Here is a 135,803-nt window from a genome sequence, read left to right on the forward strand (position 1 = left end):
GGCAGGAAAACAAAATCAACATGTTTTCTATGAAGACAGCTTACCAAGTAGCCCTGCGTCTGAATCAGCAACCAAGCAGTGAAAACTTAGAGCATAATTGGATAAACAGACATGGAAAAAGATGTGGTTGCTAAATATACCACCTAAAGTTTGAAACTTTGTGTGGAGAGCTTGCTCAAACATCTTGCCTACAAGAGGTAACTTATAGTGTAGGAGAGTGTAGATTGACCAGAGGAGTGGATTTTGTGGCCACCTACAGGAAACTACAAGCCATGTACTATGGGAATGCCCTTTTGCACGTAATGTCTGGGCTTTGGTTTGAGGAAGAATTCAGAAATGCTCAAATGCTCCACAATAATTGTTCCTGCTATTTCGTCACCTAATGAATAAGCTAGACATCCAGGAGCTTGAAATGTGGGCTATCATTGCTTGTGCAATTTGAAATGCACGAAATAAATTCTACTTCAACAAGGTCCAACTTCACCAAAGACAATACTAGATGGAGCTACGAGCATTCTCTCAAAATACCAGTGCCTAATTGCAGCACAGAGGCAACCTTAGCTTTGTAGTTTTTTTTTTTTTTTTTTTTTTTTTTTTTTTTTTTTTTTTTTACCTTTTGGTTTTCTTGTTGCGGATAGCCTTGTCACTACTGCTATGGCTGTTTTATTTTTGCCTGTTTCTTTAGGCCTTAGGGCTTTGTTTGGGAGGAGGGAATGGGACGAAATGAAAAGGAATGAAAAGAATCATTTTAGAATATTATTCCCTTCCCTTGTTTGGGAGTTTTAATGGAGGGAATGGAAAACCCATTCCCTTGTTTGGGAGTTTAAGTAAGAGGGAATGGAATGCGTAGGAGGGAACACTCATTCCTCTCTATTCCCTTAAAACCTCAAATTTTCAGTCCCCCCGAAATTGGAAGGAATGGGAGGGAATGGAATTATATTTAATGATTTTTTTACTAAAACTCCCAAAATACCCCTGTATATTCAACTCTTTATTTTACAATAGGGGTCTAATAGTAATATTGTCATAAAATAATTTCATTCCATTCCCTCCATGTTGCTCCCAAACAAGATTACTTACATTCCATTCATTTTCATTCCTTCCCATTCCTTTATTTTAAAACATCCAATCAAGGTTACTTAATTCCATTCCATTCCATTCTTTTTCATTCATTTCCTTTACTTAAATACATTCCATTCCATTCCATTCCCTTATTATTATTTCATTCCATTCTATTCCCTTCCCTTCCCTTATGAACTCCCAAAATGGAGCCTAAGTGTATACTTACTCTCATATTCTTTAATACAATTATATCTCTTTTCTCAACCAAAAAAAAAAAAAAACTCTGGATATCTTCGTTGAAAATTTTAGAAGGTGTCACTTGAGTTTCTTAAAATATGACTTTAAATGTCCATTATTTTTACTAATTAGATTACTCTACACAATTGATATTGCTTTCCTAATTTTAAAAATAAATAAATAAATACACCACATTTAAGATAATGACCTAGAAAAATTATATATATATATATATATATATATAAACGAATAATTAGATATTTATTATGGGGGAAGGGGCAAAATTTGAACCATGGATGTTTTAGAAACACCAGGAGGTATCAACTAGTTGATCTACAAGACTTTTAGTTTGATACAATATTTAATTATAGAAAATTGGTGAATCTAATTTTTATAAGTACTTAAAAGAAAATAATTCTATGTAGTCAACTCAAGTAATATAAAATTTTGAAATAAAACAAAAACGTGAGTGGATAGAGAAGCAACATATGTGTGTGTGTGTGTGTGTGTGTTTGTGTATTAATAATTAGATATTTATTATGGGAGAGGGGGAAAAATTTGAACTGTGGATGTTTTAAAACACCAAGAAGTGTCAACTAGTTGATCTACAAGACTTTTTGTCTGATACAATATTTAATTATACAAAATTGGTGAATCTAATTTTTATAAGTTCTTAAAAGAAAATAATTCTATGTAATCAACAAAAGTAATATAAAATTTTGAAATAAAACAAAAACATGATTGGATAGAGAAGGAACATATATAATGTCATTAAAAATGGTAATAGAGTATATAATATTCCACATAGCATCACTTCTATTTGTTGTTTTCATGTATGAATTTGAGTAGTATGAAAGTCATTAGGTTAAGGCACAAAAAAAAAAAAAACATAATTGAAGCTCTACTTGGATAACCAAGAATAGATAGGAATGCAAAATTAGACGGGGTTTTTTTTTTTTTTTTTTGGAAAGAAAATTAATTTTGGTATCCAAAATTAGCTACCATAGTTCATGATGTTTTCAGAATTCCTATTTCTATCATTGTTTTAGCATCCACCTTTCATGTTGGGGGATGAGCTATTGCTCAATTTAGAAGTGTAGGTAAAATGGTATTATTGAGGCACTTGTTTTTAGTTGAGATTGGTTGTAAGGTGATAAAGGTAACATTATTTGTTATTTTCATATTAGTTTCTTTTTTTTCTTTTTCTTTTTTTTTTTTGATACAAGATAGAATTTCTATTCTAGCATAATTTAAGTGTATATGTGTGAAAGCTCCCTCCCAAAGACTTAAAACCCGGCCCTTGCCCCTTACATCCCACAAGCACTTATACTTATGGAGTAACCAACGCACCAAGGGTGTGTGGTGGTCATATTAGTTTCAATATTTAGTATTTATAATATTTTTTCTATGTTTTAATAGTTGAATTTATATTTTGATGTAGAACTTGCATAATTGCAATTGGATGAACTAATTGAAGATAACATTAATATGGATATCAACATAGAGTGTAAGGATCAATGTTATTAGACCGGCCCGACCCGACCGGTCGGACCAATAACTCGGTGACTCGACATATGGATCAGTTCGAATCATCAATTGGATCGATGTGCACAAGACCCGGTCAAAACTTGTAAAACTCAGAGGTTCTAAGCAAACCATGAAGTTTTAATAACCCAGATGAGTTTGTGAATTGTGTAAAATTACATTATTAGGTCCATCTCATAGACTTCTTTACTATTTAATATATGATAATGTGGTAATTTAAATAAGAGAAAATCTAAATAAATAATGCACTTTTTAGTTCACGTAACCAATTAATACGTAAGCATAAGTATATCAGTATATGTTATATAATTTATAAAAGGTTATTAAACCTTGGATTTTCATAAAAGATGACAAAAATGGTTTTTTTTTTTTTTTTTTAAGAAAACAAAGTTTAAGTTTGGAAATCTTTTGTAAAGAGGAATGTATTTTGAAAAATGTTTTTTGAAAGATGAGAAAAGGATTAATTTAAAGAGAATGGTTTCATGGATTTTCTTTTGAAACAAAAGCTTTATATCCAAAAAAATCCATGGTTTTTGTTTATTCTTGAGAAACATAGTGTAGAAAAGCTATTCTTAATCAAAACCAATTTCTATATTGAGGAATCTCTCTTCATTAGATTTCAAAACTCATCACATCCAAGCTCATGAGTTCTTTTCCATTGGAGGAATGGGAGTCTTTGAGGACTTCTACCATTCTCTAAAAAACGTACCCATATTGCTTAGGAACAAAGTTCAAAAATCTAATTAAGAGAAATTCAAAAAGGGTTTTCAAGGGTTTCATTTTATAAAAAGATGCCAAAACTTTTTATGTTGTAAAAATCATTTCTTGAAAGAAAGGAAAAGAAAGAAAAGGGGTTTTGGAAAAAAGATTGGAAAAGTGCCCCTTTGGAAGGCTTTTTAGGGTTTTTAGAGAGAAACTCTTTTGAAAACATTTTTCTTTGAAAAAGGGATGGCCATTGGAACCATTTTTATTTCTTTAGAAAAGAAATTTTTTAGATATTCGTTTATTCAAGCTTTTTACTTTATGGCAATCTAGATTACTCATGAGAAAGGAAAGTGGAAAATAAGAGTGCATAAATAAAGGGCATGGAATTAAAAGATTAGAATGTAAAGTAATTTAAAGACAAGAAAATAAAGTGCTTGAAATTTAAAGACAAGACAAGGAATGTAAAGGAATTTAAATACAAGACAATAATGTAAAGTGCTTGGAATGTAAAGGAATTTAAATACAAGACAATAATATAAAGTGCTTGGAATTTAAAGGAATTTAAAGACAAGGCAAGAAATGAAAAATTTATGGGAAATTCATTTTTTAAGAAATTTCTCCTAAATAAGTTCTAATCTTGTCACATCCAAGCCTTATAGGTTCTTTTCCATATTGAGAAATGGGAGTCTTAAAGACTTCTACCATTTTCTAGGAGACATACCCATATTGTGCTTAGGAACAAGATTTAGAACACATTTAGGAAAAACCCATCTATGATAAGGTTTTATTTTCCTACTAAGGTTGGTTGTGAACACAGACAAAGCCATCACATACCATCTAGTTAGGAATGTAAAGATTTATCATAGATGTTGAGGTTGCTTTCTCAGGTGAGAAGGCAACCAAAAAGAAAATGGTAGAAAACATTTTTTTAGGTGTAGAGAGAGAGAGAGAGAGAGAAGAGCATAACAAATAAATAGAGCAATATGTAAAGAACAAGTAAATAGACAAGTAAAAATAAAGCGTTTTATATATGAGATGTAATGTTTACAAGGAAAGAAGAAAAGAAGTTGGTATAGCTATAGGAGAGCTAACCCATTTCATTACAAGCTTACCCACTTACCTAAAGCTCTTAGAGGTGAGAAATGGAAGAGGGAAAGGCTGAAATTTAAGAGAGGCTTCCTAATAGAAGTAAAAAAAATAAGGCTATAGAGAGAAAAGCTAAAAGAAAAGAGAGAGATTTTCCTAGTCTAGAGAATTGTTTTTGGTATTTGTAGTTGTTTTTCCAAGAGGAGGGGGGGGGGTATTTATAGGATTTAGTATACCAAAATGGGGTGTTGCAGCACACCTAGCCGCATGGCACCATGTCCCAACTTGCTCCCCAAGTTTTCTTATTTCGTCTTTTTCTTAATTTTGGTTTGATCTTCGTGCTGCTGTTTGGAGGCCCTTTTGAGCTCAGATTTTTTCAAATTTTGTTAGGACATATGTGTTTCACATGTTAAGAACATATGTCATGATTTTATATAATTGGCTCATCCTTAGACAAAACGCACTTTACTTGTATTTGGGTAGATTTAGGATGTGTTTAAATACTTCAAGAAACCATGTTTCAAGATCAAGTGTTGAAACCTTCAAGTCTGTCCAAGAAAACAAGTTGATAATGCAAATTCATTAAAACTCGACAGCTGGCTCGAAAGCTGCATCTATCGAGCTTAAGAAAGCTATTCAAAGTTTGGTGTGCTCGACACATTCTATCTGTCGAGGTTTGAGATTTTCAGAATTCAAATCTGATTTTTTTGGGATCCGTGAATGTGTCTTTGGGCTTTCTTTTCTCCTAACCCTAGACATATAAAAGGATTGTTTTAAGGGCTGTCAAACAGTTCACAAGTTGCACAAGCATTAAGCAAACTTTGTTCAAACAAATTGTGACCTGAGACGAAGTTCTTACCCTAGTTCATCTCTTTCTCTTAAAGAAGTTGTTGTGTATGTGCATCGTAGGGTTTTGTGACCAAGCATCTTCTTGAATTTTATCGTGTGGATGAACTGAAGAACTTTGCAATCAACAACCTTCATAGTTGGTGATTGAAGTCGCGTATTGGGATCTGTGCAATTGGTTAGTCACGTACTTGGGAGTTGTGCATCAGAAAGGGTAACTGTCACTACAGAACAAGTCTAATTGGGTATTGGGGTAAGGGTTCAACTGTAGGTTGGTAAGGTACTTAGGATTCCTTTACTTGTAACCGCTTGTTGTGATAATAGTGGAGTTTCAGGAGTGGTGACCTAAAAATCACCAGATGGGGTTTTTGCCGTTAGGTTTTCCCCATTCGTAAACAAATCACCGTGTTATTTATTTTTCGCTGCATAATTAGTTTATTGGTGATTTGTTTGTACTACCACGCGTTTGCATGACAAATTGATTAATTAATAACTTGGCTAATTAATTAATTAATTACTATCACAAGGGGTCATTCAGTTTGTGGCCTATCAAGTGGTATCAGAGCAGGCACACTCTAATTAGAGTTTAATCTTTGCTGTGTTAATCCATTGACCCCTGTTTGTCATGGATAGAGGATAATCCTTAATCATACCTCCTTTATTTGATGGTACTAACTATGCATACTGGAAAGTACGCATGAGAGCTTTCTTGCAGTCTCTAGATGAGAAAGTGTGGCAAGCTGTGGAGACAGGCTGGACTAAGCCTACAAAAGCGCCAGCCGACTGGGATGATGCCAAGATTAAGGTGGCAAACTTCAACAACAGAGCATTGAATGCATTGTTCAATGCAGTCACCAATGAGGAGTTCAAGAAGATATCCTCAACTGAAATTGCCAAGGAGGCTTGGACCATCCTCCAGACAACCTATGAGGGTACAAAGGCTGTAAAAGATTCAAAACTTCAGAAGCTCACTGCAAGCTTTGAAGAGATAAAAATGGAGGAGGATGAGTCTTTCGATGAGTTCTATGCCAAGCTAAAGGACATAGTGAACTCAGTCTTCAATCTTGGGGAAACCATTCCTAAACCCAAGATTGTAAGGAAGGTGCTCAGATCTCTACCTGAGAGATTTTATGTCAAGATCACAGTAATAGAGGAATCAAAGGATATTGATAAGATTCCTTTGACTGAGCTGGTTGGAAACCTACAGACCTACGAGCTAGGGTTAACAAGGATTGGCAAGATGAGTAAAGGCAAGAGCATGGCACTGAAGGCCAAGAGCAGTGAAACAGATGAGTCTTCTGATGATGAAGATTCCAAGATGAAGTCCTACATCACCAGGTAGTTCAAGAAGTTTATGAAGAACGCCAATGGAAAGGGTTTCAACAAGGATCGCAGGCAATCCAGTTCTTCTCAGTTTAAAGGACAAGACAAAGGGAAGAAGGATGCTAAGGAAGGTAGTCAGTACACTGTTCCCATAGGACCTAAGTGCTTTGGCTGTCAAGGCTTCGGTCACATGAAAAATGAGTGTCCTACATATCTCAAGAGCATTGGGAAGAGCAAGGCACTTGCTATTACCTTGAGTGACACTGAGCCTGAGGATGATTCTGACAATGAGGATGACAGAATCTTAAATACCTTCACGGCCACTGTTGATCCTACTGATAGGATTGTTGAAGATGTGGTTGAAGAGGAGGAATTGGTGGAATCCAAATTTGAGAAGATGGATGATCAAGATGACATCCATACAGCCTATGAGAAGTTGTACAAGCTTTCTGAGAAGCATGAGAAACTATATAGGCTAACCACCAAGAAGCTCAGTGATGTGGAACTTGATTGTGAGGAGCTTTCCACAAAGTTTGATGAAGCTAATTAGACTATTAGAGCACTGAGGTTTGAGAACAATTTATTGGCTGAGAAGACCAAGAAGCTTGAAGCGGAGCTGGTACAAGTCAGAGCTCAATTGGAGAGGACTTCAAGTGCAAAGCTTGATGATATGCTCAGCATTCAGAAATCTGCTTTAGATCGAACAGGTTTAGGGTATGGTATTTCATCCTCTAATACTGCTTTTACTAGTACTACTGTTTTTGTTCCTCCTGTTAGTAATGTTAAAATTGAGAACAATGAGATTAAAACTGAATTAGCTAGTGAGAACATAAATAAGGGTAAATCTATCTTAGGAGCACCCCCTAAGCTTGAGAAGAAAGATGTTAAAAACCCTAGGGCTAAGAAGGCTAACTCTCAAAAGCCTAAACAAAAGAAGCAGCATCTCTGTCATCATTATGGAGCTACCGGTCACACTCAACCAAATTGCTACAAGTGGCTTGCATCTCAACAGAGCAACGGCATGATAGCATCTAGGAACCAGAATCAGCTCCAATCCTCTCTTGCTCCCCTTGGAGATCTTCTCAAAGCCCTCATGTTCCTTTCGAACTTGAACGATTTTTCCCCCTCACTGCCGGTTCAAGGGTTTAATCAAAGGAAAGGTTCTTCTAGAGTGTGGAAGGAAAATGGCTCCAAGTGATTCTGTCACTTTTCTCTCTCTCTCCTTTTGTTTTTGTGTGTGCATTACTTATGTGTTTTGCTTTCAAGTTTTGAGTCAGTCTAGTTTTTATGCTTTGGTTGTTTAATATGTTTTTGTTTGGTTATTTTTCAGTTTTTCTTTGTTTTATTTTTCATATAAACATAAATATAAAAAAATTTGAAAAATCAGAAAAATACAAAAACAGTATGTGTTTTGTGTACATTAGTACTTGTGTACCTTGGATGGCCATTGAAACAAAGTCTTCCAAACTTTGTATCATTTGTAGTTTAGGTGAGCATCTCTATGCACAACTAAGTAAGTGAGCTTTGTGGCTCGTGTTTGTGATGAGTAAGATTAAGTTGTCTCTTATACTTAACACTCATATCACTCTTTTTGACGGGAAGGACTAGAAAATCCTAAGAGAAAGGCATAAATAACCATCTCACCACTGTTGCCTGCCAATCAAAATATGACACCTGTATGCTTCGGCATAGAAAAAGTGCAGTGTCAATGACATTTGTGTGCTTAGGCATAGCAAAATTGAAATGTCAAATATCATTGGGTATTTATTTTCTCTCTCTAATATGCCCATGCATGATATGCTTAAAAGAAAAATATGCAAGGAAAAAAAATCAAAAGCAAAAAGATCAAAAATGCTTTAATTATGATTACAAGCGTGTATTCTAGGTGATGTGGGAGTTATAGGATGTACCTCGAAAGTGATAGTCTCCATCAAACAGTTATGATTGTGTGTAAGTTAAAGTGATTTTCTCATATCTCAAATCGTCATAACATGTATACACTTATGCAATCTTGTGATGTTTTTCACACACAACACGCAATATTCTTGCTATTTTTGATACATGTGCAGGTACAATGTGATTTGACCATCACAAGGTTTTACATGTGTTAATGTATGTTCACTAAACTGTCTTGACTTATTTTTGAAATATAAAATTGGTTAGACTTGTTTAGTGTGTGTGTGTTTCTTTTTGAAAATCCATGTGCTTAAAATTTTTATTGAGAGATGATTTTGAGAGCTTAATACATTGATTTGATCATTGGTTGAGTTGCATGTTGGATTGCATTCATGTCTGTGTTTTTCTCATCTCGAAAAACTGGTTTTAAATGCTGGCTCGACACCTCCTCGAAACCTCCTTGATACCTTGCTGTCTGTCGAGCTTCTTCAGCTTTTTCTAATCACAATCCCGACAGCTTCTCGATACCTGGTGGATCGATCAAGAATGGCTCTGCATCCTCGATAGCTTCTCAACACCTGGTGGATCGATCGAGCTTCTAGTCTTGGTTCTGTTAGGTTGTTCCTCGACACATCCTCGATACCTCAACTGTCGACGACCATTTTCTCGACACCTCCCTCGACAGATATCTCGATACCTCTCGATACCTACATCTGTCGAGATTTACTGCTGGCACTATTTAAGCTCCCTATGCGATCTGGAACTCATTTCACTCGATCTCTCTCTCGATACTTCTCTGATTTCTCTCCCAAATTCTCTCATCTCACTCCCTTAACTGTTCCTCAAGGTTTCTTCAAGCTTTTTTTCAAGTTTTTCTTCAAGCTTTCTTTCATATTCATGCATTTCATGTTTTGAAACCTAGGTTTTGGGGCTTTTGAAAAATTTTGGGGTTTTTCAAAATTGATGAGTTATTATTGAAATTTTGGGATGAGTTTTCACTTGAATGAGCTTAAAACATCATACATTGCATCACATTAGCATTATAATGGTATTGTCATGCATTTAGATGTATGCTATCTGTTTGTGTGCTGATAGGTTTGGATTGGGCTGAGCCCATGATGCAATTTCTTTTGCATGTCACATGTTCATCATTTCCCATGCATATGCACTCTCTTTTCAATATAATTGTTATATCTCAAATTTCTTGGGACTTTTCTGATTGTCTTTCTTTTCTCTCCCTCTCTTTCTGTTTACGTTAGTCGTGTCTATGGCACCTAAGCGTAAATCCACTCCAGCCCGAAACCCTCTTCATTTTGGAGCTTCTTCATCATCTGATCCTACATTATCTCATATTCGGTTCCGTGATGATGATGCCTTAAAGGCATTTTCGGAAAACTTTTCTAGACGAGGCATTCATTCGGAATGCCAAGTCGTTTAGTCGGACTTTGTCGACACTGACCTTCCCTCTGTCATTCACAGTAGGGGATGGGAGTCACTGTGTGACATCCCGGTCACCTGTCCTCTCGTACTTATCCAGGAGTTTTACTCCAACATGCACGAGATTGATCGATCAGTACCTCTTTTCTTCACTCGCGTTCGAGGTACGCGCATTCCTATCACACCGCAACTTGTTGCGGATGTGCTTCGGGTCCCTAGGATAGAGTTTCCTGACTATCCTAGTTGTGAGCGTCTGAGGACTGTGTCAGGGATGAGCTCATGTCTGCTTTCTGTGAGCGCCCTTCTACTTGGGGTGAGCATCTGTTTACACCATGTTGACCTTTTGCTAAAGGTCCTAGATTCATGAACATGGTGATGACCTTTATTTTGCATCTACTCTCTCGCTATAACTCCATCACAGAGCCTCGTGCTCGATTTTTGTTATCTCTTCTTGAGCATCTTACTATAAATTTCCCTTCTCATTTCATTCTGTCTATTATAGATGTTCATCTAGATTCGGCGTCCCGTGATAAGCTTATATTTCCTTCTGCTATCACAAGGATCTTACGCCATTTTTCCATTCCTTTTCCCTCTTCCAACCATTTCACCATCATGTGTGCCATAGATTACGCTACCGTTAAACATAGCGAGGCCCAACTTCAGTCACGGTAGTTGGATTCAGCAGCTCCTCCCTCCCGTTCAGCTCCATTCCATTCTGCTCCATCCACATCCGCTTCTCCCTCTTCTTCGGGCAATGTGACTTTAGAAGACATCATGACGCAGCTGCAGGGCATGGATGCTCACCTAGATACACTCTCTACGGAGTTGTATCAGGTGAACGTTCGTGTCGGTCGTATTGCACGGCGACAGGTGTCCATAGGTGGTTTTGCTTCTGAGGCTACTCCTTCACCACCTTCTCCCATGGCTTCTGATTCTGAGGATGAGGATGATGATGATGGTGATGACGATGATGTTTCGAATGATACTGATAGAGATGCTAGCTCTACCGATGAGATGTCTACTTGACACTCTTACCCTTTTTCACTCGTGACAAAAAGGGGGAGTAGTTTTGGATATGAGAGTAGTCATTCTTAGGGGGAGAGTTAGTATTGGACCATTTTGTTAGGGGGAGTGTTGATATTTTGAGGGATGTAGTAAGAATAGTATGTATTTTTTCTTTTCTTTATTTTTAGATACATTATTCTTGTACATGAGGTCTTGTGACCATTTATAGACATACATTGTACTTATCTCTTTCTTTATATTGATGTATGTTTTTTTTCGCCTACCCCTTCATGTGTTGTTTCTTTTCTCCCATAATACACATGTTTCTTATACTTGTATGCAATCTATTATTTCTACTTCACACAATGATGCCTTGATAAGTTTTGTTTAAAGTGTTTCAGAAATACAGGTTGTCAAAGTCTACTTTCCATAAACTCTCTTCTTGCAAAGTTTTTCAAGAGTTTGTGTTAGGATAGATTTTATTGTATTCAACAAGTGAATATGAGTTGAGTGCTTTATGACTTCTCTCATATGTTCATTTGTTTGTTGTGGTTTTGTCACGGATTGCCAAAGAGGGAGATTATTAGGACATATGTGTTTCACATATTAAGAACATATGTCATGATTTTATGTAATTGGCTTATCCTTTGACAAAACGCACTTTACTTGTATTTGGGTAGATTTAGGATGTGTTTAAATACTTCAAGAAACCATATTTCAAGATCAAGTGTTGAAGCCTTCAAGTCTGTCCAAGAAAACAAGTTGATAGTGCAAATTCATTAAAGCTCAACAGCTGGCTCGATAGCTGCATCTATCGAGCTTAAGAAAGCTATTCAAAGTTCGGTGTGCTCGACACCTGCTCGACACCTCCTATCTGTTGAGGTTAAAGATTTTCAGAATTCAAATCTAATTTTCTTGGGATCCGTGAATGTGTCTTTGGGCTTTCTTTTCTCCTAACCCTAGACATATAAAAGGATTGTTTTAAGGGCCGTTAAACAATTCACAAGTTGCACAAGTATTGAGCAAACTCTGTTTAAGCAAATTATGACCGGAGACGAAGTTCTTGCCCTAGTTCATCTCTTTCTCTTGAAGATGTTGCTTTGTATGAGCACCATAAGGTTTTGTGACCAAGCATCTTCTTGATCTTCATCGTGTAGATGAACTGAAGAACTTTTCAACCAACAACCTTCATAGTTGGTGATTGATGTCGCGTACTGGGATCCGTGCAATTAGTTAGTCACGTACTTGGGAGTCGTGCATCAGAAAGGGAAACTGTCATTACAGAACAAGTCCAATTGGGTATTAGGGTAAGAGTTCAACTGTAGGTTGGTAAGGTACTTAGGATTCCTTTACTTATAACCACTTGTTGTGATAATAGTGGAGTTTCGAGAGTGGTGACCTGAAAATCACCCGGTGGGGTTTTTGCTGTTAGGTTTTCCCCATTCGTAAACAAATCACCATGTTATTTATTTTCCGCTGCATAATTAGTTTATTGGTGATTTGTTTGTGCTACCACGCATTTGCATGATAAATTGATTAATTAATAACTTGGCTAATTAATTAATTAATTACTATCACAAGGGGTCATTCAGTTTGTGGCCTATCAAATTTGGTGTCCCTAGAAAAGTCTAGATGTCTGGTTTCCATAGGTCGTAACCTTGCTCGATTTGAAGTTACGGTCATTGAGATTTAACATCTGGAAGGGAGGTGATGCAATGTAGGAAATTCTGTAGCACTTTTCTTGAAAAATTCATTTCTCCTAATCCATGAAGGATACGTCGTGCCCTTTTTATGGAAGGTATTTGAGACACCATTCTTGTTCAGGAAAATTGCTCCAATTGTGGCTGCATTGGTACAATATTTTGCACAAAACGGCCGAAAAACAACTCTTTTTGACATGAATAGTTATACATTTAATCAGGATTTTGTAATTTTATTGATATCTCATTTGTTTTAAATCTGAATTTGGCTCGTGAACTATCGTTTTGAAGGAAAAATCATGATCTATAAGATGGTCCAAAATTTACATCAATCGTACGATTGGATCAAAAAGTCAATATTTTGACCACCCCCAATTAGGGGTTTTGGTCTAATTCTTGCCAGAATTGGCAAAAATCCATAATCTGATTAGGGTAAATTAGACTATTTTAATTTTTTTTTCCCAACTTTTAGCTTTTAAAAATGTCATTTTTACCCTTTTTGAGATTTAGAACGCTATTTTGACGCGTTAATTGGGGTCAGAAAAATTACAATATCGACAATATCACAAATGGGTTCTAAAAAAAGTGAGAAATATTTATACTACCAAAATTATAAAAAATAAAAAAAATAAAACTATATAACCACAACAAATTCTGTTATACATTTATAAGATTGGACTATGTCCCAACTCTACCACATTCTAAGTCCTCAAATGACCACAAAAAAAGTCTATTGAGCACATTTAGTTGGATTTCACTACTTTTGAATAATACCCAAATATTATTTTCCATTGAATAATCCATGTACAAATCATTTTCTATTTTGAGTTCTAAAAAGATCTAACAATTTATAGTTTAATGGTCACCAATGAATATTAAAGAATCAAGTCAATTGATTGTTACAAAAACATCTTCCAAAGGATTATATGCATCAACTAGTTTTATGAATAATTTTTATGTAATTAATTTTAAAAATTGTTACAATTTCTCCAAGCATACTACAATGACAATTGTCATCTAATTATCATATCATATCACACACACGCACACACACACGCGCGCGCTCGCTCGCGCACACGCGTACACACACACACACAAAAATATATATATTATAAAAGTTGAATCCACAAATTAAAGGATGCACACAATGATGACACATGTTCATTTTTCCAAACATACTATCACAACACGTCATCTCTTCTTAGAACTAAAAGACTCATAAAGAGATTTTATTAAAAATGACTATTCATTTAATACTAAATCATTTCAATTTCTTTATTAAAAAAATTATTTTCCTCTAAATCCTTTCATTTTCTTCTTCTTCTTCTCTCTCTTCTCTCTCTCTCTCTCTCTCTCATATTATAAAAGTTGGATTCCCAAACTGAAGTATGCACACAATGATGACACATGTTCATTTTTCCAAACATACTATCATGCTGCAACTTAAATAATGCTCCCAAGTGCAGGATTGTCGTAAAGTAATAGCTAGGTGAGTCCAAGGTTGAATCCACAAGGTAAAGGGAATTGATTAGCAAACCACAATAGAATAAAACTAAAATAATAAAGTTTAATTGAAGATATTTTGATGGTTTTTTAAAGGTAATTTATATTGAGAGAAAATAACAGAATATTAGGGCACTAAGGTTTAGGGATCCACACACAACACATCTATTGATAGTCTTAAAATATTTATTTTATAACTCAACCAAAATTCATATGAATTTTAGTTAGATGATTTAACAATAAGAACTCAAGAATTAATTGTCTAACATAGTTTCATGAAATTGATTGATTTTAGGTGAAACAAAACAAGTGAATTTGTTCAGAAGAAATACTAAGCATTTAACGTGCCCGGAGTCTACGATAAATCAAAGAATTATATAGAACTAAACACTTTTCTAGATGAGTAAATCAATATAAAAAAAAAAAAACATAAGAACATAAGCATTAAAACAATAAAATAATTGTTAAAAACATACCAATAAACGATTGGGTTTCACCCCTTGTCTTAGCAAGGTTTCTAGCAAGCCATAACACCAAATAAAACTCTAAAGAAACTTTAAGAAAACCTAAATTAAATTCTACGGAAGCTCCTCTCTGAATATTTTCCTAAAGAACCTTTAAATAGGTCAAGGAATCCTAATACAAGTTGAATTCCCGTTTGGAGAAAATCTCAGATTTTCAGACTTTGCTTAACTGACGTTTTTGGCCCCTTTAATATCATAATTAGGACTTTTGGTAAACTACAAAGTTGTATCCATTTAAGATAGCTTTCCAACCCAACTTAAATCATCTCAATTGGACATTGGAACCGAAAGTTATGCCCAAAATACTATCTGGTGTGTAGGCTGGAATCCTAATCCGAATTGGACTCGAATTCAGTGCAAATTTCCTTCAATTCCTTGCTCCAACTGGACTCAAATTTAATTGGGTTGGCCTTCATTATGACCCTTATAAAAGTAAAGTCTATTAGCTGCCTTCTTTACACAAATCCGCTCATTTAATTTCATTCTCCTACGAAAGACATATTCATGCATTAAAATTCAATTAAGCACAAAATTAATTATTCAACATTTTCCCAAAACCAAATAAAAAATGCATGAATTAAGTCAAAATAAGTATGATCATTCTTTCTGATAATGATATAAATATGCAAAATTAAGTTATTATCACATGACATGTCATTTCTTCTTAAAACTAAAGGACTCATAGAGAGAGAGAGAGAGAGAGAGAGAGAGAGACGTGTCATGATAGTATGTTTGGAAAAATGAATATGTGTCATCATTGTGTACATCCTTCTGTTTGAGGATCCAACTTTTATAATCTACTAGTTGCAAATCCACTCGATGCGTGGGAATAAAAAGTTATTTTGTAATTGTAATATAATCTATAATTTGTTCTCTAAGATTTGTTGAACATAATTTTTTATCCCTAAATATTAAACAATTACTATTCAATCCAATTAGGTCTACTTCAATCCACTTTGGTCCCATTCGGTCCAATGTGGTCCACTCAGTCAATTTCGGTCCCCTTTGGTTCATTTTGGACTAATTGGGCCTTAATTCAATTCTTTTTGTAGGTTTCCTTTTCAAGTTTAACTCAAAAAATCATTTTTTTAATTAATTTTTAGATTGAAAAGTATGAAATTTTATTATATTTGGGCTAAACTCTTCAGTTTTAAGTTAAAAAAAAAATTTAAAAAAAAAAACCCAAAAAATAGACATTATAATTAGAAATATGAGCCCTAAAAATGCAATAAAAAAATGATAAATATTCAAAAGTCCAATTCGGTCCTAATCAGTCCATTTTTTCCTCTTCAATCCGCTTTAGTTCTATTTGGTCTACGTTGGTCCTATTGGGTCCATTTGCCCACACTAGTCCTATTCTATCCACTTCAGTTCTATTTGGTCTACATTGGTGATATTTAGTCCACTTTGGTTTTATTCGGTCCACATCGGTCCTATTCGGTCCATTCTATCTCCTTCGGTCCTGTTCAGTCGACATTGGTCATATTTGTTCCACTAGTTCCTATTTAGTCCTATTTGTTCCTATTCGGTTCATATGTCCACTTTGGTCCTAATCTGTCCATTTGTTCTTATTCAGCCCACTTCAGTCCACCTTGTTCCTATTCTATCCTATTATGTCCATTCAATCCACTTCATTCCATTTGGTCTATTTGTGTCCACTTCAGTCTATTTTGGTCCACTTCAATTCATTTTTATGCACTTACATATAAGGAAAAGATATGTTTGGGTTGAGAGTACCTATTCTAAATCCAAATTTATTTAAAAATATATAGATCTCAAACTTGTAATATATAAAATCTAAAGCATAACATTTATTATTGTTATACTTTTGTTGAGCCACAATAACATAGCATTTTTAGTCCACTTTGATCTAGCTAAATTTAAGTGAAAGCCTTTCTAAACCTTATGGTTATGAATATACAATTCTAATCTTTAGGGCAGTTACTCATTTGATTTAACGCCACTATGAAAATATATATATATATATATTTATATTTATATTTATATTTATATATTTATATATATGTATGTATGTATCATTTTTATTTAAATAAATTATTCAAATTCTTCATTATCTTAAAATAGATTATAATGATATTCAAAACTCATAACAAACTTATATTGAATATGTATAATTTATTCTCTAAATTTTTTGTAGATAATTTTTTCCCTAAAAATTAAACAATTTCAAAAAGTAATTTCCACTACTCTATTTTTACAAATATATAATTTTATCATTTTTTTTTATTTTTGATTGATATTATTCTTTTATGGAATGGTCATATTCTTCTAAGCATTTTTATTATGCATTATATTTTCCTAATTTCTTTGGGTACAATTAAAATTTTTAAGTTTCAAAGTTATTGTTCAAATTCTTATTCACTTAAGGAAAATATTATGATAAGCAAAACTTATCATATAATTACAATTGATATTACTCTAATAATTAATAGTACTCTCAACCCAAATTTGTATTTTGTCATTTTTAAGTAGGTACACCGAATTGGACCAAAGTGATCTAAGATGGACCAAATGGACCAAATAGACCTAAGTGGATCAAATTGGACAAAATAGATCGAAGTTGACTAAATTGACCAAATGGGCCAAATTGGACCAAAGTAGACTGAATTGGACCAAAATGGACCCAATAGACTAAGTTGGACTGAATTGACCGAAGTAGACCAAATGGACCAAATTGAATCGAAGTGGACTAAACTAGACCAAAATTGAACGAAGTGGACTGAAGTAGACTGATCCGAACCGAATTGATGAAGTGGACCAAAATAGACCGAAATGGATAGAATTCCAATTAGTTATTAGCAGAGCTAAGATTGTGTTTTGAGATAAACTCAAATTCTTACTTCCAAAATAATCAAGTATTAACTCAAACAAAATCAAACCAATCAAAACTATAATACAGAGAGATGCCACTTGTAATGGGGAACTAAAAAAATATAACACTAAAACATATGAACCCAAAATAGAGTTTTAAAAATCACAATGATTTATCAATATAGAGTAGAGTTGCAAGAAAGAATAAAAAATGAAGAGAGAGAGAGAGAGAGAGAGAGAATAACCACTTTTCAAGAGAGAATGTGAGAGAGAATAATAAGAAATTTATAGAAAATAATATGAGAAGAAAAAAAATGTAAAAAAAAAAATATATATATATATATATATATAATAAACACCAAATTATCCAAGTTATGTTATGTTATGTAATAAAATAACATTATATTTGTATATGCCATATTTATATATATAATGCAATAGGATAACATCTATGAAATCAAAGAGAAGAAAAAAGGTAACCACTTAAAAGACAATTTAATCACATCGACCCAAAGTAAAGTTCCAAATAATAATAAAAAATTCATTAACCTAAATTAGAGGGTGAAATAACCTTTTGTGTGTAGGAAAACTATGTATAGAATAAAATAGAGAATTGTACATTTATAGTAAGAGGGGGGAATAAGAAAAGCCAAAAATAAAAGGAAGATAAAGGGATAAAGGAAAAGTGATGTTAAGATAGATAGTAGTGGGGAGATGAAAAGGTAAAAGGGAGGGAAAAAGTTGGAAAAAGTATAACATTAAGTTGGAAAATTAATTATATATATATAAAAAAAAAAAAAGTTAAAAAAAGAAAGAGAATGTTGGAAATAAGTGGATGATGTGGCTAAACAGGAGCGTAGCAACAATAAATGTTATGCTTCAGCTTTTAGATATACATAGATTGGAAAGAGAGAGAGAGATAAAAAAAATAAAAAAAAAATATTATTGGGTTTTAATACTTAGGCTGCATTTGGTTCTATGTAAATCGAATTCCAAGTGTAAAATGAATGTAGGGGAAAGTGAATTCCCGTAAGGAAAATAAAATTTGGGTGTTTGGTTTTGCAATGGAAAATAGTCAGGAAAATGATTTCCAGTGTTTGGTAACATTCTAAAAATGCTATTTTCCTACAAATTTTTCACATTTTCTCAACCATTTTCTTATCATCCAAACAAATTTTATAACAAAAAATTTCAAAATATACACTTAACACGACCAAAAATCAAAATAAAAACATTTACATAATAGATCGGTGAGAGGAGGAAGAAAGAGTGAGAGACTGAGGGAAAGAGAGATAGAGGGAGAAGAAGAGAGAAAAAAGAGGAAGCTTGGCCAGCACATGATCTAGGTGGTGGGGGGCGGCAATGAGGCGGCACAATCTGGACTGGCTGAAACTTGGCTAAGCGGCCACCTATGCTCTCTCTCTCTCTCTCTCGATGAGTCCTGGAAATCATTTAAAGGTAAAATGGAAACTTAAATGAATTTACGGCTTGGGGAGTTTATTTTACAGTAAAACTAAATTCCATTTTCAGTTTAACTCTATTTTCAAGTGGTGCCAAACACACTCTCAAGCGTAAAATGTTTTTAGATTTTAGTTTACCACTGAAACAAACGCAATCTTAGAATTTATAATGTTTTGTTGAATTTTTAATATATGAAGTTATGTTTTGAGATAGATATTGAATTGTTCCAATTGGATGAACTCACTGAAAATATTATGATTATCGATATCAACAAGGAGTGCAAGGGCCAAGAGCCTTGTAGTTCAACTGCTTGGTACTTCTTAGTGTTTCCGACAGAAACATTTGTAACTATTAAATTATCAAAAACAAAAACTAGTGTAGGGATGACACCCCATTAATGGACTGCTCAATCTCTTTCATTCTTGTCTCTTGATTTGTGATGTTGTCTTTTTTTTATTTTGTAATATGTAACTTGGTTCTTATACAATTAGACTTACAAGTTGTAATGTATTTGGCTTTTTGGTGTTGTAATTTGGAACTTGAATTTAGATGTTATGTTGTTAACCAAATATCTTTAGCCTTGTAATTTTATTTTAAGGAAGGACTTCTATTACCTTTTGGATTTTATGGTTATTTCTAAAATTTATGGTTTTAATTAAATTTTAATTGTTGGTGACTTTGTTTGAAATCTAGTTGTATACTTGTACATTCTATAAAATATGAAAATTGCTAACAAGTTTTTTTTGTCAAGTAAATGTGTTAACTAGATTATATAACCTATTTATCAAATGGATTGTGTTAGATCGTGTCCACCATAACATGACTTATTAATTAAAGGGTATGCGAGTTGCATTGTGTCAACCTAATCAAAAAATCGGTCATATTAAGGTTAAAGGATTCTGACACAATTAACAAAGTATTTGTATTATTATATATAGTCGAATATTCGTGAGTCAACACTCAACACAAACACAGCTGATAAACATGAATGGTCATGCCTAATCTAACTCTAGGACAAAGTCCTCAATTTGGAGTAAGGGAAAAAGCAAGTTGTATAGATAAAAAATTTAAGATAAATTTCATTAACCTCCCCTAAAGTTTGAGTTAATACTAACCAAGTCCAATACATTTCAAAATTGACCAATTTGGCCCTAAAAACAACTTTGTCCTTATACGGACCAAACGTCGTTAGTTAAATTCTGTTCTTTCTCTCTCCTTCGCTTCTATCTCTCTAACCGAAAATACCCAATCCAGATCTCTGAATCCATAAAACTAGTACCAAAATCCCACTGAAAGTCCCATGAAAATGCTACAAAAAAGCATAGAAAAATCTCTCTTTCAAAACCCATTAATCCCTTTGTAAACCCCCATTGAAATCTCCTGAAAACCCCAACAAAAACTCCCAAAAAAAAAAAATCCCAGCCAAACAACACAGAAAATCAATACAAAAACCACCCAAGACCCCACTGTAAACCTTTGCAGAGAAACCAGGAAGAAAAAAAAAACCTCCACACCACAAGATCGAAGTCATCATCTCCTGAAGAACACTGCCCAAATTCAAAATCTAAAGCCCATGTTGAGATCCACACCGCCACCGCAAAGACGATGGAGAGGTCCAGATCAAAGCACCACCACCACCACTGCGTGGGTTCTGATGTGAGAGAGAGAGAGAGAGAGAGAGAGAGAGGGATGAGAGTCCGTTGATGGCATCAAGCTTGGTGGAAATCGGGAAGAACCTTGCATGGTGGTGTTGTTGACATCAGTGACTGAGCTTATGGGTTTCTCCAGTGACCATGTTTATGTTAGAGATTTTTGAGAGAGTAGTTTGAGAGAAATGGATCTAGGACAGGACAGATGAGAGAGAGAAAGAACAGAAAGTAACGGTGTTTGCTCCGTTTAAGAACTAAATTGTCTTCAGGACTAAATTGATCAATTTTAAAATGTTTTGGATTTAGCTAGAATTAACCCAAACCTCGCAGTAGCTAAATAGAATTTTCCCAAAACTTTACCACGGCAATCCTAAACAGAACTTTATTACTCAAGAGTAAATGAAAAGTCAACTTTATTTTTTCTAATATAAAGCTGTTGAAAAAAATAAATACTCTTCTCTCTCATAGATCATGGTTAACTAATAAAAGCGACAAAAAAAAAATCACTGATGATTAGCATTTAGCATCATTTTACAACAAACAGGGCCAGTGTTTTATGGTATCAGAAGCAGGTTTAGACCTTCCTATCCCTTTCCCTAAGTCCTTTTCTTCCATTCCCGTCCCATCCCAACCCAAAAGAACAAACAACATAGAAAGATAAGGCAACAGTGCAGAAAAAACCAAAGAAAAAGGCAGTTTTTTTTTTTTCCCTTCTTCATAGTTCTACTTCTACCTTTCATTTAGGCTCTGATGGCTGAGATACAAACAAGTGTGTAAAAATTTCAAAAAAAACAGAGGAGACAGGAGCTGGTTTGACGTTTAAGGTCCGGCATTACAACCCTCTCCACCGTCTATTACGGAGTTTTAGGCAGAGATATTTGTAATAACAATCATATCGTACAGTAAATATTAAAGAAAAAAAAAAAAAAAAAAAAAAAAGGTCAACAGACATTTCCTTGCTTTATCTATCTAGCTTCCTCTCTTCTTTCCTCATTTCTCTCTCTCTCTCTCTCTCTCTCTCCCACAGACACAAATACACAAAACACATCTCTTTCTTTTAGCCTTTTTTTTTTTTTTTAATCTCTTTTATTCGTTTGAGTGACATTCAAGGACTGAATTATCATCATTACATGTCCTTCGGCACCAATCTACTTTTCTCAACCTTTGCTTCCTTATATGTTATAGTACAAGACACCCCATTAAAGATTTCTCCAACAACATTTCTGGGTATTCTTTTTTCTGACTCTAATTCTTGATCTGGGTCTCCTCCAACTTGTGTGTTCCATTTTCTTGTCTGACTAGATTTTCTCATGGAAAAGGAGAACATGACACAACCCAATTGGGCTAGTTCCACATTTGGCATGGAAATCCAACCCAATGAACTGAATTATGCTCCCGACCAACTTACCAACTGCTTTTTCAATCCCAATTGGGATAATTCAGTGGATCAGAGCGATCCCTTTGAGTCTGCCTTAAGCTCCATTGTGTCTTCCCCGGCGGCCTCCAATGCCGGTGCTATTCCTGGCGGTGGTGGCGATGGTCTAATGATCAGAGAACTAATTGGAAGACTAGGAACTATATGCAACTCCGGTGATATTTCACCACAGAATTACATTGCAGGCCACAACAACAACAACAATAGTACTAACACTTCTTGTTATAGTACCCCTTTGAATTCCCCTCCCAAGCTCAACCTCTCAACGATGGACTCACAGATCAGAGGGAATCTGCCAATTCCCGGTAACCATCCAAGTTTGGCACCCATTTCACCCGACCCTGGATTTGCAGAAAGGGCTGCAAGATTTTCATGCTTTGTTAGCAACACAAGTTTTATGGGATTGAATGAGACTGAATTGCCTTATAGATTGATGCCAAGAGTGGAATCAGGCAAGCTGTCCAGAGTTGCCAGTAACCAGTCATTGAAGCTTGCTACTGGATCTCAGATGGGCGTTCAGGAAAACAACAGGAGCTCCCCACAGGAAGCAAATTTAGCTGCAGATAAGAAATTGAGTAGGTTATCAAGGTCTTCCACTCCTGAAAATGCTGAATTGGGTGATTCCAGGGAGGGATCTTCTGTGTCTGAACAGATCCCAGGTGGGGAAGTGAGTAACAAAGTTGACACTGAGACCAATGGCAGGAAAAGGAAATCCATTCCCAGGGGAAAAGCTAAAGAAACTCTCAGTCTCACTACTCCCTCAGCTAAAGATTCCAAGGTAATGCTTTTAATATAGAAGGTGGATTTTGATAGTCAAGATTCCTTTTTTTTAATCTTGAGAATTCATATTAAGAGTTTGAATCCATGGAATGGCAGGCTGCTCTGGACAACGTCGAATCGAATGCAAAAAGAAGCAAACAAGACGAAGATGCTGGAAATGAGAAAGATACTGCAAAGGGAAAGACGGAGCCAAAAACTGCAGGGGATGTGAATCAGAAACAAAACAAGGATAATTCAAAGCCTCCAGAGCCACCAAAGGACTACATCCATGTCAGAGCCCGGAGGGGCCAAGCTACAGATAGCCATAGTCTTGCCGAAAGAGTACGAACTATGACAGTGTTCTTTGATATTTGTTTTTAGTTTGCTGCATGATTAGATTCCCATTTTGACATGTACCTTTTTGTCATTCACTCTTGGTTAGGTACGAAGAGAGAAAATTAGTGAAAGGATGAAGTTCCTGCAGGATCTTGTTCCTGGTTGCAATAAGGTGGCTTTTTTTTAATATGCAAATTACAGCCTAAATTATACATGTTTAAAAAATTCTAGAAGAAACAAAAATATGAAATTGATCTAACTTGGAATTGAATTGAAAATTCAGGTCACCGGGAAGGCTGTTATGCTGGATGAAATTATAAACTATGTGCAGTCATTGCAGCGACAGGTTGAGGTAAACTCAAGTTTGACCCAAGTTTCACCATTATTTTTCAGTAATTTCAGACTCCCAAGTTCACAGTGCTAAATCTTATGTTGGTCAATTTCTTATTTTACAGTTCCTTTCAATGAAATTGTCAACTGTGAATCCGAGGATGGATCTCAACATGGATGCTCTTCTTTCCAAGGATGTAAGTTGATACACTTTACTGTTATCTTGAATTGTTACAAGTGGATGTTTTTCTAGTGATTTGGTGACACAAAAAATATTGTGCATCTCAGATATTTCAATCTCGTGGAGCTTTGCCACATACCCTTTACCCAATAGATTCTGCGATGCCGGCTTTCCCTTTTGGATACCAGCACCAGCAAGTGCCATCCTTGCATAGTGGCGTAGGTAATGGGACAGAGAACCAATTCCCAGTGAACTCTTTGAATGCTGCACTGCGTCGAAATCCAAGTGCACAATTGCCTCCTATAGATGGATTTGGTGAAGCCACCCCAGAAGTAATTGAAGAGAAACTTAGCTAATTTCATGTCTTTAAAATGGTCTGTCTTACATAATCTAAAAGGCTACCTATGAATTGATTTCCAGGTTTCAGCACTCTGGGAGGACGACCTCCAAAGTGTGGTTCAGATGGCTTTTGGCCAGAACAAGAAGCAGAGCTTTCACGGTAAGGAAACAATGTCATTAGAAATTTGGCATTAACATGTAGAAGTTTGGTTTAGTATCTAATCCATAATTTGTTTGGTGCAGGCTCAATGGCTGCAGCACAGATGAAAGTTGAGCTGTAAATTAGCACTAATGGACAGTCCATTAAATTCAATTGAGGCCCCCAGGAGAAAGAGAGAGAGAGAGGCTTCTGTACATAAAGAGCAACTCCAGTTTGAGTGAATTCTTCTTAGCTTGGTGAAGGAGAACCACCTCCTTTTTAATTTAGTGTCTTTTTTTTTTGGGAAATCTTTATGGCAACTCATTCTTTTGGTGAATTCTTTCAAAGAATTTCACATTGTAATTTCCTAGAACTAATTGCAGCATTCTGTAAACCACATATAAATTGTAGGATGGTCCATGGTTGAAAAATTGAAAGGAGAGAGGGGAGTTTTTTCACCTTTCAGAAATACTTATCATTGATGATTATTAATTTAGACCCTATATGACAAATAGTGTTTTGATTTCTTTTTTTCTTTGCAAGTCTTTTTGTTCAACTTGGTTGCTGAGAAGGCAAACAAACAGAAAAAATAAAAACAACCTAACAACCGTTAATTGTGTCATGGAATACCAAATCTTCCTCCTTTATTTATTTATTTATTTTTTTTTTTCATATCTTTTAGAAATCAAAGAAAATAGATTCAATGATAATGATATATTATTTTGAGTTGCTTTCAGTTTTAGCTGGAAAAGGTAAAGGGGTTTATATTTTGGGCCCGTGATTGGAATTGATATATTGTTACGTTAAATCGCGTAACTTGTGGAAAAGTAGATTCTTAATTGTAACCAGCTGTTGAGTGGGGACAAATGTTCTTCTAAGTCCAACTGATGATTAAGAATAATAATAATTAGTGTTTTTGAGCTGGAATCCAAAGTCATTTTTGGAACCTTGGGAAATCACGGTGCACCAAATGACAAATTGACAAGAAAGCAAGCAAGCAAAACAACATCAACAACAACAACAACTATGGTTTACTTTTTCTTTTTTCTTTTTAAATAAATTTTTTTTTTTTTTAAATCTACTAATAATAATAATTTAATAATACTATTACTAGTAGCTAGCATTTATTTTAATCTAGGAAATGACAAGGACATCAAAGGCCCAGGCTGGCAGTAGTGAAGTTCTGACTTGGCTGAGGAATCAGAAAGAAAGCTTTATTACACAGGATTCCCAACTACTTTAGAAATTTTTGTAAAAGGAAAATCTAAAATGGATAAGTGGAAGAATAAAGTAGTGGAGTTCAGATGTAGATGGATACTCTTTGCTTTGCAGAATAGAGTGGAACTTTCCATCAAAGGCTGTAAAGAAAATCCTCCTTCCAAACTATAACAATATCTACACAATTACCTTTTTCTCAAGAGACTGATTTATGATTGATGGATCTCTCCATATATGTACTTAATTTGTAAATTAAATGCAACTTGGATTTACTTGGTGAATGCAATGATCTTCAATTTTCATTTTGCTCTTTTTTTTTCTTTTTTTTTCTTTTGAAATGAGACTACTCTAAAATAATAAATTTAATGGATTCTAGTTAATTTAAGTAGTAAAATATTTTATAATTAAAACAAGAGATTTTATCATTTTCAGTTATAAATTCTGTTTATACTAAAAATCAAATGATATTTTGACATGATAATAAAATAAAAGCATGGAAAGAACATTATAAATTAAAATTCTCTTATATGTATTTTTTTTTTATGAGCTTCTATAGATAAAGAATTAATTTACTTAACTTTGAGTGCGCCAGTTCTGCTACCTTTAGTCTTATACTATTACTATTCAATGTAGTTTTGGAAAATTTCAGTAATTGTTTTTTGGCTAATAGATAAATAGAAATGACAAATTTCTTTTTTTTTTTTTAGTAAAAAATGAAAAAGAAAAGCCCTTCAAATAATCAAATTACACCAACTGATTGATCCCCAATGCAGGTCAGGCCTTCAAATTTAACCGATCTGTTGTGACATTACAACATCACATATATCTATGAAAGCATGACAGAATCACTATTAAATCTATTGAAAAGCCGAAAAAATAAGTGGGTGTTTGATTAAGATTTAAGATGCTCTAGTACAAGGTACGGGACCAGTAAAAATTATGAACAGGGTATTTCTTTTTTTTCTTTTTTCTTTTTTTGGTGAGGGGAATCTGTGGGGTTTTTTTTTTTTTTTTTCCCTTCATTTTGACCATAATTATATAGCATTTGATTAGATTAAAATAGAATTTTGACTCTTAAAATTTAAGGTTATTTTTATTTTACTCCTTCAATTTTCAAAATTTTCAATTTAATTCTTCGTGTTTGATTTCGTTTTCGTATTGGCCTTGCCGTTTATCTCCATTAGTAATATGATTGTTAAGTGTAAAATAAGTGCTTTGTAACCTAACTATTAATTAAGGAACAAAGTTTAACTAAAAAATTGACTGTAGCATAAAGTTACAACTTTACTCAATAAAATAAATATTATTACATATTTTGGAAATCTAACTGTTGAATTGCATGTTATTTACGCTCTTAATACACATGTCAAATTTTGTGTCAATTGGATATTCTTTACTTTATAATCTATATGCTTATATTTTATGGATAATTTTAAACTACAAAAAATTGCAATTTAAATAATTTATTGATAACTTATTGATCTTTAATTTTCTAGAAATTTTACAAGCGTGTAAAATATAGTAAGAAAATGTGATCCATTAGTGGATTTTTCAAAATTCATCTCCAATAAAAAGATATTGAGTAAGGTTGTAACCTAAGATTATAACCAATTTTATAACTAAATTTTGTCCTTAATTTAGTACATAATGATCAAATTACTAATAGAAATGGATTATGTACCAAAAGAAAAACGAAATCAAATATTAATATTCAAAAGGAAATTTTTAAAATGCAATGGACAAAAATAAAAATAATTCTAAACTTTAGGGGCCAAAAATGTATTTTTGTCTTTAATCCATGAAATTATGCCACCACATAAATGTGATAACTTGTTTACAACAAATTCTATTTTAATTAAAAGATGTTGAATGAATGAATTTTGTAGGGGTATTGGGCCCAAGAGCTCATTATTTATGTATATATTAGGCCTGGGGCCCAATCCGAGGATGAAAGGTCGTCCAAGGAGGATTGAGCATTGTCAAGGGAATCTGTGTTAGTAAATAAGAAGGTTAGTTTCAATCATAAGGGCCTAGGAGGGTGGGCCGAGGATGAATGCCTCCTCGACTGACCAAAGCCGAGGTTCGGAGAGATGGTCTACCATCCAGGAGAACGTTCCAGGAAATTCTGTTGGTACGGATAAGCATTACAGAAACATAGGACAAGGAGGAGTCCTAAAATATCTAAGGAGAAAGCTGCTACCACCACATTAAATGCTCTGCAACTAATCCTCTAGCCACATTAATTTGGAAGTGATACATGAACAGTGGTTTTCAGCCTTATAGCTACTACATAAAGACTTCAGGAAGGTGCTGATGGGACAAGTATCAACACCAACTATCTGGCCTGCACGTGGAGGGTAAAGATGAAAGAGGAAGAGATTATAAAAGGAGAAAGAGGCAATGAGAAAGGGGGATCGAGAAATTAAGAGAGAAACACTATAGCAATCAGGAACCAAATTTGTAATCAAACTTGAGAGAAATATATAAGAACTGATCCCCTCAAACCGTGTTGAGGACGATTTTCTTTAGTTTAAACTTATCTATCTTCATTTTCTTGTCATTTGAACCCACTTTATTTGTTGTCCAACTCAATTTAGCCCAGTTTTCCAACCCACTCTCTACAAATTCATTATTTTGGGTTTTTTGGGCCTAAGTCCATCCATCTTTTGGGCTAGGGACTCAAATCTGGTCCTTACAATTGGCACCGTCTGTAGAGAATTACTAGTATTATAGTGAGTCTAATATTCAATGATGGTAAGTACAGGTTAAAACCAGGCAGAATCTATGGGGTCTCAGCATCAAGATCACTTCCGTGATCTCGAACAAAGAAGGGACCAAGAGGGGAGTGTGCATACTACTCATACTACTAAAAGCCAATCTCGGATTGGGAGCCGCCTCTCTCATGAGAAAAATACCAAAGCCATGCAGCAGGAGATTGATCATTTAAAGAGGAAGTTGCGCCACGAACGAAGAAGGCAAACTCCTTCCATTTTTTATTTCTCTTCTGACGATGAAGTGGATGGTAGTTATAGGTAGAGATCAAGGACTCCTCCCAGTGAGTGTTTATTGTATGATGAGGACTACCACCATAAGCACAGAAACAGAAGCTCATCTTCCAAAGGCCTGGGGAATTATGCGATGAGCAGAGCGCTCAAATAAATTTCCAGATCACCTTTCACGCGCAAGATTAAGGAAGGGAGACTTCCTCGGCGGTTCACTCAACCCACGTTCACCATGTACAACGGCCATACAGACCCTGTGGAGCACATAAGTCACTTTAACCAGAGAGTGGCTGTACACTCCAAAAATGAGACCTTGATGTGCAAGGTATTTCCATCCAGCTTGGGGGTTATGGCAATGAGGTGGTTTGATGGTTTGGGTGCAAGTTCTATTGACACCTTCAAGGAGCTCACACAAGCATTTGGGTCTCGTTTCATTACGTGTAGTAAGGTTCCTCAACCCTTAGATTCTCTATTGTCCATGTCAATGCGAGAAGGTGAGACCCTGAAAATGTGCTCGGACAAATACTGGGAGATATGTAATAAGATTGATGGAGATTTTGATGACGTGGTTATAAGGACCTTCAAGGTCAAACTACCCACCGAGCATGATTTGAGAAAATCCTTGACCAAGACGCCAATAAGGAGTGTTCGTTGGCTTATAGATCGCATTGATGAGTACAAGCGGGTCGAGGAAGACCAACAGCAAGGCAAGGGAAAGGGTAAGGTTATCCCTCAGAAGATAAGGGATTTCAGGTCAGATAGATACAACAATAACAGACTCCGAAGGGATTTTGCTGGACAATTTGGATCTACAGCTTCTCAGGTGGTTAACACTGTGTTCCGAGAACCAATGCATCAAGTCTTGGAAAAGATCAAGAACGAGTCATACTTCAAATAGCCAAACAAAATGGGAGGAGATCCCTTGAGGCACAACCAGAGCCTCCATTGCCAAGACCACCAGGAGCGGGGGCATACCACCAAGGACTGCAAAACTCTGTTTCGGCCCAACGGATAAGGAGACCAATCAAGGTCAGGGGCTCAAGGGAACACTTCTTTAAGGCCTCCGTTGGGCACAATTAAGTCATCTTTGCTGCACCGGGGAGAACTAGTTCTCATCCTTCCAGTGTGATGTCTATAACTTGACTACCAGCCGAAGACCCTAATTCTGAGCCAAATAGGGCTACAGTGGAGATCCGACTGGCACTGAGTTTTTCGAATGAGGACAAGATGAGAACCATCCAACCACACGATGATGCTTTGGTGGTCACCCTCAGAATAGGAGGGTGTGATGTGAAGAAAGTGATAGTAGACCAGGGCAATGGTGCAAAGATTATGTACCCTAACTTGTACAAAGGGTTAAACTTAAAGTTTAAGGACTTAACAGCCTATAATTCACCTTTGGTGAGTTTTGATGGGAAAGTTTTCATCCCAAGGGTTCAAATTAGGTTACCCGTGCAAGCAGGTTCAGAAGTAGTTGAAGTGGACTTCATTGTGGTGGATGCATACTCTCCCTACACAGCCATTATTGCCAGACCCTAGCTTCATGCCCTAGGGGCCATTTCTTCAAATCTGTATTTGAAAGTGAAGCATCCATCAGGGGACCAAATTGAGGAACTCGTGGGGAGTCAATCCATGGCTAGGCAATACCTCGTGGCTGCAATTATGCATCAACGCTGAGTCCTCGACCTCTGCTGAGGGGAGTTTATAGCAATCAAAGTCTCTGGTGTTACCTGTTAATGGACCAGCCAAGGAGGCGAAATGTGAGGATTTGAAGAAAATTGTTGTGGGTGATGATCCGGAGAAGTTTTTTCAGGTTGGAGCTCAGCTGCCTCATTAGAAGAAGGAAGAACTGATAGAATTTCTCAAAAGGAACGTTGATGTGTTCGCGTGAAGTGCTTACAAAGCTCCGGAGATGGATTCAAGCTTCATCTGCCATCATTTAAATGTCAATCCATCTGTCACCCCCAAAAAGCAACCACCTCAGTGCTCATCTAAGGATCATTCTGATGCTGTCAAAGATGAAGTGATGAAGCTCAAGTAGGCTAGGGCTATCAAAGAGGTATTCTACCCTGAATGGTTGGCTAATACGGTAGTAGTGAAGAAGAAGAATAAGAAGTGGCGAGTGTGTGTAGACTTTACGGACTTGAACAAAGCCTATCTAAAGGACCCCTTTCCCATGCGTCAGATTGATCAGCTAGTGGTCGCAACTGTAAGCCATCCTCGGATAAGCTTTTTGGATACCTTTCAAAGGTACCATCAAATACCTTTAGCCTTGGATGATCAGGAAAAAATAGATTTTGTCACTCCTACTGGGAATTACCACTACAAGGTGATACCCTTTGGTCTGAAAAATATGGGATCCACTTATCAGAGGATGATGACCAGGATGTTTGAGCCATAACTAGGGAAAAACATTGAAATTTATATAGACGACATGGTGGTCAAGAGCAAACTGGAATTTGAGCACATTAAATGACCTCGGGAATATTTTTAAGATTTTGAGGAAACACAAGCTACGACTTAATGCTTTTAAGTGTTCTTTTGGTGTCGGATCAGGGAAATTCTTGGGGTACATGGTTACACATTGCGGAATTGAAATCAACCCTGACCAGATTAAGGTAATCAACAATTTATAGCCACCTTGGAATCCCAAAGAGGTCCAGAAGCTAACAGGGATGACCGCTACTTTAAATTGATTCATTTCTCGGTCAGCAAACAGGTGTAGGCTTTTCTTTCAATTGTTGAACAAGTGGAACGGATTTGAATGAACCGAGAAGTGCGTCCTGGCTTACCAACAGTTGAAGGAGTATCTTTCTCAGCCACCTATTATGTCCATACCCGAGGTGGATGAGATTTTGTTTGCTTACATTGCAGTGGCCTCACACGCGGTGAGCTTGGTGCTGGTACGAGTTGATAGTGGTGTATAGAGGCCAGTTTATTATGTGAGCAAATCACTACATGAGGCTGAGATCCATTACCTACCACTGGAGAATGCCATTTTGGCAGTGATGCATGCAACACATAAGCTCCCCCATTATTTTCAATCGCACTTAGTTGTTGTCCTAACCCAGCTCCCGCTTAAATCTCTACTTCGAAATGCTAATTACACAGGAAGGATTGCCAAGTGGGGAACGATCTTAGGGGCTTTTGATATTAAGTACATGCTTCGCACCTCTATCAAGGGTCAGGTTCTCACCGATTTGGTGGCCGAGTTTGCTGAAACCCCACTAAAAGAGAGAGTAGAAAAGCAAAACATGAATGGAAAATCGGTTGGTGCAATCTTCATACAAGAACCTTTGTCCTGGAAGGTATACATTGATGGTGCAGCGAACCACAGAGGATGGAGTAGGGCTAGTTTTAATATCTTCAGAGAGGATCACAATTGAGAAATCCTTAAGATTAGGCTTCTCGGCCACAAACAATGAGGCTAAGTATGAATCTTTATTGGTAGGGATGACCATGGTTCAGAAAATTGGTGGAAAAGTAGTGGAAATATTCTCTGATTCAAGGCTGGTTATGGACCAAGTTCAAGGAGATTTGGAAGCCAGAGATCTCAAAATGCAGGAATATTTGAACCAGGTAAGACACTTACAGTCTAGATTTGAGTCTTTTAATTTGTCACAAATCCCTAGAAGTAGAAATACACATACTGACTCTCTTACCACGCTGGCAACATCCTTGACACAAAGTTTACCTCGAGTGATCCTTGTAGGAGACTTGTGTAAACCTACTAAGGTAAGGGGAGATGGGGTTCGTATTCATCAAATAAGGGTGGGTCCTAGCTGGATGGACTCTATTGTGCTATTCCTTAAGAAAGATGTCTTACACGAGAGTAAGTCCAAGGCCAACAAGGTATAGAGGAAGGCTCCTCAATTTTGGCTATCCGAGGACCAAAAGTTGTACAAGAGATCTTTTTCTGGTCTATATCTGCTATGCATACACTTTGAAGCAGTTGAGCTACTCTTAGAAGAATTACATGAAGAGATTTGTGGAAGCCACACAGGAGGCAAATCTTTGTCTCACAGGGCCCTCACTTAAGGATATTGATGGCCAAATATGCAGAGGGAAGCACAAGAGTATGTGAAGAAGTGTGACCAAAGTTAAAGATTTGCACCAAACATTCATCAACCGAGAGAAGTCCTTAATCCTCTGTCCAGCCCTTGGCCTTTTGCTCAATAGGACTTGGACATTGTAGGTCCTTTCTCTAAGGCAACACACAATAAGAGGTATTTGTTGGTTGGCACGGATTACTTCACCAAGTGGGTTGAAACTAAACCATTGGCAAATATTAAGGATGTGGATGCGCAAAGATTTGTTTGGAAAAATATTGTCACTTGGTTTGGAATCCCTCGTACCTTCATCTCGAACAACGGTATTCAATTCGATAGCAAGACCTTCAGGCGGTATTACTGTGACTTAGGCCTAATAAATAAATATTCCACCCGGCATATCCACAGAAGAATGGACAGGCTGAAGCTGTCAATAAGGTCATAGTGAGTGGGCTTAAAAAAAGGCTAGATGACGTAAAGGGAAAATGGGTAGAAGAGTTGTCACACGTCCTTTGGACATACCAGACTACACCTCGTAGGTCTACTAGGAAGACCCCATTTTCAATGACTTATAGAGTCGAGGCTGTTATTCTTCTGGAGACTGGATTCCCAACACTGAGAACGAGTTTTTTCACTCCGAGCAACAATGATGAGCTGTTAGGAAAGAGCCTAGACTTAATTGAAGAGCGAAGAGAAAATGTCATGGTCCGATTAGCCTATTATCAACACAAGTTCAAGTAAGGGTATGATGCCAATGTGAAGCTATGGCCACTGGCGCTTGGAGACTTGTTGTTAAGAAAGGTTCTAGGTACTGCAAAGAACACAGCATGGGAAAAGTTAGGGCCCAACTAGGAAGGGCCATATCGCATCACCTCGGTGGCTGAACTAGATGCGTATCATCTTGAATACCTAAATGAGAATGTTGTACTACGCCCCTGGAATGTAAATAACCTAAAAATGTATTATTATTAATGAAAGTCTTCCTTGTCACATTCTAGTTATTACATTATCAGTTGAGCTTCATATTATTGTTATTTCAAGTATCAAACAGAATCTTGGTCATGCCTGACTCCTCGGACAACATACCTTAAGTAAATTGATATATTAAGTCACTTTTATGAGTATTAAACAGAACCTTAGCTATGCCTGGTTCCTTAGACCACATACTTTGGGTAAATTAATACTTAATGGCATCTTTTTAAGTATCAAGCAAAACCTTAGTCATGCCTGGCTCCTCGGACCACATACCTTGGGTAAATTGATATGTTAAGTCACTTTTATGAGTATTAAACAGAACCTTAGCTATGTCTGGTTCCTCGGACCACATACTTTGGGTAAATTAATATTTAATGGTATTTTTCTAAGTATCAAACAGAACCTTGGTCATGTCTGGCGCCTTGGACCACATACCTTGGGTAAATTGATATGTTAAGTCACTTTTCTGAGTATTAAACAGAACCTTAGCTATGTCTGGTTCCTCGGACCACATACTTTGGGTAAATTAATACTTAGTGGCATCTTCCTAAGTATCAAACAAAACCTTGGTCATGACTGGCTCCTTGGACCGCATACCTTGGGTAAATTGATATGTTAAGTCACTTTTCTGAGTATTAAACAGAACCTTAACTACGCCTGGTTCCTCGGACCACATATTTTGGGTAAATTAATACTTAATGACATCTTTATAAGTATCAAACAAAACCTTAGTTATGCCTGGTTCCTCGGACCACATGCTTTGGGTAAATTAATACTCCCTAACATCCCTCTAAGTATTAAACATAACCTCAGCTTTGCCTGGCTCCTCGAACCATGTACTTTTGGTAAATTAATACTTCCTATCATTTTACCAAGTGTCAGGGCAAAGCCTTAGTTATTTCAGACTCCTTGGACTACATACTTAAGGTAAATTAGTGCTTCTTATTGATTACTTGAATGTCAAAATGATCAGCCACTCTAAATAGCAAAGATTTTCACTGTGATAACAAGCTCAAATGGATGCTCATGAGCATCACTTAAAGCATTTACGGGCATACCTATATTTGTTTGAGAATTGATTATCCCTCTGGTTCTTTAAACTTGCTAATGAGTAGGGAACAGAGTAAGTTTAAACTTGTATGTAGGCTACATTACTATATATGTCCTTAAAGTTATAATTATGCTTTGCTGAGATAATGAACTTAGTAAATTTAACTTGTTTTGCTGCTGACCATATGAGATGGTATAACTTTTCTGTTACTTATTCAGATTAATGAGAAGATTTTTAGCTCATTACTACATTTGTTAAGTGTTAGATAAGATATAAATTATATCAACACCAGTATGAGAATCATAGGAAGAAAGAAAATATGTATAACTTTCATTAATTAAAGCCTTAAAGCAAGGAAAATTGGATACAAAGGGGTAACACTAATTACAAACTTTGAAAATAAAAACAGTAACTAAAAAAAAAAAAAGAAGAAGAGCTACACTGGAAGTTATTTCTTTTTAATCACAATCTTTCCTTGGGGAGGGGCTTTGTTGGACTGAGTGGACGCTGCCTCTGAGGCCTCAAGGCCCTTACTTGTAGGATCAACCTTGGCTAGCAAGGGAAGAATAGGCAGGACAATCTCCATCTTTTTAGGAGCTTCTTTCTTGATAGGGGGGTCCTGGGGAGCAGCTGAGGGCTTTGTAGCATCAGGGGCCACTCCCTTAGTCACCTCAACCTCTTTTCCATTCACCCTAGGCTGCTCGGCCACTTTTTGAGGGCTTCCAGAGGAGAGAGGAACCTTGTTGGAAGAGGAGGCACAAATGGCTAGAAGGTAGTAGACACTCTCTGCCCTCCTAAGTACAGAAGAAGCCTTAATCCCAACTTGGTTGAGAGCTTCATTCCATACTTGGGAGCAGTAGTTCCTACCTACCCCCAAGACCTCAGCCCTAAAGGCTTCCTCAGTCTTAGCCGCTCCTATATCATATCCTTGCTACTCAGCCTCCTCCCTAACTTTCTCTGCCTCCTCTCTAGCCTTCTCTGCCTGAGCTTTGGCCTTTTCGACCTCCTCCAACTTTTTCTTCAAGGCAATGATCTGTTCTTAGGAGGCGGCCAGTTGGTCCTCAGCATTACGAAGAAGCACCCTTTGGCCTTCAACTTGCCTCTCAGCACTGTCCAAGGCAACTGTAACACTTTTTCTTTCCCTCTCCTCCTCGGTCAACTTGCTCTTAAGCTCTTGAACACTTTTTTCGGCCATGTGGAAGGCATCCACAGCCGCTATCCTTTTCCCCTCTTCTTCCTTCATCTTTCGATAGGAATAATTCACCATCTCCTCAGCCCTAAATGTGGCTTGGATGGCCTGGAAGGGAAGAGAAGTACAGTTTAAAAAATAAATAAATAAATAAAAGACTTACCATGGCCAGGTCCCTCTTCAGTCCGAGGAAGACCTCATACTACTTTATAGACCTGAGGTTAGCCATGTCTTTGGGCAACAACAGGGATTGTTCCCCCGCGTCTGTGACATACCCAGTCGTGCCCTGTTGAAAGTCTTGGATGGAGGCGTCACCGAGTAAAGGAGCCCCATCCAACTCCATGCGTGGGGCCCAAGCTAAGGCTACAGCTTTGTGGTTGCCCCTCCGCTCTGCCTCATTGGCTGACCTCGTCTAAAGGCCTCTAGGCTGCTTGGCCCCACTCTGGGGTTGAATTTCGTGGGAAGGGAGGGTTCTCCCTGTCTTTGCCACCTCCTTGCCTTTATCCTCCCTTTTCCTCTTATGGTCAGCAGGGTCAGCTTGAAGGGTTTGGGTGGGTCGAGGAGGGGGGAGCTTTATCTAGGCCGCTTTCTTAGGAGCATCCCTCCCTGGCTGGGACTCCAGCAATTCTTGCAGGGTGGACCTCTGCTTGCGCTGTATTCCCATCTTGTCTAGGGTGTTGGCAGCTTCTTGGTATTGGCTACATTAGGCTCGGGAAGAAAAGCCAAGGTCACCAGGTGAAACTTCTGGGGACAAAGGTTGATTGAATACCTCGAAGTCGTCCTCGGAGTCGGAGACTTCAAATATTTCTTCTTCTTTTTCTTTTTCTTTTTCTTCTTTCTTTTCCTTGATGGGATGGGAAGAGAAAGCCTTCACCTTAGGTATACCTTCTAGTATGGGGTTGGTAGTGAGAACACCTTCTAGAATTGGGCTGGTGATCAAAAAGCCTGAAGCAACAACACTAATCTGGTGCAGCCGAGGATCCCTAGCTTTAATAACACACTTTGGCACCTGGAAGCTCTCGGAAATTGGGATGTAGTCCAAGATCAAATGGGCCACCCTCAGTTGACCGCCTGTGTGGACAAACACTTCAACCTTCAAGATTTTGTCCAAGCTTTGCTGATTTACAAAGCTAAAGTTGGAAATAGCAGCATTTTTTTCTGCAAAACCATTAGAAAAGACAAAAAACATCATTAGTAAAGAATAATGCAAATCAAAGGGAATTTAATGCACAAACACAAGCAAAAGAAAAAGAAAAATGAGGTAACTTTAAAATAATCATCTTAGGTCTAAAACCCCACCTGGCTGCCCCTCTCTCGTCGGGTAAGGGAGGCCATCGTGTCATTCCCCTAACACGATTAAGAAATCCTTATTCAGGCCTTTGTTGGATTCGGTGAGGCACTAAATGAGCCTAACTTCAGGGTACCTAGATTTTAGGTAATACCCCTGTCCCTTTAAGTGGTGGAGGTTGTAAACCCAGTTGATATCATGGTGGGTCAACCCTAAGTCCATTCTTTCATTAAGGACGTCTACACTTCTTAAAATTCTAAACATGTTTGGGGCACACTGGGTGAAAGATAACCTATGAGCCCTAAGGTAGTCCCTAGTTACGTTGCCTATGGGAATTCTCATCCCACCCTCTATGAAGGCAATCATTGGGATCACTACTTCTCCCTCTTACTTTTTTTGTGCCACTCTCCCTCCTTACAGTACCTAATGAACGCTCTTCGAAGAATCCTATACAGAGTCTACCAAATGAGCGAATCTGCCCATTCCTAAGAAAGACTTGGATGTGCTAAGAAGATAAAAGGAGGAAAGAAGAGCCAAGTAGGAAAAGGCACAAAGAAAAGAAGAGTGTATAGAAAAATAAAGAGTAAAGGTTTATGAAGACTTACAGAAAGAATAAAAGTGTCCTCGGACAAGCTTTGGTATTTGTAAGGGCACGAGTGAGTTGGAAAAGTTTGCAGGTTCAGTGTATCTGCGCTAAAAAGAAATGAATGCTAAAGTGAGATAAGTGATTGATTTGAGTGGTATTTATATTAAAGAGAAAGTTACAAGCGGGAAAATTCTGGCCCAAGTTCCAGCATAACCCTCAATCGTTGGATCCGCATCACACCGTAGAACGTGGGGAACATAGAGCCGTAAAAATTTAATGACGGAGAGTCTCAAATGCCGAAGCGTCAGGAGCAGGCCTTGAGAAGTTAAAAAGGGCATCTGTACCGTCAAAGGTAATGTAAAATGGGGGCGAAGGAACTATCATTAGATCGAAATCCTCCTTTCTTCCAGAGGAGCCAGAAAGAAGAATCTCGAGGGGCTATTATAGGGGTGTTGGGCCTAGGAGCTCATTATTTCTGTATATATTGAGCCTGGGGCCCAATCCGAGGAAGAAAGGTCATCCGAAGAGGATTGAGCATTGACAAGGGAATCCGTGTTAGTAAATGAGAAGGTTAGTTTCAGTCATAAGGGCCCAGGAGGGTGGGCCGAGGATGAATGCCTCCTCGACTGACCAAAGCCAAGGTCCGGAAAGATGGTCTGTCGTCCAGGGGAACGTTCTAAGAAATTCTGTTGGTACGGATAAGCATTACAAAAATATAGGACAGGGAAAAGTCCTAAAATATCTAAGGAGAAAGCTGTTACCACCGCATTAAATGCTCTGCAACTAACCCTCTGACCGCATTAATATGGAGGTGATACTTAAACAATGATTTTCAACCTTACAGCTACTACATAAAGACTTCAGGAAGGTGCTGATGGGACAAATATCAACACCAACCATCTGGCCTGCACATGGAAGGTAAAGATGAAAGGGGAAGAGAGTATAAAAGGAGAAAAAGGCAATGAGAGAGGGGGATCAAGAAATCAAGAGAGAAACACTGTAGCAATCAGGAACCAAATTTGTAATCAAACTTGAGAGAAATATATAAGAATTGATCTCCTTGGACCGTGCCGAGGATGATTTTCTTTAGTTTAAACTTGTCTATCTTCATTTTCTTATCATTTGAACCCACTTTATTTGTTATCTAACTCATTTTAGCCTAGTTTTCCAACTCATTCTCTACAAATTCATTGTTTTGAGCTTTTTGGACCTAAGTCCATCCATCTTTTGGGCTAAGGACTTAAATCCGGTCCTTACAAATTTGATTTGCCGAATTAAACTTTTAAAAGTGACATTTTATTTATATGAGACAAGAGACATCACAAAAGATGCCATTACCAATGAACTAGCATTTGGATCTTGAAGCCAAATGGACAAAGCATACCTTAATCCTTTAAAGATTTTACTATGAATTGATAGCTAACAGTATATCCGTATACCAAATTTTGTTATGCATTATGTTAACTTCAATGCAAGTCCACTGTATTGTTAAATTCAATGTAGTAGGGACTAGACGTGGCAAAACGGGCGGGTCGGGTCGGGTTCGGGTCGGGTCAATCGGGTTTGCGGGTTAAACGGGTCACGGGTCAAAACGGGTCATTTTTAAAACGGGTCAATCGGGTTGCGGGTCAAACGGGTCGCGGGTTGAGTCGGGTCGTGAGTCGGGTCGAGTTGACCCGTATTTTTCAAACAATTTTTTTTTGGAAATAGATGCAATCTGTCAATTGTTTATGAGTTCCTTAATTGTAATTAGATTCTCACTAGTGATATTGTTACCAATTACCACTAAACACTTGAATTGATACCCAAATTTGGTGCAACTCCTGTTCCAACTTTCTAGAAACTAATCTTGGTATAATCTTCAATCTATTTAAAGTAGGAAGAGAAAATAAAGGTGGCAAGTAAAAAATAACAAACTATAATGGAGTACATAACATATTAAGTAAAAAAGAATAAGTAAATATTTTATAAAAATTACACCTCAATCTAAATCTACTCAACATTGGTAAACGTGGCAAAACGTGCGGGTCGGGTTTGGGTTCGGGTTCGGGTCGGGTCAATCGGGTCGCGGGTCAATCGGGTCACGGGTCAAAACGGGTCACGGGTCAAAACGGATCATTTTTAAACGGGTCAATCGGGTTACGGGTCAAACGGGTTGCAGGTCAAACGGGTCGGGTCAAAACGGGTCTGACCCGTTTTGCCATGTCTAGTAGGGACTAGGAGAGAGTATTTACAGGGTATAACTGTTTACATAAATCTTCATACTGTCTAATGACGTGAAGGATCTACTGTCATATCACATATAAATTTTCATTCACTTAAATTGGACTTCTGAAATTCATTTGTGCATTATTTTATATATGTGTGTAAAATATATGAATATTAATTAAAAGCCTTATAACGTTTAGTGAAATTTTTTTATTCTTTTTTATGAAAGAAAATCTAAGTTCAAATTAATATTTTCTCTTAATATTATAACTATTGAATTATCTAAAATAATAAAATTAAAAAAAAAAGGAATAAAAAAGAAGAAGAAAAGAACATATGAATAATACAGTATTTGTTTGTGTAGTTTTATTTGGGTTGTAAAATTACAGCTATCCACCAGTAGTTCAGCTGGCTAGTCAACGTGGTATGGTATGTAAGCGGAAAAGGGAATTGAAAAGAAAAAGGGCGATGAAAACCTAAAGGAAGATGCTAGTGAAAAAACAATAGGGTTAAGAGAAAACAATAAAACTAGAGACACAAAAAGTTCACAAAGTGTTTTTGGTGACAAATTAATATTAGTAGGCAGTACATGTTAAATGGTGAGTCCAAATAAATACTAGTAAAAGATTCAACTTAATAATTATATTTATATATATATATATATATTGTGAAATTTGTTTTATTAGCTGCATTTATAATATTTGATAGTAGGGATGAGAATATAAATGTAATTTTGTATGATCTGCTAGCCCATTCAAAGAAAAATATAATATGTATTGGTGTGACTTTTTACCCCTTTACTCTCTCTTTCAGCCAAAAGGTGAAGATTTTGGTCCCGTTGAAATTAGAAAGTCCTTGCATCCAACCACAACCTCTTTTCATCTTTTCACTAACCAACCGCAAGAACTTCACTCATTTCTTTTGATTTTCTTTACTTTTTTTCCTACAAGCCAAACACAGTACTTGGGAATATAATTACTATGATATAATTCTCAAGCAACCAATAAGATCAAAAGGTTGTTAGGTATCTGCCTGCATCTTTTCAGCATCAGATTGACGGTGACATTCTTGAAATTATTAGATTAACTAGTCTCATTATCAGTAAAATGATGACCACAAGTAGGAAGAAATTCTTCTAGACTTGGTAGTAAGAATGTGACTTTAATAAGTTCCCATTCGAATGGTAAACTAAAGTTATCTTTATGACAAAAGAGCATTGTGAATGACAAGCCAATCAAAATTTTAACTAGACAGGGATGAAGGTGTTAATTTATTTTACCATAAACTTCTAGCTTTGCATAAATAACAACCAAATGTATTTATTAATGTTTTTTTTTTTTTCCACAAAAATTTGATCCCAGTTTTTTTTTTTTTAATTTAGAAAATCAAATAGAGATGAAGTTGTTTGCAAAGAAGGCCAAAGAGAAAGTGCCAGACCAGACACGTGGTCATAATATATATGAGACTGTGACTAGCAACTGACTTCTTCACTCACAATTCACAAGCTAGCACTTTTGTTTCCACAAGTAATGAAGAGAAACGGGGGCCCAGTTAGGAAAGTGTGATTAGGAAAGATTGATGGAATATGTTTGTTTTGTGGGTTAATGATCATTTTTGGGACTGGGTCCGATTACCAGGCTGTCACAGTTTTTTTTCTATCATCACTCACTCTACTGCACCGGTCCCTTCCTTCCTTTCTTTTTAACCTCTAGAAGAAGGGATTTTGCTTTAACTAATAAGCGGTTGGTATAATAATAAAATTGTAAGACCTTTGCTTTTGCTTTGATGTGTGGTGAGAGAGAGAGAGAGTGTGAAGAACTATCATTTTGTTTCACCAACCCCATCAATCCCAAAATGTAAACCAACTTGTGTATACGTCTCCACAATTTGAGCATGTGTTTGGGAACCTGAAAACCATTCATTCCAACCGAATTTACGTGTTCTTACTTCCAAATTTTCAAAGTATGGTTGGTAAGCATAGTCTTGGAGAAAAGTCTGCAGGTCTTAGCTAGCCTCCAGACATCTGATTTCATTTTTCCATCTCACTTGGTTTTCTCTTCTGTGGGCCAGCCCTATGTTTTTTCACTTCAGTTATTTTTAGTTGTTGTATTGTATGCTACTATTCTTTCTTCTCTCTTTACAATATACATACATACATACATACATACATACATATATATATATATGAAGAGCAAATACTTGTTGACCATCAGTATGTACGGACACAATTGTGACAATAATTGAGATCGTGTTTTTTTTTTTTTTTTTAACTGACGGTTTCAGTTATTTGCACACCTCACAGGCTCACACACACTTATGTGCAACCATCACTGCTCTACAATGAAATGGTACTTGGTTTTACCTAGATTTCACTTTCAAACCCATTTTCCTTTATTAAATTGCGATAGCTAACTTGTTTCAGCTTCTCTCTCAAAATTCCAATTGGGCAATTAATGGCTGGGTTTGAAAAGAAATGGTCCACTGGTAGGGATAGATACATATCAGAGAAGACAAGGGCACAAGCTTTCGCCTTCCATATGACACCAAGGGACCATGGACATACACTTCACGATTGCCCCCTATCCTCTTGACACGCAAACCAAACAAATTAATAAAATCTAAAGCTTCAACACTTAGTTACTATTATTTTTGAGATCTTCCTACAGGTCCATTGTCCCTGCAATTGGGTTCCACCCTATCCAACCATAACATCTCCATTCATCAACACCACCACAATTACGAATTTGGAATTATTATGGATAGCCCACATTTTAGAATGCGAGTAAAATGGATTAAAAAAAAAAAACCCATAGCATTATGTATGAAAAACCCTGCATGTGCGTGTCTCATTTCGTAGCCAAAAAGATGAAGGGTAAACGGATTTGGCAATCAGCAAAAGCAAAGAAAGCAACTGGTGGGATAGAAAGGGAAGGATATAAGGACAAGATACCAAGAAAAGGGTGAAAATAATTTGTACTGCAAGTAGGCATGAATAAAAGAATATAACCATTCATTCACATCTTATGAACTCAGGAATCTGAATTGAAAAGGTCAATAAGAGAACACATACATTGGTAATCACATTGGCACAAACTTACCAACCAGAAGACCAGTAAAATTATGCTATGACTTTGGAGCTATATAACAGAAACTGTTAGTACTACATACACTTTTAGGCATTCTATATGTTGCATCGATCATAACCAGAGAACCATGATGAGGTTTCTGTGAGTTTTGGCAACTCACCGTCTTCACCACTATGATCGCATGCATATTCTTCAAATGCCTCGTCGTAAACTGGTTGTTGTCTTGCTTCCCTATGTAAACGAGAATTCGCAAGGAGCTCATTGAGAGCGCTTATTTCCTTTTCATGATTTTTCTTCAATTTATCAATCTGTTTGTAGGCCCTCTCAGTTTCTTGCTCTGCCTCCATAGTTCGCTTCTGCATATTTTTAATAAGATTCAGGGTAAAATCTTATTTATCACACTAAAATTCTCATTTCACTCACAGAGAGTTTAGGAAATTCCAACTTAGTGAAAGTAGAAAGCCAAGACAAAATATGAAGACATTCAAATCCAAAGCAATAAGCAGAAACGACTAATATGAATTCACGAGCAGGAGTCCTAGAGTTTTCTTGAAGCATAAAGCAATAAGCATAGAGCTAAAGTCCAAGAGTTTGAAGCTCTACTTTTGAGTAAAACCCCAGCACCAAAAAAAAAAAAAAAAAAACAACAACAACAACAACAACAACTTGCAAAATTCTGAACTCCGTTTAAACAAAGTTTACAAATTCATAAAATTTTATTACAGAATGGAAAGGGAAAGTTGAAAAGAAAACCATGCATGAGGGCACAGATGTAAAATGCAGAGAGAGAAAGTGAGAGAAAATGTAACTGATTAATTAAGAAAAAGTGTACAGAAAAGATGGTATAAGGAGTGGATCCATAAGCTGTTGGCCAACAAGAGCTTGAGAGAGCCGAACTGTAACTGTTGGATTGAGAAAATTATTGTACAGAAAAGATAGCATGAGTGGATCCATATGCTATTGGCCAAAGAGTAATGAGATCGAGAGAGGGAACAAACAACATGAGGAGATTATTAGAACATGAAAGGCAAAATAATGGAGCTTTGAAGAAGAGGAAAATACACTGATGATTGCAGAATGTTTCAATATTTTGAACAGAAGTGCTTGACCCTATAAGCATATATCATTACATTGTCTTTCACCCAGATATTGTATTGAAATTTTCATGAAAGGGAATGCATTCATTGTGCTATGCCAACTAGCTCTAACTCAAATGCCATCTCCCCACTTCAGAACAGAGATGAGAGTAAGGTTGGGGGTTCAAGGGTTCAAAAGTTAAACCCATTGGGTATATGTGTAACCTACCAATACAAATGATTGCAGGTTGTAAGTATTAGTGTGGTGGAGGGCGCAAACGGGGGTTTGATTGAGTACATGGTAGCTTACCAAATAAAAACAGATAAATGCTTTGTTTGCACAGTGATATGGATATTACCAAGTCATATATACACTCATTGCATATAAACATTTACAAAAAAAAATAGACAAAGTAATAAAGTATCAAAAAAAATGGAGAGCTACACAAACTCACCTGGGAAGCAGCAACAGCCTCTTCTGATTCTTTTAGCCGTGCAAGCAATTCTCCTGCAGCCTGCACAGCCTCTGCAGTGTCTCTCAATTGAGCCTGAAGTCCTTTGTTCTCATCCCTAAGATATCTCCTTTCTTTTTCTTTTCCTACCCTTAATGCTGAAATTTCTGCAGCAAGGGCATTTATGAACTTGGACTCAGCTCCCCTAACTCCTGCTTTAGCAGCTGCTTTCTTGACATCCTCTGTTCCTTCTTGAATCTTCCTATGCCTTGCAAGCAACTGAATATGCTTCTCTTCCAAATCTGCATATGCTTCCAGCATGCGTGCGTGCCCCTCCATGGCCATCTGCATTGCTTCATTTAGCTCTTCACCACATTTCCTCTCAGTTTCCAGTTCTTGCTTCCTCTTTTCGGCTAGAGATCTGCTAGCTTCAAGTTCAACTCTCAATTCTTCAGAAAGAGAAATCCATCTGCTCTCTGCTTCAGTCCAACGACTTCTTTCCTGTTCAAGTTTTGCCTCAGCACTCTCTTCGGTTGACTCCGCACTAAGAGGGGGAGCAGAATTGGGCTCACATGGATAAGTCAACTGCAGTATGGGACTTTGCTTTCGAGACGCAGTGGATGAAGAGTCTATGTAATATTGTAGCTGGCTTCTCAAATCTTCAATCTCTTCCAACAACACTTCCCTCTCACCCATATCGAAGAAATTTCGATAATGTTCCAGCTCATCTTGAGCTCTTTTTAACTCGATTTTTGCTCTTAAAACTTCAGGATGATTCTCATATTTCTCCTTTAAAATCTGAAGATGATACGTAAGATATACGCACAATATACTGAATAATGAACTTTGAGAACAAATTTTTACCTTATGCTCATGTGTGAGGGATGCTAGCTCTTCCTCCATGAACTCCTCAGTGGGTAAAACACCATCCATAAGGTTCTCAAGGCGAATAATTTTATCCTCCTTTGTCTGTGCTATTATGGCATTGCATTCCCTCTCATGCTTGTATTGTTGCACCTGTAAATGACAAATGAAGAGGTCATGCATCACTAGAAGAAACTAAAGCTTATAGTTGGGTATTGGCAAAACTAGAAAGAAACCTACCAAACGGTTAAGCTGCACAATCTCAGAAGTTTGCTTTGCACAGAAATCTTCTAGTGCCATTTCTCTCCTGATAGCTCCTGCCAAAACCTTCTCCACTGCCTGTTTGGAAAGGAAAAAAGAGGGGGTCAACCAACTTATGCATATGAAGATTCCAGAATAATATTTGGAAACCCTGCTCTCCCTAGACTTACTTTGGGAACATGATTCTTCAATTTGTCAGCAGACCCTGTACCATCTACAGGTACTATCTGTAGGTTTGAACTGTCATCAGCCTCTTTGACCTCTAGCTGCATTCTATTCTTGCAACTACATGTAAATATGACTGAATTTTCTTCTGATATATCACCAGGAAAGGTTTGCACACCCACATCAACTTTGTCAACGGGTGGCTTGGATTCTTCAGGTTTGAATGGAAATCTGAATGATGACCGCCTTAGTGCTGAACTTTGTCGCTGATTATCAATAATTTCAAGGCCCTGGCGGATACTTGCTTCCAAATGTTCAGTTGGTGTAAGAAAGTTCTTACTTTTTTGAGTACACAGAGCACTAGAGGAGCTACTTCTCACAGATTTCTTGAAAGATATATGAGAAGCATCTAGGCCTAACTTATTGTCATCCTCGAGATCTTTTTGGGAAGCAGTTAACATCGATGAAGTCCTCAAGCTTTTCCTGCTGCTGCTGATTCTGGGTGAAACACTTGGAGTTGGAGACTTAAGTACTGGGGATACATCAGATGGAACTATGCTGAGGCTAGGAGACACACAATTCAATGATCCATTTGATAAATCATTCTGTGTATCTGCACTGGAAATGGTAGCAGAAACTCCATTTAGAGGTTCAGAGACAGTGCACACAGAATTATCCCTCACATTTACAGGTTCCACACAATCAACAATCATGATGTCATCCTGTTCAGATGCTCCTTCTTCCATTTTAACATCTATATCCTCAGAAATTTGGTCCTTGATACATCCACTTAAATCTTCAAACTCCACCTGTTGTGAAACTGAATTTACTGTTTCTTCTTTGCTCACATCAATTGTATTGTTAGCTTCACTGCTGGCTATTTGCTTATCCACTTGCTCACAGAGAATCTCAACAGCTTCCTCATCTATTTCCATCTCCTCATCACCATCATCATCAACATGACGTAATGTTATCGGACAACTAAGGCTAGACTTTAGTAGATTCATACTTCTACGAATCCATGCCGCTGAATGACCTCCATCTGGATCATGGGGATTGTAGCCTTTTGCCTTAACCCTATGTAGTTCATCCTGTTGATTCAAACACAAGGTCATATACTGCACATGTTTAATTTTGAGTATTGGAGAAGCACAAAAGAATTAATTACTATAGCCTCCCATGTGTGCTCAAAGGCTCTTTGTTTTTCTTTGTCATATTTTTCCTTTCATCCCAATTCAGGGTTTATGCATTGGTCCATTCAAGTCCCAAAACTAATAGGGGTATCAAAAAGTAAAATGCAAAATTGCATCCAACCAAATTGCTATGAATACAGAACAATGTGGTGAATGTGCATGTATTAGGGGAGCATTATATGAACTCAATGAAGTTTGTGCAACTGATTTTGTGAAGTAGGAGCTGTGAGAATCCCATAAGATTCAATAGATGCAAGCAAAACCATGCTCTGTTTGAATCTTACATGAGTTTGACATGCCACTTGAGCCATTAGATATTGGTCTTATAAATGATAATAGTTCCATGCAGGCTCCACATGCCAGTACTTGGTATTCTAGAACAAAAACTAAGAGAGAAATACATAGAATAAGAAAATCAAGGTTTTATATTTGTGGCGGGACCATGTCCAGGTAATAATCAATGGATGCAATAAAAAAAAAGTGCATAGGCTTAACCTAATCCATAAGCATTTAAATAAGTAGAATTAAATCCTTAAGGACCTCTAAATGGATTGCTATAAAAGTTAGCCTTTGTGCATCCCTGTCTCCAATCAAAAGTCCCCCTTATTTCCATCTCAATAATATCCAACCATGTGGGAAGAGCTAATTTAATCCAAAACTAAACTTAAATAAAATGTATAAAGCAAGAGAGAGTAGTATCAGTACTTCTAGTTGGTGTTTTGAAGGTTGCTTCATATTTGCGAAAACAGAAATTGAGAACAAAATGACACAAAAGAAAAGGTATATGCATATTGAAGTGAATTTGTTTTTAGTTATTTGATCTCATTTCTTATTTTTGGGTAGGACTAATGTTAAGTGTATGTTAGGGGTATTTTGGAGAGTACACAATCCAATTTTATATTTAGAAGTAGAAATAGAAATAGATGAATAAGTATATACCCTTAGCTGCCGTATCACTTCACGCAAGTGATTCACATTTTCCTCCATGACTTCATTAACTACTGCTTTATTCTTAATAGCCTTGGCGCGCTGTGCAAATCTCAATGTGCTAAAAGTTTCACTCTTACAGCTGCAATATTGAGGCATGTGAACTTCAATTTCACAAAAGAAGAAGAAACAAGGGTGCTGCAAGGGAAGAATGGGTCAGCAATATTACCTTTGTGCTGGAGAAATAGCACAGACCATTGCTAATTTGGCATTTCCCCCAAGAGACTCCTGCAACAAAAATGTTAGCCTGGAGTCTCTATAGGGGATATGCCTCTGCTTTCCCGTCTGAGAAATTTCAGCAAGAATGTTTATCAAATTCCTGCACCAGTAAGTGAACCTAATTACAACAAAACTAAAAGTTGCTTCTTTTCACACAAGTACGCATTAACAAATGAACCTAAATGCATCAAGCACCTCCCACCCCCCCCCCCCCCCCCTCTCTTCCTCTCTCTCTTCCCTGGAAGCTCAACATAAGGATATAATAGTAGAAGTGAACAAAGTCATGAGTAAACATTAATTCGGACAAAATAAATGTGGCAATATCATTAGCAAATATGATGGGATGATGCTGGCTTGTACAATCAAAAACTAAAACAATAGAAGTCAATGCTGGCTTAAACCGTCCAGCTATAAATTATCTGCACGTAATGGTCAAAGTAATCCATGACATGTAGTGTATGATGTTAGTAAAAGCCCTGCCTGGGCAGTGACTATAGGAAAATTATCTAAATTGTATGCTCAGATGTGGTCAGATAGTGGTATTCTCAGAAAGTTCAAAAAACAGCCATATGCATTTCTTTTTGTGTAAGTAGCTATATGCATAGCAATATTGACTACTTTTTTTTTCTGACGAATGACTAACCAAAATTCTTAATTTATCTGCAACAATATATTTAAAGTTTCACTTATTCTTTCTTGCCCTCTTTTATAGATACCAAAATTGGTTGATTGTTTTGAAAGAGTTAAATTCCATATTTGAAGTTGGTCATATTTTGGCTACAAATTTGCAGGACAGTAAAATTCATTTTTTGAAACATCTATATCATGACTGAGTTCACAAGACTTCCATGCATAAAAAAATCTTCATTTTTGTGGTACATCTAACAACTATTAGCTTCAGAGAAAAAATAAAAATGTCCACACTTTTGCCTTACTAAATGCTACAATTAATGTTTTGTCATATCGTGTTCCAAAATTAATTTAGATAAAAGATGGCTTCTTCTTCTTCCTGATGGCTCCATATGAAACAATTGTGTCTAAATTAACACACTTTTGCCTTACTAAATGCTACAATTAATGTTTTTGTCATATTGTGTTCCAAAATTAATTTAGACACAATTGTTTTATATGGAGCCATCAAGAAGAAGAAAAAGGCATCTTTTATCTTAACAAAATTCTTCAATAACAAGAAGGTTGAAAAGCTACTCCAAGCAGCTCAGGAAGAGATGCTCTTCAAGCTCTCCCTCAATTCCCACATGTCCTGCATCTCCCCTCAGTACCCCTGCTCCAATCTTGACCGTCATTATTTTCAAGCCCTCAAATCCGGACCCTCACCGTCAATCTTAATCTCAATCATAACCACAAAAATCAGAGTACCCTCAGTTAATGAACCACAAAAACATGGAAATGAGGAATTGAAGTTCAGAGCAATGATCTCTCAATCCAGTTTGCCATTCCCAAGGGCTCCTTGTTTTCTTTCTTCTTTTTTCTTTTTTAATGGTAAGATACACAAGCACTTGATGGGTCTTGAACCCATGACCTCACCCTCCACCTAGCACTTCTAAGGGAAGGAGATGCCAGTTAAGCTAGAGACCATTATCTTCTCCACCACCACCTCCTTGGTCCACTTCTCATCTTTTTTCTTTTCCCCTCCACCACCTCCTTGGTCCCCTTCTCATCGTTTTTCTTTTCCCTCTTTTACTGTATTTTGTTTTGTTTTGTTTTCTCACAAATTAAAATAAATAAAATAAAGGGGGTATCAAAATTAATATGAAGTGTTTTGCCCCATATGACATTCAATTTATAAAATCTATTTTGTTTTACAAATTTTCTCAAAACAATTTTACTTAATGTACTTTGATGTTCACATGCATTGTCATGTGAAATTTATTTTTATGAGTAAATGGATGCCAAGAAACATTTTTAAATTTGAGTTTAAAAATATCTTAGAAAATATTCTAAATGAATTTTTTAATATAAAGAAACAGTAGTGAGACGGAAATTCAGATAGAAGGATCAATTCAGGTATTTCTCAATGCCCAATGTTTCTAATTTCAAATTTGAAAACCATGGAGTCAGTTTGATTTTGACCCAAAGTTCAAGAGGTTTTTTGCATTTTTCTCTTTTTTCTTTTTACTGTACATAATGTACTACCTTCTTTTCTATGTACAGCTGCCTTCCCCAGTGTTTTATTTTTATTTTTGAAAGCATATATATACCCCACCCTAAATAGCAATAAGCAACAAAAAAAAGGAAAGAAGTCAACCTCATCATTTAATTAAGATTATATCAAAATCCGCTCAACGGTTATGAGACAATAAAATTACTGAAATAACTCTTAAGGTGGATTGATCATGATGACATCAAATTGAGAACTTAAACATGTGTTACATCATATTAAACCTAACTGATCATGGTTAATTTTGAAGGGTTTGTATACATACAGCAATATTTGATTAAGATAATATCAAACTCCACTCACCGGTTAGGAGACAATAGGATTATTGAAATAACTCTTAAGGTGGATAGATAATAATGACATCAAACTGTGAACTTAGGAAAATTATTAGATACTCCCGGAGTACCATAAATGCGTACTCCTCCCTCTCACATAAATAGTAGGTTCCACCATGAATTTATTTAGTGGGACCCATCATTTATGTGAGAGGAGGGAATATGCATTTATGGTACTCCGGGAGTACATAATAATTTCCCGTGAACTTAAACATGTGTTTTGCCATATTAAACCTATATCCCCTCTTTCCTTCATTTACATCCAGTCTCAATCCTGCTTCCAACTACTGACACAAGATACAATGACAGGAAGGGAGTTCGATCAGAAATAGACAGAAAAAAGGCTGCAAGGCTACTTTCTTTCTCATAGGAGGGTTTTCATCCAACAATTATCAATACCCCTCGCTTGGACATTTAAGTGAGTTGGGTTTCTTTCCAGTTCCAAAATGAGGCAAACCTAATCAATCATAGTTAATTTTGAAGAATTTGTATGTACAGCAATATTGACCAATTGGTAAACTACACCAAAAATGCACCTTTGCATGAAAAACAATAAATGAAAGAGAAATGTTTGACCATACCCAAGTTGTGAAAGTGATCTATTAATATTCCCAGCTTCCTTTAAACGATCCCCTGCTGCACCGGTTAACTTTTGTCTCTCTGAACCAGCTAGATCAACAAGATTTATTCTGCTTGTTTTGCAGGTGCTTAAACCATCTGCCTTGCTCTGCAAAAAGGATGGTTTACTTTAAAATCCCTCCAGCAACTATTCAGGACAGGAACAATAAAGAAACAGAGGCATTTACAGTTTACATTTTTTGTTAAAGCATCCAATCCAAAATCTAAAATTGTAAGGAAGTGGGTAAAAATATATATTGATTGGGATAAAACGTAAAACACCCCCTTGCAGGCAGGCCTGCCTAACAACCAACACCAAATTATGGATATCACAGACAAAAGACATCCTCATTAAGGGTTTAACATGATTTTTTTTTTTTTTTTTGGTAAGGTAAAATTTTCCACACAATTTGATACCAATGACATCTCGATCTAACTATGCTCTGATAGCATCTTTTTTGATAAATTAGGCTCTGATAGGATCTTAAAAACAATCTAACCCCAAAGACTGAAGCTGTTTGAAAATGGACCAACCATTTATATGTAGCTCAGTAGCACCAAACATTGTTCTGCAGAATTTTATACCATTCTAATTAACAAGTTCATTATCAAATACTCAAGTCAATAACTTCACAAAATTCCTTCTCAGCAAGCTAGGAAAATCCTGTGTTTTTTTTTCATTTTTTTTATTTTATAAATCTATAACAGAATAAAGTCTGACTCATACTTTAAAAATAGCAATTAATGACCCAATCATCTATGGTTCCAGACACAGGACAAACCAAAACAATACACAATAAAATTGAAAAACAGAAAATAGTGATAGAGAACCTGGGAGTCAGCACCAAGTAAGGGAAAACTTCTTAGATCAACACTTAGAGTTGAATGGAGTTGGCACCATTCAACACTTACAGGGACAATTTCAATAGAAATTTATTCATCAAAATAGTCCCCCTTCATTGGAGTAAATTCTAACTGACCCTATTTCTAAATTACTTATTACAAAAATACCCTTGAATTTAAATCAATAATAAACCTAATTAAATACGAGGGCCTAAAATAAAATACAATTAGCCAATAAACATGCAATTGATTCCAAAATTAAATAAGACCAAATAAAAATTTATTTGTGCTTCCCAAATCAGTTCTCACACTTTCTTTTGTTGATAAGTTCACATCAGTTCTCAAACATGAATAGTCAATAATAAACCTAATTAAATATAAGGGCCTAAAATAAAATACAATTGGCCAATAAACATACAATTGATTCCAAAATTAAATAAGACTAAATAAAAATTTATTTGTGCTTCCCAAATCAGTTCTCATACATTTTTTTTTTTTTTTGATAAGTACACATCAGTTCTCAAACATGAATAGTCTTTACCTTGCATCGGGATTCAACAACACAAGTAAAAACAGTATGTGAGCGGGAACTCTCCGCATTAATACTAGTTGCACCTGTCCTCCTGTTTGACAAACCCTGCATTATTTATTCAGTAGTTATAAATATGATGCTTGAAGAAAAAAATAAAAATAAAAATAAAAATAAATCACAAAATGTAAACCATTTTATCTAAATAACAATGCTGAAAAATAGGAAATAAATTGGACCATCTTTGACATTAAATGGATCAAGTTATCAAATGTATGAGCTGTTAGCTTGAAAATATTCTTTCTAAATAACAATTCATTTTTTAATTAATCTTGCTAATGGAAAGCCTTATGTGTACACCTCATAAACAAGGAAAGAATCCAGATACGAGACATTTTCTTCATGTTAGCCTTACCTTATCTTTATCTTTATCTCATCTATTAAATATAGCTTATGGCTTAACATGCTTGAGCCCTACGCCTCAACATTCCAGCATTAAGATGCTTGGGGCCTAGGCCACTTTAAGTTTTTAAACGTTCAATACCTCAAAGTGAAGAAGAAAGGTGTGTTTTTAAGAATGACAACCTTACAATCAAACTTGTGAAATTCCTTCGCCCTTTGGGCTAAAAATTATACAATATATGTATATATATATATATATATAAAACTTTTAATGCTCACTACCACTTGTTATTGTTAATTAACACAAATCTAAAGTATTAAGCTTCTTAACATAAAGCTGTGGCAACATTCTGAATTACCTAATTAAGCTTCCTAACATAATGCTGCAATTCTGCATCAATGCAATCCCTTAATTGAGGATAAGAACGTTGAATTACCTTATTCAGTTAAATCCTTCCCTTTTTTATTGTTAATAGGTAATTTAGGGTGCAAAGCTAGAAGTTAAAGGCAGTATTTATCCATTCAAAACTTGATCCTGAGCCTAGATAGCAACCACCACCATGATTGAAGTTAATATGGGAAGCATCAATACCAATACAAGATACACAGAGAAATGGAAATTCCTGAAAACCAGGATACATACACGCGCACACACACACAAGTAAGGTCAGGTATCCAAGAGTGTGTGTGTATTAAAAACCTTTGGATGCCCAACCTCACTTGTGAGAGGAGGAAGTGTTCTTTGGCTTCAAAACTAGAATATATGATAATCAATTAATTAATCTAAATTTTCAGGTATATTTTATGTTATCAAATTTTAAAATAAATAACGAGCATCGAAACCTTCAAAAAAATATAACATTTTCAAAATACACAAATGCACTAAGCCTAAAATATACTTCATCTCTAATTGACCATCGATTATAAAACCAAGTGTCAGGCAGGTAAAACTAGTGTTAGTAAAGGCGTCAAGCGCACAAGCCTCTTGGAGCCTAGGTGCAAAGTGCAAGAACGTACCTGATTGAAATGAAGTGCACATTGTTTTAAACATAATATATACTAATTTCTAATTAAAAGATACATAATTATAATTAAAAAAAAAGTTAAGAAACTCAAAATAGTAATGTATTTTGCTAATTAGCTAAAATGGATAGTACAACTGCATAATTTGAGTTCAAATTTCATATAATTTATTCAATTTCTTTTTTTTGATAGATATAATTTATTCAAAATATTAAAAATGATATATAGTAAAATTGAAAACAAGTATTAAAGAACAACAATATAATAATAATCTACTCAGAAAGTTTAAATATAACATTTTGTATAATTTTCTTGCACTTTAAAAAACATAACCCAAATAGGTAATGATCAAATGAAAATAATCCAAAACGCAAAGACCACAAGAATAGTAAATCATACTTGTTTATGTCTTTCGATATGTAAACAAAACATTGTTTGTGTAATACAACACCTTAAGAATAATGTTTGTTTAATAAACCAATGTCCATGTCATTTAGGAGTTAATTTTAATGGTTCATATATATTTTTTTTAGCAAAGAAATAAAAAAGTGCACCTAACATGCAGGGCTGTTAAGAAGCAGAGTCAAGCCAAATATTAAAAGTTCAAGCTTATTCATTTAAATTTTTTTTTACAAACAAAATTTTATATTCAAGTTTGGCTCATTTTCTTGTCGAGCAAGCTCGAGCTTGTTCACAAGCTTCTTGGTTAACTTATTTTTTTCTTATATACAGTGAAATCATGACTAAAATATTTTACCTTTTCACAATTCCATGAACTTTTACAACAAATAGACTATTTATATCATCAATAAGCTACAAATAATAATTTAATATCACATGAACCTATTATCAAACTTATACAATCCAATTTCAAGCCTATATAAATACATTTTTAGACAAGTATACATATAAAAATATAATATTATATATAGTTAAATCAAGCCCTCATATTCACAAGCTTGTTAATGACACATTCTTATATTTGAGCTTGGTTTGTTTAATAATCAAGCATAAACTTAAGGCTTGAACTTGGCTTATTTTCTAAACAAACAAACATAAACAAGATTTTTCCCAAGCCAAGCTTGAGCTGTTCATAAACAGCTTGGTTCATTTACAGCCCTTTCGTGCATTTTGCTTATTCAAAAAGTGCTAGAAAAGCGTGCTTCATTAAATGAGCAAAGCTTTAAACCTTAGGGCTTTGATCTATAAGCTTTAAGCGCGCTTTTAATAAAACTAGACTCTAAAAACAGACCCTGATATCTCCCATTTGCATCACAAACTCCTTCAAAGCTCAAGCACAGATGCAACAAAACCCATCAACCCCCATGAGCAGAAAAGCATGATTGGTTGATGAGTAGGTATTAGATCAACGTGTGCGTGTGTATGTGAGAGAGAGAGAGAGAGAGAGCGACTGCTGCATAGCTAGACAAGGATTTCGACTCTTTCAAAGTGAGTCCAACTAGTTTTTCCCCCGATTTGAGCAACTCCAGCATCAAGATCGTATCAAGATTTTGAGCAACTCCGGCTTGTCTTGACTGTGTCCACAACACATCTAGACTGAATCCAAAGTTTAAAATATTTATTTTAGTCCCCAGCCGTATCTGAGGAGTATCCATGTCCAATACGTATCATACACCAACATGCCAAGGGTAATGTCATATCCATACTTCCTGATACAATTTCTTTCACTTCTCTTTTGATTCATTGAGAAACAGAACTTGTGTTTGTTATTGCCACTCCTTGAATTTCTATTTCTAATGGAGAAATTCATACAAACGAAAATTAATATAAAAAATATTACTCTTGAAGAAGTTTCAAACCATAATTCCTATTAAAAAAAAAATGTTTGAAAAGTTGAAACATCATATGAATAAAAAGGTTTCAACAATTTGACAGTCTAAAAATACTGCTCTTTATTGTAGCAATAATAAAATATAGAGTAACCTATCCTCACACAAAAGGTCAACCCTTTGAGATGTTTTCCATCTAACTGAATATGAATTATCCAATAAAAACTACTGGGTCAGAATCAAGTATCAGTATCTATATTTATCAAATTAACAAAATGAAATTATTTTATTTCATTTGCAAAGCACATGTGTATGATCAAATGTTTCATTCTCAACAAACGGTTAGGAACAGGACTCTAAATACACTGCTCAAAAAATTCTCATGTATATTCACAGTAAAGTCACAAACACCATAACACAAAAATGTATTCATGCTATGCCTACAGCAGAAAAAGTATAACAAAGAGCAAACCTTTATCAAGAGCCTAGTCACATCCTTCATTGTACCTACATACTCCTCTGTGAGATTTTCAACATAGACGCCAGATTTGACATCTTCTCTTATCTGGGAGAATGAAAGAAAAGACCTAAGAAGACCAGCTTTGTAGCATAAAAATGATAGGTGAAATATTTATGAGTTCCTTTTACCTGGAGATTTCTTTGATTTGGATCCAACAAATCTGTGATTTGTTCATTGTAAATCTGCAATAAATTGAAAAGTCAAGTGGCATATCCTATAAGCAGGTCAAGTATGCCAAAAGGAACCAGTTTATAATCACCCAACCTCGAGAAAAGAACAGTGACATTGATAGTTAAGTTTTTCCTCAGCGTGCTTGATTTGCTCCTATTATAAAAACACAATTAGGACTATAGTTCAATACTATGATATAAGCTTCAATGGGCTCAATAAATAAGAGAATCAATCAGCTCACCTCATTTATGCGGGCAAATAGTCTCTCAAAAACACGAGGGGTTAACCCTGCTTGATCACTGGATAAGTTTTCTTCCAACAAGCCGTTGGCCGGACCCCAAATGGTATAAGTCTTTCCGCTTCCCGTCTTACAAAATTAAGACAGAGAAAATATTAATAGCATCATTATACATAACACAAAATCTGAAAGAGAAACAAAAGAACTCTAAAAGATACCTGTCCATATGCAAATACAGAACTATTGAATCCAGCCATACAATTTTCGATAAGAGGTGCTCCTACAAGTTGGAAGATATCTTCCTGCAAATAAGATAACATTTATTCAGCAGTCAAATACCATCAATCATTTAATTCAAACCTGAAAAAAATCATATCAATAAGGATCGTGCCTGTGTTGCTTCAACATCAGCAACTGAGTCGAATGTGAAAGTTTGTCCATTAATCAATAACGAATCACCAGAAATCTTCTGAACTATCAAATCACCTTCCTCCCGATCCTTGTGTGGTGGACGCATTCGGACTACTACCTAAACATTTTCAACAAAGATCCTCCAGAAATCAGTGAAAATAGTAACGCTATATTCAGCTTATGAAAAAATGTTAGTAAATTCGAAGACATGAAAATCTATAAAGCTCATTCTCATTCTATAACTATTTCTCATCAACAGGCAAAAAAATGGTCATAAAACACAATAAATATCCAAGATTTCCTCTCTTTTCCTTCGATTTCTAAGCAGCCAAACATAAGTTCAGTAAAAATGAGATTCAAAATTTCTAAGAAAAACCCTAGGGTTCACGATTGGGAGAAGGAGTACCTGAACGCCGGAATCAGAAGCCGAGTTCTCAGTCCCGGACTCAAAGCTGAGCTTCCTTTTGTGAGAATTTGAAGGAGGTGGCCTCGGCGGCAATGGACTCTTCAATTTGGCCGCCATAGCCGGCGATGGCTTGGATTCGGAGGGGATGGAGGTCAGATCGGACGGCGGCGCATTCTCCTTGGCCAATTTAGACTTCCGAGACGGGCGTGGCTTGGTGGAGCTAGGGCTCGGCGACGACGCTGGATCGGTGGAATTTGCCTCCCTCAAGATCGCGTTTCTCGGTAGCATGAAGTGCTTCATCGCGAGCACAGATCTCACAGAGAGAAAAAGAACTTTTCTAGAGAGAGAGAGAGAGAGAGAATGTGTGTGGAAATGAGAGAGAGTAGGGTTTGGTAGGACAAGGAAGCGAAAGAGAAGGATGGGAGAGATAGATAGATGTAGCCGTTGAAGGAAGAGGGAGAGAGAATTTGAATTTGGGGGAATTGTGAGAAAAGCACGTGTGTAGGGTCTTTTTTATTTACATTTATTTTTTGGGAGAGAGAGAGAGATATAATAAAACAAATCAAACAAACTTTTTTGAATTCGTGTTGGATCTGGAGTGGAGCGTTGCGAATTGCGATGGACTTTGGAGCAACCCGTTACGAATAAGTAAGGTGGAAATGCCCTTCATTGATTGCTGGAATGCTTACGTGGACGGCCCAGATTCTAAATGCATTTTTGCTTCCTACTTTTTAGTCATATCTATCTGAGTCTCTCCAAACCAAAAATCATGTTTATTTTTGTTCCTGCCATCAACCCATTAACATAAAATCATATATGGCAAACGAAGTACACTATGTACAACAGTGCAAGAAATAAATGATGATGTGGCTAATATAAAAAAAAATTAAAAATACCATGTCAGCATTTAAATAAATAAATAATTACAAAAAATTAAAAACAAAATTCTGAATTTATAAATTTTTTAAAATTAATTAAGACAATTAAATTGATTTTTTTTATTCCCTTCTTTTTTCGAAAGAACTTATTCATTTTCTTTGTGCTCTTCCCTCTACCTAATACAGGAAATCCAATAAAAATTATAAGATGTGGAAAAAAAAAAGTAAAAATATTGTAGGTTTCTCTCAAGAGATTAAATGGCAAAAAAAATTTTAATATAGCAAAAATTTTGAGTTATTTATTTTGGGTTATTTTACTCTATTGAAATAACCTAACAATGCCACGAAAAGTTAAAATAAAATAACCTGATCATATCACCATGTCTTAAAAAATAATTTATCTTTTAATTAACCTTCAATTTTTTATATAGTTTATTCTCTTTCTTCTTTAATTTGTTAATTATGTCTTTTAAATTTTTGCTTTGAAGAGATTCTTTTAAAAAAAAAAAAAATTCCATGTCGTTTAATGTATATTATAAACAGGACTCAAACATCTTTTAATTCGTTGTATTTTTTTTAATTTCCATTTAACGTTTTTAGAAAAATCTTTGATTTTTTTTATGTCGTTCATTCTCTTTCTTTCTTTTATTTTTCACATCTTATAATTTTTATTGTAATTCTTGTATAGGTAGGCGATTTTGGTCTTTGAATTTTAAGTTGGAAATGAAAAGTTAGGTTAGTTTTGTATTCATATTTTATAATTCATGATAACTTAATTTGTTATAAATGCTAATTATGAGAAATATTTAAAAAATAGATCGTTTAAAGAATGGTAAAATAGACATGTTCAATATTTTGAGGTCAAATCAAGATGCATTATTAAATAAATACCCAAAAAAAAAATTGTAAAAGTTAGCAACCTCTCTTAGAAAAGTATTGACTAAAATTTAAATAATTTTCAAACATATTACATGAGTTTAAAAAAAAGATAATATAGTTAATCTTTTAAGTACATGGCATAATTATATAAACAAACAAATAATTTCAATTTTCAGAAAAAATATATTATTTTGAGAGAAGACTAATTACAATAAAAATGTATAAATATATTAATTAGAATAAAAAATAAAATGAACTTATTTATTTAGTGTTACATGTTAATTGACCCTTTCTAATGTTCCTAATGATGGTGTTCAAAGTTCAAATCCACTACCCATCGTCGTAATTATCTTTTTTAAAAACAATTTATATATATTTTCTTTGTTTTTGAAATATCTAAAATATTTAAGAATAAATAATTCTAACTTCCAATGCTAACCATAAGGTGAGGTGTAGTCTAGTGGTTGTTTCTTAAACTAACTATTTTCCTCTAAAGGGAGGATGTTTGATCTCTTGACTTACATTAGAAGTAATGGCACAATGGGTATCAAGAGTTTTGAATTTTACATTTCTCCTCGTTTAGGTAAAAAAAACTTTGCACAATTCATATAAAATTATAAACTCAAATTTTAGCAATATTTAACCAAAAGACTCTTCAACTTGTATTTGGATTTTGCTTGACCGACTTGGGCTTGGAAATTCTAGCCACATGGACCACTTCAACAACTACAACACTAGTGCAAAGACCAACATAACAATAAATATTTGGCGAAAATCACAGTTTTGTTCCTATATTTTCAGAAGATTTCCACTTTGGTTCCTAAATTTTATTTTGACCGCTTTTAGTCCCTATTTAGAATAACGTCATCCATTTTAGTCCTTTCCGTCAGTGCCCTAACAGCAAAGACCAAGGTGGCAGACGGAACTACTAAAATAATAATAATAAATTTTATTTTGACATTAAAAAATGCCACGTCAGCATCTAAATTAAAAAAAAATTAATTTATTAATTTTAACTAAATAAAAAAAATTAAAAACCGAAAATCACGTGAATTGAGATCTAAGTGTGTCTTGAACAAGAACACAAACCTAGAAATTAAAAAAAAAAAAAAACACACACACACACACTTAGATCTGAAATGCAAAGACACCAAATCCATGACGTATTAGATCTAATAAATTAAATTTTTTTTAATTTAGATGCTGACATGGCATTTTTTAATGCCAAAATAAAATTTTTTATTATTATTTTAGTAGTTCCGTTTGCCATCTAGAACTTTGCTGTTAAGGCATTGATGAAAAGGACTAAAATAGATGGCACTTTTCTAAATAGGAACAAAAAGCGGTGAAAATAAAATCAATGGACCAAAGTGGGAATAGCTTGAAAAAGTAGGAACGAAAATGTGGTTTTCGCCTAAATATTTTAGCCATATTGGTTCACAACTTAAATACTTTAGCCACTTGGATAATAAGAGCACCCAAAGTATTAGATAAAGAAGGGGCAAATGTAGATACCGTATTTTGTCCACCCTCAATTTGCATGCCAAACCCTAAAAATTCCAAAAATGTCAATTTTTCACTAGGGGACCGTGGGAACATCTAGATTGACATGATACAACCCGTGCAAGTATTGGAGCACCCAAAGTGCCATTTTAGGTCAAAGAGACCAAAATGCCACTGGTTATCCTAGGGTTGGCCAAAGTCAAAATTGGTTTGAACCACTACAAAAAAATATTTTTCAAGCTTTTACATCAAACCCGAGCTATTCGGAGATTTTCATCAACTTTGACCAAGTTTAACTCAAGATTAACTCCCAAGGGCATCAAAAACTCTAATTTTGATCCAGCTATCAGAATGGGTTGGAACTAGTGTCATTGCAAAGATTATTAAATTCCCTTTCCAACGACTATTTATGGGTCAAAATCAGAGTTAAAGTGGTTGAGATATCTTGAAAACTGTGCAGGACGCATAATCTCGCTTCCTAAGGCCATAACTTGTGATCCAGACGTTGGAATTTCAGAGGCTGTTTGGATGGCCTGTTTCCGTAACTCAATTCTTAGTTTTCATAACTCATAACTCAAAAATGGTGGGACCCATAGCTCAATATCCGTTTGGCTGCAAAATAACTCTGTTACCATAACTCAATTCTCTGATTTTTGAGTTATGAGTTATGGAAACTGAAAACATATTTTGGCTGTTTTCAGTTTCCATAACTCATAACTCAATGGCATTTTTGTAATTAAACATACATGATGGGACCCATTACATTGTATTGTCAACTCAACTTCTGACACTGTCTCCTTCTTTTTCTCTTTCTATCTTCTCCTAGGTTCGGTCTCCATTGTTCTTCCTCTTTTTTTTTTTCCTTCTTCTTTCACTGGGTTCGGGTTTTTGGGTTTTTTTTTTTTCTTCTTCTTTCACTGGGTTCGATCTTCAGTTCTTCCTTCTTCTTTTTTCCTTCTTCTTCACTGGGTTCGGGGTTCTTTCTTTCTTTTTTTTCTTTTTTTTTTTTTTCATTTTTGTTCTTCATCACAGAATTTTTTGGTCTAGAGCTGCACTCCATGATTGGGTAAGGATGGGTTTGGATTTGGATTTGGGATTTCAAAATACCCACATGAATGGGTTTCAAATACCATTCCTTGAACACAACGGTTGGGGTTTCGGCGTGGTGTCCCAGCTGAGACTGTGGACGAAGATCTCGCATCAGTTCTGTATCGGTTGATGGACGAAGACCGTGGACCGTGGATGAAGACCGTTGTCGTATCGATTCTGTATCGGCTCATCGTCGTTGCTAACTAAGGTGGACGTGGAATTAGCTGTCTGATTGGCTGCATTTTGTTGTTGTTATTGTTGTTGTTGTTGCTGTTTTTGTTATTGTGGTTGGAGTTGGGTTCGGGTTTGTGTTTTGGGAGAGTAACAGGGGTGAAGGAGGGGAAATGAGAAAAGAGAAAATGGTGGGGCCCACAAAATATTTTTGCTTTGACCAAGTGACAGGTGTGGGACCCACAAACAGTGTGAAAAATATTGAGTAATGGTGCCAAACGGGTGTGGTATTTTAAAGTGATAACTGATAAGTGATGAGTGATGGAAATTGAGTGACAGAAATTGAGTGATGAAAAAAAATGATCCAAACAGCCTCTCAATTTTTTAAGTTTTCTGAAACCTAGACATCCATAACTTTCCAGAGACACCAATATCAACTTAATCGAAGTTCAGGAAGGCCTTCAAATGAGCAACCAAAGTCAGGATTGAAAAGCTGGAAAATGACAAAATAGTTGACATCAGCCAAGCGACCCTTCAAGGGCCGCCGGGCACTTCTTTGCTTATAAAAGGCCCAAAACGTCCTCATAATTGGCAAATCTTGATAGGGATGAATTTCGGGATCTTAGGGTATCTTTTCTAGGCAATTTTATCTCTCTTTTTTCTACATTTCTCTCCTAAAAACACCTAAAAACCTTTGATCTTTCACTTTTCTACACATCAAGAGGTAGTGTTCTTGCTCCCATCTTCCTCTCCTTAGTCTTTGTACCTTGGATTTGAGGTTTAGGGGTGTAGATGTAGTTTTTTCGCTACTATCTACACCCATTTAATTTTCTTGCATGTTTATTGTTTTATCTTGCTTCCTAGCATGTCTCCTCGCTTTGATGATGCTAGTCTAACCTTCTTGGGCTAGGATATGTCTAAATACCTTGCTTGTGCTTAGATCTACATGTTTAGGTGCCTTATGCCTTGTTTCCATGCTTTTTGTAATGCTTGTACTTAGATCTATGTGTTTATGTGTTCCTTGCCATGTTTATGTGTTTAGCTTTACATGTTGGATGCTATGTCTAGTGTTTGGCTATGTCTCTATGTCTCTTGTTATGCCTTTTTCTTGTGGTGTAGGCCTACATCCATACACCTAGGTCTATAACAAATGGTTTGAATCATTTCCTTTATGCATGTATATGCTTGCTTGCTTTTATGTTTTTGATCCATGTTGTCTGACTAGATCTAGGCTCTTGTCGTGCTTTGTTCCCTCCGTAGGTTTGTGCTTGTTGGCCATTGGGACCACTTGCTTGTTGGGTCACATCCGCCCTCTTGTGGCTAGTTTGGATGTAACCATTTGTGAGAATGTATCTCTGTGATGTTGGTTTGCGCGATGCATACCCTCTTCCACCCCATGTGATGATCTACTTGCATTGCTTGTTCTGTGCCATCCCGTTTGGCTCTCTTTGTTTCTTTGCATCTTTGCACATTTACCTATATGTTCATGCATGTGTCTTTATGTGTGCTTGTTTGTGTCATCAAGCTTAGTTCTTACAATCTCATGCGGGTTCACACCTGTCCTTGATACACGAGACCTTAAGTCCCTTTTAGGAACTTTGCTTGATGGCACATGTATCATCAATGCTCCAATCTCATTGACCTATGGACACCAGATCCAAACCTACATTTTGTCCTCTAAGGACACCCCCTTTGTTTGATAACATGCTTGTTTGCCCTCATTTGGCTCTCTTTATTAGCTTGTCCTTTCACATGCTTTCTTTTTAGTTGTTTCCTTGCATGTCTACTGGTTTCGTGTTTCTTTTGTTATTGCATATGCACACTTGTAGTTAGGATGCTTGGAGAAAGGATGTGCAAGTATGCCTGTTTGTGGATGATCATGCACTTTGTATGATGGACTCTTATGGTTAGGAGAGCGACCCTCTCGTAATCATGGATGCTCTTGACCTTTTAGTGTGGGTGTACGCAAAAGGCGACGGCTGTAGGTGCATATTCACGCTACATTGTGGGCATGATCATCGCGGTGTGATTGTCTCAATCTATGTCAGCTAAGTGATTTTGGTTTCCCTGTGTATGCAACACGCATCAACGCGTTTAATGCTTTGGTGAGCTTTGGCTCGCCCCAATACGAACACACTAACGTGTGCCATATACACAAGCATGAAACCTTGTTGATGCGCCATAGCGCACCAAACGCAAACCTCTGCCAAAATTTTCGCCGTGAAAATGGGGTACCTTCATTGCCATATTCTCACAGCAAAAGTTTGGTAAGAATAGCGTTTTGTGCACTATGACGCACCCGAGGCGAAGCACTATCGGATTTCTGACACAAAAATAAGGCAAAATGCTGCCAAATTTTCATCGAGCAAATTTAGCAACGATTCCAAAATATACTAGTGAGTTGCCTTCTCTAGTAGCTCACCGTAGCTGGATGTTATAATAAAATTATATAAATTTATTTGTCCAATGCGTGCCTCTTTCTTTTCTGTCAAATTTGCCTCTCTCTCTCTCTCTCTCTTCTCTATATCATGCTCTCCGTCATCCTTCCCTTTCTTCTTCTTTTTCTTCTTTTGCTATGGCCGAAAGGTTTGAAATGTTGGATTTTGCGTTTGAAAGGTTGGGTTTTGGATTTTGAGTTTGGATTTGAAAGTTTGGATTTTGTGGTGGTTATTGGTTTGATTTTAGCTTGTGGGCTGCGGTGGTTCAACAAGTGTGGGTCTGGGTTGATTTTGTGGGTCTCGGTGATTTCAATTGTGGCTAATGGGTCTTCGGTTGTGATGTGGGCTTGGGTTTGAAAGGTGGGTTTTGATTTGTACCATGTGTGGTGGCTATGGCTAGTTCGGTTATGGTGGGTGGTGGTTGTGTAGTGGGTGGGTTTCGTTTTTTCTAGGATGTGCGGTGGGTGATAGGTGGTGGCTATGGTGGCTGTGCAGTGGATAGGTGGTTGTGATGTGAGGGTTATGGCTTGTGGGTGGCAGTGGTGGTATGGTGGTGGTGGCTAGCGGTGACTATGAGTGGTGAGTATTGAGTTTGTTGGTTGTTTTTGCTTTTGCTTGGGAGAAGATAGACATAGAGAAAGAAAGAAAAAGATGCAAATTTTAATATAAAAGAATAAAAAAGAATCTTTTAATGAAGTGGTAAAAAAAAATAAAACTTTTAATGATGGGTGTATTATAGAATGAGGTGTTAAAATAGATAAAGTAGTTTTTTGAATTGTTAGAAGCTAAAAAATTTAAAATCTTTGATGTGAATGCTTTAAATGATGCATTATTAAATCATAAGTACTAAAGATGTTTTCTTTTTTTTATTTTATAATTTGATAGTTACATATTTTATTTATTTACTTTTTAAATTCAAAACAACGTTAGAAACTTTGAATTTACATGGGATACAATTCAACAGAAACTTTAGGGAGTAACGTCAACTTTCAAGTTCTCCTCAAATTAGCAGTGACTATTTTTGCCTGTACATCAAAGGTAAAATTCATGCACTTGAACATATTTTTCTTCATACATTGCATGTAACAATCAATGTAAAATAATAAAACTACAAACTGAAAATTTCATTAATAAATTTTAATTAATGTTACTTAATGTTACCTAATATTCTCTAATCAAAATTAGCCCAAGCAATATATATATATTGCTAACAAAAAAATCCAATAGTCTTTTAACAACGTTTAACCCACACTCTCTTTCGATCGAGAATAAGCATGAGTATGAGGAACTATAATGATAATAAAAATTGTGCTTTGTTCTTCATGGGGTTGCTCATGATATCCACATTACTTGTGTTCCCATACTACATGCGGCCTGAGCAACCTATTGAACTATTATTGTTGTTTTTAGCCATCCCTATCTCCATCTTCTTTTATTACCTCATTTTAGTTGTGTTTATATGGTGATCGATGCACTGACTAATGTGCAGTGCAATTATGCTTTCTTATTTTGAATTTAGCACGTTGCTGAAGAGACCTTATCTTATCAACTAGCTAGTAGTCCATGTACAAACAGCCCAAAATCCCTTTCATCTTCTTTGGAGCAAAAATTACTCAAATGTGTTTAGAATACAAGGTCTTTTATTTTTATCTGGCACGTTGTTGTAAATAATTCAACTAGATGTGTACATTATATATATATATATATATATATATTCACATTTGAGGGTTGCTGTTTAATGAGATTACATGCAAACAAGAGAGAGAGAGAGAGAGTCATTCATAGCCATATGCAAATTAATACCCACAAATTATTCTTAGTAAAGATGAAATGGGTAAACCAAACAACTAATCAAAAATATATATATATATATATATATATATCAATTGTGCATGAACATGTTGATTAAAGCATGTAAATCATTCATTTTAATCTAGATCCTAACCTAAACATGCATGTCTATAGCCATTTATAAATATCAAATCATACTCACCACATTATTCATACAAACATGTATTATTTAAGCAAATAAGAACATGATAAGAAAGAAAATTGAGAAAGGAGGTAAAGATTATATACCTAAGAGTTTGATTGGGATGATGGGTATTTAATTGAGAATTTTCCAGTGTGATTGGAAGAGTTATGTGATGATTTTCATGGTTTTTGGTTGATATTTTCGAGTGGGGAGTGGTGCTGGTTTTATAGATGAACAATAACTTCCTTGCCCACATAAACAATGAGCATCTTAGGCCGTGCTCGAGGTTATGCTAAGCATGTGCTTTGGCTCCAATTTTTCCACTTTCTTACACAAATTTATCCCAATTTTTTTACAGTTTCAATGTACTAACTTTGTGCACTTAGTTGGAGGCCTTATCGAACTCTCATTTGTTCATTCTTGGTATCATTGGAAAGTTTGTGTTACATGCTTTCTAAATGTTTTAACTTTTCATAGTTTGATGTAGTGTGCAAAAAGTTATTCAATCCGGAAGTATGGTGGTTTACACAGGAAAATCTTCAAAGTTGATTTTTGTCATTCTTACGTGATCGATATCTAACAATCCAGAGAATCAAAGATGATCTTGAGATGCATATTTCCCAAGATGCATGTAGATAATCACTTGTAGTTTACAAAAGTAGCAACTCTTTGTACCAATTTTTGTGAGTTATGATAAATTTGTATGCAAAGAGGGCCCAAAAACTGGTTTTAACAATTTTGTTGTGAATTTCTCATAACTTTTCCTATCTTTGAAAACTTATGTTTTGACCTTTCTAAGCTCCATTTGGTTCAAATGAGATGTCACTGGAAAGAAATAGCTCACCTTGTACCCAGTGTTGTGAAAAGCACACTTAAAACTCAAAGCTCGAAGCCCAAGGTTTGAGCAGTTAGCACTTTGCTTCGTTATAGCAAAGCTAATTAAATAAAGCGTCTCAAGAATTCTTTTTTATTTTAATGCTTTTTGAAGAAGCAAAAAAGCATGCTTAGGTGCGCTATTTTATTTTTTGCTAAAATGTATTTATAATTAAGGTTAACTTCTTGATGTCTATTATCTAAAGATATCTACTTTTAGCCTATTGTTTCAATTTTGCTAAGCTAGAAGCTAGGGAAAGTGATACTAAAATCAAACTTTTGTCCTGAAAATTCCACTTTGGTACTTTCATAAATTATTTTCCTAGGAGAAATTTTTGAGATTGAGCCTTCCAATTTCAAATTTATCAAGAAAAATTTCCAATGATACCTTATTCATGCTTGCGGACATTGTTGGAAAATTACTCCCTTTCCAAGGAAAACCCCCACAATTCCACATTTGGGTTGTTTCTTACCTTTTTATTATTTGAAGCACCACTTGGTTCTTTTTTTTTGCTTGGCAATGTGTGATGATGTGTGCATATTTGTGACACTAGCCGGGTGATGTGTGTGCAAGTGGGTCTTTTTACTTACTTATTTTTATGGAGTCACCACCAACCATTGGTTTATTCTTGATGTAATTGGTTACATGTTGTCTAATTCATTTTAATTACCTAACTAAAGGCCATCCTAAGCTAATTAAGGTATAACAAGTCTCGGGTCAAAGATTCTTCGACTTGAAAGCTTGATTATGTGTGGGGAAGGTCTTAGGCACTCCGCATCGCATATCCAAAAGACATTGCCTTATTTTAATTTAATCTCCACAATTCACATTTTGAAAAATAATTTGAATACTTAGATTTTGTTTTCAAAGGAAGATTTTTGTACAATAATGTATATACGTGACACGCATGAGTATAATATTTACCAAAAGAAAACATTGTGATATTATTTACAAAAGAATAAGTACAAATAACAAGTGAAAAGAGTTTAAAGAAAATGTTGTAAATAGCAAGAATGTAAAGAACATAAGAACAAGAATATAAAAAGTCTTATTAAAAAAAATACATCTTACGTAAATTAATTGAATATATATCCATAGTGTATATACTAAGAAAAGAAAGAACTTTAGTTGCTTGGATAGAAATCTAGGCTATCAAAGTTATAGAAATGGGTAAGGTGCATAGATACGATTTAGGAGGCTAATTAGGGCTGAAATATGGGCTGGGATTTTTAGAAAAGGAAAACTTTGGAACCTAGCCTAAGTTGGAAAATATGAAGGAAGTTTTTTGGGGTATAGTGGATGCTTTTCCAAATGGGAAAATGGTGGATATTTAAAGGGGACTAAGGTGGGATATAGGCTCATTCCCACCATGAGCAAGGTGCATGGTGGGGATGAATCCTAAATTCTATCTCATTCTTCCACAAGCTTCTAGAAGCTTCTAAAACATTCTACCCCTTTCTAGGCCCCTTTTTTTCCTCTTCGAGACCTATTTTGAGTAGCTATTTAGAGGTCTTTTAGAAATCACATTTCTTCATTCTTGATATATCTAGAAAGGTCTGGATGTATAATATCCAGTGGTTTTGGCCCTATTTAATCTGGAGTAGCGGTTGCAGAGATATTTCACCCAGAAGAGAGGTGACGTAGTGTAGAAATTTACGAAGCTGATTTTTCGTCTATTTTGTGAGTGCAATATCTCCCAATTTAGAGATGATATTTTCAAGTCATTTTTTCAATGATGTAGACAATTGATCATACTTCAAGAAATTTTAGACTTTTTTCATCAATTGTGGCCGAATTAGTTCATTTTAGACACCTTAAAAATCAGCTTTTGACCTGAAAAATAATACTTTATGCATTTCTTTCCAACTTTGTGAACTTCCTTTATGGTCTTACCAACCTTTGTTTTGGTCAAGTAAGATGTTGTTGGAAAGGTTGTGATGTCTGTTTTCTAAAGATTCTTTCTTTATTGTCCAAACTTTCCGATTTAGCATGTTGGAAGCCTCGGAAAATGGTGGAAAAAACCACGTTTTAATATAAAGTTCCCAATTTAATATATTTTTGTAAATTCTTTTTATTCAAGTGAGGTTTTTTGGGCATCAAAGCATGTTACATCAAAGTTCATCATAATACCTTTCAATGAGTCCTCACTCAAGCTAATTGGTGATCATTTTATTATAATTTAATCGAAATTAAATTACAATCACAAGGCTTTTTAATGACAGATTTTTTTTTTTGGTTGCGATATCTTATCTATTTTAACTCTGATCTAGCTTGTGAACTGTCATTTTGAAGGGAAATTCATGATTTTAAGATGAGCACAAATTCATCATAATCGGATGGTTGCACTTTTAGTCAAACTTTGACTGAGTCTTGTCTAGGGTTGGTCAAAATTAGTCAAAAATGGTACTTTTGGGAATTTAAACTCTTGGACCATCAAAATGATTTACCTAACATTCAATTGGAAAATAAAATTATCTCTTGTTATTTTTTCCATGTTAAGCCTTTTAAGATTTATTTATTTTAGCACGCAAATCGATGATGAACAAAATATAGTATCAACAACTCCAACCCAAGCTCATTTGATTTTCATTGAATTATGACTAAATTATGATCTAGTTTTATGTCACTCTCTCTTAAAAATGGCTAACTAGCAATGTTGAATTCAATTATATTTAATATGAGCTAGGATTTATCTCGATCGAATGGTCAGATTTTTTTGTCAACTCTCAACCAAACTTTGATTGATTGTGGTCAAACTTGGTCAAGCTTAGGAAAATTATTTTGAGAGTTGTTTTGGTGTAATATGGTGTAATTCGGTAGTGGGATGAAACTTCTATTTTGTTTGATGGTTGGTCAACGTGATAAAAGTTTGATCAACAATGAGAATTTTGGCTCTTAAATCATGAAATTGGTGTATCCAACATCTAATCGAGACGAATTACTTCAACCCTTGCGATTCCCTTGGCCTCTTATCTCTGTTTCAATCTTATCTCTATGGCTCTTGCCTTTATTTCAAACTTATCTTTGTGGCTCTTGCTTCTATTTCAGTCTTATTTATATGTTCCAAACTCCAATGAAAAATAAGTATTAAATATATATATATATATATATATATAGAGGCATAAATGCACTTTTAATCCCTACATTTTGCATCTTTTCCATTTTGATTCCTACATTTTCATTTCACTACTTTTAGTCCCTAAATCAATTAACTCGTTCCATTTTGGTCCTTACACTCACTTAATAGAAATTGCTGATGTGGCAAACGGAGTGTACTTTTGGCACATTAAATGCTGACGTGGCCAATAAAATAATATTAAAAAATGCCACATTAGCATAAAATAATGATTAAAAAAGACACATAAGCATCCACATCAACTTTTGATTTTGAAAATTAATTTATCTATTTTAACAAAATAAAAAAGGCGAAAAACACATTTTGGTCCCTACATTTTCAGCCGATTTCCGTTTTAGTCCCTAAGTTTTTTTTTTACCGCTTTTAGTCCCTCTCCTGAAAAACGCTTCCATTTTAGTCATTGCCGTTACATCAGAAACGGATATTGCAGACGTGGCAAACGACAAAGTTAAATAATAATAAACTAATGTCCACATGGCCTAAATTAATAATAAAAAATATTTTTTAATGCCACATCAGCATCTAAATTAAAAAAATTAATTTATTAATTTTAACTAAATAAAAAAAATTAAAAACAGAATTAAAAACTAAAAATCTTATGAATTGAGATCTAAGTGTGCCTTGAACAAGAACAACAAGAACACAAACCCAGATCCAAGAACACAAACCCAGAAATTATTTAAAAAAAAAAAAAAAAAAACTAATCAAAGCCAGAAACTCCAATCTCAAAGCCAACCCACAACCACCAAAATAAAACCCACAACAACTCAGGCCAAGAAAATCAACTCACAGCCACAAACCCACTAATCACTTTATAAAACGAATCTCTCAACAGCGCCCTATATAAAACCAACGAAACCACCGATCCAGCCATCCAGTCCAATCCCATCACCGTCAGACACCGAGTGAGTGAGTGAGCGAGAGAGAGAAAATGAAGAAGACAAGGAAGAGTTACAAGCCCAGTGGAAAATCAGAGGAGAGAAAAGATCGGAAATCAGGGACCGGCATGAATGGATCGCCGAAGAAGAGGGGTCACGGAGGCAAGTTCACCTGGGTTGGTGATGGCTACTCTTAGCCTGAGATTGGGTTCGAATCTGCAGGAGTTCTTGATGTCAAGGACCCCAACTTTGAAGACCCAGATGAGACCATCACTGTCTGATTATGATAATCATGTCATGTGTTTCTGTGTCTTTTATTTTTACTAGATCATGAGACTTATGAGATGTAAATATTGAATATTTCGTTTGAATAAAACTATTTGCAGGCATTTTGTACTATTCTAGTGTACATTTAAAAAAGAATTAATGAAGCTATAACATAATCATATGATGCTTGGACTGTTCCGATAGGTTATTCCGTTATTGCTTATTAAGAAAGTATGTGTGTGAGCCATAAAGTGATCATGGGGTAGCTTCAGAGTTTGAAATGTTCAAGTCAACACAGAGGGTTCTCGAAGAGAAAGTTGAGCCAAATGGTGATTAATGGGTTTGTGGCTGTGGGTTGATTTTCTTGGCCTGGGTTGTTGTGGGTTTTATTTTGGTGGTTGTGGGTTGGCTTTGAGATCGGAATTTCTGGCTTTGGTTAGTTTTTTTTTTGTTTTGGATCTGGGTTTGTGTTCTTGTTGTTCTTGTTCAAGGCACACTTAGATCTCAATTCATAAGATTTTTAGTTTTTAATTCTGTTTTTAATTTTTTTTATTTAGTTAAAATTAATAAATTAATTTTTTTAATTTAGATGCTGATGTGGCATTAAAAAATATGTTTTATTATTAATTTAGGCCACGTGGACATTAGTTTATTATTATTTAATTTTGCCGTTTGCCACGTCTGCAATATCCGTTTCTGATGTAACGGCAGGGACTAAAATGGAAGCGTTTTTCAGGAGAGGGACTAAAAGCGGTAAAAAAAAAACTTAGGGACTAAAATGGAAATCGGCTGAAAATGTAGGGACCAAAATGTGTTTTTCGCCAATAAAAAATGAAAAACAAAACAAAATTAGAACCTAAAATACATGAATTTAGATCTGCCATCTTCTTCATCAAAAAGACAGAAGAGCACAAACCCAAAAAAAAAAAATCATGCAAACCCAGAAAATCAAACATAAGAACACAAGAAAATCAAGCCTAGAAAAATCATAAATGAATATTGTACAAACAAAATCAATCCATTTATGTATATATACATAAACCAAATTATCCAAAACAAAATCAATTCGCATATACCAATACAAACCCAGCTCAACCATACCAACACAAAGCAAAATTAAAATTAAAATAAGAACACAAACCCAGATTAAACATAAGAACACAAACTCAGATTTTCTAGGATTTTCTTACCCTTTCTTGTCAACCAAACACAAACACAAACTGATCTCCAACAAGAACACTAAAACATCTCAAACCTAGCAATCAATGATCAACAAACCCACCCCACAACCCACTCCAACAACACCCACCCTTTAACCCACCACCGGACCCAACAGACCACTGCTTCACAACCATCGTCCACCACCACCGATTTTTGTTTCACAACTACCACCACACCGATCTCAGCCTCTCTCTAAACCTAGATCAAAACTATGGAAGGTTGTGGAGAGGGGAGGAAGCAAGGAGGGGCGAGCAAAAAGGGGAATCGGGAAGGGAGAGACGCTGGTCTGAGACAGAGAGACCCACTGAAAGAGAAAGACATTGATCTGAGCCACACAGAGAGAGAAAAGCACTGATCTGAGCGAGGAGCTTGAGGCATTTGGGTTTGGGTTTGGGTTTGAGCAAAATCAAGAGATAAAGAGAATGGGTCGGTTAGAGAAAGAAAAAAAAGCACCACAACCAATTGTGGTGGCGGTGGCGGTGGCGGTGGTGGCGATGAGCAAAGAGATAGAGCTCGAAGCTTTTGGCCATGAACGTCTTTTGGAAGCGAGAGAGGAAGTTTTGAGTTTTGGAAGAGAGAGGAAGCTTGGAGAATGTTTTAGAAGGGTTGGGGGAACCGGTTTTTGATAAGGAAGTTTTGGGTTTAAGTTTTTTCTGGGTTGCGTTCATGTGATTGAATATTTTGGTTTTGTGTTCTTTCTTGTTCATGTTTAAGATGAGACCATATTTGAATTCATGTGTATTTTAGGTTCTAATTTTTTTTTTCATTTTTTTTTTTGTTAAAATAGATAAATTAATTTTCAAAATCAAAAGTTGATGTGGATGCTTATGTGTCTTTTTTAATCATTATTTTATGCTGATGTGGCATTTTTAAATATTATTTTATTGGCCACGTCAACATTGAAAGTGCCAGCAGTGCACTCTGTTTGCCACATCAGCAATATTTGTTAAGTGAGTAACGGTAAAGACCAAAATGGAACGCGTTAATTGATTTAGGGACTAAAAGTGGTGAAATGAAAATGTAAGGACCAAAATGGAAAATATGCAAAATGTAAGGATTAAAAGTGCATTTACGCCATATATATATATATATATATATATATATATGTATTGATTTCTATAAATTAAGAATAAGTTTGGAAAGTCATTAATATTTTGTGAATAAAAAAGAAATAGCAATCCAAAACATCTATGCATGACTTGTTTGGCCTCAATTGTTTTGTGATACAATGTACATGTTCTGAATCCAAAGGAAATTTGAATTAGCATGATGACGGCTATCTCACTGTGGAAAATGGAAAATTATTAGGTACTCTCGAAGTACCATAAATGCGTACTCCCCCATCTCACATGAATGGTAGGTCCCACCATGAATTTAATTAGTGGAACTCACCATTCATATGAGAGGAGGGAGTACACATTTATGGTACTCCGGGAGTACACAATAATTTCCCGTGGAAAATTACTAAACTATGAATGCTAAACCCGTTGTGACCCCTGCCATGCAAACTATAAATATATATACACGCCCAATGATCGATCGCCCAAGTTTTAAGTGTGTGATCGATCCCTCAGGCAGGCATATATTTTATACATCGAGATAGATCTCCCATTTTCTTGTTAACGTCATTATTAAGATGGAAGAGTATGGGTGTGATGCTATTTAAATCAGTTGCAACAAAATTTGCAATATCTGGAGGAATAGTCTACATCCAAACTAAAAGAGGAAAATGAAACCTCGCTCTCTTGGCTAAGACATTTGCAATAACATTATCTCGCGTAACAGCATAAGAGAAGGAAAAAGTATCTTGAATAAAGAGCAAGACCTAGGTATAGTACTTAGGTGTTGTTCTTTAGGTTCCCTTTTTAAGATTCTGTCATGTGGATTTTTTCTCATGAGATAAAAATATTTTTTTAGTTAAATAGCCACATGGTTAAATCTTAAGAGGGAAACTTAAGGAACAGCACCTAAAGTACTGTACCTAAGTTTTGTCCTTGAATAAAATGATCAAAATCTGAAGAAAACATGTAACCATGTTGCAAGAAGGTTATAATGCTGCCTTGTTTGGGATGATATGTTATGCCATGATTAGATGCATGCTAGATGTGTGTTAGGGTTTATGATGTGAGATAGGAGCATGTTAGGGTTTGTGATTTAATGAGATGCCATGATGACATGACATGTATGCTAGATGTTAGGGTATGCCATGATAGATGAATTCTAGGCTTTGGTTGCCAAGCATGATAGATGTATGGTTAGGGATGATTGATGCCATGTTGTGTGCTTAGATGTATGCTACTGTGTGTGTAATATAGATGCAATATTGAGTGTACCCTTAGGATTAAAACATAAGACACAGTGAAAGGAAACCAACCTTAGGGTTGAGCAATTTTGGGTGCCTAATACCTTCCTAAGACTATACCATAACTCCGAACCCATATCTCTAGTAGTAAGATCAGTAGTCCTTCCTCGAAAGGACGCTATGGTTCTTAGACCATTGCAAAAACTAGGTGGCGACTCCACATTCCGTTGTGTCCACAATCGCCGCCTGTGGATGAAGGCAATTAGCCAAACCACGAAAATTTTAGTGTTCTTTGTGTGTGCTTGTTATTTATTTTATTGCTTTTACTGTTATTAATTTGAGTCATGGGGTGTTATTTGCATAACAAGTGGTATCAAAGAAAGTTTATGATTCAATCTTTTGGGTACAGTAAAGATGTCAAGCACAAATTATGACGAAGAGAAGTTTTGTGGTAAGGGAAATTTTTCTCTTAGGCTAACGCGGATAAAGGATCTCTTATTCAACAAGGAGTTCATAAGGCCTTGTTTGGAAAGGACAAGAAATTTGAAAAGATGAAGGATGAAGAATTGGTAGAAACGGATGAGAATGCAGCTAGTGCAATTCATCTTAACCTAGGTGATGAGGTTATTCACAACATCCTAGAAGCAAAGACAACAAAGTAAATTTGGAATAAATTAGAAGGTCTTTATATAAGAAAGAATCTGACAAAAAGTTGTAAGTGAAGACGCAACTTTATAGTTTTCATATGAACAAAGATTCAGATCTGTTGGAGTATCACAACACATTTAACATGTTCAAAACCTAGTTGTCAAGTTTTGGGGTAAATTATGAGGACGAAGATAAATCGTTACTCTTATTAGCATCGCTGCCTACAAATTTTCATCATCTAATGACTACGTTGATGTATGGGAAAGAGACTAGGAGATGACTAGTGCTCTCGTCACACATAAAGATGAACAAAGATGGTATTGGTTCTTAGGATGATGGACTTATTGTAAATCAGAATTAAGCAATCGCAATAGAAGCAAGTCAAGAGGAAGGAACTCCAATAGGAATAGATCCCAGTCTAGACCACGTGCAAAAAAAGATGTAGAGTGCTATTATTGTCACAAAAAAGGGCACTACAAAAACTGATGTAAAGATTTGAAAAAGCATCTAGAGGAGAAGAAGAATGGAAAGAAGTCCTTAAAATGAGCTAGTGTTGTTGAAGAAAAATCAAATGATAGTGAAGTTGGTGCAAATCTACTTCCAGTTTCATCAGGTAGCAATGTTCAACACTGATGACGTTATGGCATATGCGACTTGGCCATATTGGTGAACGTGGTATGTTGGAGTTGCACAAGAGAAATTCATTTAAAGGAGTGGAGACATGCAAGCTAGGCTACTGCAAGCATTGTGTCTATAGGAAGCAACATAGAGTTAGTTTTAAGATACACTCTCATACAAGTAAGGTGTTCTTGACTACATTTATTTAGATGTTTGGGGTTTAGTTTCAGTTTCTTCTCATAGAGGTGTTCAATAGTTCGTCAATTTAATTGATGACTACTCTAGGAAGGCATGGATTTATTCTAAGAAGCATAAGTCTAATGTGTTTGACATATTTTAAAAGTGGAAAGCACGAATTGAAGATCAGACTAGCAGGAAAATAAAGTATTTTAGAATTAATAGATAATGGGCTAGAGTATAGATATTAAGAATTCTTCAAATGCTATGAATCATAAGCTATTACTCACCACTTTACAGTCAAAGGAACTCCACAGCAAAATAGGGTTACAAAGAGAATGAACAAAACCTTGGCAAAAAGAACTAGATGCATGAGATTGAATGTAGGGTTGCCTAAGGTGTTCAAGGAAGAGATTGTTAACACAGCAAGCTTCATGATCAATAGAAATCCATCATCAAACATTGATTTCAAGATTCAAGAAGAGGTTTGGTCAAGTAGGCTAGTTGATTACTTAAGTCAAAAAATCTTTGGTTGACTAGCTTATGTGCATGTGCAAAGTGGAGAACGTTCTAAAATGGATTCAAAGTCAAGAAAAATGCATATTTATTGGTTTTGGAAAAGATGTTAAAGGCTATAGATTTAAGGATCCAATCTTAAAGAAGACAGTGAATAGTTGAGGTGGAGTCTGACGAGAATAGTTCTCCTAGTGATAAGAATGTTGATGAGATTTATTCACAACAACAACAGTAAAAAGAGCCTTACTCAATTACTAGAGGTAGCGATAAGTGGGTTCACAAAGCACCATAGAGCTAGATATGACTTTGAAGATATGATTAGCTTTACTCTCGTAATCAACAGTGAAGATCCATTGTCTTACAGGGATGCTACAAACAAAAAGACAATGAAAAACGAGACACTACAGGAAAATAAGACTTGGGAATTAGTAAAATTGCCTAAATGAAAAATGGCTATTGACTACAAGTGGGTATACCGCAAGAAAGAAGCATTGTCAGAAAAATAAGGTGAAAAATCCAAGGTGCAGTTAGTTGCTAAGGGTTACTTACAGAGAAAGAGAATTGATTATAATGAGAATGTCTCCAATATGTTGATGAAGCTAGTTCCAACAAACAAGTTCAAGCATTGCTTGGACTTGGTTGGCGTTTGCAGCTTGTGATAACCCTTAAGGGATAAAGAAGAGGTGATAGAGGAGTTTTGATCATGTAGCTCGATTAATTCAAGCCAAGGTGAAGATTTGTTGACATAGGCCCTTGTGGCATGAATTTCCAAGCCCAAGTCAATCAAACAAAATCCAAATACAAGTTGAAATAGCTTTCCCCACCGACTATTAGTGTGCTACCCTATTAATATGTGTGCGTGTGTGTGTTTTTAGTAAGCATGGTGCTAGAGAGAAATTGTTGTGCAAGAGATGTGTGCAAAAAGAATAGAGGCATCAACATACTCTTTGTCTTTCAAGTCTTGCGAGAGATTGTTAGAGTATAATCGGGGTTTGGGTTTCTTGAGAGTGTTTTTATGTCACTGTTGTACCATTCTATTTTTATAGTGAAATTTCTCTCTGTCGCTACCTGTAGTATGGCAAACCATGTAAATTTGGTGTTCTTTGTGTATACTTGTTATTTATTTCTATCGCTTTTGTTACTATTGATTTGAGTCTTGGGGTGCTAGAGAGAAATTGTTGCGCAAGAGATGTGTGCAAAAAGAATAGAGGCATCAACATACTCTCTGTCTTTCAAGTCTTGCAAGAGACTGTTAGAGTATAATCAGGGTTTGGGTTTCTTGAGAGTGTTTTTATGTCACTGTTGTACCATTCTATTTTTATAGTGAAATTTCTCTCTGTCGCTACCAGTAGTATGGCAAACCATGTAAATTTGGTCTTCTCTGTGTATACTTGTTATTTATTTCTATCGCTTTTGTTACTATTGATTTGAGTCTTGGGGTGATATTCGCACGACAATAATGCATACTTTTGTATCTTCACCTTACTCTTACTCTTCTTTGCCTATAACACATATATATACTAAAAGAATTGATATATATCTTGAACTTCCCTTATATCAATTATCATTTCAACTATCGACTTCTCCCATAATGATATCTATGCTACATAGTTTTGTCATGGTATCGTTGACCTTATTACCAAATATTGCACCACAAATATCACACTTTGAAAATCAGAATTTCATTTGTAGCATACCCCAGTTTTTATATTAAGCTACATGGTAAATAGTAAATTTAATTAGCTCTCTATGGCTTTATACACACATATTTAGCCGACGGTTCAAGCAATTAACATTGACATACTAACCAGAACCATGAATTAAATCAGGTCACAAGAAAGTTCTCAAATGATGAAAATTAATCTATGACGCAAATAAAAGAGTAAATGTTGGCATAGGATAGGAGACAAAGGTGGAATGTTGACATGCTTCAAGTTCAAACCATTGAACGAACCACAAATTCTGATATATAATTAATAAAAATCAAGAAAGAAAACTCAAAATTACTAAGTGCAAACTAAAGCAGCCATTGAATGAACTAAAAATTCTAATTAAAATCCAACTCATGCGTGTGTCAAATTCACATCTTGTATGAGTATTAATCAAAGTATTTGCCCTTTATAAAATCATTGTTCAATTAATTGAATTAAAAGACAATTATATCCATGGAGTATCCAATTCTTAATTTCTGATATGATAATTACAAGGTAATGGGTAAAAAGCCGTTCGAAGACGAAGAGTGTGCGCGCAGTAGTGCTGGTGCAGCAGAGGAAGAGCCGCATTTCAAAAAGCAAATTAGCAAAGCTTGGCAGCTTGCTACACAGTACACATATGCAGCCATCAACGTGGCACTTGCCAAATTTACGTAGTGACCTTATGCGTGCTGAATTGTCAATTCCTCCCATTCACAAATATTACGTTACGTAACCACAAACAAAACAAAACAAAACCCGAGGTGATAAGAAATTAAAGAAATCCCCAAAACACAGACAATTCCAAGTACAAAACCGGGAAAACAGATTCCCGGCCCCCACTCCAAAAAGCAAAGCCAGAAAATGGAATCCCATCCCCATCATCTTAGATGAGATTAGAAGAGTGTCATCGTCGTTTTCTTCTGTGTTTCAAGTACGCGGCACGCCGTTCGTGTTGCATGCCCCTTTACCTTTATGATTGAATTACGTGTCCCATTCTCTCATTTATATTTTATATTTTATATGTATATATATATAGAGTCTATCCAAACCAAACCCTCTTCATTTCCATCCTCATCCTCATCCTCATCCTCAACCAAACCAACAAATTTGAAGTTCAAACTATTATGGCGATAATAAGATCACAAACAGTGACATGGGCAACAATAACGCTAACCCTTTTGATCTCTCTTCAGCTGTGTGTGTGTTATAGAGGAAAGGTGGGAGCAAAGACAGAAATAAGCGACGTGAAGACAAACGAGGAGGTGCAAGAACTAGGGAGGTTCTCAGTGGAAGAGTACAACAGGAGCTTAAGAAGGCAAAGACGACAGAGGCAGTACAAGATGATGAGTATTGGCGATAGTATTGGAGGAGAGCTAAGGTTCATGGAGGTGGTAGAGGCACAGACGCAAGTAGTGTCCGGGTTGAAGTACTACCTCACAATCTCAGCCACGCAAAATGGGGTTTCGAAGATGTTTGAGTCTGAGGTTGTGGTTAAGCCCTGGGTTCGATCTAAGGATCCGGAGTTGCTTAACTTTGGGCCTTCCAACTATACTACTCAATATTTAAGCAGTTGTTGCAATTAATTAATTAGCATTATTTAGTGTTCTAATATTAAGGTTTATAGCTAGGTGCCTGCCTGATGCATGCGTGGAGGTTTTTTTATTATGGTAAGGTCCAGGAGGTGCTGTTGTTTTAATTATCTAAGTTTTTTTTTTTTTTTTTTTTTTTTTTTAATATTAACCTTTTCCTTACATGTGTTGGGAATATATCGTAGACGTGTGTAATATAGCATTGCACTTGTAATGTAATCAATAAATTAGTGACATAATAAATGAGAGGTTTAATTAAAGTAGTGGTGATCTTTATTCAAAAAATTAAATTAAATTAAGAAAAAGTAGTGGCTATCTTCTTCTTTTAGATATATATATATAGAGAGAGAGAGGTTGGGTTCAAGTTACGCTTAGTGCAACTCTAAGCAATGTTACTCCGCCCAATAACTTGTTATAGACTTCATATTTTGAAAATTCCATAGTTGAATTACATGTTCTATATATTTTTAACAATCATGTCAATTGGATGTTATTTACCATTCGATCCATAAACTCATCTTTTATGTATTATTTTAAACTACAAAAATTTAAATTTAAAAAATTGTTTGATGACATGGCTATTAATTTTTGATCAATTTGAAATTTTGCAAATATGGAGAATATACGAAAGATAATGTAATCTAACGGTATATTTTTTAAAATTTGCATCAAATTAAAAAATATTGAGTTTTATAACATTGCTTAGAGTTACCCCAGGTGTAACTTGAACCCAGCTATATATATATATATATATATATATATATAAAGTGGTTATCTTACATATAAATTATTAAGAGATCAATGTGAGATGGTGAAAGTGTGCGTTTAAGATTTTAATTTTAATTTGCTGTGTTCATGACATTCAAAATTTAAATCCTCCAAATTATCAAAAAGATTTGTCAGTAAAATGTCTTGTACTCAATTCGTTGGTACCTTTTGATATTTACAAAACATCAAGAATCTCCTTCCTCTCTCTGTTGTAACTATAATTGAATTATCAAAAGATTGAATTTGTTAAGATGGAAATTCAGACGCATGCTTTGGTCGAATCTGATCCCACACCTTACTTTTTGGTAGACGAAAAGCATACTTCTTCTTGTCATTTACAATGAACCGATCAAAAAATTAAAAGTATGCAGTAAACGGTAAAAAATGGGTCTAGAATCTAGGCTCTTTCAAGAGGAAGAGGAATTTGAAGATGAAGAAGAAGAGAGAGAAATCTCTTATAAAAAAGAGTAGTGGAAACAGTGTTTTCCTTCCATGAATTTTTATGGGATGGCAGGATTGTTTGAAAAGGGAATAGAATGATATGAATGATTTGAAGATTCCTAAAAATCATACTGTAGATGAATGGTGGTCTTAACCTCAAGCTTTGTTTTGGGAAAATTGCTCGGAAATATGGAAAAGGTTGAGAGAAAATTTTTTTTTAATTTTTCACCATGCATGTTTTGTTAGTACATTGGCATCCGAGTGCTTAAAACTCCCAAATTTTTATTTTAGCCCCTATAACAACAAAAAAACAAGCAACAACTAAGTTGCTATTCTTAAAAATATTTATACATCTGCTACAATAGAGTCCTATATAACAATTACTGTAGCAATTTCTCTCTCTTTTAATTCGCTTTTATTCTTTCGCTCCTCTTTTGTCTCTTCTTCCTATCTGGTCTCTCTCTCTCTCTCTCTCTCTCTCTCCTACTCTAGTCTCTTTTCTCTCTCTTGCCTCTGTCCCCTCTAGTCATCTGACTCTCTCTTCTCTCCCTCTTTGTCTATCTAATCTCCATGTTGGTGGTTGGGCCATCTCATTTTACTCTCTCCTCTCCCTCTTTCTCTCTTTGATTTTGGAGGTAGTGGTTGATTGTTGTGTGGTGGTGGCGACTTCAATTATTGTGGTGGTTGTTTCAGTTTTAGTTGGTGTGGTGGTTAAGTTTCGGTGTTAAGGTTGATGTGGGTTTGGATGGTGAGCGGTGGTTGGACTTTATCTAGGTATGGGTATGGGTTGGGGTGGTGGGTGGGTTGTTCAGTGTTTGGGTGGTGGTGGTTGAGAGAGAGAGAGAGAGAGAGAGAGTTGAAGAGGAAGAGAGAGAAGATAAAGATTGGTTAGTTTTATATTATTTTATTGAGTAATTTATATTATTTTAATGTGTTTTATGTTAAAATAAAAGTTTGGATATTTGATGAATTATAAAATAACATGTTAAAATAGATAAAATAACTTTTTTAAAGTGTAAAATGATACACCCGTATGCTTATTCCCTTAGGAGTTAGGAAAATTTGTATGAATTTATTGTCAATTTGTTTAATTGAAAAATTAATTATCATGTTTGTAGGGACAAAGGCCCAAGATCATACAATGGGCCTTGGGTCCCATATGAAAGTTTGACCACGTCCGAGGAGAAGGTGTGGGTGCCAAAAGGGCTCCCGACCCAATTCTTATGAGCCCAAAAATATTTAAAAGGCAGTCCGAGGAGAAATGTCTCCTCGGACGTATCAAATATGGCTCAAACATGCACTCTGCCTGCTAGAAGGATCCACTCCTACGAGCCTTAGTAACAAAGATGAATCCCACAAACCCGTAAGAGGGAAGAAAGTGTAGGAGGCCAAGGAAGAGGCTACAGCTGCCACATTAAATATATGGCAGCTACTTTTCTAACAGCATTAATATAGAAAGGACTTGCAAACAGTGTTGTCTTGGCTACCACGACTCACAGAAAGATGGGGGAGATGTCCGATGGGACGGACACTCAAGTGAAAGTCCAGATGATCAACAAATGTAAGACCCTGATGACTTCAAAGGGGCTATATAAGAGAGGGGAGTCTCCATGAAGAGGACGACGAAAAGAAAAGGAACTGAAAACAGAAAAACAGTGTTAGGACCATAGCCTTTGAGTAGGAACTGATATACGTCCTCCACATCTCCTCAGATTGAACATCTAATGGACATGAATGGGATTTTCTTACTCTCGAGTGTCGCATGGCCCAATTTTAGTTAGTATCCACTTCCTTAAGGCCTAGTTCTGTAGCTCATTCTCTATAAATTCATTGTTTCGGGCTCCATGGGCCAGAACCCCATACTTGTTGGGCGTGGGCCCAGAATTGCGACCTTACAATGTTATTTTAATCCCTTTCTTTATGAATTTATTTAATACATAAAAATAGTAATATGATTAAATAAGTTTATATAAAATTAAAATAATTCTCTTTTCAATTCTAAATAACTTTTAATAATAATAATAATAATAATAATTACAACTTACCCACATGTGATTCGACCGAAATTTAAGTTACTTACTTGTGATTTGAAATTTAACACTTTACTCAATTGAGCTTTGATCTAAATTTAAGTTATCTACTTTTAGTTTGAAATCCTATGATGCAAGTGTTCTGCTAGGTTATTTTTTATCTTATTTCATCTTGTATTTTTTGTTTTTTGTGTTTTTTGAGGAGAGAGACAAAAAAGTAGTGCAAAATAGCCATGTTTTTAACAGAAAATGGTTAAAAAACTCTGACCAAACTAACCTCAGGTGGGTAAAGTATCAAATTTCAAAACACAGGTAAACTACCTAAATTTCGATCAAACCACAGGTGGGTAAATTGTAATAATAATAATAATAATAATAATAATAATAATAAGAGTTGGTAGCTGCTATAGGATGTGAGAGAGAGAGAGATAGAGAGAAGGAGAGAGAGAGAGAGAAGATACTCAATTGGCATATCTTAGTGTTTCCAATTGAGACATCCTGTGTTCAAATCTATCGTCTTTGTTGTAATTATAACTTCTGAAAAAAAAAATAAATAAATAAATAAAAGTGAACAATACAAAAGGCTATAACATTAGAACGTGACCTTTTATTTGCTGCACAACACCTGGGCTCTGACCCTCATGAAGAAAAAATTAAATAACTTTTACTCTATATGTTGAATGTGTTTGTGTCCGTGAAGTCAACTCTTATGGTCTGTTTGGATGGAGGGGGGAAAAATGGAGAGTGGAAGGGAGTAGAGTAAAATTGGTTAAAAATAAACAAATTTTGTGCTAAATCTACTCTACTCCTTTCTCTCTCAATCCAAACAAACCATTAACTTTCACTCTTGACACCCTATGCACCTGATAGTACCCCTTAGGAAAACGTGATACAGCATTACAACTTCATAAATAAATTTATAAATAAATAAAAAATATAAAAAGGGGGGGGGGGGGGGGTAGGAAGATGTACGATAACATATCATATTTCGTATGCTTAATAAGGTGTTTTAACATAAACTGGCTGAACAAAACCCCCCCCCCCCCCCCCCCCCTCTCTCTTATCCAGTTAGTAACAGCCAAGAGTGAACATCCTAATCAAGATACCACTACTACTACTAGGACATGCAACACATCTCAGCTGACATTTGGACAACCAACCAACAGTAAACCTAAAAGAATGTCAATTGTACTCTTTTGCTTTATATACAATCCCGTCTCCCCAACCCTGCCTCCTATCCTATCCATCATAAGGAAACTCTACATCATTCTCGCTTACTTTAAATGGCTGAGGATGCTGGCCAGAGCAGTACAGATTCCACATCTTGAAATAGGATCGCTCAAGATTCCTCACCTGAAATTTTTTGTTTAAACAACTGCATCAATCACTGCTTCTAGTATCCATAACTCAAGCACAATAAAAACCACAAACATGGGTCACACCATAAGTAAACCATTACGTTTTTCATCACCTAATGTTGAGCAAGATACTCTGCCAATAAAAACTAGCTCAACTTATACATCCTCCCCTTAGAAGTGCTAGGTGGAGGGTGAGGTCATAAATTCAAGACCTACTGGATGTGTATGTGTAACCAATCAAAAAAAAATTGTTTAGCAAGATGCTCTAGATGTAAAGATATGACAAGGAGAAGTGGGAACTTCTTCCTGTATATTATAGTATACAAATACAGTTTTTGGCAAATGGAATAAATTTCCCTATAGTTCTGTGATGTTTACAAGTTAAATCCTTAATTTTCAATTCCATCAATATCCATGCTATAATTTTAAAATCACCGCAATCTACACCCCTAATGAGTAAGCACTAAAAAGAACTATTCACTTGAACAAAAAGTATATTAGTGCAAACCCCCCCTCCCCACGCAACCCCCCCCCCCCAAAAAAAAAAAAAAAAAAAAAAAAAAAAAAACTCATAAAACTATGAAATCTTTTTTCTTTTTTTAATTGGTTACACACACCCAATGGGTCTTGAACTCACGATCTCACTCTCCATCTCATTATTATGGTAGGAGGAAGTGCCAATTAAGCTATAGCTCAGTGGCAAACAATGAAATTTGTATTAAACTGTATTTATTGGTTAAGGTTTTTTGTTACTTTTAGTACCTAGATAGGTCTTATGCACAGCCTATGTGGATTATACTATTGTTAATTAACCAAGACTCACTAAGAGTCCAAAATACAAGAACTTTGTCAAACTATAGAGTTGTTATTAATACAATTGAAACTTCAAGGTTTAATTTGAAACAGGATTAATTTCAAGAGTTCAGTATGCACTAATCCCAAAGTTTTTACTCTGCCAATAGCCTTTAGATCAAATTATATTTCCAGGTCCTATAAGAATAAGGTTAAAGGTGATCTCACAAGATCAAATCCCATTAAATGTGCAAGTAATTTACCAATTTTAAGAGGGGAAAAACTAATATTAAATAAGTAGAAGAATAATGAACTCACCCAGCGCACTGTGTCAAACAGAGGGCAAGTCAAACGAGCTGCTTTAAGTCTATTGGTAAGATCCTGGAGCTTTGGGCGATTTAGTGCAAGCGAGACTGCCTTCTCTTCATATTCTTTTGTACTTTTGAATATTTTGGAGGGAACAAAAGAAAGAAATAAGTCAGCAATCGAAGAAAAAAGACAGCAATAAGCAAGTGATACTACTGACCCAACCTACACATATATGCATACAGACTGGCAGTATGTCTTTTTTCTTCTTAAAAACAAAATGAAAGGGTGGCAGGGGGCTTTGGCATAAAGAAGCGGGAGAATTTTATTAATAAAGAAGCCAACCTGAGTACATTGGGGATGTACTATGGGGGCAAAAATCATGAGCCAAAATTACAACGATCAAGTAAAACAAGAAAAGAAAAACAAGAAAAATGCGATAGAGCCACACTCCAAGCTAGGAGAGTATGTAAGAAAAAAAGACTTAATCTCTAGAATGCACTTCTAGAGATTAACCAAATCCCTCAAAAAATCAGCCTTTCAGAATGCACTTCTTTTTGAAAAACCATTACTATTTATATTTTTTAAACAATCATTTTTTATTATTCACTCATTCTATGAATATGACCAGCTATGCTCTATGGTACGAAATGTTGAGCTGTTAAGAAGCAACATATTCATAAAATGAGAATGTTAAAATGGATAAGTGGAAATACACGGAAATATAGGATTTGAAATAAGGAAATTCATTTAAAGATGGGGGTAGCCCCTATTAATGAAAAGAAGAGGGAGAGTTGCTTAAGATGGTTCGGTCATATTTAGAGGAGAGCAACTAATGAACCAATAAGAAAGAGTGAGTTGATCCAAGTTGAGGGAACGAAAAAAAGTACAAGAAGACCCCAAAATCACATTAGTAGACGTAATAAAAATTGATATGTCAATTAAGGGAGTAAATAGAGAGTGTGACTTTATATAGAGTAAAATGGAGGAAAGGCATGCATATAGCTGACCCTAACTAGCCAACCCCAAAATTTTCGAACTAAGGCTTTGTTTGTTATTGTTGTTGTTCACTTTACTACTTGCGCTCAACAAATAAAAAGCTCCACCAAGACCTCCGAAAAAAAAAGCATGGCATGATGAAATGGTAAAAGTAAACCCAATTACCAACCTCAGCCAGCAAGGAGACTATAGTCATAGTTGCTTTATTCAATCACTTATCAAAAAGAGAGACATACAACTCTGACCAGGAAGCTATTATTTCTGTTTTAAGGATACAACATAATTATCTACCTGCTAACAATCATCTCCTCTCCAACGCCAGTGGCTAGACACAGTGAACCAGCAACTCTAGTTGCCATTTTCTCAAGGGGAAGGGTCACCATAGGAAGACCAGCCCATAGAACATCAGTGCCTGTTGTATGTGCATTGCATAATGGACTACACAAAACAAAACCGGAACATATAATTGCCATCAACTGGGTCTCATAAATCTCATTTCCCATTAAGGTTAAAAAAAATAGGGAGCAAGAGAGAGAGGGAAGACAAACAAATTGCCATTTGCCAATTCCAGAGAAAAGGACAAGTTTATAGTATGTTTACGTGTCAAGGAAAAGATCTGCTAGAGCACTGCGTCTGATATGTTCATTTTTCATGGCAACATCTGTGAAGATAATCTGATCTGGTTGCACACCCTGTTGCACAGCATCTGGACATACCAAAGCAAGTGAGAATGTACTGCTTGCATGGGTGGCACACCACAAGGAAATAAAATTTTTAGGTATCTACATAAAACTCAACACATACAGTTGCGAAGTCTCATTTCACCAGCAGCTGGGAATCTGAGAAGCCAAAGTGCACTATTGGGGACACGCTTAAGAATATTGCACCTGTATTTGTCAAAACAAAGATAATTGAGTATCTTGCCTAATTCTATTAACACCAATATATCATGTAAGGACAACAAATTCATCAAAATTACCATGTATTGAAAATGTCAGGATCCATCTTGTAGAGCTGATTGAAACATGCAAAGATAAATTTGTCTTCTGGTAAGCCATAGTCTGACCTCTTTGGTTGGCACTTAAGGTCCAATACATCACGATTTTTCTAGTAAATGCAACAAAAAGAGAGAGCTGTAAGATACTATGGACAAGAATTATATATGGAAACAAAATAAATAACTACGGCTGACCTGCTTGTAATCATTTACAAAATAACAATGAGGAAGGTGGACAAGCTTTTCAGAATAGATATGAGAAAAACAAGAAGGTGACACAAACTGCAAAGGTAGAAGCCAGTGTTAAATTTTACATAAAGAATTAGCTCTGAATTAGAGTAAAAAATTGAACAGTAGCCAACCTCATCAGTGACCAAATAATGTATATAACTCGCCCCAGTGGTCCCAGGAAATCCCATGTAAGAAATCTGTATTGGAGCAGGCTGCATGGCAAATATCTCATTTCTTGCCCCCTGCAGAATTAAAATGAAAAAATGTCAAACTATGAAACAGATAGAGGCGTGAATCGACCATAGTAGAGGGGAAAAATAGAAAGTTACAAAATGAGGTAAGATAAAATTAAAACGCATTTTGGAAAATGATGTGGAAAAGAACAACTTGAGCACTCAATGTGGGGCAAAAAAAGGAAGTTTCTTACCAAAAATGAAAAAAATTTACCTTAGTATAACCATTAAGATTGACAAGGATTTGTATTTTATCCTCATTAATCAACCTGGCAATCATATCAGATGACATGGATGACACATCTATGAAGTGCTCTGCTTCTGACTGAATACGCTGCCTCCATTCAGTGCCATCATTTTGACTCAAGGCATAGCAGAACACCTGCACAAATAAACATATTTCTTGATCCCCCTCATGCAGTGGCATGAAACATAAGGAACTGAAAGGGTTTAGTTGGAATTATAAGATTCAAATCAGAAAAAGACCAAATTTACAAACCTCAACATTCTCTCTGTCATGCATACCAAATATTGAGCCCATAAGATGAGAAAGAGGGTGGTTGCCAAAGTCACTACTCACATATCTGAAAACCCAGATGACATAGAAATAAGATTACAGAGAGAGAGAAAGAGAGAGAGAGAGAGAGAGATGAATCTTAAAACATACCCAACCCTTAGGCGGCCATTCCTACCCTCAACCCTTATAGGCAGGGGTGCAGGATAGTTGAAGGGAGGAAGTGAATAGCGAGATGCAATGACAGAGCAATGTGCAGCATATTTGCGGCTACAAGAAAAATAAGACGATTAGCATATAGCAAAATACAGGATTTTTCTTTTTAAATGTTAAATTACCGATTGTCCCAAAAGCTTAAGTTATTGGAATATGGTAAATTTAATTATTTAACAACATACTTCTAACACTCCCCCTCACGTGTGGGCCAAAACTACCTTTTAATAGGTGAGACCCAACACGTGAGAATTTAAATGGGAGGTAGAGTGAAGGAGACAGAAATCAAACTCAAGACCTCTTGCTCTAATACCATATTAAATTACCGATTGTCCCAAGAGCTAGAGCTATTGGGATATAGTAAATTTAATCATTTAATCACATACTCCTAACATTAAAGTAGGTACAAAAGTAAATTATACGGTATAGAACAAACAATTACCACTACATTAATCAAATAAAGCTTTTAATATAACATCCAAAAGGGCTATCTAATTACCTGATTTCCAGTGCAAGTATTGGATCAATGGGATATGCTATTGCATGGAAAGGTTGCACACTTGGAAGAACTGACATCTGAAGGGAATGGTTGAACACAATCAGATTTCACTTCTGGCTGATAAGTCAGCTAAAAGGACAAAACAACATGTCACAATATTACATGGAAAAGGAAAAAGATACAGATTGACACTGAACCTTTATTTGTCTCCTGAGTATCACTTCAACTTCAATAAATTTGTTCTCCCGATCCTCCCAGTCACAAACGCACTGCAAAACAGTAGTTACCATTAGCCAACCTTGTGAAATGAGGCATCTTATATATCACAAATAAATTTCAGTCATCTGTTGAAACTGGAATCAAATATCAACTAGGGAGATTTCGAATTCAGGTGTAAAATTCATATCTTCATGTTTCTCATTACTCATCACATTGCAAGCTAACTTTGTACCTTAAAAATATGATGATAAGGTGTCCAAAAAGAATTATCAGTGTAAACGTAGTCAAATATCAATAAGAATTTATGTTCACGAGTCATACTTATCCAAAATCAATGTATAATAACATACCAAAAAATCTCTGAGCAGAAATTCATTGCAAATTGAATTCATCATAAATCCATGATACCAGCAAATGCATTTGAAGACAGAAAGAAATATGAAACATCTCAACACCCCTCAAGACATGCCATTGTACTACTGATAAATTAATTGTCCCAAAAACTTAAGTTGATTATTCTAACAACACCCCCCCCCCCCTCCCTCTCACATATGGGCCCAAACTCTCCTTAATAAGTGAGGGCCAACATTTAGGATTTTTTTAAACTTTTTTAAATAGGAAGTAGAGCAAAGACAAGGTTCAAACTCAGAACCACCTGCTCTAATACCATGATAAATTACCAATTGTCTCAAAAACTTAAGCGGATAAGAAATTGTGAACTTTGGCAAACTCTTTTTTCTTTTAGCTTTTTTCGTTAGCTTTTTTCCTTATGTAAAAGCTTTTAAAGCCTAACTTTTTCTATTTACAACTTTACTTTGATCAACTTTTAAGTGTTTTAACACAAACAAATAAGCTTTCATGAAAAGCTACATCCAAATGCACTCTTAATCATTAATCTAACTATATTCTCACAGTTTTTTAAAATGTTAAAATACACAAAACACTCCTAGTTAATCTAAGAATCTATAAAGAAGGCATAATAACAAAAAAAGAAGCTCAAATCCCAAGCTTTGTCAATCACAATTAAATTGAATTTGCAAGGCTAGGACATTCATGGAGGGAAAAATGCGGATTACAAAAAAACCTATATTAATGTGTAAATTATAAAGCCTTGTAGCCGCCAACCAAATACTGTACCCCTCAGCCACAATTTTGATCCCTATTCTAGCATTACTTGTGTAAAGCTCCAATAACTTAAGACCTTTTTTTGCGCACATTACCCATCATTTCAGCTACTACTTGTAACAGCCAATTGATATATGTCCAGCATACAAGGAGGTATCGTGCTTAGACCACTTCCCTCAATTAGGACAGATAATCATAATTATGACAGCAATTTAACTTTATTATATATGAAATTTATTTGCTATTAGTATTTATCTCTATCTTTTTTATTGAACTTCTTAAATGCATTGATACTTCAATGACCAAACCACAAAGACGGATGTCTAGGTTGTGCTCAAATCATTTTCCAATTGTCCTTGAGGGTGGATCTTTTCAGAGAGGGAGTAGGCCATTTAGATTTGAGAATATGTGGCTTAAGGATGAGGGTTTTGTGGATAGTTCGGTCTTGATGGGAATCCTATCAGTTTCAAGGTGCTCCGAGTTTTGTTCTGGCCAATAAACTAAAACTTTTGAAAAATGATTTGAAAAGATGGAATGTGGAGGTGTTTGGTCATGTTGAAGATCGGATTAAAAAATTGTGGAAGGACCTGAGTGTTCTAGAGAATATTGAGGATAGTCGGGGTCTATCAGCGGAGGAAACGTTAGAAGTGGGAAGAATTCGTGATGAGTTAGAAAAAGCTACTCTGTTGGAAGAAATTTGTTTGAGGCAGAAATCTAGAGGTCTCTGTATTAGGGAAGGAGACAGGAATACTAAATTAAATTTTCCCATCATATAGCTAACTCTCACAAGAGGTTTAACTCTATTGATAGGCTTATGGTGAATGGGGATTTGTCTTTGGACCCGGCGGCCATTGCAGACTGTATCTCTCGATTCTATAGGCAGCTATATCTTGAGGATGTGGCTCATAGACCTATCTTAGATAATGTGGATAGTAGATTGAAGTCAGGAATTCCAGGTGTGTTGTGTAAGTTGGATGTGGAGAACGCATATGATCATGTGTGTTGGGGTTTTTTAATGTATATGCTTCAGCGCTTTGGGTTCTCAGAGAAATGGAGAAAATGGATAATGTATTGCATTTCAACTGTAAAATTTTCCATTCTGATCAATAGTTGTCCATTTGATTTCTTTGGAAGTTCTAGGGGGATTCGGTAAGGGGACCCATTCTCTCCATTGCTTTTTGATATTGTTATGGGGGCATTAAGTCATATGTTGGATATGGCTGCCTCCGCTGGGCAATTCTCAGGTTTTTCTGTGGGTAGTACGGCTAGTCCGTCATTGATGGTGTCTCATCTTTTATTTGCAAATGACACTCTTATTTTTTGTGATGCTGAACCTTCTCAGATTGCTAATTTGAGGGCGATTCTTGCTAGATTTTTTTTGTGGGGGGGGGGGGGGGGGTGGGTTGGGTCTCAGGGTTATGTATTAATTTGGGAAAATCTAAGTTGGTACCTGTTTGTGTGGTACACAATTTGGAGGCTTTGGTGGGTCTGTTGGGGTGTGGGCAATCTTCTCTGCCCTTGAAATTTTTGGGCCTTCCATTAGGTGTTAAGTTTAAGGATTTATCTATTTGGAATCCTATCCTAAAGAGAATGGAGAGGAGATTAGCAGGTTGGAAGATACTATATTTATCTAAAGGGGGTAAGGTGACACTCATTAAAAGCACACTCTCGTCTTTACCTACATACTTCTTTTCCCTTCTTCCTTTACCAGGTAAGGTGGCAAAGCATATGGAGAAACTACAAACAGACTTTCTGTGGAGTGGAATTGGTGGCAAACCTAAATTACATCTAGTTAAATGGGCCAAGGTCTATAAGCCTTTGCAAGTTAGGGGGTTAGGTATAAGACATTTGGGAAGCTTTAATTCTACCTTGCTAGGAAAATGGTTGTGGAGGTATGGCATGGAGACTGATGCTTTATGGAGGAGGGTTATAGAGGCAAAATATGGGAATATTTGGGATGGTTGGTGTACGAAAAAGGTGACGAGTCCTTATGGGGTCAGCCTGTGGAGATACATTAGAAGTGGCTGGTTGAACTTCTCTAAACTCCTTGTGTATGATGTGGGGGATGGTACTAGAGTGAAATTTTGGAAGCATGTGTGGTGCAGGGATTGTACTTTCCAAGAGGTCTTTCCAGAGCTTTATTGTCTTAGTCGGTCAAAGGATTCCTCGGAGGCTGAAGTTATGGGTTGGTCTGCTGGGAGGTTTCACTGGAATATTCAGTTTTGTCGTCCTCCACAAGATTGGGAACAAGAAGCCTTTGATCGGTTTATGGGGTTGGTCTATTCTTCGACAGTGTGGGGGTTGGGCCCAGATAAGGTTTGTTGGAAGCCAGCAAGGAATAGAGGTTTTGAGGTTAGAGGTTATCATAGCTCCTTCTACCCTCCTACTCTTATATCCTTCCCTTGGAGAATGATATGGCAATCGAAGGTTTCTTCGCTTGGTTTGCTTTCTTATGTAAGATCTTAACAACAAGCAACCTTCGTAAAAGAAGTATGCTAGTGCTTGATTGGTGCTATATGTGTAAGAGATGTGGGGAGTTTATGGATCATCTTCTGCTTCATTACCCCATAGCTTGGGAGTTGTGGTCTTTGGTCTTCTACTTGTTTGGTATTCATTGGGTTATGCCTTATACTGTTCTTGAGTTGTTTGAGGCTTGGCAAGGAAAGTTTGCGCAACATCGTAACATAGATGTTTGGAGATTAGTGCCTCATTGCTTGATCTGCTAGAAACTTTGAGGGTTGTGAATGTTTTTTGCTAGAGATTACTTTTTTCTTGCACTCTCTTTGAATGGAGCGTGGTCTTTTCTCATTTTTCTTGTTCTTCTTTTCCTATTTTTCTTGATCGTTGTACTTTTGGTTCCTAATTTGTGCCCCCATAGTACATCCCCAATGTATTCGGCTTGGCACTTTTTCTATTATTAATAATATTTTTATGTTACTTATCAATTTAATGACCAAACCAAATAACAGGTACTGAATCTTTTTTTTCCCTCCATCCCCGCTCTCAACCCTTCTAGATGCAAGGTATTATAGTTCCAACTTAAGCAATGACTAAATATTCCATATCAATGATGTGTTGCAAGGCAAAGTCCCACCTCCTTGGGGCACATTGCACCTGCAACATTTAACATTCCAAATTTGGAATGTTAAATGTTGCAGGTGCAATGTGCCCCAAGGAAGCGTAAAGTTTGATACTCGGTCTTTTTACCATAAGATTTGGGATGTTCCTACTTCTATTTTCCCTTGGAAGGGCATTTGGAAAGCAAAGGTTCCCAAAAGGGTGGCTTTTTTTTATGTGGACAGCAGTTCATAGCCAAATTATTACATTGGATAATCTTATGCTTCGATGTCACCCTTTGGCAAATCGATGTTGTATATGTTGTTGAAATGAGGAATCTGTGGATCACCTCCTTATTTTTTTGTCTGATAGCTCACTTTTTGTGGGTGCATATGATTCAGGTGTTTGGGATTCATTGGGTCATGCCAGGTTTTGTTGTTGTTTTATTATTTTGTTGGTAGCAATGGCTTGGGAAACATAATTCCGATATTTGGAATTTGGTTCCAAGCAGTTTGATGTAGATTATTTGGACAGAACGAAATCATCGTTCTTTCAAGGATACTAAGAAATCGTTGGCTCAGTTAATAGATTCGTGCCAGCGGACTCTCTTTGATTGGTCTCGGTGTTGGGGTTTCTCAGACGGTTCTTCTCTTATTAATTTCTCGTCTCTTAGCATAGTTTCTTGATTCCTATGTTTCTTTACTTTTTGTTTGTTGTTCTTTGTTCATGATTGTGAACACCCTATTTTCCTTTTTCTTTTTTATTTTATTTAATAATACTACTCTTTTACCTATCAAAAAAAAAAAAAAACTTGTGATCATGATTGACCATTCTGAGATGATACCAGTAAAGGAAACAAGCTGACCAAGTAACCCAATATTTTTCTTTTATATACCTGTAATGTGTGAAGAAGATTACAAGTTGCTTCTGGAAAGTCAGGGCGTAGAATTAGTGCTTGCTTGTAGCTTTTAACAGCGGCTTCAACGTGTCCACTGTAAAGTGTCAAAATTAGAGATTAAAGTCATTCAACAAAAAGTTAAGTATGCTCAATAATATAGCTCCATTGCTCCTTTAACAATAGCTATACAGTACCTGTCCTTGTAAGCTGAAGCCAGATTTGCATGTGCTTCAGCCATAGTCGGCCGGATATTAATAGCCCGCATGTAGTCTTGAATGGCTTCATTAACCCTTCCAATCTCCTTGTATGTGTTGCCACGATTGACAAGTCCATCAGCAGCCAAAGGATCAATCCGGAGCACTTCATTGTAGCAAGATATAGCGTCCACATAATTACCCTGTGATAAATAAGCAGGTAAAACCTCCATAATGAAAATCTGAATATAGATGCTGGATAACAGAGCATCTCCCAAAACAAACACACAAAGGAGATGCCACTACCTGCTGTTTATAGATTATTGCCAAATTGTTGAAAGGAGCAGAAATTCCTGTTGTTACAGACAGTGTTGCCTTATAATATGAAGCAGCTGCACTCAGCATGTTCCTACATGATCAGAAAGTAGTAAGAATATAGATATGCATGTCACAGCTTACAAAGAACTCATAGAAATGTCCAATTAATGCTCTGGTTTTTTTTGAAGTAAAATATTTTCCGGAAAATGTTTTCCCATTATCAAGTGTCTATTTGCACGTAAAATCTGGTCAAGCTTGTAAAATATTTTCTTTATGACCATAAAATCCTTTATAAAAAGTTGTAAAATGTTTTACCTTTAAAATTTTGGTAAAATTTTTTACAAAAACACACAGTGGCTTCCCCTCACCCATCTAGTGGTTAGGTCATCGGTCCGGTGGGCTAGGCAATCAGTGCCGCCACTCTAGTGACCGGTGCCAGAGGTCCAATAACCAAAGCCATCGTTCTGACCACAAGTGCTAGCAGTTGGGTGACCAAAGACACCATTCCGGTCACTGGTGTTGGTAGTACAGTCAATGGAGACATCGCTCCAGCGACAGTCACCAGAGCCACTATTTCGGTAATCAGTGCCAAAGGCCCGATAACCGAAGCCGCCGTTCTAGTCATCGAAGCCATGGTTTCGGCTGCCGGTTCCGACAGTCCAGTCATCAACAACCAGTGTCAAAGGTCCGATAACCGAAGCCGTTGTTCCGATCACCACTCCGGCAATTGTTGCCAAAGCCACTTTCAGTTGTCAGTTCTGGCGGTCCGGTCACAAGAGCTCCAGAACCAGTGGCTTCATTGAGCCACCAGTTTTGGTGATTTGCTTGAAAAATTTTACTTGTCCAAACACTTGAAAATTTTTTGCTGAAAATGTTTTACATGTAAAATATTTTACTTCAAAACAAATGGAGCATAAATAAGATAACAGAACATACATGCTCAACATACCATTCCATATATATATTCCCGAGGTTAGTGAGTGCTTGAGGATGGGTAGGTTGCAAAGCAAGACATTGCTTTAGAAAACAAGAGAAGTACGATGAGCATCATACAAGAGACATGAAATCACAAACTAGCAAAAAGAAATGCAGAGAAGGATGGATAGAAAGAACCTACACGATAGCATTGAATTGCCTCTTCAACTCTGCCAGAATCTTTTAAAGCATTACCCTAAAGATAACAACAAAAAACACCAGTCTTGATTGAGTGAAAGACGTTCAAGAACAAAATACCAATTCACTGCATACAATCCACCATAATGGGAAGAAAAGATGACCAACCAAATTATTGTATGCCTCCAAGAATCCTGAGTCCAAAGAAATGGCTCGCTTAAAATGGAAAATTGCCATTTCCAAGTTGCCTTGCTCATAATATATACTAGCCAAATTGCCTGATTTGTTGTATTGCAATGAATCATCAGTGAAAGCTAAATTAAAGCCATGCAACAGAACCACTAAATTTCTATAGTTAATATTCATATTTTAATTTCACATAAAGTAATGAGATACAAGCTAATCATGGGCACCATCACAAACTCAATGAATCCATATGAACTAATCAATCCAATATCAATATTTGAATAGACAAGATCTTCAATAGTCCTTTCATGCCCTTCCATAAGTCATTCCAATCTGATAAATGTACTTTACACACGATCGATCTTTTATGAACACTGCCCGCAAGAACAAACTAGTGTCCATTTGGGAACAGCTTATCTAGCTTTTTACTGAAAATGTGCTAAAGTATACTTGTACTTTGAAAAAGTGAGAAAAAATATGGTTTTAAAAAGCTATACATAAAACTAAAAGCTAAAAGTTGAGCTTATAAGCTCATTCTAAATGGACACTAAGATTAACCCAAAAGAATCACTAAAGGCTTGCTATTTACATCCTATAACCTCACATCTAGAAGCTAATATGACACATGAACAGCTACCCTGTCTAGAAGCATAATCATATAATGAAAAACCCAGAAACACTCATACAAACAAGCACAAGTTTTGAAAGCACTCACCATAGGCCGTAACATAGTCTGGTTGCACCTGAAGAGCACGTTCGTAACATAATATAGCCTCTTGGGGCATTCCTAGAGCCTGGAAAAGCCAAAATAAAGATCTTATTTTTCCCCAGATACTTGGCTGAGTTTTTCAGCTACCCAACCTTTTCAGCACAATATAATTAGCTCACCTTATATACATTTCCAAGATTCAGGTAGGCATCAGAAAATGTTGGTTTGAGCTTTATAGCTTCCTGAAAATGGGGAATATAAAAAAGGAATGAGCTAAAGAAGCAAGCTATATAAAGAGGAACTATCTGATATAAAATACAAAAAAAAAAAAAAAAAAATCTACTGTGAGAAGTGACATGGATACCAATGCATGCATGCATACACACATACAATACATACTTGCTATATACACATACATTTGCCATCTCAACCCCCCCCCCCTCTTCCACACACACACACAAGCATGACAGAAATCTGGGTTACTCACCTTGTAATATTGGAGAGCCTTCTTAAGATCACCAGCTTCCATGAAAAGGCCAGCAAGATTGGACCATGCAATTGCAAATTTTGGTTGGATTCGAAGAGCCTCAACATAGCAATTATATGCCTGCACAAATGCACAATTACTCCCTCAAACCACCTAAGATGTACAACATACGAAAAGATCTATACAGCTTTGCGTATCTAGAGCAGTATCTCTAGTTTGCTTTTAGCAACAAATAAATGAATGTAACAAGACTTAATCTCACATGCCTGTTGGAAAAAAACAAATTTATGAGCATCTAATAAGGAGAACTCCCCAACAGACTTAAAGTAACACCTTGATTTCTCACTCTTGCTAATAAAGTTTCCAAGGTAAAATTGGTTCCCAAATCAATATTCAGGATCAAATTAAAAACATTTGACTCTGTAGTTGCAGAGCTTAACGCCTCATAATATTTCAGATACAAGAACCTTTATCGGGCTCCTTGTTAGCTATTCACCAATCAATTACAGAAATCATGCAGCATTCAAAGCCATCTAAACAACTCTAGCATGACCAATTAAGCTGCACCAAATAGATAATTTGACGAGAGAGGACAATAAATAATAAGCTGCTGAATTCCTACCTCCTGCACTAAACCTTGAGCTTTCATCAAATTCCCCAGGTTACTATGAGCATCAACCTGCAGCAATAAGCAAAGATTCCACAATGCTACAATAGAATCTGGCAGATCTAATAAATTTTAAAATTGAGATGATACCTACCAAATGAGGATTCAATGCAAGAGCCTGACGACAACATTGTGCTGCCTCATTGAATCTTCCTTTCAGCAAGTATGCACTAGCTAAGTTTGCCCATGCATCAGCAAAATTAGGTCGAAGCTGCAAAACAATAATACAAACCAAAGGAGACAATCTACTCAGGACCAATATCCCCAGTCAGTTAAGAATCTCAATGTAAATGAATAATGGACTTATACAAGTGAAGGAGGTTAAAACCAATGCAATAAAATTAAATTTTAACAACATAGCTATGATAAAGGTGGGTCAGTTAGTGCCACACAGCCGAATATAGAAATTAAGGGGCTGTTTCGAATTTCAGTTTCCATCACCCATAACTTTGTTTCCATCACTCATAACTCAAAATTAGTGGGTCCCACGGTTGAGTAGTGTGTTTAGATGTGTTTACAGTTTTTGTTTCCATCATTCAATTCTCTGATTTTTAAGTAATGAGTTATGGAAATGTGTTTTCAATTTCCAAAACTCAGTTTTCATGGCATTTTCGTAATTAAACACACATGCATGGGACCCACTGTCAGTGCAAAGTCACACCAGCCCACCTTTTGATACTACTTGCAACGGCTCTCTTCATCAATGGGAACCAGATCACTCCTCCATCTTCATACCACCATCTTTTTTCTTTTTCTTTTTCTTTTTCTTTTTTTTTTGGTAAACTATACCACCATCTCCATACCACCACCGATCGGAGCTCAGACCCACCATCCTTTTTTTTTTTTTTTTGGTAAACTATACCGCCATCTTCATACCACCACCGATCGGAGCTCAGACCCACCATCTTCTCCATCCTTCCTGACTCCACCGTTGGCACCATCATCTCAGTCTCAGACCCATTAATCTCCAAAATCAAGAAACAAACTTTTCAATTCAAACAATACCCACAAACTTTTCAATTCAAACAATCTCCAAAATCTCTGACCCACTACTCTGTTTTTCTCTCTCTCTTTCAGTTTCAGATTTTTCATCAATGGCGTCACTCGTCGGCTTTGTCACTCGTCGATCCGGCTTTGTTGCTCATCAATGGCGTCGCTCGTCACTCGTCAGCTTTTTCAGATTTTTCAATTCAAAATCTTGATCTGGCTTTGTCGCTCGTCGATCCGAGAAAAAAAAAAAAAAAAAGACCGACCTAAGAAAAATCACACCAGGCGCAACCTTCATCAAGCCCAGATAATTTGACAATATACTCACATGGGTTCGGGTTTGTGTTTTGGGAGAGTAACAAGGCTGAGGGGGTGAAGGGGAAATGAGAAGTGAAGAAAATGGTGGGGAATGAGGGTGAGGCAGGTAGTCTCTGACCAAGTGCTCAGGTATGGGTCCCACAAAAAGTAGAAAAAATTGAGTGATGAGAAGCCAAAAATATGTGCCAAATGGGTGGGGTGTAGAAAATTGGGGTATTTTAAGTGATAAGTGATGAGTGATTGTTTTCAAAAAACCTAACAACCCCTAACTGTCTGTGTCATAAAAAATAAAAAATCAAACAGCAGAACTAAAGTTCAAGAGGCCACTGTTTGGGTTAAGAAAGCTGGTTAACCAACATACAGTAACCATAAGAAACATTACAAATAAATAAAATGATTACTACTCTTTTGACAGATAATCATTGTTTAAAGAATAAACGGTAAAAATAGAAAGTTGAACAACTATATCAACAATATTTAGTTTTGGAAAAAGTTTACCCCCAAACTGGATTGGAGGAAATTTATCCAACCCACTACATCACAATTGATAAAACCATCCACGTGTCCTTTTAGTCACATGGCCTATTTAATGAGTCATGTAACTTATTTAAATAATACATGTAGATAGTTTTATAAGTTGCCACATAATGTGTTGGAGAAGATTCCTCCAAACCGGATTGGAGAAAAAATTTGTCCTCTAGTTTTTATCATGATCCAAACTAAATACAGTAATGTTATGATTTTTGAACTGCAATCCTAACTACAGTTGATGTGATGTAGTAAATGGAAATCATTACATTTATCTTGCTGTCAATGATTGAGAAAGATTATATCTTAAGTGTAATCCATGATAAGGGGAGAATGTAGAGAAAGAAAAATAGAAATATAAATAACAAATTCCCAATCCTGCACGTTTTCAAACAGTAAAGAAAGAATTTAAAGATTGTACAACTAGATTGAAAGGTTTAGCTGTGACAAACCTCAATAGCAGTCAGATAGTAGCGGATAGCAAAATCAATATTTCCTTTCTCCTGTTAGAGGAAAACACAAACATCATCCAATAGACTCTCCTGGGCTAAATACTTGAAGAGTTGCAAACATATAAGATGCTTGAAGTTTACCTTCCAAGCATTTGCCATGTTTCCATAGCACTCAGCAAAACGGGGATCAATTTGAAGAGCTTCTTCATTTTTTGCAATGCACATATCAAAATCATGCAACTAACACAAAATAAGGCAGATTCATCAGGATCAGATGTAGAAAAACACACTGTTAACCCATATAAAACCTTCTATTTGCAACATTATTTGGACAATGGAGAAGTAATAATTATACTGTCTAAGAGAATAAGAGTCATTTTAAAAACTTTTCAAACAACCTGATAATGGATTGCACCCAAGAGAAGAAGATTATCAGTACGCTGAGGGTTTCTCTCATAAACAGCATTACAGTGTTCTAGTGCCTGCTTAAAATTTCCAGCTTTGTACATCTGATGAGCATGAGCAATGAGCATGCCTTCATCAACTGCAGCAGCATAAAAATAGAAAATATAAAAAAGGTACCTTCAGCAACAATAAATATTAGAAATTTCTATGTCAATGCCACTCAAGGGGAGGGAAAAATTCCTTAAAGAATACAGAAGCTACATGAAAATGATTAATGCATTCCTTAGATAAACATAAAGGGCATAAACATAAAGGGCATAAAAGCAGAAAGTACCTTCAGAAACAACACATGTGAAAACTTTTTATTTTATGCCATCCAAAGGAGAGAACAGAATCCTCTCCATTTCCAATGAAATTGAGGGAGTCCATTTCACAAGTTAAGATTTCATTTCCAGGATCTAATAGTGTATAGAGTGCCATGTCATTTAATTTTAAATGAAGTGATATAGATTGTAGACCTTTAGATTTATAATATTTAATCTGAGCAATGATATGGATCCATTTCAAATAGAGAGGATCCTTTTCCTCAAGGGAGGGAGGAAAAAGGGGGGAGAAACCCTTAAAGAAAACAGAAGCTACATGTGTGTGTGTGTGTGTTTTGATAAGTAAAAAACAAAAGCTACATAAAAATGATTAAGACACCGGAGAGAAATCCCTAGTAACTTTGTCTCTCCAAAATCTTTTGGCAAACTCTATAGCTCTTAGGTAAGCATAAAGGGCATAGAACCATATCATGTGAGTGGAATATATACATAACATTGATCTTTTATGCCCATGGTTGAAGGTACTATTGTAGAATGTTTCAAGTCCCAACGGCAGAAGCTCCCCCTGCCAAGAGCTTTGTAACTCAACTAGCACCTCTTGGTGGTTCTAACGGAGAGATCGAAAGTTTAAATCCCCCCACCTCTCTGTTGTACCTATCAAACTATCCCAAAAAAAAAAGGCAGATGCTCCCCCTCTTTGATAATATTGTTCACAAACAACATAGAAATATGCTAAAACTACAAAAGCAAAAGACAAGGAGATTACCAGGGCTTTCAAGCTCTAAACTCAAAAGAAACCAGGCACAATTTTAAAATGTTGTATATTCTAAGCCCTAAACTCAATTGCATTCGTCAGCGAGTAGAGCCTAATGTAAACTTCAATGAATTCGAGTAATCTTCATGCAGAATCACTGTAATAATGAGGATATAGGGCCAATACTAACGTGAGGAACAATACAGATTGGCATTGGACCATTATTTGCAAAAATAAAACCTAAAACCATAATTAAGGGATGATAATACATTCCACATCATATTAATCACACAAAGCTAATTATTACGCAGCCCGATTGCAGCAATAACAGCAGACGAGTTTGCCCTAACAAAAACGATCAAACAAAACAAGCTCTTAAACCACTAATCCTCTCAAGTAACAAACCAAAATTATGAACCAAGTTTTCCTGAAAATTTTCCCACGAAACAAACAAAATTAAATATAAATTCAAAACAATTCCCTAATTATGAAATATTGAAATGAACAAAACAGACAAAGAACGTAGTTCAATTAAACCTCCTCCAAAGAACTTGTTGCATCCAAAACCCTAACTCAAAAACACCTAATATCAAAATTTCGAACGAAATTTTTTAACCTTCATGAGAGTCCAAGGCCTGAGAGTGCTTGAGATTGGGCAGAGAAGAAGAAGAGGACGACGAAGCAGCCAACGAGTCATCGTTGTACGGAGCCAATTGAAGCTTCTGTAGCTGTAATTGTTGCTGTTGAAGCAGTTGTTGATGATGATGATGGTGTTGGTGGTGGTGACTAAGCCGCGGATCGCCTTGCAGCGAAATCATTGTTACCATTTTCTGTTGTTTGGATCACAGGAAAATTACGAACATTTTTTTTTTTTTTCTCTCGCGAGAAAATTCACTCTCCCTCGAGTCTTCTTTCTTCTTTGAATTTTGATTTCCAAACAATAAGAATGAGAAAAGGAGAGAGAGAAAAAAATATAATTCCCCCTACCTTTCCGTCGAGATGTCTCTCTCTCTCTCTCTCGGACAGTTAAACTAAACGTCGATCTTCTCTCTAGAGTTTTATTCTTCTACGGACCTTTATGAATATCTCTGAAAAGCGAAACCAATTAGATCGTACCACGTCGAAAAAATAATAAATTGAGGTTTTTTTTTTTTTTTTTGATAAGCAGGTTTTTTTTTTCTATTCTACAGCAACAGTAACCAATACATAGTATATATTATTTTCAAAGGACGTGGACGTGGACGTGTGTAACATTGGATTGGTTTTGTGATATTATTCTAGAAACGATTGTGTGGGATTCTTTTCTTGACTATGTGTGATGTGTCCTTTGTTTACGCTAAAAGCGCACGCGGCTACGCGACACGTGGTGAAAGAGAAAAACAAAAGTATTAGAAGTCAGAAGCTGATGGTTGGTTGGTACCGGTAGATGTTGAGTTTAGTTGATTTGGTTAATGCGCACTTTGAATGATTTTAGGATTCTATCCGGGCTAGAAAGGTCTAAACATCTTTAATGTCATTTGGTAAGAGATTTGTAGCAATTTGATTGAGTAAAAAAGTGTGGGTAAAAAGTGTGTGAAAATATATGGAGTTCGTTTGGATTGAGCTTATTGTTGTTGAAACTGAAAACTGAAAACACTGTAGTAAAATAATTTTTAAATGTGTAAATAGTACCGTGCGACCCATTTTTAATATTTTTTAATATGTGAACAGTGTCAGCACAGTGCATGAACAATGCATTCACTGTTTATAACAGTAAAATTTGTCTCCCAAAGTCAACAAATGCGGGCCAAAAAAAAAGAGAAAACGTGAACTGGAGAAAACACGGACGCAAGACGCGGAGCCCAAACGCCCTCATGTTGTGGTGTTTAAATAATAGTTTTCATTGTTTAAACACGGTTACCAAACGAGGCCTTTATCTCCCCCAATATTCTTACCATAATTCTTATCATCCTTTTGTGAATGATAAATATTGTCTTTATAACTTTTTCACAACAAATTTTAAGTAATAAATTATTATTTGTGGGAAAAATAATAATAATTTCAATAATTTGCTCAAATTAGAAAGAGTAACAACTTACTAGTACTATTTAAGATTTATTGTCAAAATATTGTGGACGCATAACTTCTTTTTGTATATTATCCTAAATTATAGGTAAAACTTTCAAAATTAAAGAGAAGTGTTACACACACAATATTTTTATAACAAATCATAAGTAATAAATTGTTATTGATTCTAATTTGAATACACAACTTAAATTACTTTTTTATCCACCTATAACAGTCAATAACAATTTACAACTTAAAATTTGTTGTGAAAATGTTGTAGATGTACTATTACTCAAAATTAAAATGTAATTTTTTTTATTACTTACTTTTTTATCATCAAGTAACTAACACTCCGTTTGTTTCAAATGTAAAATATTTGCAAAGGTAAAATATTTTACATGTAAAATATTTACAGGAAAATATTTTCATTTTACAGTGTTTGGCAATGTATATGAAAATGTTGTGTAAAATATTTTTCGATGCTTGGCACAATGTAAAATGAAAAAAAAAAAAAGTAAAAATTTAAAATTGTACTGAGACATTACCAATGGCTAAAATCCAAAGTTTAATAACCATGGAAAATGGCATCTGTTGAATTTCAAGTGTTCTAGTATTATCTTCATACACACATCATCTACTCAGTTACATATCCAGGTATTGAACATGTGTCAAAGAATGTACTAGATGAATCATTGATAACAACAAAGATTCAATATATCAAAATATCACTACATGAACGTGTCAAAGAATGTGCTAGATGAATCAATATATAACAACAAAGATTCAAGACCACAGCTGGCACCCTTAGTTTCCGGCCCCATGCAGATATCTAGTGAGTTCACTTGTTGTAATAATCATGACTAATGCAGCTACACAGGGAGTTCGGCAAAGCAAAACATCATTTTGCCTTCTTCTAGTAGCAAAATGTCCATTTGGGTCATGGAACATGTCCACAGTACTAAGGTGGAGTTTGGATCCATGTCATGCGTCTACGTTTTAGCAATTGTGCGTTTTCAGCCTTTATTTATTTTTTATTTTTTTAAGATTAGCGCCTGTGTCATTGTTCATTGTCCATGAACAGTGATTTTAGGCTTATGAACAGTAAAAAATATGATGAACAGTAATTTCTCACACATTTAAAAATTATTTTGCTACAGTGTTTTCAGTTTTCAGTTTCAACAAAAATAAGTTGTATCCAAACGGACCCTAAATTGAAACCAAAAATTCTATAAAGCATTTGAGTCGTCAACGACCATGCTTTCTCTTTTTCTGGCCCTTGCCAACAGAGAAAGAACCAACTACATACCGTGAATTAACAAAATGAAAGAACCTGCAGAATATTTCTCAACCAATATAGTAGAACCTACAAAAATATAGTTGAACAAAATATAATATTATCATAATACTAATGAATCCAAAATATAACATTATTTCATAATAACTCCAAAACGTGTCATTCAGTGTTGCATAACCATCCATAAGCACACTTACAATAACAAAACCCAAAGACTATGACAATATAGGTAACATTAACACATAATCTTCAAAAATATGGAATTGTTCCATAATTATTAATAACCTAAAGAATACCATGGTACCACTAACATGTTTCACACAACGTATCCAGTAGCTTCAAGTTAGAAGGTTTTGTTGAAAAATTTCTCCAACCAAAGCTTTCTCATCCTATCATTTTTAGCCATAAAGGCCCTTCCTGCCTTTTCATCATTAACCCAATGATCAAAAGCTTCATCAAGCATGTCTTCTTCAAAGCCTTCAACATTCATCACTACTTTATGAAGCTCATTCGTATTAACTAGGCCATGACTCAGATCTGTAACAGCTACTGCAATCTATTTGAGTTGTTCAATCATCTCACTAAAAGGACTATCTTCATTCATAGCTGCATAAGTTCTCTTTTTATGGCTCCTTCCCTTAGATGAAGTTCCATTGGAAGCTTCATGGGCATCTTTTGTCAACGTATCAGAGTCACCTTCAAATTCTAGATTTTGGATGTCATTATGTGGGGTCTCATTTTCAACCAATGGAGAACGTTCACTCCATTGCTTTGAAAAGCCACCAGTTGCCATGTCCTTACCAACAACAATAGCCATCTCATCATACTGATCAATTTTTTTATTTAAATAAGGCGCATGAGCGGGATGAGCCTGTTCAAAGAAATATGACAATGTCAATAAATTGGATGATTTAATATAATAAATGTATAAATCATTATTGATCCTCAAAAAAAAAAAAAAAATGAAGCTTATTTATATAAATTTCATACCAACACTTCAGCACCATAAGTTTGCTTGTCACATGTGATCATTTTCAAATTATCATCCCAACCAAATCCACTTTTTTTTCGAATCTCCTGAATGACTTTCCACTCTTTTCTAATCGTACGAAGATGGTTATGCACATGTGATGCATGACACTCTACATTAAACTTCACACCAATTTCTTTTGCCACTTTGTCAAGGGATTGAGACTTATATTTGTTTGAGGGCTTGTTGCCTTGTTCAGCCTCAACAACCAACATTTTAAACAGCATGTCACACTTTGGTTGTGTCCACCCAAGTTAAGATCCTGGTTCTTTCCCCTTGTTCTTGGACATTGCTATAGCCAAAAGGACAATCTAATGAATCACAACCATTATGATAATAATAATATAAAACATTATTACAAAAATAAAAATTAAACTATGGAACAAAAAATTCATCATCCAAAAACAATGCAAAGCCATGTGACTTGAACTTGAGGAACCAAATAACAATTTTAACTGTTTCCCCACAAAAATATTCAATTATTACATTTTAAAAAGTGTACAAGATATCCACTTATGCTCTGTTAGCAACCAAATACAAAGCCAAATAAAGTTGACAGTACATAATCATAGAAAGTTGTAATACATCATCAACAAATAACTCCAAACAGCTTAGACTAAATAAATTTATGCATGTCTCCTAATTATGTTGTCAGCCCACATTGCTTGACATATCTCATCCCTCTTATTCCATTCTCTACTTTCCACTATAGCTTCGCATCGGCTAGGTTGGACTCGATCACTAGACTCTGCCTCACATGTTTTAGCTTGCATAATTGGGTCATTAGGATCAACCCCCATGATGTGATTGTGAATAACACCACATGCTAAAACTACATCCACTTGTGTATTAAAAGACCAAAATGGTTCTACATCCAAGACATGAAAACGTTTTTTTATAACTCCAAACCCTCGCTCAATGGTAGTTCGCAATGAAGAATGACGAAGGTTGAATAATTCTTTTGCATTTTCAGGTGGATGATCACTAAACTCTTTCAAATGATATCGAAAACTTCGATAAGGAGACAAGATTCCAAGTCTATTTCTATAACCAGCATCACCAAGATAATATTTACCTACAAATTATGAATCAATTTTTTTTAAAAAAAAATTCCAGCATAAAACCAAACATAAAGGCTAGTTATCTATATAATACCTTCTGGAATTTTAAGTCCCCTTGGTCTACTAAGTGCATCATTTAAAATACGAGAATCATGAGCACTGCCTTCCCAACCAGTTAACACATAGATGAATCTTAAGTCAAACGAAACTGCAGCTAACACACTTTGTGTTGTCCCCCCCTTTCGACCACGAAACCTTCCTTGGATTTCAATTAGAACAGATGCACGAACATGAGTTCCATCAATTGCTCCCACACAATCCTAATGATGACCAATATTAAGTAATGTTCATTTCAAAAATCACCTAACAAATAAAAAAACAACAAACAAAATTTGAAAAGCTTACCTTAAAGTAAGGATAAAACCTTCTACTATTCCTTATCTCTGGGGGTGTAGAATTGTCAAGTAATCTAACAACATGCCTATATAACTACAAAACTGCTTTAAGGACAATTTTAAAATATCGATAAGTTGTCTTAATCGATCTATGAAACCAGGCAGCAATGACTCGAAACCTAACATTATGGTCAATAGTATGCAAAAGCATCAACACTTGCTCTATAACAGACATGTAGATAGTCTCACGTACCAAGTTTCTCTCAACAAGAATTCTACATAATTCATAGAAAGCTACAGGTCTCATTCTTATCATAAAACTGCAATGTGCGTCACCTCGATGAAGAATATCACTTATAAAACCTTCTCTTTCATAATCCCGATTCACACGAGGTTGCCTAATTATAAATCTCCTAGACCTAATATCTTTTAATATTATAGCTCCCACAGCAAGGACAAATGCAACTGTGGCAAGAACTGCTGCTTGAATTTTTTTGGTTATCCATCTACATAACAAAACCAAGATAATGGGCTCTTTTAACTTTCTTTGGCCACACAAAACTAAAACAAAATAGAAAAAGCCAATCACACAACCAAAAAGCAAAGGTAGCAACCAAATAAGTGATCAAAGGTGAGTGGTTGTAGATTTTTAATGGCCCTGTATCCTTTAAAATATCACAACCACATTACCCTTAACCAATGAATCCTTCACCTTACATATATTTACTAAGAACAAATCAATTATAACCTACTCTTGTGGCCAATCATATACATCATATAGCAAAACCCAAAATCTCAGAATTGTTACAAAAGCCACTAGCTTTATATCTTATGGCAAACCCAAAATCAAGCAATCATCTAGTTTAACAACCGCGCCCAGAACAATGCAAAACCAATTATATAAAACACATCCAGTTGCTAACAAAACATACAAAATCAAAGAATAAATGGAAGCAAATGTTTCTATTATAAATGCTTCAAAAAAAAAAAAAAAAACCCATTTGCCTAAATCAGTTGTACTCTAACCCCACCGATCACCAATCCATTTTTAGATTGAAAAATTCAAACAAGCACGCACATAGTATTAACTAAAAATCAACAGCCCCAACCTCCCCTGCCAGTGGACTCTGCTCACTCCCCGTTCCAACATCCTTACTCTTGCAGATTTTTTTATTTCTGTTGCTTTTATTTGGGTCAAAAGGTTTTGTAACAGTGTTGCTTACCTTGCAACTAAGTTTGCTTTCCTGTTTCTTTAATAAGGATAATTTGCCCCCAGCCTTTTCGGCTTGCTGCAAGGCAAATTATCCCATGTGTGCTTCCTTTTTTTAAGTAATACATTGCAAATTATCAAAAAAAAAAAAAAACTAAAAATCAAAAACCAAAAACCCAGTAACAAGAAGCGGGCACAAAAGCCAAAATGAAACAAAACCATACGACACACCAGATCAAACAACAAATCTAACCTAAGAAAACCGAAAACCCAGAGAAGGGTTAGAGATCAAGAAAAATGAAAAGAAAATGAGAAATCTAATCTAAAAAGGCAGAAAAGTACCTGGTTTTGCCGGTGATGGGCGGCGCCAGAGGAAGCTGGAGCTGGCTAGTGGTGCCTTGGACCTTGAAGCCGAAGATTGGAGGCAGAGGGGACCAAAGGTGGCTGGGTTTTTTGGAGAGAAATCTGAGAGGGTGGCTGGATTTTTTTGGAGAGATATACGAGACGAGAGTTTTAGCGCGAAAGTGCAAGAGTGATAAGTATCGGGGTGTGAAGGATTGAGCAAATGTAAAATGTTTTCCCAAAATTTTAAGTGTAAAATATTTTACATAAATTTGCTTAGATTGATTTGATTGACTGAAAATATTTTACTTTTGATTAAATATTTTACTGTAAAACAAATACTGTAAAATTGAAAAATATTTTCCTGAAAATATTTTACATTAAAACAAACAAAGCGTAAGATACTTTTTTTTGAGAAAAAATAAATAAGATACTTATTATTATCAAAATCCATACTAATCTCAAATATAACTATAGAGACATTTAGAGCAGTAGTATCCGAGTATCTATACTCATTTTACACTCGAAAAATCTATTTTATTTATTTTAACATATCACTTAACAATTCACCCATATCTCATCTTTTATTTTAACCTACAACACATTAAAATAATATAAAACTAACTCATCTATCTTTCTTCTCTCCCATCTCTCTTCCTCACTGAATTTGTCTCTCTTCCTTTTTGTCTCTCCCTCTCTCTCAACCGCCTACTAGGCTACCACCAAACCCAAACCCAAAACCACCACTAGTCGAAACCTAGAACAATCCATTAACCACAACTAACCAAAACTGAAATCACCACCAACAACAACCAAAGCAACCACCACAACCAGCCACAATCACGATCACCACGCCACAATCAACAACCACACGCAAAACTCGTTAAACCCACAACCACCAAAACCCATTAACCCCACAACCACTGTCGTAATCTGCCATAACTACCACAAACCCACAAAGTCAATCAAGTAGCACAACCATCACAGCCACCACCATTAGAATCCACTATAACTACCACAAACCCACAAAGTCAACCAAGCAAAACCTTTCATGGTCTCCTCCATAACCACTATGATCTCCAACACAACAAGCGCACCAATCTCCACCACTACAAACCTAGCAAACCCACTAATCTCCACCCTAGCAAACCCACTAATTTGAGAGAGATGAACAATAAATAGAGGGGGGGGGGGGAAGAGAGAGAGTGTGTGTGTGTGAGAGTCAGCTGAGATAGAAAAGAGAGAGAAGAAATAGAGAATAAATACATATAATAAATTCATTTAAACTTGCTACAATAACTTCTTATATAAGAAGTTATTGTAGCAAAGTGTAAAAAAAAATAGATATTAACACCTAGGCAAAGAAGGTTTTTGGTGTTTGTGGGTTCTAAAATAACAATTTGGGGGCTTTACACCCCTAATGCTAATACTCTTACAACCATCCATATATTTGCTAAGGAATAAGCCTAGTAACACAATTTTTTCCACAACTTGCTGAAGTTGTAGATTGTGAGTAATGGAAATAAGGCACGTTAATAATAGATCCTTTTGAAAGTGATTGTTTACCGCTTACAACATGCACTTAAGCAAGTTGTTAAAAAGAAGTTGTATCCATAGCAAAGTTGTTTGCCAAGAACTTTGTACTTCAATGGCATAGCTTGGTTTAGGGTTCAAATTCCCACACACCACGTATTATAATTTTGTAACAAATGAATTTAAATGGGAAAAAAAACTATCTCTATATTTTTTTTCAATAAAAGTAGTGTCTATTGAGGACTCTTTTTTCACCCTATGTGGCACTACTTCATTGGCAACCCATGCTACATCAACATATTATTGATTTTTTGGTTGGGATCATAACCCATGATATCATCAACATCAACATATGGATCGGCCTCACATAATGAATCAAAACTCACGGCCCATATTACCTCTCTCATATTCATGGAAAGCGGCTTTTTCAACAAAAACTCATATTCACACAAAATGACAACAAAACCCGAGGTACGTCATCTCATCTTCGGCTTATGATCCAAGCTCATAAGTCGCTTTGGGGAAACTTTGGGAGTCATGGTTTGGAGGGCCAAGAGGTATGTTTAGTAAAGCTCCAACGATTCAAAGTTGATAAAAGAAACATGTTGTTTGGCATGTCTTCTTCAACTCCCTGAACTCTGACAAGTCCATATGTAGCAGGTAACATATGGTAAGCATCTCTTATCACATAGCACTTAAAATGATAAGACTCCCTATTGCTTTTTTCCTAAAACTTAATATTCATCATATGGCAAATATTCAAAATCTCCAGCCATCTAACTGCTGAGAAAATAACTGTTCATTTAATCCCCAGTTGTTGCTATACAAATTTAGAAATTTCATTATATTATTCTACATAAACTACATTACTACTTTTAGCTAAAATCCAACTCAAACACATGGCCTAATCTGATTGGCTATCTTTAATCTACAACTATATAAAAAATATTCATGATATCTCTAATACCTAGCTACTGTCTGCCACAATCAAACCATATATTTCTCTGCCAGCTGCTAGAGCAGAGCATTAAATACTCTTCTTACTTACAAAGATTATGTCACAACACAATGAGACTTTAACTAAATCTCTAAAACTTCATTAACTTTCAACCAATCCTTCTATTACTTACTAAAAATGTGTTGTAATGAACCTTGTACCAAAAAACATAAACACCCAAAAAGGAAACATTTCCAGCAGAACCCCAGCAATGTATTCAGCACTTGACATCTAGTGGAAGTGATATCATCAGCCATTTAATGCTGAAATCCCAACAACCAGCTGTTATACCCAAAATAGCAAGATACCCTTGAAAGTGATCTTACCATTTTCAGCCAAATCCATGAAATAAATGCTGAATGTCCTCTTCAGCAATCTGAAATCACCCAATTGACCTCATCTACTTCTACCCAAAGCAACAACTGTCTTATGACAGCTGTCTCATGATAGCTGTCACGGCTTTTCCTGTCAGCTGGGACAGCTTTTTCAGAACAAATGTAACAGCTGACCTAGCAGTATTAGCATTACTAATTTTCCACATTTGGCTAAAACCAAAACTAACTAAAGTAACTATTTTTTTCTTCCCAAAATACCTTCCTTTTCTACTACTCTTTCCCGAGCAACTCTTACCCAAAACAGCAAAAACATTTTAAAGCTAAACATACCATTTTTTGGCCAAATCTTAGGATGGATTTTTTGAAGATTTATTGCTAGTTGAGACAAATTTTGGCTGATATTCTTTACTAAAATACCCCCTTAAACTCAACTCTAAATAAAACCCCTCATCAACACCTCAAAGGGGGTGACACCAATGGAGAACAACTCTCTCACAAACTTCTCTATTCTCTCTACCTCTAATTATCTTCTTAAGCTCTTAATGAAGTTCGGATCTTCTGAGTTTTTTAGTTTCTAAATTAGGAACTAAACTCTTCAACCCTTAACTTATAAATGCCTTTCATAAGCCCTCATACATCCCAGCATAAAATCCCAGCAGCTTTGCTAAACACACTACAACACCATTACTCTCTTATACTCATTCTCTCACTCTCCATATCCAGAAAATACATACTGCTTATATCTCCAAATACCTAAACACATCTCCATACTCTTCTCTTACAAAATCTCTTCTCTTGGAAAGCAATCTCTACAACTTCTCCAACAGTTATAATCTCATATTTTTACTATCTTTGACCACCATATTTATCATACTTCCATATATCATACATACTACATCCCATAAAACTTCTATATCTTTTACCATCTCCACGCTTCTCAAGAGATATCAAACACTCATACCAAAAGCCCTTCTTATGGAAGGCATAAAACTTCTAATGCTAAAGCCCTTCTCCTAGAATGCACCAAGATCTCATATCAAAGCCCTTCTCATGGAAGACACAAATCCATCTTACATAAAGCCCTTCTCTTAGAAGGCACAAGTACTCCATACAAAAGCCCTTCTCATGGAAGGCAACACTATTCATAACTTCACAACAACTAAAAGAGCATTTAAATGCATGATAAGAGGAGTAAGCTTAACTAGCCCCTACACACAGCTAGACATACTCTTTCTCCCTCTAGTTACACGCATTTTTCCCCCTCAATTTTGAGGTCATCATGGCGAACTGCCCCTCTACCGCTAGAGTCATTCTGTTGGGATACTGTCTACTCACTGATGCTACACCGTTGGGGCTGCAAACCATCAGAGAATAAGTGACTCTGCTTCCATATTTTTAAATTTACATCATAGAATACATGATTACTTCACATTTAAATACATATTACTTTATTCCAACTACTATTACAACTATTAACCATGGCTTAAACTCATTTAAATGTATGATAAGAAGGGCAAGCTTAACTAGCCTCTACCGCTGGCATTCTGCTGGAATCCTATCAGCTCACTGATGCTACACAGCTAGAGTTATAAACCATACAAAGATAAGTGACTTTGCTTCCATATCTTTAAGTTTACATCATTGAGTACATGATTACTTTACCTCTAAAATAAATACTACCTTATTTCAACTGTTATTACAATTACTAATCAAAGCTATTATATCAAACGCATATTATATATTTATTCAACCATTATTGTAATTTTTAGACTTTGGCTTTAATGGTTTTGTAGACTTAAAAATACGCTGGTAGCCATTGGACCACATGGCCCAATGTTGAGTTCCGGATGCAACTCCCTGAATAGAACCCGAGCCTAGTAAGGTCATCCCTCCAACGAACCATACGTGGCTGGGCAACCGAAAAAGGCCCCCGAATAGTGTCATCTAAAAATTGTCATATATTAATGACAAGAAAAATAAAGTATTTCATTATGTATAACAACTAAGGGTGAAGCCAAAGGGGCGAGGGAGGGCAATTGCCCCCCTCCCACTCAAGGTATCGGTCTTAAAAACAATTATATTTTTTCTATAAAAAAAAAAAATAGATTTCAATTTTTTTATTAATATTTTAAATTCAAAATTTCTTTATTCAAAACAATTGTCAACTATCACCATCTAGTCAATTTTTTTTTTTTAAAAAAATACATATTATATATTCACAATATCTCCTGATCAATGTGTCAAATTTCATATATTGCTTTTAAAAAAACAATTTTTTTATACTATTATAATTTTTTAAGGTCTTTTGCAATCAATTCACCCTTCTATAGTTGGAAATGAAATTTAAGATACAAAAATATTGACACTTCTAAATTAATTCAAAATAAAAACATCACACATCATCTTCAAAAAAGTAAGGCATGCATAGAACATTTTAAAATTTTAGAGTATATAATCATATTGTTAACTTCTAAGAGCATTCACATTAGTGGTGTTAAAAATAGCTAAATTAGCTATTTTAACACCCCAAACACCAAAACACATACTTTATTAGTGGTGCTTAATTTTATTTTTTTTAGCAACTAGATACAGTAAGTTGATACTATTTGTTTATTAATTTCTCTCTCTTTTTTTAGCAACTAGATACAGTAAGTTGCTACTATTTGTTTATTAATCTCTCTCTCTCTCTCTCTCTCTCTCTCTCTCTCTCTCTCTCTCTCTCTCTCTCTCTCTCTCTTCACCAAAGATCATTTCATTTTTAGAAAAGATCATAAAAAATAACACCGTGGCTTTCAACTAGTCTATAGTTGCAAATCCGTTTTGGATAAGCTTAAATCCCTCTCCAATTCCAATATCTTCTAATCTCCTATTCTCACGCTTAGGGGTGTTCGCAGTGTAGTGTGGTGCGATTTTGGGTCATTTTTAGCACCATACTTTACAATGTGGTTTAGCCAAAATCATAACCACACAACACCTCATTTTTATGGTCACATGTATGATGGAATGTATAAGATAAGATTTGAGTCCGGTATATTTTTCAAATTGTGGACTTTTCCTGCCTAGCCAAAAACTAATTTTTTTTCCCTTTATTTCGGGCCAAGTTTAAAACTATTGAGTTAGTTTTTCTTTATTTTGGGCTAGTTTTTATAATCAACACTTACTAGGGTTATTAAACTTTTTTTTTTTTTTTGGAAAACTAGGGTTATTAAACTATTAATAATATATTTAATATTAAAAAAAATAAATATATTAATATATAGAGAGGTTGTGATGCGGTGCGGTTTCTTATTATAAAAGCGCAAACTGCACTGTACCATGAGGTGCTATGCACTGTTACTTGCAGTGCGGTTATGCCATTTTGTGAGTGGTTTTGGTGCAGTTTTTGTAGTTTGGTGAATACTCACGCTTATGGGTTGATAGATTTTATGGGTCGTTTCGTGATGACAATAGTGGATTGCTGGGTTTTGTGAGTGGCAGTGGTGGTGGTTTGTAGAATTGGGTGTCAGTTATGTGATCCATTTTGGTTGGTGTTGTGGTTGTTTTACTGAGCGGCAGTTGTGGTTGGTGGCTTTTATGCCTAGTGGTAGCAGTGGCGATGGCTATTGGTGATGGGATTTTGTGGCTAGTTGTGGGGTTTGTTCGGTTTTTGTGACAAAAAGGAAGAGAGAAGAAGTAAGAAAGAAATTAATAAATAAATAAATAGTATTTGACCATGATGTCAAAAATAAGAGAATCAATGTAGAGTGAGTTGTGAAATGATGTGCTAAAATAGGTAAAACAGATTTTGAGGTGCTAAATGCTTAAAATTTTAGCACCACCAATATGAATGCTTTAAATTAATTTATTTTTTCATTTTACTTTTAACTATTGAAATGATTTGTTTGGAATATCATATATTTAAATTAATCTTTTAACTTCATATATTAATGACTGTACGTGAATGAAAATCAATTACCAACTCCAAATGGATAGGGAGTTAATATGAGATTCTCCAATACAACTAATTTGTAGAGAATGAGTTTCCGAGGTCAACTTTTGTATACTTTAATGGTTTAGTTTCGAGTTAATGGAAAAACAACAAGTTATTTATAAGAAAGAAGAAGATTCAATATTAACTCTTCCTCGGGTGGGCTCAAGAATCTCTATTTCATATAAAGTTCAAGTCTCGGTTACAGAGTATAGATGCACAAGGTATATTTCTCTTTCAATTTTTTGTGTGTCCCCCCCCCCCATTCTGGAGGACTTCCATTTCTTTATATAGTTATATAAATTACATCACAACCCTCCACTTGTACAACCACTGATCTTTCTTTAGATGCTTGTCCCATCAAGGTTTCGTTGGAAGTTGTAGGATGTGCTATAAGCTGTGAGGGTACTGTTCAGGGGTCATTTTGCCATTAATGCGATCAGTTGAGTTGGTGCAATGCATTGAATGCAGAGGTGATGAGTACTTTACCTGGATATTTCCCTTCTTCTTTTCTTGCATGTCTCTACCTCCTTCCTTGGTATTTTGTCTTTTGGTCCAAATGGCTTACTTAAAGCCTTCCGAGGAATGCTCGCTCTTCAAACTCCTCAGGTGGTCGGCTTCACCTCTTCGGCTCTCATCTATGTATTGGGTTAGAACTTATGAGAGAGTGGGCCTTTCCATCTCCTCGAGTTAGGCCCACGGGGTACTATTCTATGTTCGAATCTTACTCTTACCCCTCCCACAATGACTATTGTGAGAGACCGAGAACTCGGCTCTCAAAAAGAGTTTAGGCATTGGCACCTTCTCTTTTTAGGATTATATGGATTTGCCACTTATTTTATAAGAAAAATAAGAAAGCTATACAAAAGATTACAAGATGTCTTGAATAATACACGTTCTCATTAATTTAAATAAGTACAACTTGATAGAAGGAACCATACATAACTTTGTTTCCTAGTTACAATTTAATAAAAAAGTTACAAGGCCTTGTTTCCTAGTTACAATCTATCAAAAGAAAATAAGACATTATTCTACGAACCAAAAACCTAAAGTTCGAGGGTTAGGTTAAGAATGGAAAGGTGGCAGACACCTATTCTACCTAGACGGAGTCTGGTCTTCTATACATTAAATGATCTTTTAAATACCCATTAAAAAATTATATGCAAATTGTTGTATTAATATTCCTAGATCTATGGTTGGTTAATGAATGTTCAAATAGTGTGTAAAACACCTTGAATGTTTAGACCCCCAATTTACAAATTACCAATTCAAGCTTATTATCAAAAAATATATGTGTGGAATATGAACATAAGCTAAACACAGAATTAATAAAACAATCTAAACCAAATAAAATCACAACCACAACAGAAATTAAATGGCATAGATTAAGCGAAGAGAGATGCAAACACAAAGACAACACAGCGATGTGTTATCGAAGAGGAAACTGAAGTTCTTGACGTAAAACCTCTCCGCCGCCCTCCAAGTGGTCAATAATCCACTCGAAAATGAAGTTGGGATACATGAACAGTAAAAGACCCTCCAAGCCTAATCTACCCAGTGTACCTAAGCCCTCCAAGCTTCTTGCTCCAACGAGGTTACACCGAACCTTTTTATTTTCTAGCTTACCGGATTCCGCTATAACCCATAGCATCAACTAATATCAATTGGTTACTTCCTAATTGCTTCCCAAGCACCAAACAGCCTCCTTACAGATATGGGTATGGTGAGAAAATGTTTTGGCTAATGTACCTCTCAAGGATGTAACAATGGAGAAGGTGAGAGTAGAAGAATTTGGAGAATCAAAGGATGAAGATTGTGGATGAGTCAATCTTATTTTTCTCTAGGGTTTCTCTCTCAAAATTCTCTCTAGAAGCTCTCTACATTTCGTGAGTATAAGGGGTATTTGTACTAGTGTGTGTTTGGAATGCAAAGAGTAAGTTTTTCCAAAACAGAGTGGACTGGCGACTTGACTGAGTAGTGAGTCCAAGCTGCGAGCTAACTGAATGGCCAGACTGGACTTTTTGTCCTGTAGTGCTCCAGCTGGCGTGACTGTTCAGCTCCTCTACATGCTTCACTTGTGTGCATCCTTTGGCGACTTGCAAGCAAGATCCAGTCGCGAGTCCCAAAATTCTCTCTAGAAGCTCTTTACATTTCGTGGGTATAAGGGGTATTTATACTAGTGTGTGTTTGGAATGCAAAGAGTCAGTTTTTCCTAAACAGAGTGGACTGGCGACTTGACTGAGTCGTGAGTCCAAGTTGCGAGCTAACTGAATGGCCAGACTGGACTTTTTGTCTTGTAGTGCTCCAGCTGGCGTGAATGTTCAGCTCCTCTGCATGCTTCACTTTTGTGCATCCTTTGGCGACTTGCAAGCCGCAAGATCCAATCGCGAGTCCCTTGCTGAGTGCACAATCTTGAGTTTTTCTTCACATTCTCTCACACACTACCCTTACATGATTCCCACCTAAATACAGGGTTTGTAAATGTTGAATTACAAGCAAATTTGGCACAGAATAAAGCCAACAAGATGGTTGATTAAATTCAACCTTACAGTTAATATGCAAAAATCTTAGATTTATTGCATTTATGCAAGAAGAAATCAAATCTGAATTTTAATTACATGAAAAGGATTTTTAAAGAGAAGTTTCAAATCTAATATTTAAATTAACAAAAAAAAATGAATTTTTGATGAAAAAAGTTCAGATCTAATTTTTAAAATTAAAAAATAATTGGTTTTAAAAAGAGTTCTCAAATCTGATTTTTAAAATACAAAAGGAATGATCTTTTTAAAAAAGAATTTTCAAATCTGGTTTTTAATTTATTAAACAAAAGAGGTTTTTTACAAAGTTTCCAAATCTGATTTTTTAATTAAAGAACAAAATGAACTTCAAAGAGAAAATTCAAATATAATTTTTTAATTAAAAAATAGAATGGGTTTTAAAAAGAACTTTCAGGTCTGATTTTTTTATTTAGAAAACAAAAGAGACTTTGAAAGTAATTGCCATATCTGATTTTTTATTTAGAAAACAAGGGATTTTGAAAATAAATTTCAGATCTAATATTTAGTTTAGAAAAAGAATATTGAAAATAAATTTCAAATCTAAGTTTTAGTTTAGAAAAAGAATGAGATTTTGAAAATAAATTTCAGATCTGATCTTTAGTTTAGAAAAAGAATGAGATTTTGAAAATAAATTTCAGATCTGATCTTTAGTTTAGAAGAAGAATGAGATTTCAGATCTGATCTTTAGTTTAGAAAAAGAATGAGATCTTGAAAATAAATTTCAGATCTGATTTTTAGTTTAGAAAACAATAGAGATTTTGAAAATAATTTTCAGATCTGATTTTTTAGCTTAAAAAACAATAGAGATTTTGAAAATAATTTTCAGATCTGATTTTTTAGTTTAGAAAAAAAGGGATTCTGAAAATAATTTTCAGATCTGATTTTAATTTACATAAAACAACAGATCTATGATTTAACCATATGTATTATACATCAACATGATCAAACGCATGCACATAAACAAACCAATCATGAGATGTTTACTTGACATAAAGAAAAATCCAAAAACATAAGAAAGATCATGTTAGAAAAGTATGGAGAATTGAATTGGATGCACAAATATGTAAATAAAAATAAGTAGAAGCTTACCTGCATCAATGCATCAATGAACTCTACAATGGAATGGGAAAATTACTTTAGAGTTGGAGAGAGGGTGAGTCTCTCTAAGTCCTAAAGAAATTATACTTAACAGAAAAGAAAGTCTTAAATTTGAACTTCCAGAATTTCTTTAATGTTAAGAGTAGAGGGGTGCTGAATTATGAATTTAATTATGTATTTATAGAGGTGTTGTGCTTAAAAAATAAGGTAGAGTTGCTTAGAAAATCAGTAGACACGAGTTAGGTCGAGTTTCATCTATAAAAAATCAAATCTAATGTGTTTTAACTTGATCTAAAAATTCCTGGGCTGGATTTGGAACCCGTGCCAATCAGCACCATGGAAGTGCCGATCGGCACTTGCCATGTGTCGATCAACACTCTTGAGTGCTTGGCCCATTTTTCTCTTTTGGTTCGATTTGGACTCTTTTTTAGGCATTTTCTGAGTAGGGGATTGCACTTGGACATTTTTTAAACTTGCATTCCAAATAAAATCCATTTTAATTTGATAATTAGATCCTTAAAAGAATAATTATCTGAAAGATAATTATTTTTATAAAGCTTAATTATCAACAATTTCCTTATTATCTGATTATCCATTTTATTCCTATGCAACCAAGCTTATTTTTAATCAAATCCAACAGCCAATCACATAAATTACTTAATGAATTTTAATTATTGACCAATCGAAATTAATTTCAATTAATCACACGTAATCAGCTTCACCTACACAAAATGCGTGTAGACCGTGAAAACTTGATCTCGTGATATCTTTCAATCTGAAGGTCCAATTTGGGAATTGGGCATATCGTCGCAATTGTTGAAGTCTCAAGATCATTTTTATGATATGTGATGAATGATTTAATGTATAAAATGCAATTATGATTTTTGGGTATTCAGAATGATCATTTCAGTCATCTCCCAAGATTAAATTATGGGTGCAAAATTGAGTATCTACAACTTTTTATTCATTTTTTATACATTTGTTTTACATGTTTGAAATAAGTATTTATAATCAGTTTAAATTATGAAGTAGCATAATTTTAATAATGATTATACTAACTCTAATACTATGCGTTAGTAAAATATGGTACATGTATAATACGGTAAGTATACGGATGAGTATTAGTCGGTATCTTTCATGAAAAGTATGTTTCAAAAATTCAGCACAAAAATACAAAAATGGATAAAAAAACGAAACATGTATGATACGGGTATATTACATTTATTTTCAAAAAATTCATGATAAAAAATACGGTAACATTTATATACTTTTAAAAAAAATATAATTACAATAATCTTTGTATTAATTAAAAAATATGTTCCAAATTTTAATTTGAAATAATCATGAATAAATCAACAAAAATACTCAATAGATCAAATTTCATATTTAAACTATTTCAGTATTAGTTATGAAATCCCATAAAAAAGTATTAGATATGAAATATTCAATAGAATAAAATATTTTCAAAATTCTTTTATGAAAGTTTTTACCGTGATATCAATCCTTGGGGAAGTATAAAAGCTATCAGATAAATATTATATATTAAAAAAATTAATAGAATAATAGATTATATGCAATAAGGGAAAATGGGAATGAATTATATATAAGATATATAAGATAGAATTATATTACTAAATAAAGATAAAGAAGAAGAAAGTATATTAGAGCACTAATATTGGGGTGTAAGAGCATTCGCACTGGCATTGCCATATGTCATATGTTGGCAAATTTTACCATTTGTGCACAAAAACCAAGCTTCATCCGGGTTGCTAATTGTAAATTTTTTTACAATACTACTACAGTACCATCTTATATGTAAGAGCATCTCCAGCAGATTAGGCAAATTTATATACTGTTTGGAGAATGAACAGCGACTTTTACCTTTTAGCTACCCACTTTTTCAAATACACTTTTCAACAGATTCTCTATCTCATTCTCTATCTCGTTTAAATATTATTTCTTCATTAATTATTTATTCTTTTTTTAACAACTACACATCTTCCAACATTTTTTTATTCAATACCTTATTATTATAATAGAAAAATAATATTTGAAGAGTGAACAGTAGCTCATCAGACTTGATGAGCTACTGTTCATGAGCCAAAAAAAAATTTAGGTATAGAGAGTCTGTTGGAGTGTCATTTTGTGGGTTTACTCTCTATAATAGAGAGTATTTTGTGTTTAGTGAGCCTATTGGAGATGCTCTAAGATAGTACTATAGGAGCTTGTATATATTTTTTACTAACTTATTTTCTCTCCTTTAGCTATCTCCCACTTTGTCTCTTCGTCTCCCACATCTCTCTCTCATTTCTCTACCTCTTCAACATCTAATTCTCTCTCATTTTCTCTGGTTCTCTCTTTGTAGCAGTGGAGCCTCAATCCGGATGTGGAGACCGGTGTAAGACTGGCGTGGTGGTGAGGTGACGAGGCTGGTGGCACGGTTGAGATCAACGTGGTGGCATAGAGGTTAGCGCGGTGGAGATCGGCATGGAGACCGATGTGGAGATCGGCGTGGAGATCGCTATAGAGATTGACATTTGGTGGGTTTGGTGGTGGTGGCATGGTGGCCCGTTTTTGGGTTTGGTTCTTGCTATGGGTTTCTTAGTGGTTCCTGCTGTGGGTGTCGTGGTATGGTGGCGAGGCTAGTGTTTGTTGTGACTGGTGTTTGGATTTGGGCTATGACTGGTGGTGATTGTTTATGGTGCTGATGCTAGTGTTTGGATTGGGGCTGTGACTGATTCTCACCATGGTGGTGATTGTTTGTTTGGTTGTTGAGAAAGTGAGGGAGAGGCAGGGATAGAAATTAGAGAGAGATTGATAATTTATTTATTATTTTCTTGTATAATTTATATAATTTCAATTTGTTGAATTGTAAAATAAAAGTTGGGATGTTGGATGTATTGTAAAATAGTATGGTATAGTAGATAAAGTAACTTTTGAGATGGTAAAATAGAATAGTTTGAAAATATCGGATGCAAATGCTCTAAAACCCCCCAAATTGCAATTTTAGCAACCCATACCTTGAAATAGTGCTTCATTCGGGTATGGGTTGCCAAAATTTTTTAGCAACTTTGAATAGTATGGTTGTATACAACCATATTATAGCTAGATAGTAAAAGAAAATAGTATGTTTTATTCTCCCTTTTCTTTTCTTCTATAATTCTTTTTTCTCTCTCTTCACATTTAGACTTCAGCCTTTGGTCACAATCTCAAAATCTACTTCTCTCCTCTTCCCTCTGCCTCATTGTCTATTGCCTCCTTCTGCCACGTTCACCCTCCTTCTCTCTCACTTCCATTTGCCTCCCTCACTCTACCCCCTCACCGTCCTTCTCATTCTGCCTCCCACCGCCTCCCTCACCCTCTCTTCTCTATTGCCTCTCTCTGCCTCCCTCACCCTTTCCTCTATCATGCATGCTTCACTCAACAGATCTAGCCTTCAAACCGAACCACCACCAGATCAAACCAAGAGATCGACGACCTTCCACGAGATCAGGAGCGTCGGTAATCTGTGGTTGTGCTGGTGCTTTGTGGCTGTGGTTTTAGCAGTGGGGATGGGTTTTTAGGAGGTTAAACAATGAGTTTTTATTGGTTTGGTTGAATCTGTTGCTTGGTGTTGAATCGATGTGGGTTTGGTGAGTGGTGGTGGTGGGTGGTGGAGGGTTTTTTTTTTCCCTAAGTTTTGATGCTTTTGGTGGGTGGAGGTGGTGGTGGCAACGGTTCGAATTTTTTTTTTTTTTTTTTTTTTTTTTTTTTTTTTTTGTTTTGGGTTTGTGGGCATGGATATGTGATTTTGGTGGTTGTTAATGATGGTGGTGGTCGGTGGTTACTTGGTTTTGATTGTTGTGGTTTGGTTTTTTAGTGGTGGTGGTGGCAATTTTTTTTTTTTTTGGTAATTTTGGTGGTGACAAATTGGGGTTTGTGGCTAAGTTTTGGTGGGAAGGTGGTTGTGTAGGTTTTCTAGAGAGAAAGAGAGAGATGAAAGAGAAGAGAGAGGCATAATTTTTTATATTATTTGACAGTGTAGTTTATATTATTTTAATGAGTTGTATATAAAAATAGAAACTTGGATGTTGAATGAGTTGTAAAATGAGATATTAAAATAGATAAAGTAGGTTGTAAGGGTTTAAAATATATGATTCTTAACAAACCTGGATGAAATTCTCAAAAAAAAAAAAAAAAAAAAACAAACAAACAAACAAACCTGGATGCTAGAGCTCTTAGACATTGAGGGATGTGGCTTTGGAAAGTGTGAAATGGTGAGGTACCCTTTGATTTCAATTTTCAAAAGACTAATGGGAAGAAAAGCCGGTAGCAGATTAATTTTGAGTGTTTGCATTTGCTTAGATACGTAATATTTATCCTCATCCGTCCTTTTTCAACTTAAAGATACGTTTAACAAATAAAACGTGAATGTACTTTTTGGATGAAAGTAACGCGTCTATTTACGTACATTTAGGTGTAGTTTGGATTCTGAGGTTGCGTTTCACGTTTGCGTTTCTTTTCTCTTTTTTCTTTCTTTCTCTGCTGCACACGCGTTTAGGGGGGACAACGACTACTGTTCATGCTACTGTTTATGAACAGTAGCCGTAGTTTGTTGATTTTTCAGCCCCTTTATTAGTCCTGTGGGTCTTGTGAACAGTGCAAGGGTTCCACAAATTTGACTTTTCAGCAATTTTTTCATAAAAAATGGGTCTCACGATACTATTCACACATTTAAAAATTATTTTGCTACAGTGTTTTCAATTTTCAGTTTTAGCAAAATAGTTCTATCCAAACGGACCCTTAGAAAGAAGACGCAAAACGGAAGTTTTTTTTTTTTTTTAAATTATATGGATGTACACGTACAATACACGTAACTTATGCGTATTTACTAACTTCACACACACACACACACACAAAAAGAATTCAAGCATGATAAAAAGTTGTAACTCCATTTACATTACATTTTCTATGTTAATCAAATATTTTGTTTAGCAAGTTAAATAATTTTTTAATTAGTTTTTTCTTCAATATTTTATCTTAATCTTGCTCCCTTAAACCAAAATATTTTCTCTGCCATTTACAACAATAATAAAAATTTGGATCATGGGTTAAATTTATTCAAAACCCAAAAGAAACCCAAAAAAAACCCCTCAAAGCTACATGGTCTCTTGGACTTTTACTTTAACTACAAAAGACTAGCTTAACAGCCCAAAGCCCATTACTAGACGAAAGCAAACTCGATATCTTGAAAACCATCACAATGCAGGATCGGCATGAGAACCCAAATCTCCCACCTGCACAAATTGAGCTTAAAAGATCGAAAATCCGCTACTTCACGTATTGAGCCTATCGATGCTAGGTTTTTCTCGAAAGATAATAGGATAGTTAAACTTTGACCCTCATTCAACTAGTCATGCGGTATTTGTGTGTGCCAACTCTTCATACATTCTACTTTTATGTGTAAATTGAAGTTGCACTAATCATCATGATTTGAAGGTGTGATTAGTCACCTATATTTAATTGATTTTATTAATCTTAAATAAGAGATAAAATCAAGTTTTGAACCATGAGCTAGATTCAAGGGTTTGATTATGCATGGGGAAGGTGTTAGGCACCCCATGATATTCATCCATTAATGGTCACCTTCCTTTGATTATCTCTCACATGGTTAGTTTAATGGCTAGTATATTGAGATGATAGTTTTCAAGAACTAGGGTGAATGTCCAAATGTTGTCATACATGCATCATTACTAATGCATGTGTGCAACGCCAATGGTTTTATTGGGAAACAATCAATATAATAATATATTAAAACTTTGATTCCACCCTTTTTTAACTTTTAAGTAGGCCTATCCAATGACCTGCCAAAACCGACCCACCTGCTGTCGTCGACCGAACTCGACCGGTCACCGACCAAACCGACTGCTTCGATAGTTGGCGACATATTTCATTCTCCAAGATCCAAGATCAACGGGTCGGAGATCAGATTTCCTCTTCTTAAATCCGAGAAACCCGATCCGATCGAACCATCATTTTTCCGATGAGAAGGTGTAGATCCAACGAGTTTTGAGATTTTTTTGGAAAGATTTAAGCTAGATCCGGTGAGATTTCACCAGATCTAGCCAAGATCTTGCCGAAAATGGCCAAGATCTCGCTGGATCTGGCGACATCTGGCCTGATTTGTATTGTTTTTCAAAATTTTCTTACCGGATTTCTGCCCTTTTTCATCTTTTCTTGGCTGGATTCTCACCGTTTTCCAAATAATTAACCTCGACCAATCCGCCCAACATTTGTGGAAGCTCCGACCCGCTCGTTCCGATCAACCACTCCGGTCGACAATGGGTTGAAATTTTGACCTCCTGATCTGGTCGGGTCGGTTCTGGGTTAGGCACAAACCCGACCCATGGGCAGGCCTACTTTTAAGGTTCTTTGTGGAGTAGTGGTAGAATGCACTACAAATTATAACATTAACCACTAAAATTATGGATTTTTAAAGGCCATATTCTGTATCTCGTTATCCTCAAGGGTGGAGGCCTAATAAGGTTAATTTGGTCTGTCATATGGCTTAGGTCCTAATGTGTTTTTGGGATGTCCTCCTCAATTGTGTGCTATTGTGACCAAATTTCTATGATAAAAATCCACTAGAGCTTGCCCTATTTTTACCATATAATCTCTCTCTCTCTCTCTCTCTCTCTATATATATAACTGAATCTTTTAAAACTCCCACAATTTTCCACGTTAGTATTTAATTTTTTTTTTAATTTGATTGATATGTTTTGATTTTTTTTTCCAACCAATCTACTCACGTTAGCATTATTAAAAATAAAAATTAAATCTCATTATTTCCCCCACCAAATACACATTACAAAACCGATACTTGTTCAAAACCTAAACCTAAAACCGATACTTCTTCAAAATCTCTCTTCTCTTCTCACATGCTAACATCACCTTCCCCTAAACCTAAGGGTCCGTTTGGTTGGAGGGGTGAAAAAGTAGGAGGATAGAAAATAGTGGGAGGATGGAAAAGTAGGAGGATAGAAAAGATTTTAATTTTCCTTCTTTTTGTTTGGTTGGGAGTGGAAAAATGGAAGGATGGAAAAAGTGAGTTTGTATAAATTTACGCATATATCCTTATTAAAAAATGATGCCCCATCAAAACCAAAAAAGGGATAAGCAACCAAAAAAATCAATGACCTAAATTAATTAAAAAATAAAAATCATGTCTAGAAAAAAAAAATCTAAAAAACAAAAAAAACAAAAACAAAAGCCAAAAAACACAAAAGAAAGCAAAAGAAAAAAGAAAAAAAAAAAAAAAGAATATGAGCATGGACGTGTAGGAAGCCTACCAAAAAAAAAAAAAAAGGAAGAAGAGACAACATGCAGGAGGAAAGAAAAAGAAAAAAAAAAAGAAAAAAAGGAAGAGCAATGTGGACAAGCCCATGTGCAATTACACATGGGCATTTTTGTTCAAAAATGATGTCCAATTTTTCTCTTTATTTTGGAGATAAAACTTTTTGGTGGGCCCGGAGAGAAAATACCTGGGTTCCACAATTTATTTTCCTTCCTCCCCACCCAACCGAACACACTCCAAAAAGTTTTCCTTCCTATTTTCTCTCCAAAGTTTTTCATCCACACTATTCCACCTCCAAACAAACACACCCTAAAACTCACCCTTTCCTTCCCCCAAAATCAAAACCCAAAACTCAGATTCTCCCACTGTCGCTGCCGCCACCATGAATTGCGGCCACCATGGATCGCCGCCATTGCATCTTTTGGTTTTCCTCTCTGTATTATGCAACTCATTCTCTACCTGTTATTAATTTCAATTGAAAATCAAACTCCATACCCAATGCCTAGGTACGCTTGCTTTCCTCTTTCTCTTTTCTCTGAATTTAAGTTTTTCAATTGAAACCAAACACAGGAAAGGCAGCCTACTTAATGATGAAAACAGAGGAAATATTTCTCTTTTTTTTTTTTTTTTTTTTTTTTTTTAAATTTGGAAATATGATTTAGGTTTTGGTGTTGTGGTCTGATTGATTTTGATTTAGGAAGAACAGATGCTTGACATTGATTTGTAAAGCCTTTGTTTATTTAACTAGGGTTATTTTAGGCAGGGTACTGATGTTATTTTTCTTTGATTTTTTAAATTCCTCAGTTTAAATTATTTAACAAATTTACCATCTTTGGCTCATATATTTGTTTCATGTTGACCTTTGGTTCTTTGTAGTTCAATTTTCAGTTGCTTATTTTGGATTCTCTTATATTATGTTGGTTCCTGTATTTTCAGTTGCTTATTTTGGATTCTCATATATTATGTTTGTTCCTTCCCCTAAGCCTAGGTACACTTGCTTTCCTAGATATTTACTCCTTCCAAGTACAACATTAATTGGTTTCATAGTATTGTACGTTACATATTTACATGTCCAAAGCTGAATACAAGAAAATCCTGTGGGTTTGTATTTAAAGTACAATACGATTTCAATAATTCAAAACCTAACCCAAGCTAATTCTTGCGTTGTTGCAATAGAGACTAGCTTTGCAACTAATAAACCTTCTATTGGAATTTCAAAAAGTGGAGGTATGTTAAATTTTGATTACCATATGTTAATTTTTTTTTTTTACCTCATAATATCTCTTATAGTTAGTAATTTATTTGAATTATCAAACCTTATATGCTCAGGCACGCATCTGTAGGACAAAATGCCTAAAAGAGGTATTATATCATGTTTGAAATTTCACCTCAATATCAAAGGATGTAGCTAACTAGTGCCTATACTCTCTCTCCGATTTGTTTCTCTTTTATTTTCTCAGGGCTCAAACTCAGACCCTATCCTCTCTCTCTAATCTAAGCCAAATCCATCACCACTATCAATCACCACTCTCAATTTGCTTATGTTGTTGATGTTGCATAAGATAATGTTTTGTATTCAATTCTTTATTATATAATATTTTCTCAAATTTAGTCAGTGTTTAGAGACTTAGACCAATTCTTTTCTTAGTGCTATTTGATTACAATTTAGATGTCATGGAGTCAAACTTAATTTGTGTTGATAAAATTGTTGATCAGTCGATTACAATTATGCTTGATGCTCTATTCATTCTCTAACATAACAAAAGCTGTAAACTATACTTATCAAAGTTGCGTCAATGAATTTATGGTTTTCAGGGCTTCTCAGTTGGTGTTCTTTGAATTGTGGTTAGCCCATGATAGGAAACTTGATGGGATCTGGAATATGAATGATTAATTTTTGGGTTTGTGGTTTAGTATGTGTTTGGATTGAGCTGAAGCTGCGTCTGCGTTTCAGCTTTCGCGTTTTGCCTTTTTTTTTTTTTTTTTTTTTTGTCAGCCGCAACATTTGACAAGTCTTCCGTAAACAGTGCATTCGTGTACTGTTCACGGGTCCTACAAATTACACTTTTCAGCAACTTTTTCATTAAAAATGGGTCCCACAGTACTATTTACACATTTAAAAATTATTTCGTTACAGTATTTTCAGTTTCAGTTTTCAGTTTCAGCAAAAATAAGCTCAATCCAAACGGACCCTTAGTTGTTACTTTAGTTAAATTTATATCCCACAAAATTTTCCTGCCAAAATTAAATGCAAATTGGATTTTGGGTTTTGGGTTTTTATGTGGTCTTTTAATATTGTGAGTGATTCCTGATAGTGTATTATAACACACTACTCCAAACTCTTCCAATGTGGTCGTCCAAAGTAAACGAGGCAAACGAAATAAATGTGGGATTGCACTATAGTATACTCATCCATGGTGAGGTCGTCCGTCCCAGGAATTACCTGGACAACCTTCCTAGATTCTAGACGTCTCTCCCCATGCAAGCTTAGGACGAGCTTGCGACAGTTCGGAACGCAAAGGTCAAGGTACATCACCCTAGCCATTTTCCAATGACAGTTATAGAAAATAAGCCCGAATAATGTAACTTCCATAGCAGTTATGGAAGTTACCTCCAAGTCTTCTGAATTCCTCGATGATAGGGGAAGTTACTAAATAAGTAATTGCCCCAAAAGGCATGCTATATAAGCACTCATCCACGAGAGGGTAAGTCATTCGGACACTTCCATAAAAATTGGAATTCCAAAAATACTAACTTTACCATCGGAGGATTCTTGGCCGGTCTTCCCCGATTGCCTCTGATTTCGTGTTTGCTTTTTAGGACTTTCAAGTGCTCTCTGATCATTGACGCCCAAGACATTCAGCCACTAACTTCACTGTGTTCATCAATTCTAGGCATATACAACCTACACAAAAGATCAACCTTAAGCAGCATGTTGAGGTAAAAACAAAAACCTATGTTGTTAGGGGCATAACCACATAAATAAATTGTTGTATTTGTTATGTTTGTTTTCATATTTAGTGTCACAGTTCTATTTTTCTTTTTCTTTTTTATCCTTTTTTTGAGAAAGAAGCTGAATAATATTATTAAAAAAGATCAACTAAATCAACCTGAAATACAAAAAAAAGTTGTGGTGGAACATCATCCATCCACACTAAAAGTTTGGAATATTAATAGCATGTCTAGCCAAACTATGAGCAACATAGTTCGGTTTTGCTATATTGGTAGTTCTAGCAATAATAAGTTGTGCAATGTGATATTGGCATCACTATTTTTTTACTTTTTTTGGTACCCTTGCAACTTCTTGAAACATAGAAATATATATGCATTATTTAATCACACATCCCTACATTGTGCAATGCTTGAATGAATTTTTTAGAAGTTTTCTACTTTTATTTGTTATTGGCCAGAATTTGTGACTTTTTAAAAATAAATGGCAAATATAGTAGGCAAGATCACCATTGAGCAAGTGTAGGCAATGAGAGTTTTAGTAGGGATGGCATTAACAGAACAAGATCCTTGGTCCCTTTGTAAGTGTTTGTTTCCAATTAATTTGTTTCTTCTCTTTGATTTGTATATTTTTGGGATATGTTTTTGGTGTTATTGAAATTGTTTTGGATATTAGGAATTGAAATTGTCTTGGATCTTGATAAAAGCTTATAGGAGTTGGGATTGTTAAATTAGCTTCACCATCCCATTTCAGTTTTCAATTTACTCTTCTACCATATTTTTAGAAATCTATGCATATAGGACATAAATAAGAAAACTATAAAGTCAGTACTATTATTCAAATGATTATTCAAAATGAAAATGGCATAGACCTTTTTCAAAAGCCAAGAATTTTGTAGGTTTAATCAATATTGTTAGAGATAGTCGTGGTTCTCCTATATAGCCCATAGTGAATTAATTCCTTGCCAAGACCCATTGTGGATAGCTGCTACAGCTCTGTTGAGAGCATCACATTTGCTGGCATTAATTCACTTGCAATAACCATGCTTTAAGGAGACTTTAGATGTGTTAGAACATATTCATGCTTTTGTGTATTATAGGACAGTTTCTAAACAGTATAATAAGTTAGACAATGCTTTGGCTAATCATGCAAAGGAGTTAAGGAACCTATACACTTGGAATATTTTCAATAAAATTCTATCACTTTTGATTAATAATAATAATAAAAACTATTTAGTTTAATTTAGTTTTTGTCATTTCTGAAAAATAAAGGTAGGATATATAACCCAAGGTGAGATTTTATTCCTCAATTTTCTCCTTTCTAAACCCTAGAACTTGCACCTTTTATGGTTTCTAGACCTTTCCCTTCCCTTTAAAAGACCTAGTTCTTGCTTTAACTCTTTGTTTATAGTCTTTGTCATTCCAATCATAACATCATGAACTACATTGTCTCAAGTCTAGCCTTTGTTTAGTATGAACATGTGACTATTTTATTTATTTATTGTTTATTTCTCTATAGTTTTGATTATAAATACATTTCCTCTATAGTTTTGTAGGGTTGCTTTGTCACTATATTCTCCCCCAAGGTTTTTTCCCTTTTAACTCACACCCTTTCAATTTTCATTATTAAATACCCATTTTTTTACATATCATCTGCATCTTTATTTATTTATTTAGGGTTGTTTTTTAGTTTGGAAGACCACACAGATTTTATTTATTTATTTATTTTTTCCCTTTTGGATTGTTTTTTGTTTGGAAGACTGCACAAATTTTGACAACACTACCAAGCCACAGAGCCTTTGTGAACTGCACTCAAGCATGCCTTTAGTTTTGGTTTGGCATAAACTTGAAACAAATGCCTTAAATATCTAGATTTTTTTCTTTTGTATTCTTAATTTTTGAATAAAACCATATAGTACAATTTAAACATGTTTCACATAAGCTTTTGAGATCTCAGGTCATGTTGTATTTATATATGGCAAAAGATAGTACCATTTTCCACCTTAGCACAATTCGTACTGGTATTTTATTTATAACTTGGATATATTGAAGTTTTTTTGTGTGGGAATAATCTATTTTGTTATTTATTTATGAATTTCATGGTGAAATCCAATGGAATACTTATTTTCATGAAGATTATAGAAATGTTGAACTTTTTTAATAATTCAATAGTTGGGGTGGGGTTATTATGAAATTTGTTGACATTAAGAGTGTTTGGTTTTACATTGTAAATCTTTGATGAATTAGTATAATTTGGTGTTATACTTGATATTAATTTGGTGAAAAATTAAGTAGCTTGAAGAAGTTGAGAAAAGAGAAGAGCCTAAGAAAGGGAGGAAATACATTCTTGAAAAGCATTGGATAAAGCTTGAAGATGTAAGCACAATTGTATATTTATTCTATTTGCTGATTCTTTTGCAATACTTATTAAACCAAATGTAAGAGCATATTATGTTTATTGTAATATATTACTTCATAATATTTGTATTTATCTCATTTTTAATATTATTTCATAATATTATATGTTTCATCTTGTATTAGAGCCAATTTAGCTTTCAATAATTGAAATTTGAGACTAGTTCCAATAGAATTTCATGCTTGCATGTACGTTGTGCATGACCAACGTTTTGCTTAGAGTGCAACATTTTGTACAACGTCACAAGGTACATGCACATGAGATTCTGCATTTGAATAGACGTGGTTAAGAGTAATTATGGTCAAGGATGTCATAAAGATCTTGATACCCCAAGTTCCAGCAACCCAAGTTCTAGTAAGCCCAATCTAATAGTAAGGTTGTCCTATATGTCTTTTCTTGAAGTCCAGTAGCAAAGCCCAATATTTTGAATGTTTTTTTGCCCCTCCAATAAGATCATTAATGAGTTATTATTCCCAAAGAAGTTTTTTTTTTTGAGAAAGATTCCCAAAGAAGTTAGATAGCATTTACTTAGTAATTCCTAGGGAATAATCGTAATTTTTGTTTAAGGGTCCGTTTGGATACAGCTGAAAACTGAAAACTGAAACTGAAAACTGAAAAACACTGTAGCGAAATAATTTTTAAATGTGTGAATAGTATCGTGGGACCCATTTTTAATGAAAAAGTTGCTGAAAAGTGAAATTTGTGGGTCCGTGAACAGTACACGATGTGCTGTGATTGGTAAAAAAATTGAAAAGTCAAAGTTTGCGGCTACTGTTCATTGAACAGTGCATGAACAGTAGCCGTAACACCCAAAACGCGTGAAAAAAAAAAAAAAAAACTGAAAAACGCAAACGCAGGATTGGGCAGAAAACGCCCAATCCAAACGCACTCTAAGTTCTCATAGGCAAACCAATTACTGTATTTATTTTGTTTTTAGTTTCTGAGTCTTATTTGACTTTGGTATGAAAAATTTAATGCTTTGTTTCTTATTTTCGTTCTCCCAAACTTAGAGGGTTGTTCTAAGCTTTCATATAAGCTATTTGGTTGGAATAAATAATTAGAGTATATTTTGAGACTATATAGCTTTTGTGCTTCAAAAGTCGAATTTCTTCAAAATTAGCTCTTATCCCTTGGGTGGATTCCTTTGCGTGGTGGTTTTTTAATCTCTTTGGGTGATAATAATTTGTATCTCATTGAGTGGTGAACCATTTAATCGCTTTTATTATTGAGTCTTTCATCAAATCCATCTTCCAAAATTATATTCTAGCCATCCCTCACTCTCCTTATCGGATCAGTTTAGGTATTCCTTTAGGATTCTGATGTCAAATTTTTTTATTGTTGTAATTTCTTCCTCTACGGGCATTTAGTACCACATGAGTTTGATGATCATTGTCATAAGGAAATGTATCATGCCCTTAGCTTTTTGATAAGATAACTGTGCTTTTGTTATTCATAGCACCAGCACATACCCTAACATACGCAAAACCCTCTATTTATAGTGCTACCTCATCTAATAGAACTAGAAAAGTTTTACTTAAAGCATTTATCATAACCTAAGAATCCATAAAAAGAATTTAAAGAGAATTTGATACCGGGCTCAGCAAAAACCAACTGGCAATTTTTATTTTATTTTTTGAAAACGATAGATTCACTCAGTCATTAATCTATATATATATATATATATATATATATATAACTGAAACCTTTAAAACTCTCACAATTTTCCACATCATCATTTTAATTTAAAAAAATTTTAATTTTTAAAACTAAATAGTGAGAGAGTCCTAACAGGAGTCTCTTTTATATATATATATAAGACAAAATCTTTGAAAACCCTAAAGCAATCTCCTCTGTTTGTCTCCACTAAAAGAGAAAACCCTAAACTTCAATTTCTTTGGTACGCTTGCTATTGCTTTTTCTCTTTTTTGTGAATTAGTTTTTTTTTTTTTTTTTTTGTATGGAGCAGTACTTTACAATATATAGTATAACTACAAGTATTGTAGTAAGTTTGCTAACTTTTTGTGTGGTTCAAAGATGCTATATTCTATATTATTTTAGATTATATAACCTTAAGCTTTACCTTATGGAGACGTATGTACAAGTTTTCAATTCCTTTTGTGTGGATATTTTCTCACAACTGTTGAGTAAGGTATATGCACTATATGTTATCTTATGTTTTCTCTTATGGTGTCATGCTTCTTTGTTTATTAATTAAAGATTATGTTGGAAGCCTATATTATTTACACCTTCAAAGTGTTTGACAATGTTTCAACCAAATTTTTCATCAATTAGGAAGAATTGGATAAAAAAAACTTAGAAAAGCTTTCCATCCTTACTGAAATTGTCTCGCAATAATGACTTTTTTTTTTGTTTTGTTTTTATAATTTGTAGGTTCTGAATGTTTTGATTTTTAATTTTATTGTCTTTTGAAAGTTTGACCATCTAAATTTTTGCAATATTTGAAACAATTTAGCAAATTTTAACTGTTATAATTATGGATTATTCTCTTGAAGGTAACCTATCTTTCTCTTATATTTCTCTATTTGGTAGTCATATATATTTTGTTTTGTTTCAATAATTTCTAGGCAGTGCCAGTAAATT

At 35.4% G+C, this 135,803-nt stretch overlaps 6 protein-coding genes across 8 annotated transcripts; 3 read left to right on the forward strand and 3 right to left on the reverse strand.

Annotated features, from left to right (window-relative positions):
* Positions 1-21,828: 21,828 nt before the first annotated feature.
* LOC115949588 (transcription factor bHLH78-like) lies at positions 21,829-24,842 on the forward strand. Its single transcript, XM_031066869.1, has 8 exons — positions 21,829-23,024; positions 23,123-23,347; positions 23,448-23,513; positions 23,625-23,693; positions 23,797-23,868; positions 23,960-24,184; positions 24,273-24,351; positions 24,435-24,842. The coding sequence occupies exons 1-8, from the start codon at positions 22,122-22,124 to the stop codon at positions 24,470-24,472; spliced, it is 1,677 nt and encodes a 558-aa protein (XP_030922729.1). The 5' UTR covers positions 21,829-22,121; the 3' UTR covers positions 24,473-24,842.
* A 3,940-nt stretch (positions 24,843-28,782) lies between these two features.
* LOC115950058 lies at positions 28,783-29,448 on the forward strand. The gene has a single exon (XM_031067308.1). The coding sequence runs from the start codon at positions 28,783-28,785 to the stop codon at positions 29,446-29,448; it is 666 nt and encodes a 221-aa protein (XP_030923168.1).
* Positions 29,449-42,857: 13,409 nt separating this feature from the next.
* Positions 42,858-58,176, reverse strand: LOC115994787 (kinesin-like protein KIN-12B). Its single transcript, XM_031119050.1, has 16 exons — positions 57,665-58,176; positions 57,239-57,376; positions 57,066-57,149; positions 56,851-56,976; positions 56,703-56,762; positions 56,567-56,620; positions 56,391-56,483; positions 52,716-52,811; positions 51,295-51,440; positions 48,150-48,299; positions 47,933-48,062; positions 45,806-46,891; positions 45,615-45,713; positions 45,375-45,527; positions 44,514-45,308; positions 42,858-43,338 (listed from the first exon to the last, which is right to left on the reverse strand). Exons 1-16 carry the CDS (start codon positions 57,962-57,964, stop codon positions 43,078-43,080), a joined length of 3,771 nt encoding a protein of 1,256 aa, XP_030974910.1. The 5' UTR covers positions 57,965-58,176; the 3' UTR covers positions 42,858-43,077.
* Positions 58,177-79,956: 21,780 nt separating this feature from the next.
* LOC115949639 (cysteine proteinase inhibitor B) lies at positions 79,957-80,761 on the forward strand. Its single transcript, XM_031066922.1, has one exon. The coding sequence runs from the start codon at positions 80,053-80,055 to the stop codon at positions 80,509-80,511; it is 459 nt and encodes a 152-aa protein (XP_030922782.1). The 5' UTR covers positions 79,957-80,052; the 3' UTR covers positions 80,512-80,761.
* A 4,203-nt stretch (positions 80,762-84,964) lies between these two features.
* On the reverse strand, positions 84,965-103,645 carry LOC115994343 (probable UDP-N-acetylglucosamine--peptide N-acetylglucosaminyltransferase SEC). The gene is made up of 28 exons (XM_031118439.1): positions 103,255-103,645; positions 101,555-101,700; positions 101,298-101,396; positions 101,157-101,207; positions 98,966-99,082; positions 98,827-98,883; positions 98,205-98,324; positions 97,897-97,959; positions 97,724-97,802; positions 96,991-97,100; positions 96,827-96,880; positions 96,659-96,726; positions 95,698-95,800; positions 95,392-95,594; positions 95,195-95,291; positions 90,096-90,167; positions 89,899-89,975; positions 89,340-89,456; positions 89,172-89,256; positions 88,887-89,054; positions 88,571-88,681; positions 88,404-88,490; positions 88,191-88,318; positions 88,016-88,098; positions 87,812-87,917; positions 87,503-87,649; positions 86,225-86,345; positions 84,965-85,109 (listed from the first exon to the last, which is right to left on the reverse strand). The coding sequence occupies exons 1-28, from the start codon at positions 103,463-103,465 to the stop codon at positions 84,996-84,998; spliced, it is 2,994 nt and encodes a 997-aa protein (XP_030974299.1). The 5' UTR covers positions 103,466-103,645; the 3' UTR covers positions 84,965-84,995.
* A 2,554-nt stretch (positions 103,646-106,199) lies between these two features.
* On the reverse strand, positions 106,200-120,611 carry LOC115950980. Of its 3 annotated transcripts, none has more exons than XM_031068268.1 (3): positions 120,496-120,611; positions 106,969-107,300; positions 106,200-106,849 (listed from the first exon to the last, which is right to left on the reverse strand). In XM_031068268.1, exons 2-3 carry the CDS (start codon positions 107,233-107,235, stop codon positions 106,535-106,537), a joined length of 582 nt encoding a protein of 193 aa, XP_030924128.1. In that variant the 5' UTR covers positions 107,236-107,300; positions 120,496-120,611; the 3' UTR covers positions 106,200-106,534. The 3 variants fall into 3 exon arrangements, with proteins under 3 accessions (XP_030924128.1, XP_030924130.1, XP_030924129.1); XM_031068270.1 differs by lacking the exon at positions 120,496-120,611 and adding an exon at positions 110,017-110,169; XM_031068269.1 differs by lacking the exon at positions 120,496-120,611 and adding an exon at positions 108,164-108,239.
* Between the last annotated feature and the right edge of the window lie 15,192 nt (positions 120,612-135,803).

The sequence above is a fragment of the Quercus lobata genome, chromosome 6 (genome assembly GCF_001633185.2).
Source record: "Quercus lobata isolate SW786 chromosome 6, ValleyOak3.0 Primary Assembly, whole genome shotgun sequence".
NCBI classification, from domain to species: Eukaryota; Viridiplantae; Streptophyta; class Magnoliopsida; order Fagales; family Fagaceae; genus Quercus; species Quercus lobata.

Bases quoted from the DNA above. Each gene is read 5' to 3' on its own strand.
- LOC115950980 (XM_031068268.1), bottom strand. From the start codon at position 107,235: ATGCTGTTTAAAATGTTGGTTGTTGAGGCTGAACAAGGCAACAAGCCC. The intron at 106,850-106,968 runs GTATGAAATTTA...TTCTTTGAACAG, and splicing joins CTTATGGTGCTGAAGTGTTG to GCTCATCCCGCTCATGCGCC.
- LOC115994787 (XM_031119050.1), bottom strand. From the start codon at position 57,964: ATGAAGCACTTCATGCTACCGAGAAACGCGATCTTGAGGGAGGCAAAT. The intron at 51,441-52,715 runs GTAAAGACTATT...TCCTTTTTGCAG, and splicing joins TTGTTGAATCCCGATGCAAG to AGCAAGGCAGATGGTTTAAG. The intron at 45,714-45,805 runs GTAAGTCTAGGG...CTTTCCAAACAG, and splicing joins TGAAGAATCATGTTCCCAAA to GCAGTGGAGAAGGTTTTGGC.
- LOC115994343 (XM_031118439.1), bottom strand. From the start codon at position 103,465: ATGGTAACAATGATTTCGCTGCAAGGCGATCCGCGGCTTAGTCACCAC. The intron at 101,208-101,297 runs GTAAACTTCAAG...TTCCTCTAACAG, and splicing joins ACATGGCAAATGCTTGGAAG to GAGAAAGGAAATATTGATTT. The intron at 98,325-98,826 runs GTAGGAATTCAG...GCATTTGTGCAG, and splicing joins CTCAAGGTTTAGTGCAGGAG to GCATATAATTGCTATGTTGA.
- LOC115949588 (XM_031066869.1), top strand. From the start codon at position 22,122: ATGGAAAAGGAGAACATGACACAACCCAATTGGGCTAGTTCCACATTT. The intron at 23,348-23,447 runs GTACGAACTATG...ACTCTTGGTTAG, and splicing joins GCCATAGTCTTGCCGAAAGA to GTACGAAGAGAGAAAATTAG. The intron at 23,869-23,959 runs GTAAGTTGATAC...TGTGCATCTCAG, and splicing joins ATGCTCTTCTTTCCAAGGAT to ATATTTCAATCTCGTGGAGC.
- LOC115950058 (XM_031067308.1), top strand. From the start codon at position 28,783: ATGTACAACGGCCATACAGACCCTGTGGAGCACATAAGTCACTTTAAC.
- LOC115949639 (XM_031066922.1), top strand. From the start codon at position 80,053: ATGGCGATAATAAGATCACAAACAGTGACATGGGCAACAATAACGCTA.